Below are 144,179 nucleotides of genomic sequence, written 5' to 3' on the forward strand. Positions count from 1 at the left end.
TGAGGTTGGATGAGGTTGGCTGAGTGTTTTGTTGAGGTTGACAGTCGACTGATTGACAGTTAATCAGTTATTATCATTAATTAGCTATTATTATTAATATCGTGATGTGCTGTTGGTCACATTAACAGATGATATTTATAGGAAAATCCACTCTGCTTCTGGTCCATTAGGCCACACCGTAAACTCAATGAAGGTGGGCTGAGACATGCTGTGCCTGGTCTGAGAGAAGAGGAAAGGTCTGCTTTCTTTTTCACAGACTTAATTTCTGTAGAACAGAAAGTAACATCAATGCTTCTATACAGTCATGGACACATACTGACTGAACAGAAACTAAAAATATCAGGCCTTCAGCTTTTCAGAGGGAAGTGAAAGACATTTCTATTGCTTCATTCTTAAACTGCCGGTCCTGAAACCACCACACATCTGCATACACACTCTGAGTCAGTGTGGAACCAGAAAGTTTTATTGAACTCTGACATGCTGACCGATCAGAGCTGATCTCTACAGTTGAGATTCTGATCAGAGCAGAGTGCAGGATGGCGATGAAAGGCAACGCAAATGCTAAACATCATCCAGATGCCAGCTGGAATGTGTATGAAGAAATGAGAGGAGGATGTCTCGAGCCTCTAAACACAAGAACGGATGTGGAACTACAGAGTTCAGGTACTGAAGTGTTCTCTATCTCTATGTTCCTTTTTATTTCTCTCGTTATGATTGTTTTTCTCTCTGTCTGGTAAAAACTAGAGATTTTATCGTTAACTTCTTAATGCAGCTTTATTTAGCGATATACCAGAGTCGCTTACTGGAGTTCAGAAGGTAGATTACTTTTTATTTATGAAATTGAAACAGATTTCTTTTGTTTTTGCTTTTTTATAAATAATTTTTCAGATTATCAAACAAACTTTAATATCAGACAAAGATAACCTGAGTAAATAAATATATATATATATATATATATATATATATATATATATATATATATATATATATATATATATATATATATATATATTTGATTTGAAATCATGATTTCATTTATAAGGGAGAAATCTGTCCAAATAAACCTGCCCCCCATGAATTCACTACTAATCACAACCAGACCTGATTACTGCCAGACCTGTAGAATCAAGAAATGATTTAAATAGAATCTGTCTGACAACATAAAGCAGATAAAAGATCTCAAAAAGCAGCACAATATTAAACCACCATCTAAAGAAACTCAACAACAGATGAGAAAACAAAGTCACTGATCATCTTTCACTCTTGAAAAGATTATAAAATCATTTCTAAAGCTTTGAGACTCCAGAGAACCACAGTGATTCACTATTATTCACTAATGGAGAAAACATGGAACACTGGTGAACCTTCCCAGGAGTGGCCAGCCGACCGAAATTACTCCAAAAGAGCATGAAGAACTCATCCAGGAGATTCCAAAAGAACCCAGAACAACATTTAAAGAACTGCAGGATCTCACTCGTTAAGATCAGTGTTAATGATTCAATAATAAGAAAGAGACTTACATTTACCAACTAACATAAAAAACAACACAACCAACTGCTGGGACACACCTGATCCTCGGCTGTAGGCGGCGGTAAACACCAAGTATAGGTCTCTGCAGACCGGAGTACTGGGCGTGTCGAAAGGAATGGGCCTGTCGAAAGGTGTAGGCGTGTCAAACGGCGGGTGTGTCGAAAGGTGGTGTACGCAATAGAGTGGGCGTGTCAAAACTTTACTGCAGAAAAGGATTAAATACACTTTTAATAATCACAACTCAATTTTTACCCGATTTTCACATGGTTTGGTTTGTTACAAACAGCAGAGATATAGCAATGATTCAGGACGCTGTCACACATTACAAATACGTGCTGAAATACTTTATATTAATTTATGTTCTTTAACAAAGACAGACATATGGTATGGCATATTAATAAGTGTATAAATTAATTAATTTTATATTTATATGTACATAGACACACGAAAACATTAAATTAATTAGTCTGTCTTTGTTAAAGAGCATAATATAAAGTATTTAAGCATGAAAGTACGTATTTGTAATGTGTCACAGCCTCCTGAATCATTACTACATCTCTGCTGTTTGTAACAAATCAAACCGTGTGTAAATCGGGTAAAGATTGGTAGAGTTGTGAATACTATAGCTTTATTAAACTCCTTCCTCAGTGTAAATAAATCCACTGGGGGTGCATGGTTGCCAATTCCAAAATGGCGGCCACGCTGAAACGTCAGCTCCAATAGACCAATAGACGACCACCTTTGAACACGCCCACACCTTTCGACACGCCCACTACTCCGAGCTGCAGAGACCCACGTCTTGTGAACACCGCTGGGACGCACCTGATCCTCGGCTGTAGGCAGCGGTGAACACCGCTGGGACACACCTGATCCAAGGTTATGGGTGACTGAAACACCGCTGGGAAGTTTCGTTGGTCCAAATTGGTGTGCCATCTCTACTTGGACTGTAGTTTTTACCAGCCCTTAAGGTACCTTTTTTTGTCATGATACTACAACTGTAATTGCAATGTTTTGTATAATAATGTATAGTGTAATAATGGTCTGGAGAGGCTGGATAACTTGCTGTAATAGATGGAAGCAGGAATTCTGCTGTTTATCAGAAAATCCTGAAGGGGAAAATCCTCCATCTGTTCCTTAGTGACCTCAAGCTCAGGAGTACTTGGGTTCTGCAGCAGGACAATGAACCAAAACACAAAAACATGTTCACTGTCTTTGAATGGATTATTAAATTATTAAATGAAATGAAGGTTTTGGAGGGTCTAGTTAAAGTCTGATTGAGATGCTGTGGATGGTCTTAAACAGGACGTTTATGCTGGAAAATCCTCCAATTTGTCTGAATTAAAATAATTCCGTAAAGAAGAGTGGAACTAAATTCCTCCACAGAGATGAGAAAGACTTGTTGGCCAACCAAGTTTTAGATTTAGGGGGCAAACACTTTTTTTACACAGGGCCAGATCGCTTTGAATACATTTCTTTCCTTTAATATATAAAATTATTGTGGCGTCTGTGTGTGTGTGTGTGACTGCTGTGTGCCTGTCTCTGTGTGCCCGCCTCTGTGTGCCTGTGTGTGAGTGGATGTCAGGTGTGGGGCCTCCCTTTTAGGTGGGGTTATGCAGAGTGGTGGGCACCACTCTGAATCTACCATCCGGTAGATTCCTAGTTGGGTTAGTGACCTTAGGGCTGTTTATGCTGTGTGAGCAGTGGGGTTTCGCTCTCCTAGCCTTGTTAAAGGCTATAAGTGAGTGGCAAGCCTGTTAATAAAGAGCTGTTGAGTACTTGCAATGAGTCTCACGAGTCCTCCTTCCTCTTCCACGCCACATTTGGTGTCAGAAGCGGCCCTGCTGGATGATATGGAGCTGCTGGCAGGGGAAATCGAACGGCTGAAGAGGATAACGGCGGACCAGCGGACGAGGGGCAAGACTCACCAGCGGAGTGGACCCAGACCTGACGGCGCCAGCAGGCTGTCCGAAGGTCGAGCCCGCGGAGCGGATGGCGTGGAGTCGGTGGCGCCGGCTCCCAGAGTGGACGGCGCGCTGACGGCGAGCTTGACGGCTCATCCCCGCCTGTCATTCTATGACGGCAGCGCTGACTGGACAGCCTTCGAAGCCCAGCTGGAGATCGTGGCGGGCCGTGCGGGCTGGACGGATGCTGAGACGGCGACCAACCTCTGTCTGGCGCTGCAGGGAGACGCACTGAGGGTGCTGATTGAGCTCCCCGCGGAGTGCCGCTGCGAGCTGTCTGACTTGACGCGGGCGCTGAGAACCCGTTTCAGCCGTCAACCTTCCGAGGCGGCCGCCAAAATGCTAGTGGCGGACCAGCGCCGGCAGCGGGGAGAGACTTTGGGCGTGCTGGCATCTGAGATGGCTCTGCTAACCCGCCAAGCTTATCCGGCATTTCCGCGAGCGGCTCAGAGAAGTCTCGCGCTGGATAATTTCCTGCGCGCCCTAGAGCCAGGCGAGCTGCGCAAACATGTGAGACTGGCCGACCCACAGACCCTGGAGGCCGCGGTGGAGGTGGCTGAGCGGTCCGAACTCATCCTGTCCAGCCATCCGGAACCGTGGGGGGCGTCGCCCGGAGCCCATGATCCACCGAGATGGAGGCGGAGCCGGCCTGAGGTGCAACTGGAGTGCTGGCATTGCGGGGGGCGTGGCCACAAGCGAGCGCAGTGCGGCCGGCCGGGAAACGGAGCCGGGACCACCAAGTGAGGGTTACGGTGGCCCCAGGGATTCTAGGCTTACCCTCGGAACCTGATCACGGAGCTGTCGGACCCGGCGGCTATTTGCACGCTGAATGGAGTGACGGTGGACGCGCTGGTGGACACGGGCTCGCCAGTCTCGCTGATAAAGTCTGAGCTTGCGAGGGGTGTGGCAGGCGAGTTTGTGGTGGACTACAGCCGGCGCATCGCTCTCTCTTCAGTCACCGGAGATCCTATCGCTCTCCTGGGATTAACGGAGCTGACAATTGATGTTGGCAAGGGCCCCTTTCAGCAGGAGTTCTGGGTTGGGCACATCAATGATCCGTGCATTCTGGGCAAGGACCTGCTCGCACGCGTTGGAGCCATCATTGATTGTGCACGGGGCTCGGTTCTGGTGACTGGACTCCCCGTAGAGGAACATGACGAGTGCGGGGTAAGTGAGCCGTTGGGGGGGGATGCGTGTGATTCGGTGCACGTTATGTTCGAGGGTCCGTTAGATGCGGGGTTAATTATCGATCCGATAGAAGAGATGCTGGAGCGCAGTTGTGTGGGCTTATCAGAGCCCCAACAACTGCGCTTACGCGACCTGATTGAGCGTTTACGCGCTAGCTTCACTGTGTCTGAGCGTGAGTGTACTAGGACTAGCCTTGCGTTTCATTCTATAAACACAGGTGACGCCCAGCCCATCAGGCTGAGACCGCACCGTCTGGCATTAGCGAAACGCGTAGCGGCTGAGCAGTTAGTCCGTGATATGGCGAGTGCGGGCATTATTGAGCCTTCGAGCAGCCCGTGGTTGGCCCCGGTGGTCCTTGCAAAAAAGAAGGACGGGAACTGGCGTTTTTGCGTTGATTATCGCCGACTTAACGCCGTCACGAAGCTCGACTCTTATCCGCTTCCCAGGATCGACGATACGCTAGATCAGCTATTGGGCTCAGCCTGGTTCAGCTCGCTAGATTTGAGGAGCGGGTATTGGCAGGTGCCCCTAGCTGAAGGGGATAGGGAGAAAACCGCTTTCTCGCTCGGCTCGGCTCTATGGCATTTCACGGTGCTCCCGTTTGGGTTGTGTAACTCGCCGGCTACTTTCGAACGTCTTATGGAGCGTGTGTTAAGCGGGATCCCGCGTTCGTGCTGCGTTGTTTACCTGGATGACGTCATGGCGCACGGGACCGACTTCGACTCCGCGCTCTCTCACCTCGAGGTGGTGCTCGGCGCGATTCAGGCGGCTAACCTGAAGCTCAACCCGGCGAAGTGTAACCTGCTGAGGCAGCGCGTGAATTTTCTGGGCCATGTAGTGAGCGGTGCTGGTGTGGAAACCGACCCTAAAAAGACGGAGGCTGTCCGTGACTGGCCTGTCCCACGTAACGCGAAAATGGTTCGTAGTTTCGTGGGGCTCGCATCATATTACAGGCGGTTTATCAGGGGGTTCGCGGACGTGGCGGCGCCGCTTCACAATTTAACTAGACCGGGTGTGACATTCCGCTGGTCTGACGAGGCGGAGCGAGCGTTCGAGGAGCTGAAAAGCCGTCTATGCAATGCTCCAGTTCTAGCGTATCCGAATATGTCGGAGAGTTTCATTGTGGATACTGATGCGAGCGACCGTGGCCTCGGAGCGGTCCTGTCACAGGTTCAGGATGGCTCAGAGCACGTAATAGCGTACTATAGCCACTGCCTGGACAAGGCGGAGCGTAACTACTGCGTATGTGTATGGGGTCCCATTTCTGCTGCGCACCGACCACACCTCGCTACAGTGGCTCATGCGTTTCTGCGAGCCCGAGGGCCAGCTTGCGTGCTGGATATCTAGACTCCAGGAGTTTAGCTTCGAGGTTGTGCACCGACCGGGCCGTAGCCATGGTAACGGGGACGCTTTGTCTCGCCGGCCGTGTGCGGCCATTGACTGTAAGCATTGCGCTCGTGCGGAGGAGAAATCCGCTGAGACTGCTCGTTGCGCTGCAGTCTCAGCGGATGTGGCCGGCAGTGTAGCGGTGGCCCAGGTGTCCGTAGAATAGATCCGAGATGCGCAACGGGCAGATCGTGACTTAATGTGGGCAGTACACGCGCTCGAGGCGAATGTTGCGCCGTCGTGGGAGGAGGTGGTGCCGTTGGGTCCGGTCGCTAAAGCGCTGCGCTCCAACTGGGCTAGCTTTAGCTTATCTGATGGCGTGCTGTGTCATACCTGGGAGGATCCGGCAAATGGGCGGCGCGTGTTTCAGGTGGTGATACCGCGGGCGCTTAGGGATTTGGTCCTACGGGGAGTCCATGGGTCGCCTGGGGCTGGGCACTTTGGCGTTACCAAAACCCTGAAGCGCCTGAGACAACGCTTCTATTGGCCTGGGTGCAGGGCTGATGTGGAGTTCTTCGTGCACTGCTGTGACGTGTGCGCCGCCAAGAAAGGCCCCGCGAGGGCGCCCCGCGCCCCACTTCACCCCTATCAGTGCGGCGGCCCGATGGAGCGGGTGGCCGTGGATGTGTTGGGCCCCTTCCCGGTGACGGACTCTGGGAACCGCTATGTCTTAGTGGCGATGGACTATTTTACGAAGTGGCCGGAGGCCTATGCGGTGCCGGACCAAGGGGCGGTCACTACTGCGGATGTCCTGGTGCGGGAGTTCTTCTGCAGATTCGGGGTTCCGGAGGAGCTGCATAGCGACCAGGGGAGGAACTTCGAGTCGGAGGTCATGGCGGAGGTCTGCCGCATCTTGGGCATACATAAGACCAGGACGACGCCCCTTCATCCGCAGAGTGACGGGCTGGTGGAGCGTTTTAACCGCACGCTGGCAGCGCAGTTGGCCATGGTGTCGAGCAAAGGCCAGCGTGACTGGGACAAACATCTACCGGTCGTGCTGCTGGCCTGCCGCTCGGCCGTGCAGGAGACGACAGGATTCACGCCGGCTCTGCTTATGTTTGGTCGAGAGCTGAGGACGCCGGTGGCTCTGGCTTTCGGGGCGCCTCCTGATGGGGGCGAGCACGCTACGGACGCGCCCACTTTCGTTTCGCATCTTCTGTCCTCACTGGATTTAGCGCACGGGCTCGCGCGCTCAAACCAGTCTGCTGCCGGACGGAAGCAGAAACGCGCGTATCTGGGGAGCCTTTATCTGTGGGGGCGAGGGTTTGGCTGTACAACCCTCAGCGTAAGAAGGGACTGTGCCCGAAGCTTCAGTCGGCATGGGTGGGTCCGTGCTTGGTGCTGTCCAGGCTTGGGGAGGTGGTGTACAGGATCCGGTGGGGCAGACGCAGAATGATAGTGCACCGCGATCGGTTGGCCCCTTACCGTCCTAAACTGTTGGACACGGTGGGCGGCGGGGCGGGGCCTATCGGACCTGATCCCGAACCTGGCCCGGACTCTGGCTCTGCGGAGCCGCTGGCGGGTGGCGTTTTGCCCGGACACTCAAGGCAGCCACGGGTGAGAAGGCCGCCCGCCCGCCTGGAGGACTTTGTGTGTGACTGATTGTAAAAAAAAAAATAATAAAAAAAATAATAAAAATGTTTTGTTGTTCATGGGGTTATTGTTGGGTTTGTGGGGTCGCCGGGACGGCTGACCCTTGAGGGGGGGGGGCTATGTGGCGTCTGTGTGTGTGTGTGTGGCTGCTGTGTGCCTGTCTCTGTGTGCCCGCCTGTGTGTGAGTGGATGTCAGGTGTGGGGCCTCCCTTTTAGGTGGGGTTATGCAGAGTGGTGGGCACCACTCTGAATCTACCATCCGGTAGATTCCTAGTTGGGTTAGTGACCTTAGGGCTGTTTATGCTGTGTGAGCAGTGGGGTTTTGCTCTCCTAGCCTTGTTAAAGGCTATAAGTGAGTGGCAAGCCTGTTAATAAAGAGCTGTTGAGTACTTGCAATGAGTCTCACGAGTCCTCCTTCCTCTTCCACGCCACATTATGATTAAAAAATGTTTTTTTTTACCTTAAGTCATGTTATATTTCTCTGATATTAAAATGTAAGTATGATAAAAAGGCAGAAACAAACAAAATTTGTGAGGTGTCAAAATTAAGTTTGGAGCTACTTTGAGTTTGTTAATAGTGTAAAAATAGTGATTTCTTAGCATAGGTAACTCTATGCCCCCATCACTAACATTGTAAGCCTGTTGAGAGCATCGGCTTTTGGGTAAAGTCCATTTCACACAGAATTTTTCCTTTTAAATAAAAAAAATATATATAAATGCTGCTCTTTTGTTATAGGACATAGTAAAACAGCTAATAGACGCTACAGATTGGCTGCTGTGAGTCTGGGGCTGCTGTCTGTTGTCCTGCTGATCTCCATCATACTGCTGTTGATCAATTTCAACCACCTGACTGCAGCGAGAGACCAGTTACAGACCAGTTACACCAACCTGACTGCAGAGAAAGACCAGTTACAAACCAGTTATACTAACCGGACTGCAGGGCTTCAGAGGAAACTGTCCTCTCTGGGTAAGCTATTTTTTTTAACAATGCCTAGATAAGTAAATGAACATTTTTTATTTTTGTGCTTGCTGATAACGATACCAATACCTATGTAAAATTAAGCAACCAGGAGCTGTATGTAAAATTGTAGGTGTTAGTGTAAAGTAGTGCAAGTTAATTAGTTAAGTTAGAGTTTTCTTAAAGCTCACCTTCCGTCGTTTTTTCTTTCATTTTAAAATGTCTAGTTGTGGTCTCTAGTATGAATGAATGACATGTGAGCCGTTTTTGTAAAAAAAAAAGTGCTCAGGTGTCTCTGTATAGCTCTTTTTTAATGGACTGTTTTAGGGGTGTGTCCAAAATGACCGGATTCCAGCTTTGCTCATGAATATTCATACATGCAAACAGCATGCAAATATCTCTCCTCTGATTGGCTAGGAGCACTGCGACGCCCCTCCACCGCTCTGCCGCTCACTGCCTCCCACCTCCTAACTGATGAGCGGTGATGTTGCGTCGCTTCAGCTCCGCCTCTGGGAGTTTCTCGAGCCAAGGCGGGCTGGTCTGTGAGTTTCTGCCTATGTAGGCAGAAAGATAATTCAAAATTCACCCGTTTTTCGGAGGGGGGGAGGGGGGATTTCTTTGCTTAGCTCCTGCAGACAATGGGGGCTGCAAAACAGTTTAATGTGCAGGTGTACACATTCAACTCGGAGAGACCTACTGTATTCCACAAAAAACAAGAAAAATCGGATTTTCCCGGAAGGTGACCTTTAAACAGAGATTAGTTTTACTCTATAGACGTATGTTTATAGAGTAAACATCAAATAAATCTGAAATACTCATATTCTTGCTGCAGGAGGGATATAAGCTCCTCCAAAAGCAGTGTATCAGTGTGTAAGACTGGTGGAGGAGAACATGACGACAAGATGCTTAAAAACTGTAATTAAAAACCAGGGTTATTCAACCAAATATCGATTTGAGGTCAGAGACCACTGCATATTTTTCCTTATTTGACCATTTCTCATTTTCTTTAAATAAATGCTCAAATTACAATATTTTTATTTGGAATTCAAGAGAGATGTTGTCAGAAGTTTAGTAGTATAGAAATAACTTTCATTTTACTCAAACCTAAACCTACAGTGGTGTGAAAAAGTTTTTTTCACCCTAAATGGTTTCCTTTCCTTTTTTTTTTAGCATGTTTGTCTCTTAAATGACAACACAGGTGTGCTCAAAATGCAGTTTTAAAATGATGATATTAATTATTGTATGTGTTTGAAGTAACTTACAGTAAGTCTTTCTAATCTCTGTGGAGGAATTTAGTTCCACTCTTCTTTACAGAATTATTTTAATTCAGACACATTGGAGGATTTTTCAGCATAAACGTCCTGTTGAAGATCATCCACAGCATCTCAATAGGATTCAGGTCAGGACTTCAACTATGGCGCTCCAAAGTCTTCACTTCAGCCATTCAGAGGTGGACTTGCTGGTGTGTTTTAGGTCATTGTCCTGCTGCAGAACCCAAGTTCATTTCAGTTTGAGGTCACGAACAGATGGCCGGATATTATTTTTTTTTACTTTTTGGTAGACAGTAGAATTTCAATTCAATTTTTCACAGCAAGTCTTTCAGGCTCTGATGCAGCAAAACAGCCCTAGACCATCACACTACCACCACCTTTTATGTTTAGTATGATGATCTTTTAAAGTGGTCTCTTAATTTTTACTGCAGCTGTATATAACTAGTGCAAACCATCACTGACCATCAGTAAATTTTACATTTCATTTGTAAATCAAGGGAGCAGAGTCTGGAGGAAGAGTGGAGAGACACACAGTCCAAACTGCTCAAGGTCTAGTGTGAAGTTTCCACCAATCAGTGATGGTTTGGAGAGACATGTCATCTGCTGGTGTTGATCCACTGTGATTTATTATCAAGTCTAAAGTCAGTGCAGTTTTGTTTTCCCGCAAAATCTTACAGCACTTTATGCTTCCCTTTGCTCACAACTTTTATGGAGTTGAGGATTTCATTTTCCAGGAGGACTTGGCACACTGCCCACACTGCCAAAAGTACAAATTGGTCTTATATATATTTTTTTTATTTTCTGAGATAGTGACTTTTGGATTTTTAATAAATCAACAATAAAAATAAATAAATAAGTGCTTAAAATAGATTGTTCTGTGTGTAATACATCTATATGCTATATGAATTTCACATTTTCAACTGAATTACTGAACTAAAGTAATTTTTTAATGATGCTCTAATATTTTTAGATGCACTAGTAATTCTGACTTTAGAGATGAAGTTGTTTGGTAGGGCAGCAACGTGCACTTTGGTATCGGATCCTTGCTTGCGATTAAGAGTATGATACCAGTATCAGTATTCATGCATCTCTAATAAAAAAACAATCATGTAATGCTATCTTGTGTTGGCTGTGTGTGTTAATACAGGCTAATAGCTGGTGGCTAATAATGTGTTGCTGTAAATTTTGTGTCCAGAAAAGGCTTTTGTGGAGGGATGGAGGTACTTCAGTTCCAGTGTTTACTACATCTCTACTGAGAAGAAGAGCTGGAGTGGGAGCAGAGAGGACTGCAGGCGGAAGGGGGCGGACCTGGTGATCATAAACAGTAGAGAAGAACAGGCAAGTAAAGCTGTTCTGTTCAGAAGTCAGTCTGAGCACAGGCGTCTGTAAGCAGCTGTATTAGAGCTGGGGATTCAGTGCTTTCCTCTGAGCACACTGTGATGTTGGCTAGTGATACTACATCAGTAGCAGTTGGATAAGTAAGTAACTAGGTTTTTAATTGGATCTCCGGTTGATTCTGCACGGTTTGACAAAGTAGCACAACTCAACAAATCACCGCCTCAAGTCTAAGGTTAAGTGAAGTTTAAGGGTTAACTTTACCTAGCACTCAGAGCTGTATCTTAATAACTAAGGGTGTATCTCTGAAAACATTTAGTCCTTTGAGTTTTAGAGCTGTAAAATTGACTGTGGGGGAAGGCAGATAGGTGTTCTCTGCTGCATTGCTGTTATCCAATCAGACGTGATATACGAATATTCATGAGCAAAAGCTGAAATCCTGTCTTTCTTCAGAGACCCCTTGTCCAGTTAACTAAAGCAGGGCTAAATAGAAACACCTAAACACATTTTTTTCCACAACTAGACATTTTAAAATGAATATAAAAACGATGGAATGCGACCTTTTAAATTGTTCTGCATTGTAGATTAATACTAAACTTATCCAAACTATGAGAGGAAAACATATGGAAAAAAGTGTGTTCAACACACACAATATGTTTTATATTATAGATTATTCAAAGTAGCTACTCTTGCTTAGATGATCACCTTTACACATCTCTGCTAAAAATTCTCATTCAATTTTATGTGTCAGTCTGCCTGCTCCGGACTCAGTAAAGACTTTACTTCCCAGCATGCACTCACACTGGACTTCCCTGACTTCCGCTGATCATGTGACGCTACTGCGTTCCCACTCACCCAGTTACTGATTGGTTCCACTTGTCCTCTGTAGTATAAAAATTGGCCTTTCTTTGCTGAATTTATTGTATATTACCCTGTTTTTGCCTGACTACACTCTGGCATGTTGCTTATTTTTTCTGTCGAGAATCTGGCCAGCGTGAAATTATGAGGTAGAGTCACCTGGAATTCAGGTGACAGGTTCAGCTGTGCTGAACTAAAGAGTTTTCTTGTCTCTTGCATCAGTTGTAAAGTAGTGAAGAGGTAGAGTTACAGGTATACAGTGAATAGTGAATATTTGAGTAATGTTCTAATCCAGATTATGAGAAGCAACAACTACTCAACTAAATAAAGAAAAAATACTTTAAGAAGAAATGAAGATCTATGAAAGTATCCTCAAGTGCAGTCACCACAAAGACAATTGTAACGAGTTGTCCCCCTGTCACAGGGGGACGTAGGGCCCTCGCACACCAGCCCAAATCGTACCGGGCCAAACCGAGAAACCGGTAAAAGTATTTTTAAGGTCTTATTGAGTGTGCCAATTTTCAAGAGTTTTCTATCCTGTTAAACATGTGAAATATCCATTTAAAATACAGGTGGCGCTATAGCGCTGTTAAAATACATGTATTTGAAATTCTAATTCTACATCAAACAACAGCCTTAGATAAGCAGGCCAGTCAAATTTTGTGAGTTTTTCTTCGTTATAACCTCCTCAAAACACCTAGCATTACCTAGGTTTTCACCTCCTGTTTTGATGTGGCATCTCACAAATTCAACCATCTGCCATTTCGTCTTCGTTTGAGATATCGACTATTCCTTCACAATTTATCATCAGATATGTTCAATGTTTATTTTTACCAAATACCAAGAGAATTCATCAAATTTGCTAGGAGTAGTTTGACAATGTACACAAAAAATGTGTGTAAAATGCAGATATTTCAAAATGGCCGACTTCCTGTTGGGCGGAGTCAGTCCTACCAATGCTGAAAATGTGTGTAATGATGTCTTTTGTGTTTTTGCCAAGTTTCATGAATTTTCAATAATCTGTTTTCTGACCATGTCATGGTTTCACTTTGGTTTAGTGTTGCGTCTCTAGTGACTCAATTGCTCGCCATTGGGTCACCGTTTTACCGATCAACTAATCCTTTGGCAATTATCATCAAATATGTCTGTTGTTCATTTACAGCAAAATAAGAGGTAATCTGACAAAGACTTTAGGAGCAGTTTAAATTAGTTTGTGAAAAATTTGTAAAAATATTACAAATTCCAATATGGCCGACTTCCTGTTGGGCGGAGCTAATACAAGCCAATTGCAAATATGTGCAGGGTCATACTATCTACGATCCTACCAAAATTTGAGAATATTAGACAAATTTTGACACATCCACAGCTAATTTATTAAACAAACGAATTAGGGGGCGCTGTAGAGTCTGCTAGCTATACATGAAAAAATTGTCAAAATATTTGTAAAGTGTTTTTAGGTCTTATGCAATCTGTCAATTTTCAAGAAGTTTTGAGCATTCCCGTAATGTCAAATATGCATTGAAACCTAGGTGGCGCTATAGAGCCAATGAAATACGTATACAAGAAATTTTAATTTCAGATGAAAGTACTGCTTAATTCAAGCAGGCCTGTAAATTTTCGAGAGTTTTCAACCTTTTTAACCTCCTCAAACACCTACTAACACCAGAATGTATTCACTTCCTGTTTTAATGGGGCATCTCAAGCAGTTCAACTGTCCGCCATTTCGTCCTCGTTTAAGATATCGACTATTCCTTCACAATTTATCATCACGGATGGTAGTAGTTTTTTGCTGACAAATATCAAGAGTATTCAACAAATTCCCTAGGAGGAGTTCGACAAAGTATGCAAAAAATGTGTGTAAAATGCACATATTTCAAAATGGCCGACTTCCTGTTGGGCGGAGTCAATCATTCCAATACTAAAAACGTGTCTTATGATGTCTCTTGTGTTTTTACCAAGTTTCATGATTTTTCAATCATCTGTTTTATGACCGTGTCACGGTTTCACTTTGGTCTAGTGTTGCGTCTCCATTAAATTAATTGTCCGCCATTACGTCATCGTTTCAGCTATCGACTATTCCTTCGCAATTTATCACCATGTTTGTCTGGAGCCTATCCACACCAAATTTAGAGGTAATATGACAAAGACTCTAGGAGGAGTTTGAATGAGTTCGTGAAAAATGTGTAAAAATTCCACAAATTTCAAAATGGCCGACTTCCTGTTGGGCAGAGCTAGTACAAGCCAAAGGGTAATATGTGCGGGATGATAGTTTCTATGTTGTTGCCAAAAATCGAGAATATTGGAGAAATTTTGAGACAGCTACAGCTAATTTAATGGCCTAAACAAAATAGGGGGCGCTGTAGAGTCCTCTAGCTACACATGAGAAAAACGACAAAATATTCCTAAATCATTTCAAAGACTTATTGAATCTGCCAATTATCAAGAGGCTGAGAGCTTTTCATAAATATGATATAAAATAGGTGGCGCTAGAGAGCTGATGAAAGACGAATTTACGAAATTCCAACTTACGGTCAAAGTATGGCCTAAGCCAAATAGCTCTGTAAAGTTTTAGGAGTTTTTAAACATCCTAACCCCTCCGAAACCCAGCGGGAAACTTTTTATTTTGCAACTTCCTGTCAAAATGGCCGACTTCCTGTTGGGCGGAGTCAAATAAAACCTAGTGATTTTTGTTGTTTATGAGGAGGTCAATGAGCGTACCAAAGTTGGTGCACGTTGGACAAACTTCATCCCGGCCACTGCCGACGTTTGGGGGCGCTATAGAGCTCCTGAACAACGCCAAAGTCCAGCCTCTATGGAACTTTAAAATTTTCGCCGAGCTTGAGGTCTGTGCCAAAATGCGTGAGTTTTCGAGTATTGGAAATGCCTCAAAAATGGACGCAAAGAGGCAGAATAATAATAATAACGAGTTGTCCCCCTGTCACAGGGGGACGTAGGGCCCTCGCACAACAGCGCAAATCGTACCGGGCCAAACCGAGAATCCGGTAAAAGTAATTTTGAGGTCTTATTGAGTGTGCCAATTTTCAAGAGTTTTCTATCCTGTTAAACATGTGAAATATCCATTTAAAATACAGGTGGCGCTATGGCGCTGTTAAAATACATGTATATGAAATTCTAATTCTACATCAAACAACAGCCTTAGATAAGCAGGCTGGTCAAATTTTGTGAGTTTTTCTCCGTTATAACCTCCTCAAAACACCTGGCATTACCTAGGTTTTCACCTCCTGTTTTGATGTGGGATCTCAAAAATTCAACCATCTGCCATTTCGTCCTCGTTTGAGATATCGACTATTCCTTCACAATTTATCATCAGATATGTTCAATGTTTATTTTTACCAAATACCAAGAGAATTCATCAAATTTGCTAGGAGTAGTTTGACAATGTACACAAAAAATGTGTGTAAAATGCAGATATTTCAAAATGGCTGACTTCCTGTTGGGCGGAGTCAGTCCTACCAATGCTGAAAATGTGTGTAATGATGTCTTTTGTGTTTTTGCCAAGTTTCATGAATTTTCAATAATCTGTTTTCTGACCATGTCATGGTTTCACTTTGGTTTAGTGTTGCGTCTCTAGTGACTCAATTGCTCGCCATTGGGTCACCGTTTTACCGATCAACTAATCCTTTGGCAGTTATCATCAAATATGTCTGTTGTTCATTTACAGCGAAACAAGAGGTAATCTGACAAAGACTTTAGGAGCAGTTTAAATGAGTTTGTGAAAAATGTGTAAAAATATTACAAATTCCAATATGGCCGACTTCCTGTTGGGCGGAGCTAATACAAGCCAATTGCAAATATGTGCAGGGTCATACTATCTACGATCCTACCAAAATTTGAGAAGATTAGACAAATTTTGACACATCCACAGCTAATTTATTAAATGAACAAATTAGGGGGCGCTGTAGAGTCCGCTAGCTATACATGAAAAAATTGTCAAAATATTTGTAAAGTGTTTTTAGGTCTTATGCAATCTGTCAATTTTCAAGAGGTTTTGAGCATTCCCGTAATGTCAAATATGCATTGAAACCTAGGTGGCGCTATAGAGCCAATGAAATACGTATACAAGAAATTTTAATTTCAGATTAAACTACTGCTTAAATCAAGCAGGCCTGTAAATTTTCGAGAGTTTTCAACCTTTTTAACCTCCTCAAACACCTACTAACACCAGAATGTATTCACTTCCTGTTTTAACGGGGCATCTCAAGCAATTCAACTGTCCGCCATTTCGTCCTCGTTTAAGATATCGACTATTCCTTCGCAATTTACAATTAAGTATGTTAGCAGTTTATTACAGACAAATATCAAGAGTATTCAACAAATTCCCTAGGAGGAGTTCGACAAAGTATGCAAAAAATGTGTGTAAAACACACTTTTTTCAAAATGGCCGACTTCCTGTTGGGCGGAGTCAGTCTTACCAATACTAAAAACGTGTCTTATGATGTCTCTTGTGTTTTTGCCAAGTTTCATGAATTTTCAATCATCTGTGTTATGACCGTGTCATGGTTTCACTTTTGTTTAGTGTTGCTTCTCCATTAAATTAATTGCCTGCCATTACGTCATCGTTTCAGCTATCGACTATTCCTTCGCAATTTATCACCACGTATGTCTGGAGCCTACCCACGCCCAATTTAGAGATAATCTGACAAAGACTCTAGGAGGAGTTTGAATGAGTTCGTGAAAAATGTGTAAAAATTCCACAAATTTCAAAATGGCCGACTTCCTGTTGGGCAGAGCTAGTACAAGCCAATGGGTAATATGTGCGGGATGATAGTTTCTATGTTGTTGCCAAAAATCGAGAATATTGGAGAAATTTTGAGACAGCTACAGCTAATTTAATGGCCTAAACAAAATAGGGGGCGCTGTAGAGTCCTCTAGCTACACATGAGAAAAACGACAAAATATTCCTAAATCATTTCAAAGACTTATTGAATCTGCCAATTATCAAGAGGCTGAGAGCTTTTCATAAATATGATATAAAATAGGTGGCGCTAGAGAGCTGATGAAAGACGAATTTACGAAATTCCAACTTACGGTCAAAGTATGGCCTAAGCCAAATAGCTCTGTAAAGTTTTAGGAGTTTTTAAACATCCTAATCCCTCCGAAACCCAGCGGGAAACTTTTTATTTTGCAACTTCCTGTCAAAATGGCCGACTTCCTGTTGGGCGGAGTCAAATAAAACCTAGTGATTCTTGTTGTTTATGAGGAGGTCAATGAGCGTACCAAAGTTGGTGCACGTTGGACAAACTTCATCCCGGCCACTGCCGACGTTTGGGGGCGCTATAGAGCTCCTGAACAACGCCAAAGTCCAGCCTCTATGGAACTTTAAAATTTTCGCCGAGCTTGAGGTCTGTGCCAAAATGCGTGAGTTTTCGAGTATCGGAAATGCCTCAAAAATGGACGCAAAGAGGCAGAATAATAATAATAATAACGAGTTGTCCCCCTGTCACAGGGGGACGTAGGGCCCTCGCACAACAGCGCAAATCGTACCGGGCCAAACCGAGAAACCGGTAGAAGTAATTTTAAGGTCTTATTGAGTGTGCCAATTTTCAAGAGTTTTCTATCCTGTTAAACATGTGAAATATCCATTTAAAATACAGGTGGCGCTTTAGCGCTGTTAAAATACATGTATTTGAAATTCTAATTCTACATCAAAGAACAGCCTTAGATAAGCAGGCCGGTCAAATTTTGTGAGTTTTTCTCCGTTATAACCTCCTCAAAACACCTGGCATTACCTAGGTTTTGACCTCCTGTTTTGATGTGGCATCTCACAAATTCAACCATCTGCCATTTCGTCCTCGTTTGAGATATCGACTATTCCTTCACAATTTATCATCAGATATGTTCAATGTTTATTTTTACCAAATACCAAGAGAATTCAACAAATTTGCTAGGAGTAGTTTGACAATGTACACAAAAAATGTGTGTAAAATGCAGATATTTCAAAATGGCCGACTTCCTGTTGGGCGGAGTCAGTCCTACCAATGCTGAAAATGTGTGTAATGATGTCTTTTGTGTTTTTGCCAAGTTTCATGAATTTTCAAAAATCTGTTTTCTGACCGTGTCATGGTTTCACTTTGGTTTAGTGTTGCGTCTCTAGTGAATCAATTGCTCGCCATTGGGTCACCGTTTTACCGATCAACTAATCCTTTGGCAGTTATCATCAAATATGTCTGTTGTTCATTTACAGCGAAATAAGAGGTAATCTGACAAAGACTTTAGGAGCAGTTTAAATGAGTTTGTGAAAAATGTGTAAAAATATTACAAATTCCAATATGGCCGACTTCCTGTTGGGCGGAGCTAATACAAGCCAATTGCAAATATGTGCAGGGTCATACTATCTACACTCCTACCAAAATTTGAGAAGATTAGACAAATTTTGACACATCCACAGCTAATTTATTAAATGAACAAATTAGGGGGCGCTGTAGAGTCCGCTAGCTATACATGAAAAAATTGTCAAAATATTTGTAAAGTGTTTTTAGGTCTTATGCAATCTGTCAATTTTGAAGAGGTTTTCAGCATTCCCGTAATGTCAAATATGCATTGAAACCTAGGTGGTGCTATAGAGCCAATGAAATACGTATATATGAAATTTTAATTTCAGATCAAACTACTGCTTAAATCAAGCAGGCCTGTAAATTTTCAAGAGTTTTCAACCTTTTTAACCTCCTCAAACACCTACTAACACCAGAATGTATTCACTTCCTGTTTTAACGGGGCATCTCAAGCAATTCAACTGTCCGCCATTTCATCCTCGTTTAAGATATCGACTATTCCTTCGCAATTTACAATCAAGTATGTTAGTAGTTTATTACAGACAAATATCAAGAGTATTCAACAAATTCCCTAGGAGGAGTTCGACAAAGTATGCAAAAAATGTGTGTAAAACACACTTTTTTCAAAATGGCCGACTTCCTGTTGGGCGGAGTCAGTCTTACCAATGCTAAAAACGTGTCTTATGATGTCTCTTGTGTTTTTGCCAGGTTTCATGAATTTTCAATCATCTGTGTTATGACCGTGTCATGGTTTCACTTTTGTTTAGTGTTGCTTCTCCATTAAATTAATTGCCTGCCATTACGTCATCGTTTCAGCTATCGACTATTCCTTCGCAATTTATCACCACGTATGTCTGGAGCCTACCCACGCCCAATTTAGAGATAATCTGACAAAGACTCTAGGAGGAGTTTGAATGAGTTCGTGAAAAATGTTTAAAAATTCCACAAATTTCAAAATGGCCGACTTCCTGTTGGGCGGAGCTAATACCAGCCAATAGGTAATATGTGCGGGATGATACTCTCTATGTTGTTGCCAAAAATCTAGAATATTGGAGAAATTTTGAGACAGCTACAGCTAATTTAATGGCCTAAATAAATTAGGGGGCGCTGTAGAGTCATCTAGCTACACATGAGAAAAACGACAAAATATTTCTAAATCATTTCAAAGACTTATTGAATCTGCCAATTATCAAGAGGCTGAGAGCTTTTTATGAATGTGATATAAAATAGGTGGCGCTAGAGAGCTGATGAAACACGAATTTACGAAATTCCAACTGAAGGTCAAAGTTTGGCCTAAGCTAAATAGCTCTGTAAAATTTTAGGAGTTTTCAAACATCTTAACCCCTCCGAAACCCAGCGGGAAACTTTTTATTTTGCAACTTCCTGTCAAAATGGCCGACTTCCTGTTGGGCGGAGTCAAATAAATCAAATTGATCCTTGTTCTTTATGAGGAGGTCAATGAGCGTACCAAAGTTGGTGTACATTGGACAAACTTCATCCCGGCCACTGCCTACGTTTGGGGGCGCTATAGAGCTCCTGAACCACGCCTAAGTCCAGCCTCTATGGAACTTTAAAATTTTCGCCGAGCTTGAGGCCTGTGCCAAAATGCGTGAGTTTTCGAGTATCGGAAATGCCTCAAAAATGGACGCAAAGAGGCAGAATAATAATAATAATAATAATAATAATAATAATAATAAACGGACCAAAAACAATAGGGCTTTGCACCTCCGGTGCAGGCTTCGCCTGCGCCTTCGGTGCTCGGGCCCTAATAATAATAAACGGACCAAAAACAATAGGGCTTTGCACCTCCGGTGCAGGCTTCGCCTGCGCCTTCGGTGCTCGGGCCCTAATAACGAGTTGTCCCCCTGTCACAGGGGGACGTAGGGCCCTCGCACAACAGCGCAAATCGTACCGGGCCAAACCGAGAAACCGGTAAAAGTAATTTTGAGGTCTTATTGAGTGTGCCAATTTTCAAGAGTTTTCTATCCTGTTAAACATGTGAAATATCCATTTAAAATACAGGTGGCGCTATGGCGCTGTTAAAATACATGTATTTGAAATTCTAATTCTACATCAAACAACAGCCTTAGATAAGCAGGCTGGTCAAATTTTGTGAGTTTTTCTCCGTTATAACCTCCTCAAAACACCTGGCATTACCAAGGTTTTCACCTCCTGTTTTGATGTGGGATCTCAAAAATTCAACCATCTGCCATTTCGTCCTCGTTTGAGATATCGACTATTCCTTCACAATTTATCATCAGATATGTTCAATGTTTATTTTTACCAAATACCAAGAGAATTCATGAAATTTGCTAGGAGTAGTTTGACAATGTACACAAAAAATGTGTGTAAAATGCAGATATTTCAAAATGGCCGACTTCCTGTTGGGCGGAGTCAGTCCTACCAATGCTGAAAATGTGTGTAATGATGTCTTTTGTGTTTTTGGCAAGTTTCATGAATTTTCAATAATCTGTTTTCTGACCATGTCATGGTTTCACTTTGGTTTAGTGTTGCGTCTCTAGTGACTCAATTGCTCGCCATTGGGTCACCGTTTTACCGATCAACTAATCCTTTGGCAATTATCATCAAATATGTCTGTTGTTCATTTACAGCGAAATAAGAGGTAATCTGACAAAGACTTTAGGAGCAGTTTAAATGAGTTTGTGAAAAATGTGTAAAAATATTACAAATTCCAATATGGCCGACTTCCTGTTGGGCGGAGCTAATACAAGCCAATTGCAAATATGTGCAGGGTCATACTATCTACGATCCTACCAAAATTTGAGAAGATTAGACAAATTTTGACACATCCACAGCTAATTTATTAAACAAACGAATTAGGGGGCGCTGTAGAGTCTGCTAGCTATACATAAAAAAATTGTCAAAATATTTGTAAAGTGTTTTTAGGTCTTATGCAATCTGTCAATTTTCAAGAGGTTTTGAGCATTCCCGTAATGTCAAATATGCATTGAAACCTAGGTGGCGCTATAGAGCCAATGAAATACGTATACAAGAAATTTTAATTTCAGATGAAAGTACTGCTTAAATCAAGCAGGCCTGTAAATTTTCGAGAGTTTTCAACCTTTTTAACCTCCTCAAACACCTACTAACACCAGAATGTATTCACTTCCTGTTTTAACGGGGCATCTCAAGCAATTCAACTGTCCGCCATTTCGTCCTCGTTTAAGATATCGACTATTCCTTCGCAATTTACAATCAAGTATGTTAGCAGTTTATTACAGACAAATATCAAGAGTATTCAACAAATTCCCTAGGAGGAGTTCGACAAAGTATGCAAAAAATGTGTGTAAAACACACTTTTTTCAAAATGGCCGACTTCCTGTTGGGCGGAGTCAGTCTTACCAATACTAAAAACGTGTCTCATGATGTCTCTTGTGTTTTTGCCAAGTTTCATGAATTTTCAATCATCTGTGTTATGACCGTGTCATGGTTTCACTTTTGTTTAGTGTTGCGTCTCCATTAAATTAATTGTCCACCATTACGTCATCGTTTCAGCTATCGACTATTCCTTCGCAATTTATCACCATGTATGTCTGGAGCCTATCCACACCAAATTTAGAGGTAATATGACAAAGACTCTAGGAGGAGTTTGAATGAGTTCGTGAAAAATGTGTAAAAATTCCACAAATTTCAAAATGGCCGACTTCCTGTTGGGCGGAGCTAGTACAAGCCGAAGGGTAATATGTGCGGGATGATAGTTTCTATGTTGTTGCCAAAAATCGAGAATATTGGAGAAATTTTGAGACAGCTACAGCTAATTTAATGGCCTAAACTAAATAGGGGGCGCTGTAGAGTCCTCTAGCTACACATGAGAAAAACGACAAAATATTCCTAAATCATTTCAATGACTTATTGAATCTGCCAATTATCAAGAGGCTGAGAGCTTTTCATAAATATGATATAAAATAGGTGGCGCTAGAGAGCTGTTGAAAGACGAATTTACGAAATTCCAACTTACGGTCAAAGTATGGCCTAAGCCAAATAGCTCTGTAAAATTTTAGGAGTTTTCAAACATCCTAACCCCTCCGAAACCCAGCGGGAAACTTTTTATTTTGCAACTTCCTGTCAAAATGGCCGACTTCCTGTTGGGCGGAGTCAAATAAAACCTAGTGATTCTTGTTGTTTATGAGGAGGTCAATGAGCGTATCAAAGTTGGTGCACGTTGGACAAACTTCATCCCGGCCACTGCCGACGTTTGGGGGCGCTATAGAGCTCCTGAACAACGCCAAAGTCCAGCCTCTATGGAAATTTAAAATTTTCGCCGAGCTTGAGGTCTGTGCCAAAATGCGTGAGTTTTCGAGTATCGGAAATGCCTCAAAAATGGACGCAAAGAGGCAGAATAATAATAATAACGAGTTGTCCCCCTGTCACAGGGGGACGTAGGGCCCTCGCACAACAGCGCAAATCGTACCGGGCCAAACCGAGAAACCGGTAAAAGTAATTTTAAGGTCTTATTGAGTGTGCCAATTTTCAAGAGTTTTCTATCCTGTTAAACATGTGAAATATCCATTTAAAATACAGGTGGCGCTATAGCGCTGTTAAAATACATGTATTTGAAATTCTAATTCTACATCAAACAACAGCCTTAGATAAGCAGGCCAGTCAAATTTTGTGAGTTTTTCTTCGTTATAACCTCCTCAAAACACCTAGCATTACCTAGGTTTTCACCTCCTGTTTTGATGTGGCATCTCACAAATTCAACCATCTGCCATTTCGTCCTCGTTTGAGATATCGATTATTCCTTCACAATTTATCATCAGATATGTTCAATGTTTATTTTTACCAAATATCAAGAGAATTCAACAAAATTTGCTAGGAGTAGTTTGACAACATACGCAAAAAAATGTGTGTAAAATGCAGATATTTCAAAATGGCCGACTTCCTGTTGGGCGGAGTCAGTCCTACCAATGCTGAAAATGTGTGTAATGATGTCTTTTGTGTTTTTGCCAAGTTTCATGAATTTTCAATAATCTGTTTTCTGACCGTGTCATGGTTTCACATTGGTTTAGTGTTGCGTCTCTAGTGAATCAATTGCTCGCCATTGGGTCACCGTTTTACCGATCAACTAATCCTTTGGCAGTTATAATCAAATATGTCTGTTGTTCATTTACAGCGAAATAAGAGGTAATCTGACAAAGACTTTAGGAGCAGTTTAAATGAGTTTGTGAAAAATGTGTAAAAATATTACAAATTCCAATATGGCCGACTTCCTGTGGGGCAGAGCTAATACAAGCCAATTGCAAATATGTGCAGGGTCATACTATCTACGATCCTACCAAAATTTGAGAAGATTAGACAAATTTTGACACATCCACAGCTAATTTATTAAACGAACCAATTAGGGGGCGCTGTAGAGTCCGCTAGCTATACATGAAAAAATTGTCAAAATATTTGTAAAGTGTTTTTAGGTCTTATGCAATCTGTCAATTTTCAAGAGGTTTTGAGCATTCCCGTAATGTCAAATATGCATTGAAACCTAGGTGGCGCTATAGAGCCAATGAAATACGTATATATGAAATTTTAATTTCAGATCAAAGTACTGCTTAAATCAAGGAGGCCTGTAAATTTTTGAGAGTTTTTAACCTTTTTAACCTCCTCAAACACCTACTAACACCAGAATGTATTCACTTCCTGTTTTAACGGGGCATCTCAAGCAATTCAACTGTCCGCCATTTCGTCCTCGTTTAAGATATCAACTATTCCTTCGCAATTTATCATCAGGTGTGTTAGTAGTTTATTACTGACAAATATCAAGAGTATTCAACAAATTCCCTAGGAGGAGTTCGACAAAGTATGCAAAAAATGTGTGTAAAATGCACATATTTCAAAATGGCCGACTTCCTGTTGGGCGGAGTCAATCATTCCAATACTAAAAACGTGTCTTATGATGTCTCTTGTGTTTTTACCAAGTTTCATGATTTTTCAATAATCTGTTTTATGACTGTGTCATGGTTTCACTTTGGTCTAGTGTTGCGTCTCCATTAAATTAATTGTCCGCCATTACGTCATCGTTTCAGCTATCGACTATTCCTTCGCAATTTATCACCATGTATGTCTGGAGCCTATCCACACCAAATTTAGAGGTAATATGACAAAGACTCTAGGAGGAGTTTGAATGAGTTCGTGAAAAATGTGTAAAAATTCCACAAATTTCAAAATGGCCGACTTCCTGTTGGGCGGAGCTAGTACAAGCCAAAGGGTAATATGTGCGGGATGATAGTTTCTATGTTGTTGCCAAAAATCGAGAATATTGGAGAAATTTTGAGACAGCTACAGCTAATTTAATGGCCTAAACAAAATAGGGGGCGCTGTAGAGTCCTCTAGCTACACATGAGAAAAACGACAAAATATTCCTAAATCATTTCAAAGACTTATTGAATCTGCCAATTATCAAGAGGCTGAGAGCTTTTCATAAATATGATATAAAATAGGTGGCGCTAGAGAGCTGATGAAAGACGAATTTACGAAATTCCAACTTACGGTCAAAGTATGGCCTAAGCCAAATAGCTCTGTAAAATTTTAGGAGTTTTCAAACATCCTAACCCCTCCGAAACCCAGCGGGAAACTTTTTATTTTGCAACTTCCTGTCAAAATGGCCGACTTCCTGTTGGGCGGAGTCAAATAAAACCTAGTGATTCTTGTTGTTTATGAGGAGGTCAATGAGCGTACCAAAGTTGGTGCACGTTGGACAAACTTCATCCCGGCCACTGCCGACGTTTGGGGGCGCTATAGAGCTCCTGAACAACGCCAAAGTCCAGCCTCTATGGAAATTTAAAATTTTCGCCGAGCTTGAGGTCTGTGCCAAAATGCGTGAGTTTTCGAGTATCGGAAATGCCTCAAAAATGGACGCAAAGAGGCAGAATAATAATAATAATAATAATAATAATAATAATAATAATAATAAACGGACCAAAAACAATAGGGCTTTGCACCTCCGGTGCAGGCTTCGCCTGCGCCTTCGGTGCTCGGGCCCTAATAATAACGAGTTGTCCCCCTGTCACAGGGGGACGTAGGGCCCTCGCACAACAGCGCAAATCGTACCGGGCCAAACCGAGAAACCGTTAAAAGTAATTTTAAGGTCTTATTGAGTGTGCCAATTTTCAAGAGTTTTCTATCCTGTTAAACACGTGAAATATCCATTTAAAATACAGGTGGCGCTTTAGCGCTGTTAAAATACATGTATTTGAAATTCTAATTCTACATCAAAGAACAGCCTTAGATAAGCAGGCCGGTCAAATTTTGTGAGTTTTTCTCCGTTATAACCTCCTCAAAACACCTGGCATTACCTAGGTTTTGACCTCCTGTTTTGATGTGGCATCTCACAAATTCAACCATCTGCCATTTCGTCCTCGTTTGAGATATCGACTATTCCTTCACAATTTATCATCAGATATGTTCAATGTTTATTTTTACCAAATACCAAGAGAATTCAACAAATTTGCTAGGAGTAGTTTGACAATGTACACAAAAAATGTGTGTAAAATGCAGATATTTCAAAATGGCCGACTTCCTGTTGGGCGGAGTCAGTCCTACCAATGCTGAAAATGTGTGTAATGATGTCTTTTGTGTTTTTGCCAAGTTTCATGAATTTTCAATAATCTGTTTTCTGACCGTGTCATGGTTTCACTTTGGTTTAGTGTTGCGTCTCTAGTGAATCAATTGCTCGCCATTGGGTCACCGTTTTACCGATCAACTAATCCTTTGGCAGTTATCATCAAATATGTCTGTTGTTCATTTACAGCGAAATAAGAGGTAATCTGACAAAGACTTTAGGAGCAGTTTAAATGAGTTTGTGAAAAATGTGTAAAAATATTACAAATTCCAATATGGCCGACTTCCTGTTGGGCGGAGCTAATACAAGCCAATTGCAAATATGTGCAGGGTCATACTATCTACACTCCTACCAAAATTTGAGAAGATTAGACAAATTTTGACACATCCACAGCTAATTTATTAAATGAACAAATTAGGGGGCGCTGTAGAGTCCGCTAGCTTTACATGAAAAAATTATCACAATATTTGTAAAGTGTTTTTAGGTCCTATGCAATCTGACAATTTTCAAGAGTTTTTGATTATTCCCGTAATGTCAAATATTCATTGAAACCTAGGTGGCGCTATAGAGCCAATGAAATGCGTATATATGAAATTTCAATTTCAGACCAAAGGACCACGTAAAACAAGCAGGCCTGTAAAGTTTTGTGAGTTTTCATCCGTTTTAACCTCCTCAAACACCTACCAACACAAGAATGTATTCACTTCCTGTTTTAATGGGGTATCTCAAGCAATTCAACTGTCTGCCATTTCGTCCCCGTTTAAGATATCGACTATTCCTTCGCAATTTATCATCAGGTGTGTTAGTAGTTTATTGTTGACAAATATCAAGAGTATTCAACAAATTCCCTAGGAGGAGTTCGACAAAGTATGTAAAAAATGTGTGTAAAATGCACATATTTCAAAATGGCCGACTTCCTGTTGGGCGGAGTCAGTCCTACCAATGCTGAAAATGTGTGTAATGATGTCTTTTGTGTTTCTGCCAAGTTTCATGAATTTTCAAAAATCTGTTTTCTGACCGTGTCATGGTTTCACTTTGGTTTAGTGTTGCGTCTCTAGTGAATCAATTGCTCGCCATTGGGTCACCGTTTTACCGATCAACTAATCCTTTGGCAGTTATCATCAAATATGTCTGTTGTTCATTTACAGCGAAATAAGAGGTAATCTGACAAAGACTTTAGGAGCAGTTTAAATGAGTTTGTGAAAAATGTGTAAAAATATTACAAATTCCAATATGGCCGACTTCCTGTTGGGCGGAGCTAATACAAGCCAATTGCAAATATGTGCAGGGTCATACTATCTACACTCCTACCAAAATTTGAGAAGATTAGACAAATTTTGACACATCCACAGCTAATTTATTAAACAAACGAATTAGGGGGCGCTGTAGAGTCTGCTAGCTATACATGAAAAAATTGTCAAAATATTTGTAAAGTGTTTTTAGGTCTTATGCAATCTGTCAATTTTCAAGAGGTTTTGAGCATTCCCGTAATGTCAAATATGCATTGAAACCTAGGTGGCGCTATAGAGCCAATGAAATACGTATACAAGAAATTTTAATTTCAGATGAAAGTACTGCTTAATTCAAGCAGGCCTGTAAATTTTCGAGAGTATTCAACCTTTTTAACCTCCTCAAACACCTACTAACACCAGAATGTATTCACTTCCTGTTTTAATGGGGCATCTCAAGCAGTTCAACTGTCCGCCATTTCGTCCTCGTTTAAGATATCGACTATTCCTTCGCAATTTATCATCACGGATGGTAGTAGTTTTTTGCTGACAAATATCAAGAGTATTCAACAAATTCCCTAGGAGGAGTTCGACAAAGTATGCAAAAAATGTGTGTAAAATATACATATTTCAAAATGGCCAACTTCCTGTTGGGCGGAGTCAATCATTCCAATACTAAAAACGTGTCTTATGATGTCTCTTGCGTTTTTACCAAGTTTCATGATTTTTCAATCATCTGTTTTATGACCGTGTCATGGTTTCACTTTGGTCTAGTGTTGCGTCTCCATTAAATTAATTGTCCGCCATTACGTCATCGTTTAAGCTATCGACTATTCCTTCGCAATTTATCACCACGTATGTCTGGAGCCTATCCACACCAAATTTAGAGGTAATTTGACAAAGACTCTAGGAGGAGTTTGAATGAGTTCGTGAAAAATGTGTAAAAATTCCACAAATTTCAAAATGGCCGACTTCCTGTTGGGCGGAGCTAATACCAGCCAATGGGTAATATGTGCGGGATGATACTCTCTATGTTGTTGCCAAAAATCGAGAATATTGGAGAAATTTTGAGACAGCTACAGCTAATTTAATGGCCTAAATAAAATAGGGGGCGCTGTAGAGTCATCTAGCTACACATGAGAAAAACGACAAAATATTTCTAAATCATTTCAAAGACTTATTGAATCTGCCAATTATCAAGAGGCTGAGAGCTTTTTATAAATGTGATATAAAATAGGTGGCGCTAGAGAGCTGATGAAACACGAATTTACGAAATTCAAACTGAAGGTCAAAGTTTGTCCTAAGCTAAATAGCTCTGTAAAATTTTAGGAGTTTTCAAACATCTTAACCCCTCCGAAACCCAGCGGGAAACTTTTTATTTCGCAACTTCCTGTCAAAATGGCCGACTTCCTGTTGGGCGGAGTCAAATAAAACCAAGTGATTCTTGTTGTTTATGAGGAGGTCAATGAGCGTACCAAAGTTGGTGCACGTTGGACAAACTTCATCTCGGCCAATGCCGATGTTTGGTGGCGCTATAGAGCTCCTGAACCACGCCAAAGTCCAGCCTCTATGGAACTTTACAATTTTCACCGAGTTTGAGGCCTGTGCCAAAATGCGTGAGTTTTCGAGTATCGGAAATGCCTCAAAAATGGACGCAAAGAGGCAGAATAATAATAATAATAATAATAATAATAATAATAATAATAATAATAAACGGACCAAAAACAATAGGGCTTTGCACCTCCGGTGCAGGCTTCGCCTGCGCCTTCGGTGCTCGGGCCCTAATAACGAGTTGTCCCCCTGTCACAGGGGGACGTAGGGCCCTCGCACAACAGCGCAAATCGTACCGGGCCAAACCGAGAAACCGGTAAAAGTAATTTTAAGGTCTTATTGAGTGTGCCAATTTTCAAGAGTTTTCTATCCTGTTAAACACGTGAAATATCCATTTAAAATACAGGTGGCGCTTTAGCGCTGTTAAAATACATGTATTTGAAATTCTAATTCTACATCAAAGAACAGCCTTAGATAAGCAGGCCGGTCAAATTTTGTGAGTTTTTCTCCGTTATAACCTCCTCAAAACACCTGGCATTACCTAGGTTTTGACCTCCTATTTTGATGTGGCATCTCACAAATTCAACCATCTGCCATTTCGTCCTCGTTTGAGATATCGACTATTCCTTCACAATTTATCATCAGATATGTTCAATGTTTATTTTTACCAAATACCAAGAGAATTCAACAAATTTGCTAGGAGTAGTTTGACAATGTACACAAAAAATGTGTGTAAAATGCAGATATTTCAAAATGGCCGACTTCCTGTTGGGCGGAGTCAGTCCTACCAATGCTGAAAATGTGTGTAATGATGTCTTTTGTGTTTTTGCCAAGTTTCATGAATTTTCAAAAATCTATTTTCTGACCGTGTCATGGTTTCACTTTGGTTTAGTGTTGCGTCTCTAGTGAATCAATTGCTCGCCATTGGGTCACCGTTTTACCGATCAACTAATCCTTTGGCAGTTATCATCAAATATGTCTGTTGTTCATTTACAGCGAAATAAGAGGTAATCTGACAAAGACTTTAGGAGCAGTTTAAATGAGTTTGTGAAAAATGTGTAAAAATATTACAAATTCCAATATGGCCGACTTCCTGTTGGGCGGAGCTAATACAAGCCAAATGCAAATATGTGCAGGATCATACTATCTACACTCCTACCAAAATTTGAGAAGATTAGACAAATTTTGACACATCCACAGCTAATTTATTAAACGAACCAATTAGGGGGCGCTGTAGAGTCCGCTAGCTATACATGACAAAATTGTCAAAATATTTGTAAAGTGTTTTTAGGTCTTATGCAATCTGTCAATTTTCAAGAGGTTTTGAGCATTCCCGTAATGTCAAATATGCATTGAAACCTAGGTGGCGCTATAGAGCCAATGAAATACGTATTTATGAAATTTTAATTTCAGATCAAACTACTGCTTAAATCAAGCAGGCCTGTAAATTTGCGAGAGTTTTCAACCTTTTTAACCTCCTCAAACACCTACTAACACCAGAATGTATTCACTTCCTGTTTTAACGGGGCATCTCAAGCAATTCAACTGTCCGCCATTTCGTCCTCGTTTAAGATATCGACTATTCCTTCGCAATTTATCATCAGGTGTGTTAGTAGTTTATTACTGACAAATATCAAGAGTATTCAACAAATTCCCTAGGAGGAGTTCGACAAAGTATGCAAAAAATGTGTGTAAAACACACTTTTTTCAAAATGGCCGACTTCCTGTTGGGCGGAGTCAGTCTTACCAATGCTAAAAACGTGTCTTATGATGTCTCTTGTGTTTTTGCCAAGTTTCATGAATTTTCAATCATCTGTGTTATGACCGTGTCATGGTTTCACTTTTGTTTAGTGTTGCTTCTCCATTGAATTAATTGCCTGCCATTACGTCATCGTTTCAGCTATCGACTATTCCTTCGCAATTTATCACCACGTATGTCTGGAGCCTACCCACGCCCAATTTAGAGATAATCTGACAAAGACTCTAGGAGGAGTTTGAATGAGTTCGTGAAAAATGTGTAAAAATTCCACAAATTTCAAAATGGCCGACTTCCTGTTGGGCGGAGCTAATACCAGCCAATGGGTAATATGTGCGGGATGATACTCTCTATGTTGTTGCCAAAAATCTAGAATATTGGAGAAATTTTGAGACAGCTACAGCTAATTTAATGGCCTAAATAAAATAGGGGGCGCTGTAGAGTCATCTAGCTACACATGAGAAAAACGACAAAATATTTCTAAATCATTTCAAAGACTTATTGAATCTGCCAATTATCAAGAGGCTGAGAGCTTTTTATAAATGTGCTATAAAATAGGTGGCGCTAGAGAGCTGATGAAACACGAATTTACGAAATTCCAACTGAAGGTCAAAGTTTGGCCTAAGCTAAATAGCTCTGTAAAATTTTAGGAGTTTTCAAACATCTTAACCCCTCCGAAACCCAGCGGGAAACTTTTTATTTTGCAACTTCCTGTCAAAATGGCCGACTTCCTGTTGGGCGGAGTCAAATAAATCAAATTGATCCTTGTTCTTTATGAGGAGGTCAATGAGCGTACCAAAGTTGGTGTACATTGGACAAACTTCATCCCGGCCACTGCCTACATTTGGGGGCGCTATAGAGCTCCTGAACCACGCCTAAGTCCAGCCTCTATGGAACTTTAAAATTTTCGCCGAGCTTGAGGCCTGTGCCAAAATGCGTGAGTTTTCGAGTATCGGAAATGCCTCAAAAATGGACGCAAAGAGGCAGAATAATAATAATAATAATAATAATAATAATAATAATAATAATAAACGGACCAAAAACAATAGGGCTTAGCACCTCCGGTGCAGGCTTCGCCTGCGCCTTCGGTGCTCGGGCCCTAATAATAATAACGAGTTGTCCCCCTGTCACAGGGGGACGTAGGGCCCTCGCACAACAGCGCAAATCGTACCGGGCCAAACCGAGAAACCGGTAAAAGTAATTTTGAGGTCTTATTGAGTGTGCCAATTTTCAAGAGTTTTCTATCCTGTTAAACATGTGAAATATCCATTTAAAATACAGGTGGCGCTATGGCGCTGTTAAAATACATGTATTTGAAATTCTAATTCTACATCAAACAACAGCCTTAGATAAGCAGGCTGGTCAAATTTTGTGAGTTTTTCTCCGTTATAACCTCCTCAAAACACCTGGCATTACCTAGGTTTTCACCTCCTGTTTTGATGTGGGATCTCAAAAATTCAACCATCTGCCATTTCGTCCTCGTTTGAGATATCGACTATTCCTTCACAATTTATCATCAGATATGTTCAATGTTTATTTTTACCAAATACCAAGAGAATTCATCAAATTTGCTAGGAGTAGTTTGACAATGTACACAAAAAATGTGTGTAAAATGCAGATATTTCAAAATGGCCGACTTCCTGTTGGTCGGAGTCAGTCCTACCAATGCTGAAAATGTGTGTAATGATGTCTTTTGTGTTTTTGCCAAGTTTCATGAATTTTCAATAATCTGTTTTCTGACCATGTCATGGTTTCACTTTGGTTTAGTGTTGGGTCTCTAGTGACTCAATTGCTCGCCATTGGGTCACCGTTTTACCGATCAACTAATCCTTTGGCAATTATCATCACATATGTCTGTTGTTCATTTACAGCGAAATAAGAGGTAATCTGACAAAGACTTTAGGAGCAGTTTAAATTAGTTTGTGAAAAATTTGTAAAAATATTACAAATTCCAATATGGCCGACTTCCTGTTGGGCGGAGCTAATACAAGCCAATTGCAAATATGTGCAGGGTCATACTATCTACGATCCTACCAAAATTTGAGAAGATTAGACAAATTTTGACACATCCACAGCTAATTTATTAAACAAACGAATTAGGGGGCGCTGTAGAGTCTGCTAGCTATACATGAAAAAATTGTCAAAATATTTGTAAAGTGTTTTTAGGTCTTATGCAATCTGTCAATTTTCAAGAGGTTTTGAGCATTCCCGTAATGTCAAATATGCATTGAAACCTAGGTGGCGCTATAGAGCCAATGAAATACGTATACAAGAAATTTTAATTTCAGATGAAAGTACTGCTTAATTCAAGCAGGCCTGTAAATTTTCGAGAGTTTTCAACCTTTTTAACCTCCTCAAACACCTACTAACACCAGAATGTATTCACTTCCTGTTTTAATGGGGCATCTCAAGCAGTTCAACTGTCCGCCATTTCGTCCTCGTTTAAGATATCGACTATTCCTTCGCAATTTATCATCACGGATGGTAGTAGTTTATTGCTGACAAATATCAAGAGTATTTAACAAATTCCCTAGGAGGAGTTCGACAAAGTATTCAAAAAATGTGTGTAAAATGCACATATTTCAAAATGGCCGACTTCCTGTTGGGCGGAGTCAATCATTCCAATACTAAAAACGTGTCTTATGATGTCTCTTGTGTTTTTACCAAGTTTCATGATTTTTCAATCATCTGTTTTATGACCGTGTCATGGTTTCACTTTGGTCTAGTGTTGCGTCTCCATTAAATTAATTGTCCGGCATTACCTCATTGTTTCAGCTATCGACTATTCCTTCGCAATTTATCACCATGTATGTCTGGAGCCTATCCACACCAAATTTAGAGGTAATATGACAAAGACTCTAGGAGGAGTTTGAATGAGTTCGTGAAAAATGTGTAAAAATTCCACAAATTTCAAAATGGCCGACTTCCTGTTGGGCAGAGCTAGTACAAGCCAATGGGTAATATGTGCGGGATGATAGTTTCTATGTTGTTGCCAAAAATCGAGAATATTGGAGAAATTTTGAGACAGCTACAGCTAATTTAATGGCCTAAACAAAATAGGGGGCGCTGTAGAGTCCTCTAGCTACACATGAGAAAAACGACAAAATATTCCTAAATCATTTCAAAGACTTATTGAATCTGCCAATTATCAAGAGGCTGAGAGCTTTTCATAAATATGATATAAAATAGGTGGCGCTAGAGAGCTGATGAAAGACGAATTTACGAAATTCCAACTTACGGTCAAAGTATGGCCTAAGCCAAATAGCTCTGTAAAATTTTAGGAGTTTTCAAACATCCTAACCCCTCCGAAACCCAGCGGGAAACTTTTTATTTTGCAACTTCCTGTCAAAATGGCCGACTTCCTGTTGGGCGGAGTCAAATAAAACCTAGTGATTCTTGTTGTTTATGAGGAGGTCAATGAGCGTACCAAAGTTGGTGCACGTTGGACAAACTTCATCCCGGCCACTGCCGACGTTTGGGGGCGCTATAGAGCTCCTGAACAACGCCAAAGTCCAGCCTCTATGGAACTTTAAAATTTTCGCCGAGCTTGAGGGCTGTGCCAAAATGCGTGAGTTTTCGAGTATCGGAAATGCCTCAAAAATGGACGCAAAGAGGCAGAATAATAATAATAACGAGTTGTCCCCCTGTCACAGGGGGACGTAGGGCCCTCGCACAACAGCGCAAATCATACCGGGCCAAACCGAGAAAATGGTGAAAGTTGGACCCATGTGTGATTTTTCATGAAATGTGCAGTTATATTGTAGTGGCCAATTTTTTAAGAGTTTTTGAGCATTCCCGTAATATCAAATATGCATTGAAACCTAGGTGGTGCTATAAATGCAATAAAATATATATATGAAATTTCAATTTCAGATCAAAGGAGAGCATAACGTCGCTGTCCAATGAAAAACACTTATCTCCATTTTTGTCGATTTTTAGTTTTCTACATAATCTGAACAGACAAACTGTCCTTTACACTTTGCCAAAATTTCTTGATGAACGGACCAATAGAAACTCTTCAAAATGACCTGAAATAAACTCTTTTTACATTGACTTCTATTGAAAGTTTACAAGTTTTTTCTCTCTCCTGTAAAGTTGCTGTTTTGGAGATAAGTGTTTTTCATTGGACAGCGACGATAAGTCAAGCGGGCCTGTAAAGTTTCGTGAGTTTTAAACTATTGTAACCTCCTCAAACACCTACCAACACCAAGATGTATTCACTTCCTGTTTTGATGGGGCATCTCAAAAATTCTGTCTGCCATTTAGTCCTTGTTTGAGATATCAACAATTCTTTCACAATTTGTCATCAGATATGTTTAATGTTTATTTTTGCCAAATACCAAGAGAATTCAACAAATTTCCTAGGAGTAGTTTGACAACATACGCATAAAATGAGTGTAAAATGCAGATATTTCAGAATATTTTCTGTATTTTATGTATGTATTTAGGTGTTTTTGATGGGTGTGTGTTTTTCAGGTGAAAACAGTGATTTGGTTTTGTCTACATTTGGAAAGAAAAAGTTTGCTTTTTGTAAAGGTTTGTATATTCTGTGTTTTCTAAAAAATTAGATGTATGATTTGTTAAAAAAAACGTTTTATCTTTATTTAATCAACCTTTTATATGATATTAAGATAAACATTTATTTAAAGTGCCATTGATTTGTAGAATAGAGCATGTTTGAATCTTTTAAACATGAGTGAGTTCATTACAAAGAATTTAAAGTTAAAGAATATTACATTTAATTTGTTTAATAGAGTTATATTAACATATAATATTTTATTCCAATTGCTGTTGTATATGCTAATGGAATGTATGTTACAAAGTAAATGTTATTTTTAGTGATGAGAAGGTATTTCACTATGGTTTATTTTAACAATATAAATAAATTATTACATTGTGAGTTACTGTATGACAAGAGTATAAAGATTGTTTGGGAAGGAGTGGGTTTGAGGGGGTGGATGTTAGCCAGATGTGGGTGTGGTGCAAGGAGTGGATGGGGGTGTGCCAACCAGGTGTGGGTGTGGTGAAAGGAGTGGACGGGGGTGTGTCAACCAGGTGTGGGAGTGGCAGATTTCTAGTCAAAAGCTGGTGTTGGTCAACTGGTCAGGTTAGTCAGTTGCTTTTGGAGGGAATGTGCACTGGGAATTTCTCCTGCTGTTGCTGAAGGGATTTTATCAGAGAACTTCCAACTTCCAGACTACTCTTCCAACACTCTTTATCCAAGGTATGTGATCTTTGTTTTGGCTGTATGGTTTAATTACAATTATTCTAAATTTGTTCTAAATTAGTAGTGGGTTCTTTGCTGTTGCTCTGCTGGTATTATTGTAGTTCAGAAGACATTATGTAATAAATGTTAATTTTTTGCTGATAAATTGTTTAAAATTAATTATTTTTTATTATCATATAACAGGGATTTCTGCTGCTGCTGAAGTAATATCCCCAGTGACAACTTTAATCTACAAAGAGTCTAAGTGCAAGGTATGGTATATTTATTTTTAATTCCCCTATGTGTGTGTGTAAAATTTAATATAAGTTATTCTAAAATACTAGCTGAGTTATTTGCTGTTGCTTTAATTGTAGTCATGCAAGTTTAAGCACCAACCTCTATAGAGATGTGTGTGACAGTAAGCTGAGAAAGTTTCATGCAGAATCCAGGATGTACTATACTTTTTAATATGAGGGATTATTGGTATGTTGTTAATTATTAGTGGGTCAAAGTCTGCATAGTGGTAAAGTATTTAAATTACATACAATCTTTTTTACAGTAAATATCCATTGTAAGTGGCCATGTTGGCTGAGCAAAGAGTTTTTAATTTGAATTTATGTTTGTTACAAAAAATTGAAGTTAAAAAAAGGTCAAGTTTTCAATACAACTATGTTACAATACATGATTTTATTTACAAAAAAATCTATAACATAATTGGTAAAGTACTTGTTTTGTTAGCTATTGCTCATGCACGTTGGAAAGGGAACCTTTCACATAAACTAAATATGAATAATTTTTTTATTGTTCTCAATTTCAACTATTTGTTTTAAATACAGAAAATAATCTGTTTAATAGTGAGTTACTATAATATTTTGCACATATGTGCAATATGTGCACATTCTCTAACCAGGTAACCTGCTACCTGCACCCATCACTGTGCTGTTGTCACCTAGAGGGGATTAAAAAGGGCTCATTGTTGTAGCTGAGAAAGGAATGTGGCCGCCATCAAGACACTCTTTGAGTCTGATTGGGCGATTAGCATAACTATTAACTGGGCAACACACACAGACAGGGGTGGGGGTGAAGTGGGGGGTGGTGACCAAATGCAGATAAATTCTATTCTATGATGTGGCAATGTAGTGATGAGTGTAGCAGATAATAATAAATAAATGTAAAGCTAATAAGTAAATACTTTTAGTCAAGTTTTAACTGCAAAAATAATACATTGTAATGAATTATTACTGGTTTAATACAAGCCAAAATGATGGTTATACATTTTTGTATGTGTTTGATTTTTTTTAATTATTGAGATTATTTGTTTGCTAAATGAATTCAGTAGGTAAAAAAGTATGTTTTAATAATTTGATGTGCAGCATGGGTCAATTGTGAGCTGTGTAAGTTTTAAGTTTCTATATATTTTTGAATAAAAGCTTTTTTTGTATCACCACCCCTCTAATGTACACATGGGTCAAAAATTACCTGCATTCATTTTCTGTGTTATTTCAGGTATGGCTGAGGGTTTCTTTAGCAGAAATATTCATTTTAACTTGTCTTAATTTATGAGAAAACAGCTTTTGTATTTGCTATTTCACAGCTCAGCACAGCTCCCGTCACACACCTCAGTAATGTTTTACCATAACATTACCTTTAATATTTGACTCCAGTAGTGAAATATAACTGTGCATAATATATGATTAGGTTTAGGTTACCATTCGAGTGAGTACATTTCCTACAAGCTATTATTATTATTCTCAAGCTATATTATTATTATTATTGTACATATTCTTTTTTAGTTTGTTAAATCTACTGTAGCTAGTTAACTATTATAGTAAGCTTAGCTAACTTCTTAGCTAAATACATCAGTATGCCATTTAGCTGCATGTGGTAAAGTTATAACAGTTAAAAAATATTCAGTAGGAAAAAAAATCTGCAAAATTTAGATTTTGTAAATAACAGTAAATTTAAAGAAAAAAAAGATTATGACTTTTATACACAGATAATAATAATAGACATTAATGTACTTAGTCATTCTAACTAAAAGTTAACTATCATTTTTAGTTATAGTTAGCTAACTATAACTAGCTAATAATAATAATTACTTGTAAAGTTATATTAAATATGCTTTATTCAAAGTTCCACTGCATATGGTGTCTGCATTTGGGTCTACCCGCTTCACTACCCCAAAAACCTGACAGCATGTGTGTGTGTTATATAATGTTAAAAGCAATACTAAGTTAGCTGTGTGATGGGAGCTGAGCTGAGTTGTGAAATGGTAAATGTGGGTTGTGTCTGATGTGTGTAACCCAATGTAAAACCATAAAAGCCGCTTCTTCATAAAGTAATAAAAAATTGTGCTAAAGAAACCCTTATGAATTAACATGAATTAACAAAGAAAATGAATGCAGGTATTTTTTGACTCATGTGTGCATTATACAAACAGGGCTTTTATTTAAAAAGACGGAAACATTTTAAATAAGGATGTATAGTGATCAAAAACAAGTTAATTCAGAGATTCTGAAGTTCTGAATCACTTAATTTATTGCAAATATATATCATATATTAAAAATGTATGGGTCATTTTTGACCCATGTTGTGAATTAGAAGTGCTGTGCAAAGGCAAAGTATCAAAGGGTTAAACAATCATTATGCATGATGCATTCTGATAACCTTTAGCTAATAGTTTATTCAGACACAATATGTTTTGGACAAGCATTTAATTATAGTTTATGTAACTACATAATATTTAATGTTCACACCATGTTATATATGCATCTGTAGTATAATCTGTATTCTAATTGTAAGAGGTATGTTTTGTAAATTGTGTAATAGTGTAACTGGAAGTGCATTTTATTAATGAAAATTGTCTTACTTTATTTTACAGATGCCACGGAAAAAGTCATTCAGAATGAGGCGTGCGCCCAAGACTGTGAGTACTGTGGTTGATGTGCAGTGCTGCTGCGATTCTAAATTAGTTGGTGGATTGGTGTGTGGTACCAAGCATTTCAGGTTGCTCGACAGAAACAATGAAAGAACAGAGATTTGTAGTGTTTTAGGTCTTATTAGGCATAAAGTGTCAAATGTGTGTACTTGGAAGGCTGGTGTGATGGATTCAATTTGTGATGAAGGAAGGATACTTTTGGAGGAGAGGAAACCTACAAAGGGTTTGGCTGGTAGATATAATGCTTTCAACAGAGTGGCTGATGTTTCTCTAGGTAAAGTAATACGTGGTTCTTGTGATTACTTGGAGTTTTCTAGTGCTTTACAAGAGACATTGCTTGATCAACAGTCCTGTTTGTTAAACTTAGATGGATATCACTGTGCAGTTGTGTATCACAATGAATATTTCATTGTTTTGGATTTTAACGCTTGCAATTCTTCTGGTTTGCCGTGTGACTTTGGCGTCTGTGTAGCACAATTTCACACTAGTCTGAATGAAACCATGCTGTTTTTCACAACATTGCTTGAGAAGCTAAAAGCAAAGGTGTTCTCTGTTGCTAGTGTAATGGTGAGGTTGGCTGATGAACAGGTTTCATCAATGCATTGTCCAAGTACTGCTAACGGTATGCATGAAAGTCCTGTGAAAATCTCTGAACAAAAAGTCTGTGTTCCAGAAGGTGTTGAACTGAAGGAGTGTTATGTTAATTTGAAAAGGATGGCAAATGATAAAGCTGGAAAGTCTACTGTGCAAACCCCCAAAAAAAGGAAATTAGTCAAAATGGAAGCTATCCATGATTCAGATGTTCAGTGTGATATAAACAGTGTTCGATGTGTCCAGGGTTCTTTTCATCAAGGGCATTCTAGATTTGGGAGAAACGGTGGGCGTCAATGTGTGGCTAATTCATTAGCAGCTATGGTAATGCATGAAAAGAAAAACGTCATTGGGTGGAACACAAAAAATCTAGACAGTGTTCTAATTTCAGGAAACAAGTTTTATTCATTTTGTAGAACACAAGGCCTGATTACTGATGGTAGTGAAGACCAGTATCTACTTGTAACAGACTTGCCACAAACAGCCAGCATTGGTGATTCTGATTATACTTTTACATTTAGTGACCCCGTGGTAGGGGATGTGAATGTAGAGGATGGCGAACTTCTCAGATCAGGCATTGCATATAGTTTAATAAGTGGTCTAGAAAAAATCTTTTCAATGCATGACAGATGTTTTTTCACTTATGATCAGAGGACCTGTGCTATAATTCGCGTAAATGATCAGTTTGCTTTGATTGATTCTCACGCACGGGATGTGTATGGTAGGACAAACAGTCAGGGGAAAAGCATTGTTCTGTACTTTCCTTCACTTCATGACATTGTTGCTTTGGTGCATGAGTGGGTTTTAGATAGAGAAACACTGCTTGAATCAAATGATTTTGAGATTACAGGGGTTGATATTTGTCCTGCTGTGAGTAATTTGGAAAACAATGAAAGTTGCTTGGAAGGAGTAGTGGGTAACACTAGTGAGTGCATGTTGGTTGATGATTCTAGTTCTTGTGACTCCTCTGAAGATACACATGATGTTACTTTCATGAAAGAAATGCCCAGTGTTAAATATCAGTTTAGTGTACTGTCTAAAGATGTAGCTGAGGCTATATGTAATAAGTTAAATGTAAGTTTTGAAGAAAAGTCTGGTATGGTGCCAGGCAGGTATGGGGATTTAGGCAAACCTTGTAGAACAGAAAACATAGTGGGTGATGGAAACTGCTTCTTCAGATGTATATCACAAATAGTCAGTGGTAATCAGGCATACCACCGTAGATTTAGACTTGCTATAGTAAAACACATGCAGGCTAATGAGGCTCAGTACAGTACAGACATAAGACAGGATTACACATCCTTAAAGGAGTACTTGGACAGGTCTAGAATGAATTTTGTTGGAAGTTGGGCAACAGAAATTGAAATCCAAGCTGCTGCAGATTTTCTAGGTGTAGATGTTTACACTTATACTAGTGATAAATGGCTGAAGTTTCACTGCAGAGGTTCAAAAATCACAGAGGATGGAATTTTTTTGGCTCATAGAAATGGTAACCACTATGAAACTGTTGTGTGCGTGAAACATGGCAGTTGCCATGATTGCCATAAGTTGTGTAAAATACATGAGTTGATGAATGCATGCCCTTTGCAAACACGGGCTGTGGGAAGCAAACAAGCTAATAGTCAGAGTTTGATGATGGAAGATCAAAGTAACGAAAAAAACAAATGCACATTAAAAAGAAAAGAGACGGATTTAAAACATTTAGACAGAAAAAAAAAATGTTTAAATGTAATTGAAACTGACTGCGGGAAAGTTACACAGAACACAGCAACCAATGTAACATTTTTGTGGTCAAGTCCTAAACAAATAAAATCTAAATACATGAGGGAAAAGAAAAAAAATGAAATGAAAAGACAGTATAAAATGAATGTTATACACAGAAACCAGAAGAAGATGTACACTATAAACAAGTACAAAAGAGATACTGGTCATCGTTTAAAAATAATTATGTCTAGTAAAATAAAGTATGCCAAAGATGAAAAGCATAGGCTTGATGTTCAGAATCGCAGCAAAAGCAAGTATGCTACTAATACAGAATTCAGCAAAGCAGTTCGAAAATCTAGTAAAGATAAATATGCTACTAATACAGAATTCAGCAAAGCAGTTCGAAAATCTAGTAAAGATAAATATGCTACTAATACAGAATTCAGCAAAGCAGTTCGAAAATCTAGTAAAGATAAATATGCTACTAATACAGAATTCAGCAAAGCAGTTCGAAAATCTAGTAAAGATAAATATGCTACTAATACAGAATTCAGCAAAGCAGTTCGAAAATCTAGTAAAGATAAATATGCTACTAATACAGAATTCAGCAAAGCAGTTCGAAAATCTAGTAAAGATAAATATGCTACTAATACAGAATTCAGCAAAGCAGTTCGAAAATCTAGTAAAGATAAATATGCTACTAATACAGAATTCAGCAAAGCAGTTCGAAAATCTAGTAAACATAAATATGCTACTAATACAGAATTCAGCAAAGCAGTTCGTAAAAGAAGTAAAGATAAATATGCTACAAATACAGAATTCAGCAAAGCAGTTCGCAAATTTAGTAAAGATAAATATGCTGGTGATCCAGAGTTTAGGTGTGCGGTGCATGAACAAGTAAAGACAAAACGCTCTGTTGTAAAACAAAATCAACAATGTTTCAGTCAAGTTTTAAAAGACTTTAATTCTATAATAAGAGAAGGGCCAGATTTTGTGTGTTGTGTTTGTCATAGGTTGCTGTTTAAGCATCAAGTGTCCCATTGTAAAATGGACAAGTATAAGACTACAAAGGAAATGCAGGCAGTAGCTGAGCAGTGTATTACTGAAGACTATTTGCATAAGTGTGATCATGTGTGTGATGTTCCATGTCTCTGGTTGACAACAAGCAAGTGTCAGTTGTGGATTTGTCACAATTGTGATTTTAAACTGTCTCACAGTATAATGCCTCCAGAAAGTGTTTTAAATAACTTGCAGCTTGAACCAGTACCACCAGAGCTCAGTTGTCTTAACAGTTTAGAACAACATTTAATAGCTTTACATATTCCATTTATGAAGCTCTTAGCTTTACCTAAAGGAGCGCAAAATGGTGTCCATGGACCAGTCACATGTGTTCCTTCAAATGTTGTTGACACAACAAATTTGCTACCACGAGCTAATGTAGAGGGGTCTCTGTTGCGTGTTAAGCTAAAACGTAAGTTAACATATAAAGGACATTATGAATATAAGTATGTCAACACTGAGCATGTAAAGAGAGCATTGCAGTATTTAAAACAAAATAACCCATACTATGCTGACATAAATTACAACGAAAATTGGTTAAACGAATTTGAAGAAGAAAGTCTAGAAAACATGAATGAAAATAATGATTCATCCCTTTCAAACAACGTCCAAATAGACACAGAGCAATCTAGTGAAACTCAATGTTATATAGTAGACAATGAATTAAATCAGCAGTTACCTACTCTTGAAACAAATAATGGTTTCAGTGTTGAAGAGACAGAACAACCACACATTGAATGTGATGAGACTTTGCATGACAGACAAACGCATGGTATGTTTATGGATACGTGTCTTCAGCCAGTTGATTTAGGCCAAGAAATCTTAGATCAATATGATAACATTTTAAATATAGCTCCTGCAGAAGGTAACAATCCCATTCGGTTACTTTCTGACAAAAGTAATGAGGCCAAAAGCTTTCCAGCATTGTTTCCAATGGGGGGTCCAACTTTTCATGATTTTAGAAATCAGCGGCTTACACTGTCACGCTATTTTAACAATCGTATTCTGAGTGCAGATAAAAGGTTTGCTAATAATAATGAATACATCTTTTATGCCCAGTACATGAGTGAAGTAGAACAGGTTTCATCTAGCATATCAATAGCAATGCGCAAAGGCCACAATTCAAACACATCTAGGGAATTTTCTGCAGAGTTAGTGAAAGATAGGCAAACCCTAAAGCAGTTTCTGAACTGTGATGATGGTTATAGGTTTCTTCGACCCATCAGAGGAACTCCTGTGTATTGGTCAGGTGTTCAAAAGGATTTGTTTGCCATGGTAAGACAGCTTGGCATACCAACATTTTTTTGTTCCTTCAGTTCAGCAGATATGAGATGGGACAATTTATTACAAAGCATGCTGCAACAGGAAGACAGGACTGATAGTGTAGACAGTTTAGATTGGGCAGATAAATGTGGCCTATTGCGGCGTAACCCAGTCATAGCAGCACGCATGTTTGATTTTAGATGGCATACATTTTTGAATAAAGTAATTTTGTCACCCAGTAATCCGATAGGTAGAGTAGTGGATTACTTTTATCGTGTCGAGTTTCAGCAAAGAGGGAGTCCCCATGTACATGCAATGTTTTGGGTGGACAATGCTCCCCAAATTGATAAAGATAATGACAATGATGTGGTAAAATTCATAGACCAATACATATCATCTGAATTACCGAGCAATGACAGTGAACTTGTTGAAATTGTCTCAACTGTTCAAATGCACAGCAGGAGGCATTCAAAAACGTGTCGAAAGCGTAACAGTGTATGTCGTTTTAATTTTCCGAGACCACCTTCAAATAAAACCTTTATTTCTAGAAAAAAAAGAGAAGAGGAATCAACTAAAAAGTGCAGTTGCAGTGCAGTTTCATGTGCATGTTCTTGTGAAGTTTCAAATAAGATCATGAATAAAGAACAGGCAACAAAAATATTAGCTATGGTAAAGTCAGCTATATCTACAGACACAAATACTAGTAGTACAGTTTCTGAGTTGTTTGACAGTATTGGTATTGACCAAGAAAAATTTGAACTGGCGTATAACATTGCTGGCAAAAAAACTCAAGTTGTTCTGAAAAGAGAAATTACAGATTTGTGGGTAAATCCCTATAATAAAAATTTACTAAAGGCTTGGAATGCTAATATGGATATTCAGTATATAGTAGATGCATATGCATGCATTGTATACATCATTTCATACATTTCCAAGGCTGAAAAGGAGATGGGATTGTTATTAAGTGCTGCCCATCGTGAAGCTTCAAAGCACAACAATGTTGATGTAAAAGGCACATTGCAACAATTGGGCAGTGTTTATTTACATAATCGGGATGTAGGTGCTCAAGAAGCAGTGTATAGGCTCACAAATATGCACCTAAAAGAAGCTTCACGTAAAGTCGAGTACATACCCACAGGAGATCATTGTGTTCGCCTGAGTTTACCGCTAAAAGTACTTCAGCAAAAAGCACAGTCAAATGAGCTTACTGAAAAAGCCATGTGGATGACAAACCATGTTGATCGTTATAAAGCAAGGCCAGTAAGAGACCCCTTTCAGAACATGTGTATAGCAGTATTTGTGTCTCAATATCGTGTTGTGGGCAGAACAGAGAAGTGTGCAGACAAAATTCAGCTGCAAAACAATGCAGGGTTTGTTAAAAAAAGAACTAGATCAAAGCCAGCGATAGTCAGATACGCAAGATTCTCGGTTGATTCCAACCCAGAAAAATATTATCAGAGTATTTTGCAATTATTCTTGCCATACCGCTGTGAAAATGACTTAAAACCAGCTGACTTCCCAACATTTGAACTATTTTATCACAATGGCCAATATGAATTAAATGGCACTGTACAATATGTCAAAAATGTAGTGGATGCTAATAAGCAATTATTTGAGAAAGACGATGAAATTCTTGCTCAAGTTCAGCATGTTGTAGTTGATAATGGTAATTTAGAAGATGCATGGTGTGAGATGTGTCCGGAGCAAGAGGCAGAGCGCTTAGAATGCCAGGAGGAAAAAACACAAAGACCTGTAGAGGCTGAGGAGCATGTAGATAAAATTCCTGATTTATCTGTTCAAAGTAGAAAGAACAATTGTTTTGAACGTAATCTAAATGTACTATGTAGATCAGATGCTCTGAATCTGCTGAGGTCTCTTAACTCTGAGCAAAAAGACACATTTTATCAAGTAAGACAGTGGTGTTTAGAGAAAGTTAGAGGGAAACAGCCAGAGCCTTTCCATATGTTCATTACTGGAGGTGCAGGAACAGGGAAGACACACTTAATCAGGAGTATTCATTATGAAGCAACCAGGCTTTTATCACAGGTTTCAAGTGCTCCAGACAAGGTTTCAGTGCTATTAACAGCTCCTACTGGAATTGCTGCATTTAATTTGGAAGCTGGGACAATTCATTCAACATTTTCAATAGGGACAGATGTAAAACTTCCCTACACACCTTTAGGAGAAGAAAAATTGAATACGTTGCGTGTTTTATTAAGTGATTTACATATATTGATCATAGATGAGATTTCTATGGTAGATCACAGTCTTCTAGCTTACATTCATGGTAGGTTAAGACAAATAAAGCAGACAGGCGACTACGCTCCATTTGGGAAAGTTAGTGTAATTGCAGTAGGGGACTTTTTTCAGCTGCCTCCAGTAAAGGGTAAACCACTATACTTGGAAAATGCCCCATTAGATTTGTGGAATGGCATATTTTCTAAGTCAGAGTTAACCACCATTGTAAGACAAAAAGACTCTGCTTTTGCCGAAATTCTGAATAGGCTACGTACACATCACAGGTCTACACCATTATCACTGCAGGATGTGAAGACACTTAAACAGAGGGAAACTGGGGAAACAACTTCTGCGCTGCATATTTTTGCAACAAATGCTCAGGTAGAAGAGCATAATGTTAAGCAAATTATTGCATTTTGCCCTGAACATATTTGTGTAGAGGCACAAGATTATGAAAAAAATCGGCAAACTGGAAAAATGCAGCTTAAAAACGGACACTTTTCTAAAGTATTTAATTCATGCTTACCAGAAAAGTTGTTAATAGGAGAAGGTGCACGAGTAATGCTAATTAAAAATATTGATGTTACCGATGGGCTTGTGAATGGTGTCTGTGGTACTGTTACAGACATAGCACATGATAAAAATAGCACATTGGTGAAAACTGTGTTTGTTCAGTTTGATGATCAAAAAGTTGGACAAAATACAAGAAAACGTATACCACCACCTAGACACATACTGCATTCAACACCAGTTAATTTGGAAGAGGAGCGAGTTAACAGCAAGGGAGGATTGCGCAAACAATTTCCATTAAAGTTAGCTTGGGCTTGTACTGTGCATAAAGTGCAGGGACTAACGGTAAAACAAGCTGTTGTATCACTCAAAAAGATTTTTGCACCTGGACAGGCTTATGTTGCTTTAAGTCGAGTAGAGACTTTAAGTGGGTTAATCATTCAGGATTTTGCTGATAAAGCAATTTATTGTAGAAGTAATATCCAGGAATGTATTAATAACATGGCACAATTTTCATTATATAATGTCAGTCCAATTAAAACGCAGAACTCTTTTTCAGTTTTTTTAATGAATGTTCAGGGTCTAAGCTGTCATTTGTTAGATTTAACTGCTTCCGTCCAACCCTTTAATTATAATTGTATAGCTGTTACAGAGACTTGGCTACCTGCAAATGTATCAGGTGACTCCACTCACATTGAAGGTTACCAATTTCATAGTGCTCCACGTTGTCTTGCTTACAATTCAGACAACCCTCTGTTAAAATCAATTCAACAACAAAAAAATGGGGGTGTTGGAATATACTGCAAGCATAACATTGATTACACTATTTTAGACATTTCAGGTGTAAATGTAGAATGCATGATATGTCAATTCAACAAACTTGACATAATCGTAGTTGTGATATACAGACCACCACAGTATCAATTATCCTTATTTCAAAAATACATCACTAAATTATGTAATACATTAAGCAATTTGTCAGATAACATCTTCATAATTGGTGACTGGAACCATGATGAACTTAAAACTCAAGCTATGTCTACATTTATGGCAAATCTAGGCTATTCACAGTGTGTAACAGAATGTACCACTGAAAATGGAACGCTAATTGATCATGTGTACAAGAAAATAACATCTAAATATATTATCAATACACAAGTTATGCCAGTGTATTTTAGTTCACATGAAGCAATTTACTGTACATTTTCACAAACATAAGCATTCCTTTAAATTATAAACACCATCCAACACTAATATAATGTGTACGTTTTAAGCATAGTCCAATTATCTTGTGTCAACAAATAGGTATCTAGGTAATGTAAATGTATACAGCTGCAGAATTATTAATTTTTATTTATTTATTTATTTATTTATTTATTTATTTATTTATTTATTTATTATTTATTAATAGGTCTGCGTACTTGGTGGTTGAGACAATGGACCATGAACATAGTGTTAGACTGTGCTTCTGGATCCTTGTGAAACCAGTACCAGACTATAACTGTTGCTGTGTTCTGTCCACAACAACACTAAAACCTAAAAATATGATCCTAAATATTTATATTATGATTTTTTATAGTTCTTTCACAAATTGCCATGTTCTGCTCACAACACTAAAACCCTAAGAAACTGCTCTTAAATATTTATTATATTATGATTTGACTTTTATTAATCATCTTTATCTAATGCTAAATAGGTCTGCGTACTTGGTGGTTGAGACAATGGACCATGAACATAGTGTTAGGCTGTGCTTCTGGATCCTTGTGAAACCAGTACCAGACTATAACTGTTGCTGTGTTCTGTCCACAACAACACTAAAACCTAAAAATATGAATTTAAATATTTATATTATGATCTTTAACAGTACTTTTACTAATTGGTGTGTTCTGCCCACAACAACACTAAAACCCTAACAACAAGAACTTAAATATTTACTATATTATTATCTTTTTTCTTACTTTTATTAATTATCTTTATCTAATGCTAAATAGGTCTGAGTACTTGGTGGTTGAGACAATGGACCATGAACACAGTGTTAGGCTGTGCTTCTGGATCCTTGTGAAACCAGTACCAGATTATAACTGTTGCTGTGTTCTGTCCACAACAACAATAACACCTAAAAATATGATCCTAAATATTTATATTATGATCTTTAACAGTACTTTTACTAATTGCCATGTTCTGCCCACAACAACACTAAAACCCTAAGAAACTGCTCTTAAATATTTATTATTTTATGATCTTTTTTCTGACTTTTATTAATTATCTTTATCTAATGCTAAATATATCTGCGTACTTGGTGGTTGAGACAATGGACCATGAACATAGTGTTAGGCTGTGCTTCTGGATCCTTGTGAAACCAGTACCAGACTATAACTGTTGCTGTGTTCTGTCCACAACAACACTAAAACCTAAAAATATGAATTTAAATATTTATATTATGATTTTTAATAGTTCTTTCACAAATTGCCATGTTCTGCTCACAACAACACTAAAACCCTAAGAAACTGCTCTTAAATATTTATTATTTTATGATCTGGCTTTTTAAAATTATCTTTATCTAATGCTAAATAGGTCTGCGTACTTGGTGGTTGAGACAATGGACCATGAACATAGTGTTAGGCTGTGCTTCTGGATCCTTGCCATGTTCTGCTCACAACAACACTAAAACCCTAAGAAACTGCTCTTAAATATTTATTATTTTATGATCTGGCTTTTTAAAATTATCTTTATCTAATGCTAAATAGGTCTGCGTACTTGGTGGTTGAGACAATGGACCATGAACATAGTGTTAGGCTGTGCTTCTGGATCCTTGTGAAACCAGTACCAGACTATAACTGTTGCTGTGTTCTGTCCACAACAACACTAAAACCTAAAAATATGAACTTAAATATTTATATTATGATTTTTAACAGTACTTTTACTAATTGCTGTGTTCTGCCCACAACAACACTAAAACCCTAAGAAACTGCTCTTAAATATTTATTAATTTATGATCTTTTTTCTGACTTTTATTAATTATCTTTATCTAATGCTAAATATATCTGCGTACTTGGTGGTTGAGACAATGGACCATGAACATAGTGTTAGGCTGTGCTTCTGGATCCTTGTGAAACCAGTACCAGATTATAACTGTTGCTGTGTTCTGCTCACAACAACACTAAAAACCTCAAAATATGAACTTAAATATTTATATTATGATTTTTTTATAGTTCTTTCACAAATTGCCATGTTCTGCTCACAACACTAAAACCCTAAGAAACTGCTCTTAAATATTTATTATATTATGATTTGACTTTTATTAATTATCTTTATCTAATGCTAAATAGGTCTGCGTACTTGGTGGTTGAGACAATGGACCATGAACACAGTGTTAGGCTGTGCTTCTGGATCCTTGTGAAACCAGTACCAGACTATAACTGTTGCTGTGTTCTGTCCACAACAACACTAAAACCTAAAAATATGAACTTAAATATTTATATTATGATTTTTAACAGTACTTTTACTAATTGCTGTGTTCTGCCCACAACAACACTAAAACCCTAAGAAACTGCTCTTAAATATTTATTATTTTATGATCTTTTTTCTGACTTTTATTAATTATCTTTATCTAATGCTAAATATGTCTGCGTACTTGGTGGTTGAGACAATGGACCATGAACACAGTGTTAGGCTGTGCTTCTGGATCCTTGTGAAACCAGTACCAGACTATAACTGTTGCTGTGTTCTGCTCACAACAACACGAAAAACCTCAAAATATGATCCTAAATATTTATATTATGATTTTTAACAGTACTTTTACTAATTAGTGTGTTCTGTCCACAACAACACTAAAAACCTCAAAATATGATCCTAAATATTTATATTATGATTTTTAATAGTTCTTTCACAAATTACCATGTTCTGCTCACAACACTAAAACCCTAAGAAACTGCTCTTAAATATTTATTATTTTATGATCTGGCTTTTTTAAAATTATCTTTATCTAATGCTAAATAGGTCTGAGTACTTGGTGGTTGAGACAATGGACCATGAACATAGTGTTAGGCTGTGCTTCTGGATCCTTGTGAAACCAGTACCAGACTATAACTGTTGCTGTGTTCTGTCCACAACAACACTAAAACCTAAAAATATGAATTTAAATATTTATATTATGATCTTTAACAGTACTTTTACTAATTGCCATGTTCTGCCCACAACAACACTAAAACCCTAAGAAACTGCTCTTAAATATTTATTATTTTATGATTTGACTTTTATTAATCATCTTTATCTAATGCTAAATAGGTCTGCGTACTTGGTGGTTGAGACAATGGACCATGAACACAGTGTTAGGCTGTGCTTCTGGATCCTTGTGAAACCAGTACCAGACTATAACTGTTGCTGTGTTCTGTCCACAACAACAATAAAACCTAAAAATATGATCCTAAATATTTATATTATGATTTTTAATAGTTCTTTCACAAATTGCCATGTTCTGCTCACAACAACACTAAAACCCTAAGAAACTGCTCTTAAATATTCATTATTTTATGATCTGGCTTTTTAAAATTATCTTTATCTAATGCTAAATAGGTCTGCGTACTTGGTGGTTGAGACAATGGACCATGAACATAGTGTTAGGCTGTGCTTCTGGATCCTTGCCATGTTCTGCTCACAACAACACTAAAACCCTAAGAAACTGCTCTTAAATATTTATTATTTTATGATCTGGCTTTTTAAAATTATCTTTATCTAATGCTAAATAGGTCTGCGTACTTGGTGGTTGAGACAATGGACCATGAACATAGTGTTAGGCTGTGCTTCTGGATCCTTGTGAAACCAGTACCAGACTATAACTGTTGCTGTGTTCTGTCCACAACAACAATAAAACCTAAAAATATGAACTTAAATATTTATATTATGATTTTTAACAGTACTTTTACTAATTGCTGTATTCTGCCCACAACAACACTAAAACCCTAAGAAACTGCTCTTAAATATTTATTAATTTATGATCTTTTTTCTGACTTTTATTAATTATCTTTATCTAATGCTAAATATATCTGCGTACTTGGTGGTTGAGACAATGGACCATGAACATAGTGTTAGGCTGTGCTTCTGGATCCTTGTGAAACCAGTACCAGATTATAACTGTTGCTGTGTTCTGCTCACAACAACACTAAAAACCTCAAAATATGTACTTAAATATTTATATTATGATTTTTTTATAGTTCTTTCACAAATTGCCATGTTCTGCTCACAACACTAAAACCCTAAGAAACTGCTCTTAAATATTTATTATATTATGATTTGACTTTTATTAATTATCTTTATCTAATGCTAAATAGGTCTGCGTACTTGGTGGTTGAGACAATGGACCATGAACATAGTGTTAGGCTGTGCTTCTGGATCCTTGTGAAACCAGTACCAGACTATAACTGTTGCTGTGTTCTGTCCACAACAACAATAAAACCTAAAAATATGATCCTAAATATTTATATTATGATTTTTAATAGTTCTTTCACAAATTGCCATGTTCTGCTCACAACAACACTAAAACCCTAAGAAACTGCTCTTAAATATTTATTATTTTATGATCTGGCTTTTTAAAATTATCTTTATCTAATGCTAAATAGGTCTGCGTACTTGGTGGTTGAGACAATGGACCATGAACATAGTGTTAGGCTGTGCTTCTGGATCCTTGTGAAACCAGTACCAGACTATAACTGTTGCTGTGTTCTGTCCACAACAACACTAAAAACCTCAAAATATGAACTTAAATATTTATATTATGATTCTTTTATAGTTCTTTCACAAATTGCCATGTTCTGCTCACAACACTAAAACCCTAAGAAACTGCTCTTAAATATTTATTATATTATGATTTGACTTTTATTAATCATCTTTATCTAATGCTAAATAGGTCTGTGTACTTGGTAGTTGAGACAATGGACCATGAACACAGTGTTAGGCTGTGCTTCTGGATCCTTGTGAAACCAGTACCAGACTATAACTGTTGCTGTGTTCTGTCCACAACAACACTAAAACCTAAAAATATGAACTTAAATATTTATATTATGATTTTTAACAGTACTTTTACTAATTGCTGTGTTCTGCCCACAACAACACTAAAACCCTAAGAAACTGCTCTTAAATATTTATTATTTTATGATCTTTTTTCTGACTTTTATTAATTATCTTTATCTAATGCTAAATATGTCTGCGTACTTGGTGGTTGAGACAATGGACCATGAACATAGTGTTAGGCTGTGCTTCTGGATCCTTGTGAAACCAGTACCAGATTATAACTGTTGCTGTGTTCTGTCCACAACAACAATAAAACCTAAAAATATGAACTTAAATATTTATGTTATGATCTTTAACAGTACTTTTACTAATTGCTGTGTTCTGTCCACAACAACACTAAAAACCTCAAAATATGATCCTAAATATTTATATTATGATTTTTAACAGTACTTTTACTAATTGCTGTGTTCTGTCCACAACAACACTAAAAACCTCAAAATATGATCCTAAATATTTATATTATGATTTTTAATCGTTCTTTCACAAATTACCATGTTCTGCTCACAACACTAAAACCCTAAGAAACTGCTCTTAAATATTTATTATTTTATGATCTGGCTTTTTTAAAATGATCTTTATCTAATGCTAAATAGGTCTGCGTACTTGGTGGTTGAGACAATGGACCATGAACATAGTGTTAGGCTGTGCTTCTGGATCCTTGTGAAACCAGTACCAGACTATAACTGTTGCTGTGTTCTGCTCACAACAACACTAAAACCTAAAAATATGATCCTAAATATTTATATTATGATTTTTAACAGTACTTTTACTAATTAGTGTGTTCTGTCCACAACCACACTAAAACCTAAAAATATGAATTTAAATATTTATATTATGATCTTTAACAGTACTTTTACTAATTAGTGTGTTCTGTCCACAACAACACTAAAACCTAAAAATATGATCCTAAATATTTATATTATGATTTTTAACAGTACTTTTACTAATTGCCATGTTCTGCCCACAACAACACTAAAACCCTAAGAAACTGCTCTTAAATATTTATAATTTTATGATTTGACTTTTATTAATTATCTTTATCTAATGCTAAATAGGTCTGAGTACTTGGTGGTTGAGACAATGGACCATGAACATAGTGTTAGGCTGTGCTTCTGGATCCTTGTGAAACCAGTACCAGATTATAACTGTTGCTGTGTTCTGTCCACAACAACACTAAAACCTAAAAATATGATCCTAAATATTTATATTATGATTTTTAACAGTACTTTTACTAATTGCTGTGTTCTGTCCACAACAACACTAAAACCTAAAAATATGAACTTAAATATTTATATTATGATCTTTAACAGTACTTTTACTAATTGCTGTGTTCTGCCCACAACAACACTAAAACCCTAAGAAACTGCTCTTAAATATTTATTATTTTATTATCTTTTTTCTGACTTTTATTAATTATCTTTATCTAATGATAAATAGGTCTGAGTACTTGGTGGTTGAGACAATGAACCATGAACATAGTGTTAGACTGTGCTTCTGGATCCTTGTGAAACCAGTACCAGATTATAACTGTTGCTGTGTTCTGTCCACAACAACACTAAAAACCTAAAAATATGATCCTAAATATTTATATTATGATTTTTAACAGTACTTTTACTAATTAGTGTGTTCTGTCCACAACAACAATAAAACCTAAAAATATGATCCTAAATATTTATATTATGATTTTTAATAGTTCTTTCACAAATTGCCATGTTCTGCTCACAACAACACTAAAACCCTAAGAAACTGCTCTTAAATATTTATTATTTTATGATCTGGCTTTTTAAAATTATCTTTATCTAATGCTAAATAGGTCTGCGTACTTGGTGGTTGAGACAATGGACCATGAACATAGTGTTAGGCTGTGCTTCTGGATCCTTGTGAAACCAGTACCAGATTATAACTGTTGCTGTGTTCTGTCCACAACAACACTAAAACCTAAAAATATGAATTTAAATACTTATATTATGATCTTTAACAGTACTTTTACTAATTGCTGTGTTCTGCCCACAACAACACTAAAACCTAAAAATATGAGCAAATATTTAATACAAATAAAGCTTAATTAGTCCTCCGAAGAGGGGGGGTGGTGGCGGGCCCAAAAAAACCCAGACATATTCATATAAAAATCTGCTCTTAAATATTTATTATATTATTATCTTTTTTTCTGACTTTTATTAATTATCTTTATCTAATGCTAAATAGGTCTGAGTACTTGGTGGTTGAGACAATGGACCATGAACATAGTGTTAGACTGTGCTTCTGGATCCTTGTGAAACCAGTACCAGATTATAACTGTTGCTGTGTTCTGTTCACAACAACACTAAAACCTAAAAATATGAACAAATATTTAATACAAATAAAGCTTAATTAGTCCTCCGAAGAGGGGGGGTGGTGGCGGGCCCAAAAAAAAAAAAACATATTCATATAAAAATCTGCTCTTAAATATTTATTATATTATTATCTTTAATACTACTTTAATTAATTATCTTCGTATAATGCCAAATAGGTCTGCATAATTGTTGGTTGAGAAAATGGACCATGAACATACTCTTACATTGTGCATCTGAAACCTTTTTAAATACCTATAAGACTAACTTTTAAAGTGGTCTGCCCACAATAACAAACATTTAATTCTGAAACATGGTCCTTCTGCCTAATATATAAACCAACACTGTACAAAAAATAAACTAAAAACTAACAATAAAAACATAATAATAATAATAATAATAATAATAATAATAATAATAATAATAATAATAATAATAATAATAAAGTAGTAATAAGAGTAGTCATACAAAAAAAAACAAAAGTCACTAGTGATGGTACTCTCATTTATTGAGATAGGGTTCAACTCCCTGTGGTGACCATGTTTTTTTTATGGCTCAATTTTCTAAATGACCAAACATTTTTAATAGCTCAACATTCAATTCTAAACACAAATAAAGCTAATATATTTAACTTTGCTAATCTGACACAATATTGTTACATTTTCTTACACAACAACCTTACACAACAAATATGATCTTTACTTCAATATAAAAAAAAGGTTGATGTTGTTTACATCAATGACCATACCAAATATGCTGCATACTGGATGAATATTATTCTGTCTATTTTTGGGGGCATTATGGAGCTCCTAAACCACACAAGCCTGTGCTTGTAAAAAATATATATTTTTCACTAAGTTTTGAGGCCTGTACCGAAATCCATGACTTTTTAAGAATCAAAATGTTTAAAAGTCAACAAATGTGTAGATGACAGACACACCCAAAAATGTCTACCTCATTCTGCACTAAAAAAGCCTTTATATTGGTGTACAAATATCACCATGGCTGATTCCCTGTAGTAGGTAATTCCCAATGGGAAACGTTATTTTCAAGGTGAAAAAAATATTTTTGCCACAGTAAGGGAGCATTGGATGAGGACAATGGCTCAAAGTAATAAAGTCATATAAAATAAATAGGTGGAATACCGCCTCTTATATTTCTGCCTAGTTTCTGACCATGTTATTGTTCCGCTTTGGTCCAGCGTTGCATCTAAATAATTCAAAAATGTGAAAAATGTGTGGAAATGTCATAATTTCCAATATGGCTGACTTCCTGTTGGGCGGAGATAATACAGGCCAATTGCAAATATGTGCAGGGTCATAGTATCTACATTCCTACCAACAATTTGAGAAGATTAGACAAATTTTATTGAATGTACCAATTTTCAAGAGTTTTCTATCCTGTTAAACATGTGAATTATCAATTTAAAGTACAGGTGGCACTATAGCGCTGTTAAAACATATGTATTTGAAATCCTAATTGGAGATCAAACAACAGCCGCAGATAAGCAACCCGGTCAAATTTTCTCTCTTATAACTTCCTCAAAACACCTAGCATTACCTAGGTGTCAACTTCCTGTTTTGATCTGTCATCTCACAAATTCAACCGTCTGCCATTTCCTCCTCGTTTGAGATATCGACTATTCCTTCACAATTTATCATCAGATATGTTCAATGTTTATTTTTACCAAATACCAAGAGAATTCAAGAAATTTGCTAGGAGTAGTTTGATAAAATACGCAAAAAATGTGTGTAAAATGCAGATATTTCAAAATGGCTGACTTCCTGTTGGGCGGAGTCAGTCCTACAAATACTGAAAATGTGTCTAATGATGTCTCTTGTGTTTTTGCCAAGTTTCATGAATTTTTAATCATCTGTTTTCTGACCGTGTCATTGTTTCACTTTGGTTTAGTGTTGCGTCTCTAGTAAATCAATTGCTCACCATTACATCACCGTTTTAGCGATCAACTATTCCTTTGGCAGTTTTCATCAAATATGTCTGATGTTCATTTACAGTAAAATAAGAGGTAATCTGACAAAGACTTTATGAGCAGTTTAAATGAGTTTGTGAAAAATGTGTGAAAATATTACAAATTCCAATATGGCCGACTTCCTGTTGGGCGGAGCGAATACAAACCTATTGCAAATATGTGCAGGGTCACACTATCTACACTCCTACCAAAATTTGAGAAGATTAGACAAATTTTGACACATCCACAGCTAATTTATTAACTGAACAAATTAGGGGGCGCTGTAGAGTCCACTAGCTACACATGAAAAAATTATCACAATATTTGCAAAGTGTTTTTAGGTCTTATGCAATCTGACAATTTTCAAGAGGTTTTGAGCATTCCCGTAATGTCAAATATGCATTGAAACCTAGGTGGCGCTATGGAGCCAATGAAATACGTATATATGAAATTTCAATTTTAGATCAAAGGGCCGCATAAATCAAGCAGGCGTGTAAAGTTTCGAGAGTTTTCAACCTTTTTAACCTCCTCAAACACCTACCAACACCAGAATGTATTCACTTCCTGTTTTAATGGGGTATCTTCATCAACTCAACTGTCCGCCATTTCGTCCTCGTTTAAGATATTGACTATTCCTTCGCAATTTATCATCAGGTGTGTTAGTAGTTTATTACTGACAAATATCAAGAGTATTCAACAAATTCCCTAGGAGGAGTTCGACAAAGTATGCAAAAAATGTGTGTAAAATGCACTTATTTCAAAATGGCCGACTTCCTGTTGGGCGGAGTCAGTCTTACCAATACTAAAATCGTGTCTTATGATGTCTCTTGTGTTTTTGCCAAGTTTCATGAATTTTCAATCATCTGTGTTATGACCGTGTCATGGTTTCACTTTTGTTTAGTTTGAGTCTCCATTAAATTAATTGCCTGCCATTACTTCATCGTTTCAGCTATTGACTATTCCTTCGCAATTTATCACCACGTATGTCTGGAGCCTACCCATGCCCAATTTAGAGATAATCTGACAAAGACTCTAGGAGGAGTTTGAATGAGTTCGTGAAAAATGTGTAAAAATTCCACAAATTTCAAAATGGCCGACTTCCTGTTGGGCGGAGCTAATACCAGCCAATTGGTAATATGTGCGGGATGATACTCTCTATGTTGTTGCCAAAAATCGAGAATATTGGAGAAATTTTGAGACAGCTACAGCTAATTTAATGGCCTAAATAAAATAGGGGGCGCTGTAGAGTCATCTAGCTACACATGAGAAAAACGACAAAATATTTCTAAATCATTTCAAAGACTTATTGAATCAGCCAATTATCAAGAGGCTGAGAACTTTTTATAAATGTGATATAAAATAGGTGGCGCTAGAGAGCTGATGAAACACGAATTTACGAAATTCCAACTGAAGGTCAAAGTTTGGCCTAAGCTAAATAGCTCAGTAAAATTTTAGGAGTTTTCAAACATCTTAACCCCTCCGAAACCCAGCGGGAAACTTTTTATTTTGCAACTTCCTGTCAAAATGGCCGACTTCCTGTTGGGCGGAGTCAAATAAATCAAATTGATCCTTGTTCTTTATGAGGAGGTCAATGAGAGTACCAAAGTTGGTGTACATTGGACAAACTTCATCCCAGCCACTGCCTACGTTTGGGGGCGCTATAGAGCTCCTGAACCACGCCTAAGTCCAGCCTCTATGGAACTTTAAAATTTTCGCCGAGCTTGAGGCCTGTGCCAAAATGCGTGAGTTTTCGAGTATTGGAAATGCCTCAAAAATGGACGCAAAGAGGCAGAATAATAATAATAATAACGAGTTGTCCCCCTGTCACAGGGGGACGTAGGGCCCTCGCACAACAGCGCAAATCGTACCGGGCCAAACCGAGAAACCGGTAAAAGTAATTTTGAGGTCTTATTGAGTGTGCCAATTTTCAAGAGTTTTCTATCCTGTTAAACACGTGAAATATCCATTTAAAATACAGGTGGCGCTATGGCGCTGTTAAAATACATGTATTTGAAATTCTAATTCTACATCAAACAACAGCCTTAGATAAGCAGGCCGGTCAAATTTTGTGAGTTTTTCTCCGTTATAACCTCCTCAAAACACCTGGCATTACCTAGGTTTTCATCTCCTGTTTTGATGTGGGATCTCAAAAATTCAACCATCTACCATTTCGTCCTCGTTTGAGATATCGACTATTCCTTCACAATTTATCATCAGATATGTTCAATGTTTATTTTTACCAAATACCAAGAGAATTCATCAAATTTGCTAGGAGTAGTTTGACAATGTACACAAAAAATGTGTGTAAAATGCAGATATTTCAAAATGGCCGACTTCCTGTTGGGCGGAGTCAGTCCTACCAATGCTGAAAATGTGTGTAATGATGTCTTTTGTGTTTTTGCCAAGTTTCATGAATTTTCAATAATCTGTTTTCTGACCATGTCATGGTTTCACTTTGGTTTAGTGTTGCGTCTCTAGTGACTCAATTGCTCGCCATTGGGTCACCGTTTTACCGATCAACTAATCCTTTGGCAATTATCATCAAATATGTCTGTTGTTCATTTACAGCGAAATAAGAGGTAATCTGACAAAGACTCTAGGAGCAGTTTAAATTAGTTTGTGAAAAATTTGTAAAAATATTACAAATTCCAATATGGCCGACTTCCTGTTGGGCGGAGCTAATACAAGCCAATTGCAAATATGTGCGGGGTCATACTATCTACGATCCTACCAAAATTTGAGAAGATTAGACAAATTTTGACACATCCACAGCTAATTTATTAAACAAACGAATTAGGGGGCGCTGTAGAGTCTGTTAGCTATACATGAAAAAATTGTCAAAATATTTGTAAAGTGTTTTTAGGTCTTATGCAATCTGTCAATTTTCAAGAGGTTTTGAGCATTCCCGTAATGTCAAATATGCATTGAAACCTAGGTGGCGCTATAGAGCCAATGAAATACGTATACAAGAAATTTTAATTTCAGATGAAAGTACTGCTTAATTCAAGCAGGCCTGTAATTTTTTGAGAGTTTTCAACCTTTTTAACCTCCTCAAACACCTACTAACACCAGAATGTATTCACTTCCTATTTTAATGGGGCATCTCAAGCAGTTCAACTGTCCGCCATTTTGTCCTCGTTTAAGATATCGACTATTCCTTCGCAATTTATCATCACGGATGGTAGTAGTTTTTTGCTGACAAATATCAAGAGTATTCAACAAATTTCCTAGGAGGAGTTCGACAAAGTATGCAAAAAATGTGTGTAAAATGCACATATTTCAAAATGGCCGACTTCCTGTTGGGCGGAGTCAATCATTCCAATACTAAAAACGTGTCTTATGATGTCTCTTGTGTTTTTACCAAGTTTCATGATTTTTCAATCATCTGTTTTATGACCGTGTCATGGTTTCACTTTGGTCTAGTGTTGCGTCTCCATTAAATTAATTGTCCGCCATTACGTCATCGTTTCAGCTATCGACTATTCCTTCGCAATTTATCACCATGTATGTCTGGAGCCTATCCACACCAAATTTAGAGGTAATATGACAAAGACTCTAGGAGGAGTTTGAATGAGTTCGTGAAAAATGTGTAAAAATTCCACAAATTTCAAAATGGCCGACTTCCTGTTGCGCAGAGCTAGTACAAGCCAATAGGTAATATGTGCGGGATGATAGTTTCTATGTTGTTGCCAAAAATCGAGAATATTGGAGAAATTTTGAGACAGCTACAGCTAATTTAATGGCCTAAACAAAATAGGGGGCGCTGTAGAGTCCTCTAGCTACACATGAGAAAAACGACAAAATATTCCTAAATCATTTCAAAGACTTATTGAATCTGCCAATTATCAAGAGGCTGAGAGCTTTTCATAAATATGATATAAAATAGATGGCGCTAGAGAGCTGATGAAAGACGAATTTACGAAATTCCAACTTACGGTCAAAGTATGGCCTAAGCCAAATAGCTCTGTAAAATTTTAGGAGTTTTCAAACATCCTAACCCCTCCGAAACCCAGCGGGAAACTTTTTATTTTGCAACTTCCTGTCAAAATGGCCGACTTCCTGTTGGGCGGAGTCAAATAAAACCTAGTGATTCTTGTTGTTTATGAGGAGGTCAATGAGCGTACCAAAGTTGGTGCACGTTGGACAAACTTCATCCCGGCCACTGCCGACGTTTGGGGGCGCTATAGAGCTCCTGAACAACGCCAAAGTCCAGCTTCTATGGAACTTTAAAATTTTCGCCGAACTTGAGGTCTGTGCCAAAATGTGTGAGTTTTCGAGTATCGGAAATGCCTCAAAAATGGACGCAAAGAGGCAGAATAATAATAATAATAATAATAATAAACGGACCAAAAACAATAGGGCTTTGCACCTCCGGTGCAGGCTTCGCCTGCGCCTTCGGTGCTCGGGCCCTAATAACGAGTTGTCCCCCTGTCACAGGGGGACGTAGGGCCCTCGCACAACAGCGCAAATCATACCGGGCCAAACCGAGAAACCGGTGAAAGTAATTTTGAGGTCTTATTAAGTGTGGTAATTTTCAAGAGTTTTCTATCCTGCCAAAAATGTGAAATACCCATTTAAAATACAGGTGGCGCTATAGAGCTGTTAAAACACATATATTTGAAATTCTAATTCTAGATCAAACAACAGCCTCAGATAAGCAGGCCGGTCAAAGTTTGTGAGCTTTTCTCTCTTATAACGTCCTCAAAACTCCTAGCATTACCTATGTGTCAACCTCCAGTTTTGATGTGGCATCTCAAACATTCAACCGTCCGCCATTCCCTCCTCGTTTAAGATATCGACTATTTCTTCACAATTTATCATCAGATATGTTCAATGTTTATATTTACCAAATACCAAGAGAATTCAACAAAATTTCTAGGAGTAGTTTGACAACATACGCAAAAAATGTATGCAAAATACAGATGTTTCAAAATGGCCGACTTCCTGTTGGGCGGAGTCAGTCCTACCAATACTGAAAACGTGTCTAATGATGTCTCTTGTGTTTTTGCCAAGTTTCATGAATTTTTAATCATCTGTGTTCTGACTGTGTCATGGTTTCACTTTGGTTTAGTGTTGCGTCTCTATTCAATCAATTGCTCGCCATTACGTCACCGTTTTAGCGATCAACTATTCCTTTGGCAATTTTCATCAACTGTGTCTGATGTTCATTCTCAGCTAATTTAGAGGTAATCTGACAAAGACTTTAGGAGCAGTTTAAATGAGTTTGTGAAAAAAAGTGTAAAAAAATTACAAAATCCAATATGGCCGACTTCCTGTTGGGCGGAGCTAATACAAACCAATTGCAAATATGTGCAGAGTCATAGTATCTACGCTCCTACCAAATTTTGAGAAGGTTAGACAAATTGTGACACATCCACAGCTAATTTATTAAACGAATGAATTAGGGGGCGCTATAGAGTCCGCTAGCTACACATGAAAAAATTATCACAATATTTGTAAAGTGTTTTTAGATCTTATGGAATCTGACAATTTTCAAGAGTTTTTGAGCATTTCCGTAATGTCAAATATACATTGAATCCTAGGTGGCGCTATAGAGCCAATGAAATATGTATATATGAAATTTAAATTTTTAATCAAAGGACCGCTTAAATCAAGCAGGCCTGTAAAGTTTCGAGAGTTTTCAACCTGTTTAACCTCCTCAAACACCTACCAACACCAGAATGTATTTACTTCCTATTTTAATGGGGTATCTCCAGCAATTCAACTGTCCGCCATTTCGTCCTCGTTTAAGATATCGACTATTCCTTCGCAATTTATCATCACGGATGGTAGTAGTTTATTGCTGACAAATATCAAGAGTATTCAACAAATTCCCTAGGAGGAGTTCGACAAAGTATGCAAAAAATGTGTGTAAAATGCACGTTTTTCAAAATGGCCGACTTCCTGTTGGGCGGAGTCAATCATATCAACACTGAAAATGTGTGTAATGATGTCTTTTATGTTTTTGCCAAGTTTCATGAATTTCCAAGCAGCTGTATTCTGACCATGCTAATGTTTCTATTTGGTTTAGTGTTGTGTCTCCATTAAATCAATTGCCCGCCATTACATCATCGTTTCAGCTATCGACTATTCCTTCGCAATTTAGCACCATGTATGTCTGGAGACTATCCACAGACCATTTAGTTGTAATCTGACAAAGACTCTAGGAGGAGTTCGAATGAGTATGTGAAAAATGTTTAAAAATTTAACATTTTTCAAAATGGCCGACTTCCTGTTGGGCGGAGCTAATACATGCCAATGGGTATTATGTGTGGCATCGTAATATCTATGTTTCTACCAAAAATTTTGAACATTGGGGAAAATTTGAGACAGCTACCGCTAATTTATTAGCCTAAACCAAATAGGGGGCGCTGTAGAGTCATTTAGCACCACATTAGAAAAATGATTACATTTCTCGAAATCAATTAAAGGCATTATTGGGTCTGCTAATTTAGAAGAGGCTAAGAGCTTTCTATAAATGTCATATAAAATAGGTGGCGCTAGAGAGCTGATAAATTATGAATATGAAAAATTCCAATTTTACATCAAAGTACATCCTATGCCCAATAGGCCTGTGAAATTTTATGAGTTTTCGAACATCGTAACCCACCCAAAACACCACGGGAAACTTTTTATTTTGCGACTTCCTGCCAAAATGGCCGACTTCCTGTTAGGCGGAGTCAAATAAATCCGAGTGATTCTTGATCAGTATAATGAGGTCAATGAGCGTACCAAAGTTGGTGCACATTGGACAAACTTTATCCCGGCCACTGGCAACGTTTGGGGGCGCTATAGAGCTCCTGATCCACGCCCAAACCTGTGAACAATGTAATTTAAAATTTTTCACCGGCTTTGACGTCTGTGCCAAAATGCAAGAGTTTTCGAGTATCGGAAAGGCCTCAAAAATGGGCGCGAAGTTTGTAAATAAAAATAATAATAAACGGACCAAAAACAGATTTGACTTTTATTAATTATCTTTATCTAATGCTAAATAGGTCTGAGTACTTGGTGGTTGAGACAATGGACCATGAACATAGTGTTAGGCTGTGCTTCTGGATCCTTGTGAAACCAGTACCAGATTATAACTGTTGCTGTGTTCTGTCCACAACAACACTAAAACCTAAAAATATGATCCTAAATATTTATATTATGATTTTTAACAGTACTTTTACTAATTGCTGTGTTCTGTCCACAACAACACTAAAACCTAAAAATATGAACTTAAATATTTATATTATGATCTTTAACAGTACTTTTACTAATTGCTGTGTTCTGCCCACAACAACACTAAAACCCTAAGAAACTGCTCTTAAATATTTATTATTTTATTATCTTTTTTCTGACTTTTATTAATTATCTTTATCTAATGATAAATAGGTCTGAGTACTTGGTGGTTGAGACAATGAACCATGAACATAGTGTTAGACTGTGCTTCTGGATCCTTGTGAAACCAGTACCAGATTATAACTGTTGCTGTGTTCTGTCCACAACAACACTAAAAACCTAAAAATATGATCCTAAATATTTATATTATGATTTTTAACAGTACTTTTACTAATTAGTGTGTTCTGTCCACAACAACAATAAAACCTAAAAATATGATCCTAAATATTTATATTATGATTTTTAATAGTTCTTTCACAAATTGCCATGTTCTGCTCACAACAACACTAAAACCCTAAGAAACTGCTCTTAAATATTTATTATTTTATGATCTGGCTTTTTAAAATTATCTTTATCTAATGCTAAATAGGTCTGCGTACTTGGTGGTTGAGACAATGGACCATGAACATAGTGTTAGGCTGTGCTTCTGGATCCTTGTGAAACCAGTACCAGATTATAACTGTTGCTGTGTTCTGTCCACAACAACACTAAAACCTAAAAATATGAATTTAAATACTTATATTATGATCTTTAACAGTACTTTTACTAATTGCTGTGTTCTGCCCACAACAACACTAAAACCTAAAAATATGAGCAAATATTTAATACAAATAAAGCTTAATTAGTCCTCCGAAGAGGGGGGGTGGTGGCGGGCCCAAAAAAACCCAGACATATTCATATAAAAATCTGCTCTTAAATATTTATTATATTATTATCTTTTTTTCTGACTTTTATTAATTATCTTTATCTAATGCTAAATAGGTCTGAGTACTTGGTGGTTGAGACAATGGACCATGAACATAGTGTTAGACTGTGCTTCTGGATCCTTGTGAAACCAGTACCAGATTATAACTGTTGCTGTGTTCTGTTCACAACAACACTAAAACCTAAAAATATGAACAAATATTTAATACAAATAAAGCTTAATTAGTCCTCCGAAGAGGGGGGGTGGTGGCGGGCCCAAAAAAAAAAAAACATATTCATATAAAAATCTGCTCTTAAATATTTATTATATTATTATCTTTAATACTACTTTAATTAATTATCTTCGTATAATGCCAAATAGGTCTGCATAATTGTTGGTTGAGAAAATGGACCATGAACATACTCTTACATTGTGCATCTGAAACCTTTTTAAATACCTATAAGACTAACTTTTAAAGTGGTCTGCCCACAATAACAAACATTTAATTCTGAAACATGGTCCTTCTGCCTAATATATAAACCAACACTGTACAAAAAATAAACTAAAAACTAACAATAAAAACATAATAATAATAATAATAATAATAATAATAATAATAATAATAATAATAATAATAATAATAAAGTAGTAATAAGAGTAGTCATACAAAAAAAAACAAAAGTCACTAGTGATGGTACTCTCATTTATTGAGATAGGGTTCAACTCCCTGTGGTGACCATGTTTTTTTTATGGCTCAATTTTCTAAATGACCAAACATTTTTAATAGCTCAACATTCAATTCTAAACACAAATAAAGCTAATATATTTAACTTTGCTAATCTGACACAATATTGTTACATTTTCTTACACAACAACCTTACACAACAAATATGATCTTTACTTCAATATAAAAAAAAGGTTGATGTTGTTTACATCAATGACCATACCAAATATGCTGCATACTGGATGAATATTATTCTGTCTATTTTTGGGGGCATTATGGAGCTCCTAAACCACACAAGCCTGTGCTTGTAAAAAATATATATTTTTCACTAAGTTTTGAGGCCTGTACCGAAATCCATGACTTTTTAAGAATCAAAATGTTTAAAAGTCAACAAATGTGTAGATGACAGACACACCCAAAAATGTCTACCTCATTCTGCACTAAAAAAGCCTTTATATTGGTGTACAAATATCACCATGGCTGATTCCCTGTAGTAGGTAATTCCCAATGGGAAACGTTATTTTCAAGGTGAAAAAAATATTTTTGCCACAGTAAGGGAGCATTGGATGAGGACAATGGCTCAAAGTAATAAAGTCATATAAAATAAATAGGTGGAATACCGCCTCTTATATTTCTGCCTAGTTTCTGACCATGTTATTGTTCCGCTTTGGTCCAGCGTTGCATCTAAATAATTCAAAAATGTGAAAAATGTGTGGAAATGTCATAATTTCCAATATGGCTGACTTCCTGTTGGGCGGAGATAATACAGGCCAATTGCAAATATGTGCAGGGTCATAGTATCTACATTCCTACCAACAATTTGAGAAGATTAGACAAATTTTATTGAATGTACCAATTTTCAAGAGTTTTCTATCCTGTTAAACATGTGAATTATCAATTTAAAGTACAGGTGGCACTATAGCGCTGTTAAAACATATGTATTTGAAATCCTAATTGGAGATCAAACAACAGCCGCAGATAAGCAACCCGGTCAAATTTTCTCTCTTATAACTTCCTCAAAACACCTAGCATTACCTAGGTGTCAACTTCCTGTTTTGATCTGTCATCTCACAAATTCAACCGTCTGCCATTTCCTCCTCGTTTGAGATATCGACTATTCCTTCACAATTTATCATCAGATATGTTCAATGTTTATTTTTACCAAATACCAAGAGAATTCAAGAAATTTGCTAGGAGTAGTTTGATAAAATACGCAAAAAATGTGTGTAAAATGCAGATATTTCAAAATGGCTGACTTCCTGTTGGGCGGAGTCAGTCCTACAAATACTGAAAATGTGTCTAATGATGTCTCTTGTGTTTTTGCCAAGTTTCATGAATTTTTAATCATCTGTTTTCTGACCGTGTCATTGTTTCACTTTGGTTTAGTGTTGCGTCTCTAGTAAATCAATTGCTCACCATTACATCACCGTTTTAGCGATCAACTATTCCTTTGGCAGTTTTCATCAAATATGTCTGATGTTCATTTACAGTAAAATAAGAGGTAATCTGACAAAGACTTTATGAGCAGTTTAAATGAGTTTGTGAAAAATGTGTGAAAATATTACAAATTCCAATATGGCCGACTTCCTGTTGGGCGGAGCGAATACAAACCTATTGCAAATATGTGCAGGGTCACACTATCTACACTCCTACCAAAATTTGAGAAGATTAGACAAATTTTGACACATCCACAGCTAATTTATTAACTGAACAAATTAGGGGGCGCTGTAGAGTCCACTAGCTACACATGAAAAAATTATCACAATATTTGCAAAGTGTTTTTAGGTCTTATGCAATCTGACAATTTTCAAGAGGTTTTGAGCATTCCCGTAATGTCAAATATGCATTGAAACCTAGGTGGCGCTATGGAGCCAATGAAATACGTATATATGAAATTTCAATTTTAGATCAAAGGGCCGCATAAATCAAGCAGGCGTGTAAAGTTTCGAGAGTTTTCAACCTTTTTAACCTCCTCAAACACCTACCAACACCAGAATGTATTCACTTCCTGTTTTAATGGGGTATCTTCATCAACTCAACTGTCCGCCATTTCGTCCTCGTTTAAGATATTGACTATTCCTTCGCAATTTATCATCAGGTGTGTTAGTAGTTTATTACTGACAAATATCAAGAGTATTCAACAAATTCCCTAGGAGGAGTTCGACAAAGTATGCAAAAAATGTGTGTAAAATGCACTTATTTCAAAATGGCCGACTTCCTGTTGGGCGGAGTCAGTCTTACCAATACTAAAATCGTGTCTTATGATGTCTCTTGTGTTTTTGCCAAGTTTCATGAATTTTCAATCATCTGTGTTATGACCGTGTCATGGTTTCACTTTTGTTTAGTTTGAGTCTCCATTAAATTAATTGCCTGCCATTACTTCATCGTTTCAGCTATTGACTATTCCTTCGCAATTTATCACCACGTATGTCTGGAGCCTACCCATGCCCAATTTAGAGATAATCTGACAAAGACTCTAGGAGGAGTTTGAATGAGTTCGTGAAAAATGTGTAAAAATTCCACAAATTTCAAAATGGCCGACTTCCTGTTGGGCGGAGCTAATACCAGCCAATTGGTAATATGTGCGGGATGATACTCTCTATGTTGTTGCCAAAAATCGAGAATATTGGAGAAATTTTGAGACAGCTACAGCTAATTTAATGGCCTAAATAAAATAGGGGGCGCTGTAGAGTCATCTAGCTACACATGAGAAAAACGACAAAATATTTCTAAATCATTTCAAAGACTTATTGAATCAGCCAATTATCAAGAGGCTGAGAACTTTTTATAAATGTGATATAAAATAGGTGGCGCTAGAGAGCTGATGAAACACGAATTTACGAAATTCCAACTGAAGGTCAAAGTTTGGCCTAAGCTAAATAGCTCAGTAAAATTTTAGGAGTTTTCAAACATCTTAACCCCTCCGAAACCCAGCGGGAAACTTTTTATTTTGCAACTTCCTGTCAAAATGGCCGACTTCCTGTTGGGCGGAGTCAAATAAATCAAATTGATCCTTGTTCTTTATGAGGAGGTCAATGAGAGTACCAAAGTTGGTGTACATTGGACAAACTTCATCCCAGCCACTGCCTACGTTTGGGGGCGCTATAGAGCTCCTGAACCACGCCTAAGTCCAGCCTCTATGGAACTTTAAAATTTTCGCCGAGCTTGAGGCCTGTGCCAAAATGCGTGAGTTTTCGAGTATTGGAAATGCCTCAAAAATGGACGCAAAGAGGCAGAATAATAATAATAATAATAACGAGTTGTCCCCCTGTCACAGGGGGACGTAGGGCCCTCGCACAACAGCGCAAATCATACCGGGCCAAACCGAGAAACCGGTGAAAGTAATTTTGAGGTCTTATTAAGTGTGGTAATTTTCAAGAGTTTTCTATCCTGCCAAAAATGTGAAATACCCATTTAAAATACAGGTGGCGCTATAGAGCTGTTAAAACACATATATTTGAAATTCTAATTCTAGATCAAACAACAGCCTCAGATAAGCAGGCCGGTCAAAGTTTGTGAGCTTTTCTCTCTTATAACGTCCTCAAAACTCCTAGCATTACCTATGTGTCAACCTCCAGTTTTGATGTGGCATCTCAAACATTCAACCGTCCGCCATTCCCTCCTCGTTTAAGATATCGACTATTTCTTCACAATTTATCATCAGATATGTTCAATGTTTATATTTACCAAATACCAAGAGAATTCAACAAAATTTCTAGGAGTAGTTTGACAACATACGCAAAAAATGTATGCAAAATACAGATGTTTCAAAATGGCCGACTTCCTGTTGGGCGGAGTCAGTCCTACCAATACTGAAAACGTGTCTAATGATGTCTCTTGTGTTTTTGCCAAGTTTCATGAATTTTTAATCATCTGTGTTCTGACTGTGTCATGGTTTCACTTTGGTTTAGTGTTGCGTCTCTATTCAATCAATTGCTCGCCATTACGTCACCGTTTTAGCGATCAACTATTCCTTTGGCAATTTTCATCAACTGTGTCTGATGTTCATTCTCAGCTAATTTAGAGGTAATCTGACAAAGACTTTAGGAGCAGTTTAAATGAGTTTGTGAAAAAAAGTGTAAAAAAATTACAAAATCCAATATGGCCGACTTCCTGTTGGGCGGAGCTAATACAAACCAATTGCAAATATGTGCAGAGTCATAGTATCTACGCTCCTACCAAATTTTGAGAAGGTTAGACAAATTGTGACACATCCACAGCTAATTTATTAAACGAATGAATTAGGGGGCGCTATAGAGTCCGCTAGCTACACATGAAAAAATTATCACAATATTTGTAAAGTGTTTTTAGATCTTATGGAATCTGACAATTTTCAAGAGTTTTTGAGCATTTCCGTAATGTCAAATATACATTGAATCCTAGGTGGCGCTATAGAGCCAATGAAATATGTATATATGAAATTTAAATTTTTAATCAAAGGACCGCTTAAATCAAGCAGGCCTGTAAAGTTTCGAGAGTTTTCAACCTGTTTAACCTCCTCAAACACCTACCAACACCAGAATGTATTTACTTCCTATTTTAATGGGGTATCTCCAGCAATTCAACTGTCCGCCATTTCGTCCTCGTTTAAGATATCGACTATTCCTTCGCAATTTATCATCACGGATGGTAGTAGTTTATTGCTGACAAATATCAAGAGTATTCAACAAATTCCCTAGGAGGAGTTCGACAAAGTATGCAAAAAATGTGTGTAAAATGCACGTTTTTCAAAATGGCCGACTTCCTGTTGGGCGGAGTCAATCATATCAACACTGAAAATGTGTGTAATGATGTCTTTTATGTTTTTGCCAAGTTTCATGAATTTCCAAGCAGCTGTATTCTGACCATGCTAATGTTTCTATTTGGTTTAGTGTTGTGTCTCCATTAAATCAATTGCCCGCCATTACATCATCGTTTCAGCTATCGACTATTCCTTCGCAATTTAGCACCATGTATGTCTGGAGACTATCCACAGACCATTTAGTTGTAATCTGACAAAGACTCTAGGAGGAGTTCGAATGAGTATGTGAAAAATGTTTAAAAATTTAACATTTTTCAAAATGGCCGACTTCCTGTTGGGCGGAGCTAATACATGCCAATGGGTATTATGTGTGGCATCGTAATATCTATGTTTCTACCAAAAATTTTGAACATTGGGGAAAATTTGAGACAGCTACCGCTAATTTATTAGCCTAAACCAAATAGGGGGCGCTGTAGAGTCATTTAGCACCACATTAGAAAAATGATTACATTTCTCGAAATCAATTAAAGGCATTATTGGGTCTGCTAATTTAGAAGAGGCTAAGAGCTTTCTATAAATGTCATATAAAATAGGTGGCGCTAGAGAGCTGATAAATTATGAATATGAAAAATTCCAATTTTACATCAAAGTACATCCTATGCCCAATAGGCCTGTGAAATTTTATGAGTTTTCGAACATCGTAACCCACCCAAAACACCACGGGAAACTTTTTATTTTGCGACTTCCTGCCAAAATGGCCGACTTCCTGTTAGGCGGAGTCAAATAAATCCGAGTGATTCTTGATCAGTATAATGAGGTCAATGAGCGTACCAAAGTTGGTGCACATTGGACAAACTTTATCCCGGCCACTGGCAACGTTTGGGGGCGCTATAGAGCTCCTGATCCACGCCCAAACCTGTGAACAATGTAATTTAAAATTTTTCACCGGCTTTGACGTCTGTGCCAAAATGCAAGAGTTTTCGAGTATCGGAAAGGCCTCAAAAATGGGCGCGAAGTTTGTAAATAAAAATAATAATAAACGGACCAAAAACAATAGGGCTTTGCACCTCCGGTGCAGGCTTCGCCTGCGCCTTCGGTGCTCGGGCCCTAACGAGTTGTCCCCCTGTCACAGGGGGACGTAGGGCCCTCGCACAACAGCGCAAATCGTACTGGGCCAAACCGAGAAACCGGTGAAAGTAATTTTGAGGTCTTATTAAGTGTGGTAATTTTCAAGAGTTTTCTATCCTGCCAAAAATGTGAAATACCCATTTAAAATACAGGTGGCGCTATAGAGCTGTTAAAACACATATATTTGAAATTCTAATTCTAGATCAAACAACAGCCTCAGATAAGCAGGCCGGTCAAAGTTTGTGAGCTTTTCTCTCTTATAACGTCCTCAAAACTCCTAGCATTACCTATGTGTCAACCTCCAGTTTTGATGTGGCATCTCAAACATTCAACTGTCCGCCATTCCCTCCTCGTTTAAGATATCGACTATTTCTTCACAATTTATCATCAGATATGTTCAATGTTCATATTTACCAAATACCAAGAGAATTCAACAAAATTTCTAGGAGTAGTTTGACAACATACGCAAAAAATGTATGTAAAATTCAGATATTTCAAAATGGCCGACTTCCTGTTGGGCGGAGTCAGTCCTACCAATACTGAAAACGTGTCTAATGATGTCTCTTGTGTTTTTGCCAAGTTTCATGAATTTTTAATCATCTGTGTTCTGACTGTGTCATGGTTTCACTTTGGTTTAGTGTTGCGTCTCTAGTCAATCAATTGGTCGCCATTACGTCACCGTTTTAGCGATCAACTATTCCTTTGGCAATTTTCATCAACTGTGTCTGATGTTCATTCTCAGCAAATTTAGAGGTAATCTGACAAAGACTTTAGGAGCAGTTTAAATGAGTTTGTGAAAAAAAGTGTAAAAAAATTATAAAATCCAATATGGCCGACTTCCTGTTGGGCGGAGCTCATACAAACCAATTGCAAATATGTGCAGAGTCATAGTATCTACGCTCCTACCAAAATTTGAGAAGATTAGACAAATTGTGACACATCCACAGCTAATTTATTAAACGAATGAATTAGGGGGCGCTATAGAGTCCGCTAGCTACACATGAAAAAATTATCACAATACTTGTAAAGTGTTTTTAGATCTTATGGAATCTGACAGTTTTCAAGAGTTTTTGAGCATTTCCGTAATGTCAAATATGCATTGAAACCTAGGTGGCGCTATAGAGCCAATGAAATATGTATATATGAAATTTCAATTTTTAATCAAAGGACCGCTTAAATCAAGCAGGCCTGTAAAGTTTCGTGAGTGTTCAACCTGTTTAACCTCCTCAAACACCTACCAACACCAGAATGTATTTACTTCCTATTTTAATGGTGTATCTCAAGCAATTCAACTGTCCGCCATTTCGTCCTCGTTTAAGATATCGACTATTCCTTCGCAATTTATCATCACGGATGGTAGTAGTTTATTGCTGACAAATATCAAGAGTATTCAACAAATTCCCTAGGAGGAGTTCGACAAAGTATGCAAAAAATTTGTGTAAAATGCACGTTTTTCAAAATGGCCGACTTCCTGTTGGGCGGAGTCAATCATATCAACACTGAAAATGTGTGTAATGATGTCTTTTATGTTTTTGCCAAGTTTCATGAATTTCCAAGCAGCTGTATTCTGACCATGCTAATGTTTCTATTTGGTTTAGAGTTGTGTCTCCATTAAATCAATTGCCCGCCATTACGTCATCGTTTCAGCTATCGACTATTCCTTCGCAATTTAGCACCATGTATGTCTGGAGACTATCCACAGACCATTTAGTTGTAATCTGACAAAGACTCTAGGAGGAGTTCGAATGCGTATGTGAAAAATGTTTAAAAATTTAACATTTTTCAAAATGGCCGACTTCCTGTTGGGCGGAGCTAATACATGCCAATGGGTATTATGTGTGGCATCGTAATATCTATGTTTCTACCAAAAATTTTGAACATTGGGGAAAATTTGAGACAGCTACTGCTAATTTATTAGCCTAAACCAAATAGGGGGCGCTGTAGAGTCATTTAGCACCACATTAGAAAAATGATTACATTTCTCGAAATCATTTAAAGGCATTATTGGGTCTGCTAATTAAGAAGAGGCTAAGAGCTTTCTATAAATGTCATATAAAATAGGTGGCGCTAGAGAGCTGATAAATTATGAATATGAAAAATTCCAATTTTACATCAAAGTACAGCCTATGCCCAATAGGCCTGTGAAATTTTATGAGTTTTCGAACATCGTAACCCACCCAAAACACCACGGGAAACTTTTTATTTTGCGACTTCCTGCCAAAATGGCCGACTTCCTGTTAGGCGGAGTCAAATAAATCCAAGTGATTCTTGATCGGTATAATGAGGTCAATGAGCGTACCAAAGTTGGTGCACATTGGACAAACTTTATCCCGGCCACTGGCAACGTTTGGGGGCGCTATAGAGCTCCTGATCCACGCCCAAACCTGTGAACAATGTAATTTAAAATTTTTCACCGGCTTTGACGTCTGTGCCAAAATGCATGAGTTTTCGAGTATCGGAAAGGCCTCAAAAATGGGCGCGAAGTTTGTAAATAAAAATAATAATAAACATTCCAAAAACAATAGGGCTTTGCACCTCCGGTGCAGGCTTCGCCTGCGCCTTCGGTGCTCGGGCCCTAATAATAATAATAATAATAATAATAAACGGACCAAAAACAATAGGGCTTTGCACCTCCGGTGCAGGCTTCGCCTGCGCCTTCGGTGCTCGGGCCCTAATAATAACGAGTTGTCCCCCTGTCACAGGGGGACGTAGGGCCCTCGCACAACAGCGCAAATCGTACCGGGCCAAACCGAGAAACGGGTGAAAGTAATTTTGAGGTCTTATTAAGTGTGGTAATTTTCAAGAGTTTTCTATCCTGCCAAAAATGTGAAATACCCATTTAAAATACAGGTGGCGCTATAGAGCTGTTAAAACACATATATTTGAAATTCTAATTCTAGATCAAACAACAGCCTCAGATAAGCAGGCCGGTCAAATTTTGTGAGCTTTTCTCTGTTTCTCTGTTAACTTCCTCAAAACACCTAGCATTACCTAGGTGTCAACCACCTGTTTTGATGTGTAATCTCAAAAAATTCAACCGTCCGCCATTCCCTCCTCATTTAAGATATCGACTATTTCTTCACAATTTATCATCAGATATGTTCAATGTTTATTTTTACCAAATACCAAGAGAATTCAACAAAATTTCTAGGAGTAGTTTGACAACATACGCAAAAAATGTATGTAAAATTCTGATATTTCAAAATGGCCGACTTCCTGTTGGGCGGAGTCAGTCCTACAAATACTGAAAACGTGTCTAATGATGTCTCTTGTGTTTTTGCCAAGTTTCATGAATTTTCAATCATCTGTGTTCTGACTGTGTCGTGGTTTCACTTTGGTTTAGTGTTGCGTCTCTAGTCAATCAATTGCTCGCCATTACGTCACCATTTTAGCGATCAACTATTCCTTTGGCAATTTTCATCAGCTGTGTCTGATGTTCATTCTCAGCTAATTTAGAGGTAATCTGACAAAGACTTTAGGAGCAGTTTAAATGAGTTTGTGAAAAAAAGTGTAAAAATATTACAAAATCCAATATGGCCAACTTCCTGTTGGGCGGAGCTAATACAAACCAATTGCAAACATGTGCAGAGTCATAGTATCTACGTTCCTACCAAAATTTGAGAGGATTCGACAAATTTTGACACATCCACAGCTAATTTATTAAACGAATGAATTAGGGGGCGCTATAGAGTCCGCTAGCTACACATGAAAAAATTATCACAATATTTGTAAAGTGTTTTTAGATCTTATGGAATCTGACAATTTTCAAGAGTTTTTGAGCATTCCCGTAATGTCAAATATGCATTGAAACCTAGGTGGCGCTATAGAGCCAATGAAATACGTATATATGAAATTTGAATTTTTGATCCAAGTACCACTTAAATCAAGCAGGCCTGTAAAGTTTCGAGAGTTTTCAACCTTTTTAACCTCCTCAAACACCTACCAACACCAGAATGTATTCACTTCCTGTTTTAATGAGGTATCTCCAGCAACTCAACTGTCCGCCATTTCGTCGCCGTTTAAGATATCGACTATTCCTTCGCAATTTATCATCAGGTGTGTTAGTAGTTTATTACTGAAAAATATCAAGAGTATTCAATAAATTCCCTAGGAGGAGTTCGACAAAGTATGCAAAAAATGTGTGTAAAATGCACTTATTTCAAAATGGCCGACTTCCTGTTGGGCGGATTCAGTCTTACCAATACTAAAAACGTGTCTTATGATGTCTCTTGTGTTTTTGCCAAGTTTCATGAATTTTCAATCATCTGTGTTATGACCGTGTCATGGTTTCACTTTTGTTTAGTGTTGCGTCTCCATTAAATTAATTGCCTGCCATTACATCATCGTTTCAGCTATCGACTATTCCTTCGCAATTTATCACCATGTATGTCTGGAGCCTACCCACGCCCAATTTAGAGATAAACTGACAAAGACTCTAGGAGGAGTTTGAATGAGTTCGTGAAAAATGTGTAAAAATTCCACAAATTTCAAAATGGCCGACTTCCTGTTGGGCGGAGCTAATACCAGCCAATGGGTAATATGTGCGGGATGATACTTTCTATGTTGTTGCCAAAAATCGAGAATATTGGAGAAATTTTGAGACAGCTACAGCTAATTTAATGGCCTAAATAAAATAGGGGGCGCTGTAGAGTCATCTAGCTACACATGAGAAAAACGACAAAATATTTCTAAATCATTTCAAAGACTTATTGAATCTGCCAATTATCAAGAGGCTGAGAGCTTTTTATAAATGTGATATAAAATAGGTGGCGCTAGAGAGCTAATGAAACACGAATTTACGAAATTCCAACTTAAGGTCAAAGTTTGGCCTAAGCCAAATAGCTCTGTAAAATTTTAGGAGATTTCAAACATCTTAACCCCTCCGAAACCCAGCGGGAAACTTTTTATTTCGTAACTTCCTGTCAAAATGGCCGACTTCCTGTTGGGCGGAGTCAAATAAAACCAAGTGATTCTTGTTGTTTATGAGGAGGTCAATGAGCGTACCAAAGTTGGTGCACGTTGGACAAACTTCATCTCGGCCAATGCCGATGTTTGGTGGCGCTATAGAGCTCCTGAAACACGCCAAAGTCCAGCCTCTATGGAACTTTACAATTTTCGCCGAGTTTGAGGCCTGTGCCAAAATGCGTGAGTTTTCGTGTATCGGAAATGCCTCAAAAATGGACGCAAAGAGGCAGAATAATAATAATAATAAACGGACCAAAAACAATAGGGCTTTGCACCTCCGGTGCAGGCTTCGCCTGCGCCTTCGGTGCTCGGGCCCTAATAATAATAAACGGACCAAAAACAATAGGGCTTTGCACCTCCGGTGCAGGCTTCGCCTGCGCCTTCGGTGCTCGGGCCCTAATAATAATAAACGGACCAAAAACAATAGGGCTTTGCACCTCCGGTGCAGGCTTCGCCTGCACCTTCGGTGCTCGGGCCCTAATAATAAACGGACCAAAAACAATAGGGCTTTGCACCTCCGGTGCAGGCTTCGCCTGCGCCTTCGGTGCTCGGGCCCTAATGATGAAACTGGCACTCATCAGGACTGTCTCAGGAAAGTTACCCTGCGTTCACACTGGAAAGCGACAAAGCGACAGGCGACCATTCATTTCCTATGGCAGGGCGCGATTTGTCGTCGCGACACGCAAGAGGCGACAAAGCGACAGAGCGACAAGCGACACGGAGATGAATTTTTCTCAACTCTATGCAAATGAGTTATGACGCGGTGAAGCGACATTCTAACCCGATTCGCTCCTAGCGTTTCTTTGGACCAATCACAAACAAGGCGGTTCTCTCGACGTCCTCTGAATTTCTAGTTTCTTTCCCGGTTCTTTCTGTTGAACGGGGTGGACCCACATCAGTCTGTGGGAACGGCTGCGTTTCCAGCGCAGTTAAATCACAGAAACGCACAAGAGTCCAGCAAGTTTGGGAGTTGTAGCTGGAGAATAAAGTGGCCAAGCGATTCCTTTTTTGTGCCTTTTTTCTTGTCGGAGGCTGGACCATGATAAAAGCGGGCGTTGAGCTTGACACGCCCACAAGCGACAAACACTGGGCTAGAGTTGCACGGTGTACCGAAGGTTCGATTCTTTTTCGATACTACGTCATCACAAACGATTCGGTTCTTTAGCGTTCGATGCTTTCGATACTATATAGCCCAGTCACTAGCTTCAAATGAGTCAAATTAGTAGGCGCGATTTGATTCAGTTCATAAGAAAACTGATTCACACCGCAGCAGTCGGTGTGGCAGGATTCAGATAAACTTAGTGTTCTGAACAAATGAATCGATTCACGTGTGAATCGATTCATTTGACTCGCTTGAGCGACACACGCACGCGCAAGCCAGCAGAGCAGCAGCGAGTGTAGAATGGCGACGTCTAAAATAACAGATGTCTCTCGTCCGCGACTTGTGGACAAAACGGGCGCGAGGAGTGAAGTGTGGGCAAATTTTGCTTACATCGCTGATGAAGAAGGGAATCCGACCAACACCACAAACCCAGTTTATAAACGGTGTTATAAGTCTATCCAGTGCAGAGGAGGGAACACCAGCAACCTGGCTACGCATTTAGCAGACAAGCACCCTGATCTCTACAAAGAGCTGAGAAGTCGACAGGTTAGTGGAGTTAGTCAAGATACACTCTGTCTGTAGCTTTACTAAGATTTACTAGCCCTGGCCCGCCGGCGGGCCAGAAATTTATAATATTAAATATCTGGCTGTGTTTATGAATAGTTATAGGTTCAATATAGACACCCAATATGCCATTTTAAAGCTTAGAATCTCGGCTTTTCAGTTATCTAGCCTATTTAGCTGGATCTCCTTTCAGAAAATAAACATTTAGGGCGAAATATGCCTTGCTTCTGAAAATATGAAATCATAATTTTCATATTTCCGTTTCTCGTACGTCCATATTTGATCGAATGCGGACATGTTATACACCATTCGAACCGTCTGTCTCTCCGGATTCGCTCCGTTTTACTGTAGGATGTACGGTTCCTGAATTAGAGCTGAAAGAGCGCGTCACAGCGCGTGTTCAGAGTTAAAAGCTGCTTGTTTTTCGCTGCAGGGTTACCTCAGGTCACTCCCTCCACCCCCTCAACCCCCACCAGCGGCTCCCCCACGCTCTTACCTTCAAAACCAGACTTAAGAGAATCCATCAATCCAGTCTCCTGCAATCCCCAATTATATACAAACAGCGCATGAAATAAACTGAGGCAGAAAAAAAAATAATATCCACTTTATCTCCTTATTAAAAGCGTAATTTTCGAGGCTGCATGTGATAACGCACGTGTGGTTAATCTGCAGTCCAAGGAGAACAAGGTTGACAGAAGACCATGTGGACACACTTGTTTTCCTGGCTAAGAACCTTAAACAGGCAAAGAAACTTCCCACAGTGTAGTTTCAGAAAAGAAGAGGTTTTAGTTTTTAGGAAGTGTTTAGATAATTATGTTATAGTTAAGGTTATAATAACGAAACTTGTTTTTTGTTCAAATGTTTCATTTTAGAATAAAAACGTTTGCACCGATTGTTCAGTGTTCAATACAGTCCAATCAAAAATAAACATTTTATGTTCAGATATTTTTATTGTTTTTTTTTTCTTCCAAGTATCGTTTTGGTATCGAGAATCGTGATACTACAGTTGGTATCGGTATCGAAGTCAAAATTTTGGTATCGTGACAACCCTACACTGGGCGACACAAGCGACTCGTCGCGTTCCAGTGTGAACGCAGGGTAAGGGAACGAGTTCCCTCTGTTTTACAGGATAAGTTTATCAGAGTGAACTGAACACTGAAATGCATCTTTGCTGTATTTTTTAACAGGAATTTGTGGATTCTCTGAGTGTCTGTAAAGATGCTGCAGTTTTTATTGGTCTGACTGATCAAGACACCGAGGGGATCTGGAAGTGGGTGGACGGATCAGAACCGACAACTCTGTAAGAGAACACTCAATCTCAGTCATAATATGATTTATATAGTTTTGTTTTAGTTGTGTTTTACATTAAATGTATATTAACATTTCAACAAAATATGTAAATTTGTTTTAGTATATGTTTAGTATAAATAAATCGGTTTTATACATTGAGTAGTAACAACATGTCTCTAAATGTTTGCCTTTTTTTATAAATAGTAAATCATCAAGACCCTGATTTTTGTTTAAAACAACAAAAATCCACCACAAAACTAAAGTGCTGCATACCTACCTCACGCATTTAAACTGTAATTAAACAGTGTGTGTTATATGTGCGGTTTTAGGTATTGGGTGAGTGGTCAGCCCAATAATGGTGGATGGACAAAACAAGACTGTGTGGTAACTGGACCTCAACTTGGAAAGAGATGGAACGATAAACCCTGCCAGAATCTCCAGTACTGGATCTGTGAGAAAAAACTTAAAGATATTTAAAACCTGATGCAAAAATTTTAGGCATGATGGCCCAAATATTGGCATATTATGAATGACAGTAGTTCCCTTAAAGATAACACATATCTGGGGCTATAATATGTATAATTATATAATGTAAAAAAAAAAAATTGGATAATTTTATTTGATACATTTTTTAAATTTTTGAACAATGTAATTTCCCACCTCAGGTATAATCACAATTTGAATATAAATCAGTTTTTAAGATTTAATAAGGCTTTTATATTTTTTTCTGTCTGTCCTGTAAATTATATGTACAGTCCAATAAACATTTACAAGAATTACCCCTAGATAACAACCTCTGGATCACCCAGTGTGATGGATTAAAGTGTGATGAATGCTTCAGTCTGGTTTTATGATTCACAGAATTATCATAGGTTATTCCTACGCTTTATTTTTAGATAGATTATCATGATAGATAAAAAATAGCTAGCATGGCAGAGAAGCTACGCCACCTTCATCAAAAACCTGTAATTAAATCAGATCTGCGTTTTTCTTTTACTGTTAATACAATATATTATAGTGAGTAGCCATATTATCAGCCCATTCAAATTCAGATACAATAAATGTTCTAATCTGTTTCTACCATTAACTCTCAGGCATGTAGCTAGCAAAAACATTACTCATATACTAGTGCATCATACTAGTGAATATTAGAATATCATTAAAAAGTAACTTTATTTTAGTAATTCAGTTGAAAATGTGAAACTCATATATTATACAGATTTATTAAACACAGATTGATCTATTTTAAGTGTTTATTTCTTTTATTGTTGATGATTGTGGTTTACAGCCAATAAAAACCCAAAAATCAGTTTCTCAGAAAATTAGAATATTATATAGTAAGACCAATTGGTACTTGTAGCAGTGTGGGCAGTGTGCCAAGTCCTGCTGAAAAATGAAATCCACATCTCCATAAAAGTTGTGAGCAGAGGGAAGCATGAAGTGCTGTAAAATGTTGTGGAAAAACACTGCACTGACTTTGGACTTGATAATAGATCACAGTGGATTAATTATTATAAAATGTCTCATTTTATTAATTTAAATGTACAATCTGATTTTGTACTTGGTTTTATTGATGTTTTTATTCACTAAAAAAACAAAAAAATCCCGACAGTAAGGTTTTATGCTTGTTTTTATTGTTATTTTTGCATAGCAGAAAATGATTCACATTTTTTTTTCCAAACTACAAAAAATAATGAACAATCTGATTTTATACTTGATTTTAATGGTGTTGTACAGCAATTTGCGACCCATCAGATTTGTGCGCCAAACTTTGTTTTCTCTTTAAAGAATCAAACTGACTCATTCTCAGGCTTCATTCAGGGAATCTCATGCATAAAATAGGTTACATTTCTAATTAAAGTTTTCTATTTACTGATTCAAACTGACTTATTCTCTGTTCTACTGGACTTTTCTATCTGAATCTTGATTCAGGTTTACACATGCACGCCGTGGCTCTGCAAGTCCAGAATGGATTAATTATTATTTTCTCAATAATAAATTACACCACAGTACTTAGGAAACAAACTCTAACCAACCCTAAAACTAACCCTGAAGTTCATTTTGCAACATTTTCTTTCCCTTTATCCTTTTCACAAACTTGTTTAAACATGGTCACACTATTGAATAAGTTGCTTTATAGTTAAACCGCACATTTTCACCAACAAAAGTAGGCTCAGAACCAGGAACGTTTGTTGTTGCAGTGGAAATCGAAGAATACTAAGTTATTCAGGGCAAATCGTTTTCTCTTCTGCTTCCCACCGCTGTGCAGTGCCCTCTGTTGGTGACGTATGATATGAATTTATGACGGTTCCACTAAAAATGGTGGTAACGTGGACTGGTTCACTAAAAAGCACCATGGTTCCACAGTCATGCAGCTTGCCATCAGCTGCCAGAGCCCTGAGAGAGCATAATTGGCCTTGTTCTCTCTGGGTGGGTACAGCAGATGGTGCTCTCTCTTTTCCCTCATCACTCCTAGGGTGATGTGGATCACCATAAGGCTGCGTCTGTGAGCTGATGTATCAGAACCCAGTCGCTGCGCTTTCCTGCGAGCATTAGCGCTGTGATGCTACTCGGCAAGAGATTCAAAAAAAGGGGCGGAGTCTGACTTCCCATGTGTTGGAGGAGGCGTGTGCTAGTCTTTGCCCTCCTGGTGTTGGAGCATCACTAGTGATAGGGGGAGTCCTAAAGAAGGGGTTGGGCAATTGACATAAAAATAAAAAGAAATAAATAAATAACTTTTTAGATCTTCTGGTGAAAAAGCACTATATGGGAGTTCTCACAGTCTCACTGTTAAAAAAGGTTAGGAACCCCTGCATTAGAATAGTGCAAATCATGGAACCAACTTCCACCACCCTTAATGAACAGCCTATTGGATTAAACTTCCTTTAGAGCAAAATCATTTTTCGCCAGTGTGAACGCGCTGGTGTACGTGGAGATTACGCTTGTGACTAAAACTCTTTCCACACTCTAAGCAGTGATACGGTTTCTCTCCTGTGTGAACACGCTGGTGTTTTTGAAAAGTAGATAAATGGCGAAAACTTTTCCCGCACTCCAAACAGTGATACGGTTTCTCTCCAGTGTGAATGCGTTGGTGAGTTTGGTGATTTCTCTGGTCAGAAAAACTCTTTCCACACTCAGAACAACAAAAAGGTTTTTCCCCAGTGTGAGTGCGCCAGTGTATTTGGAGATCACACTTCTCAGTAAATCCTTTTCCACACTCTGAGCACTGATACGGTTTCTCTCCAGTGTGAACGCGCTGGTGTCGTTGGAGACAATGCTTCTGAATAAAACTCTTTCCACACTCAGAACACTGGTACGGTTTCTCTCCTGTGTGAGTGTGGTGGTGTCTGTGGAGACTATGCTTTTGAATAAAACTCTTTCCACACTCAGAGCACTGATGCGGTTTCTCTCCAGTGTGAATGCGCTGGTGCATTTGCAGAGTTCGTAGCTGACGAAAGCGCTTCCCACACTCTGAGCAGTAATACGGTTTCTCTCCTGTGTGAATGCGCTGGTGTTCTTTAAAATTAGTTAATCTAGTAAAAGTCTTTCCACAGTTCAGGCACTGATACGGTTTCTCTCCTGTTTGAACGCACTGGTCTTGCTGGAGATCACTATTCTGATTAAAGCTCTCCATTCTCTCCAGTTCTGTGTTTTCCTGCTTTAGTCTGTGAGATGTTTCAGTGTGAAGAGAATCAGATGACATTTCCAGAATAATATCAGTTTTTATATGCAAAACTCCAGTGACAAGTTCTTCCTGTGTATCAGCAGTGTTAATCTTCACGGTGCCTCATTGATTTAAAGGAAACACTATGAACAAAGCCAGACCTTCCAACACATCTGTAAGAGAAAAACAAACAGGAAAATAATTTAAAGATCCGTCATCAAAATAAAGAAATGTGGGAAAACCCTCAGTTTAGTGAGGGATCATAACAGTCAATGTTAAGCAAAACTTTAGTTAAATCTGTATCTTGGTTTGGGATGTTTCGTGACGCAAACAAAAAGTTCTCAATACAAGCCGTTTAAGTATCAGACGGATTTATTATATTACAGTAATTTCCAGGTTACTGAGTGCACCTAAATGTATGCAGCTTCCACTATTTATAAATATTTGTACATGTACAGGCCGCACCTAAATATATAAGATTTTTTAAATTAAATAAAGAAATGTGTACTGTACAGTATTTTTTACTGTAAATTATTTTAAAGCTTTAAATATTTGATATAGTTCTGTATAAAAAATGATCAAATATTTATAAACCCATTTTAACTGATTTTGCTCAATTGCTCCATATGAACCCATTCATTTTGCACTCGCTCGATATCGCCCTCTGTTGGCCCCAGCAAACCCCAGAACACATTCTTTAGTGGGTGTTTTCAACGTTGGGAGGAAGTACTGTTATTAAAAAATAAAAATAATAATAATAACAGCATATAACCAAAACCATAATAAAAAAACATTTTTGTTCAGCTTAAAAGCAGGATATTTTTTCTTGTGTATTCAAATGTATACACTTATTAAATAAACAGTATAATGAAATTAATGTTCTGTATGTATAAAGCTCTAAACCGAGTTTAGACTATAATAAGTCTTTATCTCTCTGTACAGACAGTGCAGCATTTCTCTAATACAATATAATTCAATTATTGATCTGTTTTACAGAGATTTAGTGTTTAATAAATGTAATATTTGCTGGTTTGATGAAAGGGATGATTTATGGAGGAAAACAGAGTTAATCAGTTTATCAGCAGCAGCTTTATATCCTCTTTATCTCACCATCACTCTGCTCTCACTCAGTGTAGCTCCTCCATCCTCCTGCAGAACATCTCCATCACTATACTCTTATAATCACATCACAACACCAGCAGCAGCAGCAGCTCTTCACCAGTGATCACAACACTCACACTCACTGCGATTAGATCAGCTGAATCACATTTCAAAATAAAAGTCCCCGTTTTACTCGGTAAAAATGCGTTACCATAACTGTTTTATTAAATAGGGTTTTACTATAATTATAAGAACTGCAATAAGAGACAATAAACACTTGAAACTCTTTAATAAACACTGAACAGTGTACAGATTGTTTTTCAAATATATTTGTAAACTGGATCTCTACATAACTATCTCCTTCTTCTCCTCTCTTTTAAATTTAATATTGCTTTTTTATATAATTTCTTTCTTCTGTTATTTCACTAATTAGGAGCTCATTTTTGTCATCTATCACTTTAGGGGCCTCCTAATTGTATAGTGTTTTTTTTATTTATTATTATTATCATTATTATTATTATTATTATTATTATTATTATTATTATTGTTATTATTATTATTAATATTATTATTTTGTAAGCAATTTTGTAAGTAGTTGCCTCCAACTTAATAATCTTAGTTTAAAAGAGATCAGTTTCTAAAAATAATTTCATTAATTTCCTTCTTTTTTTTTCTTGACCAGTACTTTTTTGTTTCTTGATTAATTTTTTTTTTTTTTTTAATGTCAATGTTTCTGTTTACAACCTGTTTTAGCCCTCTATGGTACACATGATATGAAACAGGAAGAATAATTGTGATGGTTCCTGCTTAAAATTAGACACTATAACAATATCAATAAATGTTTTCATTACTATTTATTTATTAAAAGGTTGTTGCCTCGAGGAAGCATGCTACTATAGCAGATAACACATTGAAATATTGAAACAAGAAAATATTTTTATTAAAAACAGATTCATTTATTTTTCCATACATTGCAAATTTCTTATTTAATAAAAAAAACATTTTCCATATCCATCAGTTTATCTCATGCAACAATCGTTCAATATCACAAAAATAAACAAATTACCGTGTATAAATTTTAATGAGTTTGGCCTCCATTTAAACCTGGAGCTTCACACCAGTCTCTGTAGACTGAATTTGAGTTTTGGGAGTGTTAATTCGCTCCTCTGTGTCATCAACTCTCTTGTAGATTTAGTAAAGTCTTTCTTTTATGTCCTTTATTTACTTTATTATATTATATTTACTGTTCTAGTTATTGAAGCTCTTTTAAGAATAAGCTCAAGTTGACCTTGCGTGTGTATGTAGGGCCTTGTGCTGAGTTAGAGTCAGTGTCTTCTCTCTGCATGGTCAATTATGTTGCTGCAAGCTTGCTTGTAAGGACTAAAGTGCCTCAACTTTGTGCAAGATTTTCGTTCACTTTTGTTCACTTGCTATATCTACAATTCTTTTTTGATGTTGTTGTAATTTTGCCCCATTTTTTCTGTAATTTGGAAGGTCAATTACCCAATCACTGTTCACTTCCTTTTTACTAGCAATGCCAAAAATAGGAGGGTGAAGACTAGTAAAAAACTATCAGGTGAGCGGGTTGAAACGGTTCAAGCCGAATTTGGCTTTTTTGCACAGAATATTAAAAGTTTTTGGGAGAAAATGGCCTTTTTGGATTAGAATCTTGACGAGGGGGTGAAGGGAACACATTTTTGCATGTAAACACAAATTCATCTACAAACAGTTTTTCATCATTAATAGCAAGACGCTGTATTCTTTTGCTTTGGAGGTCTTCAAAACCTGCCTCATTTTCAATGTGGCTTCGCGATATGATTCATTTCCTTTAATTGGAGAAAGTTAGACTCACTCAGAGAGGTAACTCTTTTTGTCCTGTTGTGTTTGCGTGTTTGTTTGTGTGAGTGAGTAAACTGACATTATGAGAGGGAGGGAAAGGATTACAGGTAGGAGAATAAAAAAAATTGAGGTTGTTTCTGTTCAGCGATAATAATTTCTCATTTGCATTGTGTCTTATGACAAAGCATGTATGCATTTTTTTTCTCAATTAAAAAAATATTTAAAAAAATAATAATCTGCAAGCTCTTTAACTTGAGGAACGGAATGCACCATTTGCTCATTAAGATAAACAACAAGATACTCTGACCATTTTTGAACTCCAACATAATCAGGGTCATTATAGTCCTCCGACATATTTTTGAACTCCCGCTGATGCAGCATCATTTGGTAGCCAGCTAGCTAGGAGAAAAGATCAGAACCCCAGCTCCCATACATTATGCCATCACGGCTAACTGTGCAGCAATCCTTTAAATCCTGGATTTGAATCATCGACCCTTGGATCATAATAACAGCACCTTTGTTGCTGTGTAGTGCCATCGCTTGCCAGTTACACCGGGAATTCCACAACAGCTTTCACGTGACTTTATGTCAAAGGCAATGCTGAGTAGAAGGGAAAATGGATGACAGTAGTGAGTGAAGTTTTCAGTTCTAACATAGCAGGATAACAGACCACAAATTTGTGGGGTGATGTATTTGTTTAAACAAAACAAAACAAAAAAACAGTTTTTACAACTTCTTCATGTTTATCTTCAGAGTAAATGCATGCTTTTGAAGGTTACACTTGTCAATGAAACTCTTTACACACTCTAAGCACCATTATGTTCTTTTCTCCTGTGTGAACTTGGTGGTGTCTTTGCAGAGTACTTAGTTGACCAAAACTTTTACCACACACTGTACAGTGATACGGTTTCTCTCCAGTGTGAACGCGCTGGTGTACATGGAGATTGCGTTGGCCAGTAAAACTCTTTCCACACTCTGAGCACTTATAAGGTTTTTCTCCAGTGTGAACATGCTGGTGTACTTTGAGATTCCGCTTGTCAATAAAACTCTTCCCACACTCTGAGCACTGATACGGTTTCTCACCTGTGTGCATGCGCTGGTGTTTTTTAAGGTCTTGTAGACGACAACAGTTCTTTCCACACACTGAGCAGTTATAAGGTTTTTCTCCAGTGTGAATGCGCTCGTGCACTTGGAGATTACGTTTGTTGGTAAAACCTTTCCCACACTCTGGACAACGATACGGTTTCTCTCCAGTGTGAACACTAAGGTGCGCTTCCAGACTTCGCTTGTCAGTAAAGCTTTTCTCACAATTTAAGCAGTGATACGGTTTCTCTCCGGTGTGAATGCACTGGTGAGCTTGGAGAGCACATGGCTGACGGAAACTCTTCCCACAGTCTGTACATTTATAGGGTTTTTCTCCTGTGTGAATGCGCTGGTGTCTCTTGAGATCATATAGTTGGCAAAAACTTTTCCCACACGCTAAACAATGATATGGTTTTTCTCCTGTGTGATAGCGCTGGTGTCTTTTGAGATCGTGTAGATGGCAAAAACTCTTCCCACAATCTGAACAACAGTAAGGCTTCTCTCCAGTATGAATATGCAGATGCGCTTGGAGACTACGGTTATCTGTAAAAGTCTGTTCACACTCTGAACACGGAAAAGGTTTCTCTCCAGTATGACTTCGCCGGTGAACTTGGAGATTACACTTGTGAGTAAAACTCTTTCCACAGTCTGAACACTGATACGGTTTCTCTCCTGTGTGAATGCGCTGGTGCCCTTGAAGACTTTGTTTGTCAAAAAAACTCATTCCGCACTCTGAGCACTGATTCGGTTTCTTTCCAGTGTGAACGCGCCGGTGCACTTTGAGGGTTTGTAGCTGATGAAATTTCTTCCCACACTCTGAACAGTGATACGGCTTCTCTCCTGTGTGAACGTTTTGGTGTTCTTTTAAATTATTCAGTCTACTAAAACTCTTTCCACAGTCTGAGCACTGAAACGGTTTCTCCCAAGTGGGAACGCACTCGTGTTGTTGGAGATCAGTCTCTTGAATAAAGCTCTTTCCACACTCAGAGCATTGGTGAATTATCTCCATTTCTGTGTCTTCCTGCATTATTCTGTTAGAAGTGTCACTGTGGAGAGAATCAGATGACATTTTCTGAATGTCCGTTTCTTTATGCAATACTCTTAAGAATTTTCACTGGGTTCCAATAGTGTTACTCTTCCTGGTGTTTACTAGATGTGTGTGATTGAAGCCAGATCTTCCAACATTTCTGCATGAGGAAAAAGAAAAAGGGAGAGTCAAAGATCACAGTGTTAGACATTATATCAGTTAATAACTGGCACTTTCAGCTATGAACTTTTTTTTAATGCAATTTAAAGTGGGACTTTCATGATCAGCTCATATTTGTAACAAAGTCCCTATTGGAAAGTCAGTTCATTCTGTAGCAATCCATTAGTATCAATTAGTATTTCAACAATATATTTTAAACAATATGTTCTATAGACAGCTTATATCTGTTGGCTCAACATAGTGCTGGGCGATTATGGCCTAAAAAAATAATCTATTTTCGATTACAACTGATTTTTTTGAAAGAAAGGGTTTAAAACTAGGTTTACCTGTAAAAAAATCTATATTCTATCTATTTGATCTCTATTTGGTGTTTAGACTTCAGACGCTTGGGTTGAGTCGACTCATTGAGTGAATCAATGATTCAATACATTATTTACAAGCCATCTGGCTGGGGTCATCAGTTAAGCAGTGAAGGCACCCAGGATACGGCACTGCGGAGAGTTTCTGTACAAATGGAAGTAATTTTCTTCTGTATTTCCGCTCACTGCTGCCTGTGTTTATCAAATATATAAAGCATGTTATGTTTTTGTTTTATGGTTTTATGTAACTAAAATGTCAGTATATACCTTCATACAGCGCTGCTAAAAACGATGATTTCAAAGCCTCATTAATGTTCTGGATCATGTTACATTTGAGTAAAGTGGTCATTCAAAAACCTGTATAGAGATGTGAAGCACCGTGTCGCAATTAACTAAGCTACATTAAATGATATTAAAAAAAAGAATACAACTGTTATGTTAAGTCTATTTAATATTATTACAATTATATTTTAATAATGGAAGTTTAAGTGTTTCTTGTATAATTAAATACATTTCATTTTCAAACTACAATTTTTATTGTAACTAAAATTTCCCTAAATTAATCCATTTTGAATCAAATCGGGACCTTGTGAATAGAATTGAACTTATTAATTACATGTCTTAACCCTATTAGATGTGTTGGATTTCTCAACACATTTAAGGGTCAGAAGAAGTAGTTACCAGAAAAAGCATAAAAGACTTTATAAAGCAAATACCTATTCATCATCTCTTTACCTATTCAAAAATATGTATAATCAGACATTATTAATATTGTTTGTTCACACTAAAGCAATGTGCTGTAAATTGATGTATAACCTATATGATTCATGTTGCACTAATTCCTCTAATACAACATAATTACAGTACTGATCTGTTTTACTGAGATTTAGTATTTAATGAATGTAATATTTGCTGGTTTGATAAAAGAGATGATTTATGGAGGAAAGCAGTAATCAGTAAATCAGTATCAGCAGCTTTATATCCTCTTTATCTCACCTCATCTGTAGCTCCTCCATCCTCCTGCAGAACACCTCCATCACTATACTACTATAATCTCATCACAACACCAGTAGCAGCAGCACCAGTAATAATCACAACACTCACACTCACTGCGTTTAGACCAACTGAATCACGTTTCAAAATAAAAGTCCCCGTTTTACTCGGTAAAAATGCGTTACTATAATTTGTTTCTTAAATAGGGGTTTACTATAATTATAAGAATTGCAATAAGAGACAATGAGCACAGGTAACACTTGAAACTCTTTAATAAAGACTGAACAGTATACAGATTGTTTTTCATGTTGGGCCTAATTCAGTGAAACACTGACGAAGGAAGGTGCCTGCCTGATGACCCCTGAGAAGAGCTTGCACTGAAGTTTGTGTTAGAGTTTGTATGAAGGGGATTGGTGTGGTCTTGCTGTTCTTGTAGTAATTTGTCTCATGAGTCTTTGCAGACGTCTGAGTACTTGGCAGTTGAGGCACGGACCATGAACACAGTTCGCTATGCTTCTGGATTCTTGTCGAGCCAGTATCAGATGGTAGTGGTTGCTGTGTTCTGCTCACGCAACTTATAATGTCATTTATTGTGTGTGATTGTGCTTACGTAGGGTGCTGTGCTAAGTGTGTTGTTGCCATAGGTTAAGGAAGTGAGTTTAGATTAAGGAGGGATTCTGTTTGTTCATAGGTTATTTTTCGGTAGGTCTGTTACTTGGCAGTTGAGGCAATGGACCATGAACATAGTGTTAGGCTGTGCTTCTGGATCCTTGTCGAGCCAGTATCAGATTGTGGTGGTTTTGGCTATTGTTGTTAGTTGAGTGAGTAGTAGATCCTGGCTGAGTCCTATGCATAACCCCAGCTGTTAGGTGCAGGATTTGTCAATTTCCTGTATTATATTACTATATTTTTTATATCACATCTCTACACTAACATCTCCCTCTTCTCTTTTAAAACAGACTTTTCTGCCTTTTCTCATATTGTCTGACTTAACTTGAGGAAATCAGGGTTGTACAAATAGCCTCTTATTTCTCTGTTATAAACATGTGTTTGCTGTTGTTCTTTTCCTTTTGTTTTAAACCTGTATCTAATTTAATACATACAGCTCTGAAAATAATGGAGAGGGCACTTCAGTTTCTGAATCAGTTTGTGTAATTTTGCAATTTATAGTTTTATGTTTGAGTAAAATGAACATTGTTGCTGCTTTTGGGTAACTTTGTCACTCCTGGTGCAAAACAAATAAGCAGTTCAGCTTCATGTTTGATGGCTCGTGATCATCCATCGTCCTCTTGATTAAATTCCAGAGTGAAAATTCGAGAATGTCACTCAGGTTTCTGGAGGACTTTTATTTTGACAGGATGTCGCTTGGTGTATTGATGATTGTTGCCAGATTCACACGCCCGTGCAGCTGATGTGTGAGCAGCCTCTGTTAATGTTCTTTATTTTAACATAAACAAAAACCCTGCATCTCCAAATATCAGCTTTTACAGGTAAATGTTAACCTGTTTTATTTGATTTCATCCTAGACTGAGTTTTGTATTTTGACAAAACATGCAATAACTTCTGTTTTTTTATTAAATAGCATTAAATATAAGTTTATCCTGGTTTTGTTGGAGTACCTGTCTTTGTTTTTTTTTTTTTTTTTTTTTTTTTTTTTTTTTTTAGAGAGGGCTTCCTACTAGATTTTAGTTGCACAGGGCTCTTGAGTTGAGCATCTGCATGGGCCTCTACTTCATGTTCATTGAGAGTTTTATTTAAACAATGTATTGGCTTCCTGTTATGCAGCACACTGGGAAAAGCAAGAAATACACAGTGTTTCAAATTATTATGCAAATTGGATTTAAGTCATAAATATTATTTTTTTATGGTAGTGTGTCTCTTGGATCTCTGAACTTAATCTCAGACACCTTTGATAATTAGTTTGACAGGTGAGCCCAACTAAAGGAAAACTACTTAAGAAGGACATTCCACGTTATTAAGCAAGGCCACAGGTTTCAAGCAACATGGGAAAGAAAAATGATCTCTCTGCTGCCGAAAGGCGTGAAATATTGCAGTGCCTTGGACAAGGTATGAAAACATTAGATATTTTACGAAAACTTAAGCGTGATCATCAAACTGTGAAGAGATTTGTGGCTGATTCGGATCCTTCAAAGGCTTGCTGTGGTGCATAAACCTACTATTCAGCCTCCCCTAACCAGAGTTCACAGTCAGAAACAGCTGCAGTGGACCCGGAATAATAGAAAAAGAGCTGGTAGGCCCATATCTTCACTTTCTTCCATGGTACAAAAAGAAGAACCATGACCTTAACCCTATAAAGAGAACCTTTGGAGTATCATCGACAAAAGATCTATAAGGGTGGAAGGCAGTTCACATCAAAACAGCAGCAGGAAATTCAAGAGGCTGTAGAGACTCAAAACTCCAAAACTCTGGTCGCAGAGGTGACGTGTTTAAAAAAAAACAACAAAAAAAAAACAGCACATGAATATGGCCAAAAGGGCAAAAGGGATAATTATATGTATTATAATACAATGACTGAAACAGAATTTGAGAAAGGGCCCAAGATGGTAAAACCTCCTGATGGTTTAAGGAACTTTTAGATGACGAACCTTAAAAACTCAACCCCAGCCAGACTGAACTTCTGCTCATACCTGGATCTACAGATCTTTACCAAGATCTCACCACATCTTCGAGAACTCGCTGGTTACTCCTAGGGCTGGGCATCGTTTTTAAATTTTCGATACCGCTACCAATACAATACTTTGAATTCAGTACCAATACCTAAACAATACTTTTTGTAACCAAAAAATACAAAAAACAATTATTATTATCACACAAAATATTTATTTAACAGCTGACTTGAGTAATCGCATTCTCATACTTTCACCATGAGAGACTCTATCTTTCTGGATCTTGTTGGAACAAACAGTGAGCACAGTGTTTGTGAAGCTTTTTTAAGAACAAAAATCATTACTTGTGCTTAAACTACGATGCACATTGCTTTATGCATTTCAGTTTTAAGAGTTCTTTTTAAAATATATCAGCATTACATTGACTTAATTAAATTATATTAGTGGTTCACATTTTTTATGATTATGTGCGAGTTTTGTGCAAAGTACTCGGTAGTACAGACACATTCCGGTCTGTGCCTTTTTGGTACTGAATTTCAAGCAGTTTCTGTAGTCACTTCAAGACTGAAAGCATTTATACATACCTATACTCAAAATTATGGATTTGATTTTTATCACACTGCAAGAGATGTGTTTGGTAATTGCAGAAGGAGAAGAAATTAAATCAAAAGTTTTATGATTCAAAATGTATCACCACGACTGTAGAGTTGGCTTGCTATCCAATCTGCTGCAGATAAAAAAAAACCTGGGTTGGATTTTTACCTGGGTATTTTCCTGATAATTTAGGTTTTTTACCCGGGTGCATTGTACAATCTGGACTCACATTGTCATTGTTTGCTTGAGGGTTACAACCGTATAAAAAGTAACTATATATATATATATATATATATATATATATATATATATATATATATATATATATATATATATATACACACACACACACATACATATACATATATGTGGCCTCAACTACTTAAGTACCAATAAATATAGACTACGCCACTCTCTAATTATAAAGGGTGAGAGAGCCCTATGTAACTATTTATAGTAATTGCAATTTTCCCCGCAAAGGTTTAATGTAAAATGATCACACAGCTGTTTGAATACAATAACAGTTTATTTAATAAATTATCAAAAGAGTATCAAGTGTACATTTGAACACTATCCTTTTGTTACAGACTATAGTAGGAGTCAAACAATAAAAACAGGTTTTATAGGTGGTAGCAATAGCCCCTAGCCCAATATACACAATATCACTGCAATCAATGTGCCATGTGACTTGGACCCACACCAGATATCTATTTTCCACTTCAAAACATCACAAGTAAAAAAAAAGGTTTTAAGTCACCCAAAACCACACACAAATGGGCCTAGAATTAAGCTAAGCCACCCACCCAAACAACCATAGTTTGAACTCAGCTGAATAGAGGGGTCAATATAGAATAAAATATCAAGGGGTATTGAACATAGTTTACAAAATATTATGTAGAATTTATTATAAAATGCAAAAGTAGAAAAATAATTTAAGGGAATAGCCCACCTAACAAACAGGCAGTGCCCAAAAGTTATAAGTAATTACCTTATATCAATAAAATATACTCCAAATATTTGAAAAAAGGTCTAAATAGATAGTTGTAAATATTAAACTGTACTCAACTAATTAAACATGATCATTAATAGCACATTAGCATTACAAGGAGCAGAACCTTCTTATATAAGACCAAGATACCCTTTAGAGTCTGAAATGTCAAAGAAAATAAAATAAAAGGATAAACAGATATGGAAAAAACAGTGGCTACACCATATGGTTGTCTCCAGACATTCCTATAAAGAGACACACATTTATATTAATACTAATACACATAACCTCAAATCCCCATTAGCCTAAACAGCTCAACAGCCATGTTAGGCTAATGCTAATAGCCCCAACAGTTTACAAAAAGCACCAATGTACACATTACCTCCTTGTAGTTTGCTCAGTAATTATGTCTGCAAATGCCTCTACACGCTCTTCCACTGGCCTCAGTCTCCTTAAATAACTAAACATAATAATAATATTAATTAAAATACAGCTAGCCTAATAACAGTTGAGATAAACAGTACTAAACCACTAAAATATAAAAACTGCAGCCCCACACTCTTCAGGCATTATCCAATGTTAACCCAGAAGTCATAATTACCTGTAACTCCACTCCTCTCTCCAATATTACTGGCAGTATAAGCAGAACAAACTCCCAGCACTGCATCCAGCTACAAGATAAACAAACAGCTCATTGAGCCTATGTACTACAGTCTGAGCTACTCAGGTACACTCACAATAAATAAAGCACTAAAAGAGTTCACATACCGTTTCTCCTGCGTGCGTGCGTGCACTCACTCACTCACTCACTCTCACACACTGTCACACACACACACACACACACACACACACACACACACACACACACACACACACACACACACACACACACACACACACACACACACACACACACACACACACACCACGTAAAATGTATTGTGATATACAGGACAGAGGCAATTGATCTTTTGGAAACAGCAGACAGTTGTATGAAATTATTTGATTATTGCATTAAAATAGATTGCACAGAATGAGTTACCAGCCTCAGAAACCACAAGTTAGCAGCATATGCCATATAAGAAATAAGAAAAACAATAAAATCATACACTTTTAAGTTTACATGATTCCTTATGTATTCCTTTATTTACAATGTAGGACCAAAAATGAATGAGAAAGTGCTTCCAAACTTTTGGTTGATACTGTATATATAGCCTATTTTTTGTGTAATCTATGCATTACTGACACCACAGTTTTTACAAAGAATATTCCCCCACACTATCTAAAACATTAAACAATTTTCATAAAACATCAATAAACAACTGCACCGTCTGGAAAAGACACGTTTAAATAATAGAAAGCTTATTAATGTTGGGGCGGGGGAGTGGGCGGGGCTCTCAATGACCCGGATGAGACTGAGCTTAGGGGTGTGTAGCTTTGTTCTCCCGCACCGCCGGAGGAAGAGCAGGATCAACTGAACTACAGAAGGTATGAAGTTTTTTTCTCTCTCTCTCTCTCTTTTACACGCTGTTCTACATTCACCCCTACAACAACAACACCTTCAGCATGTGCAGCATTTACACCACCAGCACTGGATCTTCTCCTAGCTGTGCTAAGCAGACAGGAGAGGCGGATCTGAGCCGGTGTTCTGTCGAATTGTCCTACCCATCGATATATGCTTCCCAAAGGTACTGCGCATGCGCTAACCTACACAACTTAATTATTTCTCGTGTTTTTATTTCTAATTAATCTGTTTTAGGGCGGTTTATGTGCATTAAACAACCTGGACGCACTGTCATTGCACAAAAGTGTAAATGGAAACTAAAAATTGCATTTACTATCATAAATAAATACAAAAGCAGTTTGTAATGAGCTCTTTGCCATGATACAATGATTTATGCAATCCAGATCTAATAACGTACATTACTGTAATTTCACTGGGTACATGCCCTAAAATAGTGCTTCTTTTGTATTTTTACAGTAAAATATACATTGGGGCAGCATGGTTCGACATGGTAGGACAATTCGACAGAACACCGGATGTGTGTTAAGTCTAAGCCGAATCAGTGGTAAAAAATCAGGCATTCGTCCCAATACTTCCGTTTGCCGTTTTTTTTTTTGTTGGTTCTGCTCGCGCTAGTACTTCAGCACTTCTCACCAAAACACTGCTAGTGAGACGAATTAAACTGGCTTTGATACGGATTACGTGCTTATTCGAATATGAGTTCAGGCTCGATGTGTGCCGATGTCAGGTGCCACAACAACTCTAAAAAGATGAATTTGTTGTTGGAAAGTACATGCTTTGAACACCAGCAGCTTCGTAAACACTGTCCGTTTCCGGCGGCGTTCGCTTTACATTCCATACATGCAAGCTGCTTGGCTTGCAGCTTTAAAACTGAAATCCGGATGCAATACAAATAATGTATTACTATTCAATATATAGTCCACAGCTTCATGTTATCTACCCACTAGGATTGCCACACTTTTAGAACATAAAATAAGGATATATATTTAATTTGTGCTGTGTTTTTATTGAAGAGGTAATCAAAAAAGCAATTCATGAAACTTAAAGCCTGAAATGTTTTATCAGTGATAGTGAAGGGATTTTCGGCTCTATTTTGAGATGCAGCTCTAATGGCTCTTCTTACTGTGGAGAGCCGGCTCTTTCGGCTCCCAAGCGGCTCCCCATATATTTTTTTTACATTAAATAATTAATAGCTTAAACCTAATTTTATAACATTTTGTTTCATTGTTGACATTTTTAATCACTTGTGATGAGTAAAAATGCTGCATAACAAAGTGGACAAACTTTTCAGTGTTTCTGAAAATGTTTATATTTGTGAGGAATACTGTGTCCAGTGACCTCCCGGAGACATTGTAGATATTCAGTTCATACATATACATATATATATATATATATATATGTATATGTATGAACTGAATGTCTACAAGGGGTGAAGGACTGTGAGACTGATGCTAACACCCAGCACTATTTCTGAGTCAGAATTTTATCATACCAGTGCAAAACTGTATTTTCCAGCAACACTACAGGTGCACGAAAAAGTATGTGAACCCTTTGTGATTTAATTGGATTTCTGCATAAATTAAACAATAAATGTGTTCTGATCTTCATCTAAGTCAGAACAATAGACAAACACAGTTTGCTTAAACTAATACCACACAAAAATATGTTTGCATCGTTTTATTCAACACAACATGTTAACATTCACAGTTCAGGGTGGAAAAAGTATGAGAACCTTTGGATATAATTACTGGTTGATCCTCCTTTGGCAGCAAAAACATCAACCAAACATTTTATGTAATTTCAGATCAGACCTGCACAACGATCAGGAGGAATTTTGGATCATTCCTCTTCACAAATCTGTGTCAGTTTAACAATATTCTTGGGATATCTGGTGTGAATCGCTCTCTTGAGGTCCTGCCACAGCATCTCAATTGGGTTGAGGTCAGGATTCTGACTGGGCCAGGTGTATTTTCTTCTGTTGAAGCCACTTGGTTATGTGTTTTACTTGTGCAATAGAGCTTTTGAGAAATATCTCTTTGAATACTTAAACATTGAGTATTGTATGTCTATTTATAGTTTTATTGGAACTAGTAAAATATTTTGTAAAGGAAGTTGTGTTAACGTTGTTGGCATACCTCTTTTTTAAGTTTTCCTTTCCAAAGCTGCCCCTCCACCATATTTCACAGTTGGGATGAAGTTTTGATGATGGTGTGCTGTGCCTTTTTTTCTCCACACATAGCGTTGTGTGTTCCTTCCACCTCAATTTCTGTTTCATCTGTCAACCGTGTATTTAGCCAGTACTGCTGGTACAAGTGAGCTCCTCCACTTGTTTTCATTTGACCTGCAACGCTGTGTTTAGCTGTTTTTAAACATTTTTCTTAAATCATAGGCCTATGCTCATTCAGCTAGCTAGCTAAACTTACCAGCACTTTGTTTAACTGGGTAGTTAATGTTAGGTAGCCAGCTAAAGTTATCAGCACTTTGTATAATCTAGTAAGTAACGCTAATTAACTAGTTAATGTTACCAGTGCTTTATATAACCAAGTAGCTAACGTTAGCTAATATAAAGGTTTTCCAGTAGTTTTGTCCATATTATGTAACTGATTAAGATCATTCTCTTCGTGTAATTGACCTGCTTTTATTTTAATACACTATTTGTTTTTTTTGTGTTTTTTTCCTTTAATTATTCCAGGGTTTCTTCTGAAATTTATCACCAACAACAACAAAGATATTTAACCGAGAGCAATGTTAAGCTGCTGGAAGAGGTGAAGCACAAGACATCCAAATAATCTCCAGTACGTCCAAATATTGTTTGTTACATTTTACAGACAAAAAAGTCCCAGCATGAAGAAACATCACCACTCTGACAAGAGTTTTGCTGCACAGAGTGGTCTCAAAAAACATCAGCGCATTCACACAAGAGAGAAACCGTATCACTGCTCATACTGTGGGAAGAGTTTTACTACACAGAGTAATCTCGAAATTCACCAGCACATTCACACAGGAATAAAACCATATCAGTGCTTAGACTGTGGAAGCAGTTTTAATCGACAGGATAATCTCCAACGCCACCAGCAGGTTCACACAGGAGAGAAGCCGTACCAATGCCCAGACTGTGGGAAGAGTTTTACTACACAGAGTAATCTCAAACTTCACCAGCAGATTCACACAGGAGAAAAACTGTTTTATTGCTCAGACTGTGGAAAGAGTTTTACTCGACATGGTAGTTTCCAACGACACCAGCGCATTCACAAAGGAGAGAAACCGTATCACTGCTCAGACTGTGGGAAGAGTTTTACTTCTCAGAGTGAGCTCAAAATTCACCAGCGCATTCACAGAGGAGAAAAACCATATTACTGCTCAAACTGTGGGAAGAATTTCACTCAACTGAATCATCTCAAACTGCACCATCGCATTCACACAGGAGATAAACCGTATCACTGCTCAGACTGTGGGAAGAGTTTTACTTCACAGGGTGCTCTTAAACTGCACCAGCACATTCACACAGGACAGAAACCATATCACTGCTTAGACTGTGGGAAGAGTTTTAGTACACAGAGTGATCTCAAAATTCACCAGCGCATTCACACTGGAGAGAAACCGTATTACTGCTCAGACTGTGGGAAGAGTTTTACTTTAAAGAGTACTCTCAATAAACACCAGCGCATTCACACAGGAGAGAAACCGTATCAGTGCTTAGACTGTGGGAGGAGTTTTACACAAAAAAGTTCTCTCAAACAACACCAGCACATTCACACAGGACAGTAACCGTATCACTGCTCAGAGTCTGAGTTGTATGATCTTTGTTCTCTTTTTTAACTGTCACAATGACACAAGGGTTTGGAGGTTGTTTGTACTTTTTCAGGAATCAGGAAAGTCGGAGTATTTTCATTAACGAGTGATTAGGAGAACGTGACCCTGAGTGTCAGAGAAGCATCTCAGCTGTTCTGGAACCAGTGTTTATGAACTAGGAGACAACAAACTCTCTGAGTGAAGTGCTGGGAACCTCTCCTCAGATAGCCAGCGCAAGCCTGTTCTACATGGCGTTAAGTCGTACACAGGACAGAAGATCTTTCAATCCACTCTTCTCTTTCATTTTGTCAGAGACTTTAGGGTTTTTATGGACTGTTTGACCCGTATGTGATACACAAGGACTGTTTGCTGTGTTCATGAAGGACACGGTGCTGAACAACACCATGATAAGAACTTGTTACTCAGACAGGCTGGAGCTGATCACGTCATCAGAGCTGGACAACAAACTGTTAACTAGACACTGCTGACATAGATATATTGATAGATTATATCCAATTGCATTGGATCCTATTGATTTACGTTTCATTTGCATAAATGTAAAACTGCTTGGATAAAGATGATGTTGAGTTAGTTGAGGAGACGCCCAAGGCTCCTCACCCACTTCACCTGTCTCTCTCGCTCGCTCTCTTTCTCTCTCTCACTTTCTCTCTCTCTCTCTCTCACTCTCTCTCAGTTGTGAATGTGTTAACCTATCAAGATTTAATTATACTATTTGTTGTCTCGTTGATGTACTTTTACTCTTCTAATGAATCAGTTCATTTATTTTCTTTTTATATATCTGTAATGCTGAAAAAAGTTCTCCAGTAAACTCTAGATTTTTAATTATAAACATTGACTCAATGGTCATCTTTTCAAGTTCTAGGTTCTCACATCCGAGTTTTATCCAAGTTATGCTTTAATGAAATACCTTACACTATATAGACTACTCTCATATTACTCATATTATTATTGTGAGAAGTGATTTACTCAACAGAGTCATCTCAAGAAACATCAGTGCATTTACACAAGAGGGAAAATCTATCCCAAATCTGTTCCACTGCCATAAAAAGTGCAAATCCTAAATCTTTCAGACAGCCAGAACACCTTATCACAAATCTTCACCCGGCATACATTCCACCAGCGACAAACCAGAACTGAATTTAACAATGGCTTTTTAGAGGTTCAGTTAAATTAATATTTTCTGGGGATGATGATTACTGAATTCATGTTATGTTTCATGTGTGTTTAATATACCTACATTAATTCATGCCTATAGAGGTCTCCACCATTTAGAGTTATGTTTTAAATTTTGTTTTGCACACAGAATCACACATGGTACCACTAACACCAACATGATATGTTGAGCCTTTTCTGTGATATGCTGAATGAATGGAAAAGTGATAATGCTAACTTACAATAAAATTCACTGATTTACAATTTACAATCTACATTATTCTTTCAAACTAATAATATTAAACATGTAAAGTGTGTGTATTTTACAATTTATTTGGTGAATTCATAAATCATTTACAGCCGTAACAGATTCTCATTTGTTCAAATAAAACTACTTTCTTTATTTGCTCCAATTGTATTTAGTTATTTAACATGCAAAAAGGTGTACAGTGTAACCCTGTTTAATGCTGTTCAAACACAGGAATTAATTTAGTTTTTATTTTTTTGCTGGTTAACATGTGAATGTATTGTTTGACCATGCTGAGATTATATGGCTTTGTTTTAAATAATTTAAGTTAATTAATAAATGTTTTTCATTAGAACATATGGTAGATTTTCATTAATTTATAGGATCTAAGCCGACTGTCCTAGGTTCACTAAGCATAGCATAGCTTAATGCTATCAACTGCTTGACCCACCCATATGAATCACGTTTAATGTTTAGTAGAAGTTGCACTATAAAGTAAAGTATATTATTTTGTGACTTTTTTTTATTCTGAACGTCACACCAAATAACATTTTGTCACACCATATGATGAATCACGCCACACAACCATTTGTATGCAAAAATCTGTATAAGATGCATTTAGCAAACAAACAAACTTGGTTTGGCAAGTGACTGAAATCGTTTTCAGTTATAGCAGAATCACAAAATTGTTGAAGAACAATTGCATTCTATTCAAATGATTGAAGAATGTTTATAAGACATTAAATAATCCACTTACTGTATCCATTAGATGTTGCACTTTTTTATTTTAATCTGTTGAATGTTAGATACAGGAATTCTAATAATCTTTAGTAAATCATGGCACTTTCTTATATTTAATGCATATTTTCTTTTCTTTTAAGCAAAACAATGATCAATCAGAAAGCTGTTTACGTATTGTTAAAAACAGTGTGCCAATAAAAACATTGAGACACACTGTGGCTTCTACCTAAAGAAACAAACAGAAGAGCTATGTGTTTATAATATTTTCTTTTCCTGGTTTTGTGTTCAGGAGTAACTGAGTCTGCACGTATGTCTGAGTAAGTGAGTGAATCTGCATGAATGAGTGAGTTTTGCTGTACAAAGATTACATTTGTGAATAATATACTATCAAAATGTGTTGAACAGATTAAATAATTAACTATTAAAAACTTAACTATTAGCTTTACAACATATGCATCTAAATGCTGTTCCTATCATATAGTGTGACAAAATAATCATGTATCTTATTATAATCATATCTTATTATGTTGTGTTGTGTCATTTGTGGGACAAAATGTTTTAGTTAAGGGTGGCTTTAAAATATTATACTTAAACCTTTAGCTAAGTAGACTAACGAGTGGACACTTGGATGATCAATACATGATTGATTAAACTAAAAAAATATATATTAATTTGCTTGTTTTTATTCAAAATTGAACTTTGTGAAATGTGATTGGGACAGTCACGCCATATGAGCTTTTTCTGAAAATTATGGAAAAAATTAAATGTCCCATAAATGCTCTGTAAGTTCATATAAAACAGCACTTTTTGAACAATATCACAGTTTTTTGCATATTCTTCTATAATTTACATATATTATACACACTGGACCAGAAAAGGCCACATCATGACAACCACCCATGTACAATTTTTTGTATAAAAACCATCAAAAATGTATTAATTATTAATTTTCTCAATTGTTTCATATCCAACCCGTGTTTGTATGGAACAACTGTGCAAAATAATGCTTTTTATACTGAAAATTGTACTAATTTCCTCAACACAGAATAACATCAACTGTTTCAGCACCGCAGAGATAATTATTAAAGCTTTTCAACTGCAGTAAATTCTTTTAAACAAGCTCTGGGTGTAACTCCAGCAATAGTAGCAGTAATGCTAGTGAATCTATTGACTAATAAACATTTGTTGTAGAAAATGTAAATAAAGGGGTCCGTTTTCTTTTCGTATTTTAGTGAATTACTTTGTTCTACTTTCCATAACCCGGATGAGGATGAGTTTGGGGAGTGTGTAGCTTTGTTTTCCCGCACCGCCGCAAGAGTGTCTGTGTGCAACAGGGGCTTCACAGTGCACATGCACTGTCAAGCCCCGGAAATGCACTCTCAAGCGCTACACTCACAATGCTTTTAGACAAACTCCCTTAAAATAATATATAATTTATGACTTTTTTTTTTTTAATTCCCCTTTATACACCAGAATGTCAGTACAAGGTATAATAAAATACGAAGATGTACATGTTTAATACAAATAAAGTTTAGTACAAACAATATACAACATATAAAACCATGATGTTGAAAATTGATGTGCACAAATATTTTTATATCAGCGCTATAAACTAGGATTAAGAGGAGTTATCTGCGATAACTAAAAGTCAATCAAAAATACAAGACAATTTAGAGATAACTGGTTAATTAATATTAATATCTCTACTGCTCTCTGGATGTATTGGTCTCTTATTTGCTTATTAACAGATACAGTGCGCACAAACTACACTCATCATTAACACTTGCTAGCTGTTGTCATGTCTGTTACCGTTTGTAAAATCGCAAAACACACTATGGATTTAAAAACTCTTATAAATCTTCAGAAGCGTAAAAGTGTAAAAAAGCTTGAGAGTGCATTTCAGGGGCTGGACGGTGCCCACACCCACACCTAATTTCATTGGCCACGCCGGAAGGTTTGGAGCTTGAGAGTGCATTTCCGGGGCACACAGACCCCTCTCCACCGCCGGAGGAAGAGCAAGATCAGCGGAACTACACAGGGTATGGAGAAGTTTTTCTCTCTTTCTCCATAACATATCACCCACCCCTAGTAATAGTGAAGCGGTTTGTTTATAATATATTTTCCTGTTAATAGGTTTCAGTTGTATTATAAATCAATTACTTTATATAAACACTAAAAGCTGCAGGGAAGCGCCACTCCAGAACCAGCACTGAGAACCACTGAGCAGCTAATGCTCACTTTCTCTTATTATCTGCCTTTTACAAGCTCTAACAGTAACACAGGCTACACTGCTCAACACTACCAGACTAAACTATGAATACTTTAATGATCCTCTATGAAGAAGGATAATAATCCAAAACGTGGTGCGACCGAAGCTCTACAGTCCGGTGTTACACCATTTTCTGTGACCGTCGGATTCTGTGACCACAGAGAGCGCTATTGCAGTTTCTGTTCACGGGCACGAGCGCGCTACGTAGACTGCGTAAGCTACGAGGACTCGCTTTATTTTCTCCTTCTGCTGCTGTCGGTCCGCCGGACGATGAGAAACGGTGTTTACAGTTTATTTTGTCTATAAGTAAAATAAACTATCTTAAACATGAACGTTTCATTATTAATTCTCTACATTTTCACCTTGTATGAAGAAGGCAGGGGGGGAGTAAAAGATTAGATAAAACCTGAGTAACACTGAGTAACTGAGTAACAGAAAACTGAGTAACACTAAGAAAATGTTTACTTTTATCCCATTACTTTCATGTTGGTAGTATTGCAAAACAGAAGAAAATGGATTGATTATCTCATACTTTACACCTGTGCTATCATGCTAAACATACATTAGATAATGTGTATCATATTTAAACTGATATATAATTAACTCAAATGGTAGTTATAATGGCCTTTGGGATGTTAAAAGATAACTACATTTATAAAGTTTAGGTTATTTTGTCATTGTTTTCTGATATTTTGGAGACGAAACATGATGCAACTGTAAATATGTGCCTTTGCCAGGTCCTATCTTAAGCATGAGTTATAAAGTTGTTGTTTTTTGTGTGAAAGTGATGCAATCACTGGGCTTTACTCATACTGACAGCTGGCATCAGAATATGTGACCCTATTCCACCTACATTTAAAACAGTGTAAAACTAACCAAATCTTCTCAGATTACTCACCATCCCTTCACCTTTTCAGCTACACACAACACTTATTACTGGACTTTACCATAATGCTTTATATTAAGGGTCACACTTTCTGACAGCTGGTATCAGAATATGTGACCCTATTCCATCTCTATTTAAAATAGTATAAAACTAACCAAATCTTCTCAGATTACTCACTATTCCTTCACCTATTCAGCTACAAAATAAAATCAAGAATGGTATTCACAGGTAAGCCTTGGCATAGGGGTCACAGATTCTGACAGCTGGTATCAGAATATGTGACTGTATTCCATCTCCATTTAAAATACATTACATTACATTACATTTGGCAGACGCTTTTGTCCAAAGCGACTTACAATAGTCAAGTACAATGTAAAATAAGTTTAAAGGTAAAACATCTTTGGATAGGGATAAAAGGAGGTCAAAGGGGAATAATAGGATAGAGGAGTGAAGGAGGGGAAGAAGGAAATGAGGTTAGAAGTAGTTAGTGTGTTAGAGGTGTTAAGAGAGTAAGTGCTCTTTGAAGAGCTCTGTCTTCAGGAGTTTCTTAAAGATAGCGAGAGATTCTCCTGATCTGGTAGTGGAAGGTAGTTTGTTCCACCATTGGGGAACTCTGTATGAGAACAGTCTGGATTGCTTTGTGTGAATGTTTGGCAAAGCGAGGCGACGGTCATTGGAGGAGCGCAGCGGCCGGGAGGTAGCGTAAGCCTTCAGGAGCGAGTGCAGGTAGGAAGGAGCCTGTTCTGTCATCACCTTGTAGGCGATTGTAAGAGCTTTGAATTTGATGCGAGCATCAACTGGTAGCCAATGGAGCTCAATGAGCAGCGGGGTGACATGTGCCCGTTTTGGCTGGTTGAAGACCAGACGTGCTGCTGCGTTCTGGATCATCTGGAGTGGTTTTACTACACAGGCCGGGAGGCCAGTTAGCAGGGCATTGCAGTAGTCGAGGCGTGAGATGACGACTGCTTGTACCAGGAGTTGGGTGGCCTGTTGCGTCAAGAACGGTCTAATTTTTCGGATGTTATAGAGCGCAAAGCGGCAGGACCGAGCAACTGAGGCCACATGGTGCGTGAAGGAGAGTTGGTCGTCAACCAGAACACCCAGGTTCCTAGCAACCTTTGTCGGTGAGAGAGAGAGAGAGAGAGAGAGAGAGAGAGAGAGTCGATACTTATAGAGAAGTTGTGTTGAAAAGATGGTTTTGCTAGTAAATAGTGTAAAACCAACCAAATCTTCTCACCATCCCTTCACCTTTTCAGATACAAAATAAAATCAAGAATGGTATTCGCAGCTAAGCCTTGGCATAGGGGGTCACGGATTATGACAGCTGGTATCAGAGTATGTTACCCTCTGCCATCTCCACATACAAGAGTGTAAAATCAACCAGATCTCACAAAATATTTATTACTGGACTTTACCATAATGCTTTAGAATAGGGCTCACAGATTCTGACAGCTGGTATCAGAATATGTGACCCTATGCCATTTCTATTTAAAATAATGTAAAACCAGACAAATCCTCTCAGATTACTCACCTTGCCTTTACCTTTTCAGCTACACAACATATGTATTACTGGACTTTACCATAATGCTTTAGAATAGGGGTCACAGATTCTGTAAATCTTTTAACATCCCAAAGGCCATTATAACTACCATTTGAATTAATTATATATCAGTTTAAATATGATACACATTATCTAATGTATGTTTAGCATGATAGCACAGGTGTAAAGTATGAGATAATCAATCCATTTTCTTCTGTTTTGCAATACTACCAACATAAAAGTAATGGGATAAAAGTAAACATTTTCTTAGTGTTACTCAGTTTTCTGTTACTCCGTTACTCAGTGTTACTCAGGTTTTATCTAATCTTTTACTCCCCCCCCCCCCTGCCTTCTTCATACAAGGTGAAAATGTAGAGAATTAATAATGTTTAATGTTTAAGATTGTTTATTTTACTTATTGACAAAATAAACTGTAAACACCGTTTCTCATCGTCCGGCGGACCGACAGCAGCAGAAGGAGAAAATAAAGCGAGTCCTCGTAGCTTACGCAGTCTACGTAGCGCGCTCGTGCCCGTGAACAGAAACTGTGCAATAGCGCTCTCTGTGGTCACAGAATCCGACGGTCACAGAAAATGGTGCAACACCGGTGTCATATCACTGATGCCTGCGGTCTGAGACGCTGTGAATTCTGTGGGGATATACAAATTTGACAATATAAGCAGAGGTTACACTAGCTGCTGCATTTAAATAAAGGAGGTAGAATGACAGTATATTGGAAAAAACGTGATTGAAAGTTGTCTGTTTTGCCATTGAAATCTATGGGAATGGGTGGAGTTACACAGCTTTCTGAAACCGAACAGCAGGGGGCGCCCGACCTGTGGTGGCTTCACTTTTGAGAGACGATGCTCTTTCCAGCTATATTCAGTCTATGGTACAGACATTACAAAAAAATAAAACAAGAACCTAATTTCAGCTTTAAAATATCCTAGTTAGAATAAAGTTTATTTTAGCTAGCTAGATAAAGTTCCAGCATATTGTCTAACCAGTTAGATAACATTAGCTAGGTAAAGTTACCTCTGTTTTGTTTAACCAAGTAACTAACATTAGCTAACATATAAGGTTTTCTAGTAGTTTTGTTTATATAGTGTAACTGATTGTGATAATGTCAGTAGTTCAGACTTATCACCTGAATGTGACAGACATTTTAAGGAACTAACTGTGTATATTTCAAAAACTATACACAGTGTTTGTACTTACCTGCTCCTAAGGGGTTTCTGGGGGACTGCCGGGCCATCTCACTCTTTGTGGAAATCCGGTTTTGTTTTAATACGCATTTAATTTGATTTTATTTTTTTCCCCAGGGTTGTCTTCTGAACCAGGACATTTAACAGAGATGTAGCACAAGACATCCAGAAAACTCTCCATTACGTGCAAATATTGTTTCCTACATTTCACAGACAAATGAAGGCAAGTCTCGTCATGAAGAAACATCACCACTCTGTCAAGAGTTGTACTGCACAGAAGGATCTCAAAAAACACAAGCAAATTTACACAGGAGAGAAATGGTATCACTGCTCAGACTGTGGGAAGAGTTTTACTCGACAGGGTAATCTCCAACAACACCAGCGCATTCACACAGGAGAGAAACCGTATCACTGCTCAGAGTGTGGGAGGAATTTTACTACACAGGGTGATCTCAAAAAACACCAGCGCATTCACACAGGAGAGAAACCGTATCTCTGCTCAGACTGTGGGAAGTGTTTTACTCGACAGGGTAATCTCCAACAACACCAGCGCATTCACACAGGAGAGAAACCGTATCACTGCTCAGAGTGTGGGAGGAATTTTACTACACAGGGTGATCTCAAAAAACACCAGCGCATTCACTCAGGAGAGAAACCGTATTATTGCTCAAAGTGTAAGAAGTGTTTTACTACACAGGGTGATCTCAAAATACACCAGCGCATTCACACAGGAGAGAAACCGTATTATTGCTCAAAGTGTAAGAAGTGTTTTACTACACAGAGTCATCTCAAAATACACCAGCGCATTCACACAGGAGAGAAACCGTATTATTGCTCAGAGTGTGGGAGGAATTTTACTCGATTGGATAATCTCCAACTGCACCAGCGCATTCACACAGGCGAGAAACCGTATTATTGCTCAAAGTGTAAGAAGTGTTTTACTACACAGAGTTATCTCAAAATACACCAGCGCATTCACACAGGAGAGAAACCGTATTATTGCTCAGAGTGTGGGAGGAATTTTACTACACAGGGTGATCTCAAAATACACCAGCGCATTCACACAGGAGAGAAACCGTATTATTGCTCAAAGTGTACGAAGTGTTTTACTACACAGGGTGATCTCAAAAGACACCAGCGCATTCATACAGGAGAGAAACCGTATTATTGCTCAAAGTGTAAGAAGTGTTTTACTACACAGAGTCATCTCAAAAGACACCAGCGCATTCACACAGGAGAGAAACCGTATTGTTGCTCAAAGTGTACGAAGTGTTTTACTACACAGAGTCATCTCAAAAGACACCAGCGCATTCATACAGGAGAGAAACCATATCACTGCTCAGACAATAAGAACTTAATTATTGGAGTAGGAACTGGGGGGGATGAATCAGAATCAGGTGGATTGGTCCCCCAAAAAAATGATATTGTTCCTGCTCAGCTCAGCTGTACAATTAAAGAGGAGACGGGCCACTGACCGCTGGGTGAATAGTAAATCTTTTAACGCCAATCATGGAGCCGGTTCAGGGAGAAAGTTAATCCTTTCAGGAGAACCAGCCAATCAGCTTGCTGGTTTTCAGAGCACGGAGGAGAGTGGGATTTTTCTTTTTTTCTTTGTTTGTTTTTAGTTTTGGCAGCGAGCTGATGTTAAGATAAATCTGGACATATACTGTGATTTTTTTTTAAAAGGAAGGTAACTGTGCTAACAGTGTGAACTGTGATGATATTGATTCTGATAGCTGGTTAAAAAGACTCGTCCCTAAATCAATGTTTAACCTGCCCTGATGTACCAGATGAGCTAATAACTATATCATGTTTAAATTTTGTCGATAAATTTAGGATTGCTGGATTTACTGTAAGCTATAATGAACGTATAATGAAATATAAATAATGAAAATAAATTTAGCTAAATAGTTAGCTAGAAATTAATGTAGTGTATAGCCAGAATTTAGTACAATACTTTATGTTGGTAGTTTAAAGCAGTTTCTTAAGCCTCGTCTCCAACTGATCAGCTAATAAACAATCCTTTACTGAGTTTACCTGTTAAAATCCATTTTCTTTTTTTCTGAATATTTTTACTCTGTAATTGTTTGTATGAGCAACTATACAGTAACTATACAACTTATTCAGTAGTGTGACAATGTTTAAACAAGATTGTGTATAAAGAGACAGAGAATGTTGCAAAATTAACTTCATTTAATAGTTCAGGGTTGGTTTTAGGGTTTGTTAGAGTTTGTTCTGAAGTATTGTGGTGTAATTTATTATTGAGAAGGGGTAGAAGAGATGGTGGAGCTGGAGAGAGAGGAAATGTGTAGAGGTCTGCAATAAATGAACTGATCAGGACTGAACTGATAAAAAAAGGAACAGGTTAGAAGAAGCAAGACTTCGCAGAAATATACAGGATATATGAGTATTTCTTAAAGCCATTGTTGATGTACTATTTTGCATACTTTTTTTTGAGGAATGGATTTATTGATGGATTATATCTGGTCCTTTAGTAAAAGCTCATGATACTATTTTTAGGTCACCAACAATCATTTTGCAGAATGTCTGCACCCTTTGTTTAATTTTAAATTCATTGAATAAGAATAATCAAACTACACATTATAGTGTTAAACATTATATATCAGGATACAAAATACAAACATTCTCAGTAGACAAAATTGAAAACACAGGACACGACAGTTTTTTTAAAGAGTGGAGTAAATGTAAATAAACAAATATACAACAGAATTGACATGCCAATACACAGTAGTAAGAATAATAATCAAATATGTTATATTATGTTATAATATTAGGTGATATCTGATGGGTTTTTGTCATATATGCTACAATTCAGACATTGCACGCATAATTTTAGTAACAGAAATGTGGAGTAACGTGTAGGTTGTAAAGTGACCTTTACTTGGATGTAACTAATAATAAACAGAAGAACAATATCAAACCCGCTCCTACACCCTCAGATAGGCAGCGCTTGCCTGTTCTACACGGATCAATTTATCATTGGAGCCTCAGTGAAAGGCCCAAAGACCATGGAACCCATCAATATTGTTTGTAAATACATTTCAGTTGGGGGCGAGTCCCAAGTAATTCTGTCTTTGCGAGGCAGACAGAGCTCAGTTTTAATGGTAGTTGCAGTAGGAGTTCAGTTCTAAAGAGGGAGAGTTTGTTGGAGTTAGGTTAAAATAACTTAGATGTCATAGTTATTAGGAGTACAGCAGGATTCTTAGTTTGCAACTTTGTTTATGACCAAGTCTTCAGCGCTTGTGCTTAAAGTTTTGAATTTATTTAATCAATTTAATCTCTTTTCTAGTGTATGTAGATAAAAAAAAAATCATCAATATATAGGATCTGCTGGTTTTTGCTCTGCAGAAGCCGACTGTTCTAGGTTCACCAAACATAGAATAGCTTTATGCTATCAACTGCTAATAGCACTAAAAACGTAAAATATATTATTTCAGTCACTGACAGCATGTTTCTCTACTAGGTGAATAGACAGAATATATTCATACAGTGCCAGCACTACTACAGACATTACAGTCAAACCTCTAAAAAAAACATTAATATTGTCTGTTTGTCTAGTATAAAACATGCTGCCAGTGACTGAAATAATGTATTAAGTTGTTTTTATTCAATATGTGTCCTGAGGCAGATTTATATTATAACAGCACAAAACTGTGTATTTCCACTGTTTTTAGTACAGACCTTACAAAAATGACAAGAGCATGAGCTAGAATAGCTAGAATGATGTTAAATTTTAGCTAGCTAAAGTCATCAGCACATTGTTCAACTGCATAGCTAATGTTAGCTACCTAGCTATAGTTTCAACACTTTGTTTAACTGGATAGATAACGTTAGCTAGCTAGCTAAATAGACCAGGGCTTTGTTTAACTGGGTAGTGTTGTAAAAAGAAAATGAAAGCTGGGTTACCCCCATCCACCATCCGGGGTACAACTCCCCTGCGTGTTCGTTTTGATGGAGAGAGTCGCAGACAGGTGGAGTGGAGTTGAAAGCAAACCAAGCATTTTATTACAAAATACTGAATTCTGGAGAACCAACACACAAGACAGTTAGCAGCCATCAAATAGTAAAAGTTCTGAACCCCCTCTGATCTGACTCCATGTTTATACCCCAAATGACATGAAACCTGCTGATGAGGCGTTGCTAAATTCATCTCATGTTAGCATGCATCATTTCACGTGTTAGTACTCCGTTTCACGTGTCTGGCCGGACCACTAGTGTTTGGGCCTTGACTGTGTTCTTCCAGAATTGAACATTGTGGCATTATCTGTGCGTGTGCGTCACTCCCCCCTTTGAAGCAGCTGCAGGTTTAGGGAGGCACCCCCCACACAGAGAAGGCCGCTTTGTCTAAGAGCCTCCTCTGTAGCAATTTAGTTCATACAGAGTGCACCAGTCGATGATTGATGGCTGTTAGTTAGGATCATGCAGTGACCGAAATGCCTTGAGCGTGAGCTAAACAAGTCACACAATAGATTTCATATGTTATATGCTAATATGTCAATAACACGTGGTTAGTACAATAGATCCTATGTGTTAGTTAAATGCCTTATGTATCATGTGGGTTAGTTTGTCATATAATAGAGTCTGTGTTAGTTACATGCCTGATCAAGCAATGTTTAACTATATGTGTAAAGAATATATATTGTGATTATTGGTTAATCTTCTATATAAATGCATATAAAATACAATGTGAGTAAAATATATGCGTATAAAATACAATGTGAGTATTGGTTAATCTTCTATATAAATGCATATAAAATAGAAGGTTTCACACAATGATTATGTAATTATAGATGCTACAGTTAAGTAATCATAATTGAAAGATATTTGTCAATACACCCAAGGTATAATAAACAGTTACTCTTCAATTCCCCCACACATTGTAATTCCTCCAAACATGTGTTTTACATATGTTCAACACGTGATAAACATGTGAGTGAACATTTAACTAGCAAGTGAGAGCGAAAACCTGTTCCGGCAGCCTTCTATCCAATTTTGACAGGAAAAATTCTCTCACGGCCCCTCTGCCCCAGGCGGCCAATTTTAACTCTGTTAACGGAGGAAGTGACATTATTGCCCTAAAGTCATCCCCAAGACTGGTTGGTTTACAGCAGTTCCTATTGCTCTTCCTCACACTCCAGTATAGGTAAAATACATGGTGGTTTTCAGTCTTTATTATCATTATACCCATTAGAGTAAAGGTTATTATTACATGGAGCCATATTGGAATAACTGGAGGAAGTGCTGGTTCGTTATGGTGTCCGTACTTTGCCCTGTTCCACCCCCTTTTCCCGTACCAAGCCATTATTACACAATAAATGTGTTTTCCCTCTAAGTTTCCCTCTATTTGGTAAACTATTTATTTTTAAACTTTTTTTTTTTTACAATTTCGTTTGAAGAGTCCAAGGCAACCTGTAAGGAAAAATAGTGTGTTCTCCCTCTAGTCAACACACTTTCTGCAATGATTGAATTATAAAATACACACTTTAAACAATAAGCTAAACCCTCTAAACAATAAGCTAAACCCTCTCTACGTTTGATTTATTTGTCACTAGGTCAAGTGGAACCCCCTTTCGACCCCTGCTGATTTTATCACTTTATTTAAGGCATAGATTTTCCACTATAATAGAATGAATCAACCCTCCTAGGAAAAGAAACACAAATGAAACAATACAACTGTCCATCTGACATTTTCGTCTGCTTCTTTTCTTCTTTCTTCTTGCTTCAGGGATCTGAGGGTAGACTACCTCAGCCCTATACGCACAAAGAGCTTTATTCTGGCTCTTATTTCTGTAGTATCAGTGTAGTTGAATTGTATGCTGTGTAATGAGACTATGTGTAATTAGTGAGATGTTTATAAGTCTCTGTATGTGGTGTACTGTGACGCAATTGAAATGCTGCTGAGTGAGTTACTCCCTCACTTCCTCTCCTTGGTCACAGCCAGGCACTGACGGCCCCTGCTGTCTGCTGCTGCGGGGGATTCTGCTACCCCTCCTTCCTGCTGCGGGCCTCCATCTGAGTCTGACGATTCAGCTGCTGTTCTCACCTCTCCTTCTGGCTCTGTGAGCGATCTCTGGGCTGGGTGGCTGCACACTGGCTCCAGTTGCACCATGTCGAACCCTCGCCTTTCAGTTGATCTGCGTACGTTGTTCTCTCAGTCACCTGAAAACGCTCAATCCAGCCATGCTCGTTCCCCTTTTCGTGCGTAATGGCGGAGGAGCCCTCACTCTGTGTCTGGACTGGTCCACCTTTGCACCACGTCTTCCTTCTCCCCCCCTGGTAAACAGATCTGAAACGAGACTTTTATATTCGTTAAAATCATGTTTAAGGTTCTCTATTCATTTTGGAAGTCTTTTAAAGGGTCCTCCGTGTCTCCTTCCTGCAAGTTAAAATACATTTATCACACTTAACTGGAGCTCTAATTTCCCCTAGGAAGTTAACTATTTCATATTTAAATTTTGTCTGTGCACAGATTTTAGCCCAATTTTTGTTGTCTTACCTCCTTCAGTTGTCCTGATTTTCAGTTATATTCAATCATGATCTTTACTGTCAAAAGTGCTTTAAATCCCTAACATTTAGGAATTTTCAATTTTAAATTACAACATTTAATTATCATCACCATTAATTACTTGCTTTTAGCTTCCTTTAGCTCACACCCCTTTCCCTTTTCTTGTAACTGCTTCCCTGTGGCTCTGTTATATCCAAATTAGCTCTTACAAACCCTACCAATGTTCACCACCCAGTTTACCACTAGACACACACTGTGTCTCATGCACATACACACACAAGCTCAAACACTTCCACTTCCACTCTCACAGACCCTACCAAAGTTAAAGATCAGCAGTAGACACTGAAGAGAAACTGTTTTATTATACCTTGGGTGTATTGACAAATATCTTTCAGTTATGATTACTTAACTTAGTATCTATAATTACATAATCATTGTGTGAAACATTGTATTTTATATACATTTATACAGAAGACTAATCAATACTCACATTGTACTTTATATACATTTATACGGAAGATTAACCAATACTCACATTGTATGTTATATGCATTTATAGGGAAGATTAACCAGTTAAAACATTGCTTTATCAGGCATGTGACTAACACAGACTCTATTATATGACAAATTAACCCACATGTTACATAAGGCATTTAACTAACACATAGGATCTATTGTATGGCGTACTAACCACACGTTATTAACACATTAGCATATAACATATGAAATCTATTGTGTGATTAGGGTAGCTCATGCTTGAGGCATTTCGTTCACTGCATGACCCTAACTAATGGCCATCAATCATCGGCTGGTACACTCTGTATGAACTTGACTGGTACACTCGGTACGAGACTAAATTGCTACAGAGGAGGCTCTTAGATCAAAGCGGCTGCAGACCTGCAGCTGCTTCAAAGGGGGGAGTGACGCACACGCACATAGATAGTGCCACAATGTTCAGTTCTGGAAGAACACAGTCAAGGCCAAACACTAGTGGTCCGGCCAGACACGTGAAACGGATTACTAATACGTGAAATTATGCATACTAACATGAGATGATTTTAGCAACGCCTCATCAGGAGGTTTCACGTCATTTGGGGTATAAAACCTGGAGTCAGATCAGAGGGGGTCAGAACTTATGCTGGGACGGCTGTTAACTGTCTGTGTGTATGGTTCTCCTGAGCTCAGTAATAAATACTTGGTTTGCTTTCAACTTCAATCCACCTGTCTGCGACTCTATCAAAACGAACACGTAGGGGAGTTGTACCCCGGATGAGGGGTGGGTGTAAACCCACCTTTCATTTTCATTTTTACAACAACACTAACACAACCCAACTCTGGAGCTCCATCATTGTACAGACCATATTTCACTGCTTCACAGCACAGTGCTGCTGCTTTAAACACACCTGCTGTTAAACCTACCACTGAAAGCTTCTCAGATTGTATTGGTAATACTATATAGATAATAGATAAGAAACAAACACTTGGAAATACATCTAAATCATGTTTTTTATATAGCTCCATGCAAAGTTTTAATGATCAGCTGCTCTATTCTCCCCTCCATCTCCACACTGATTGATAGAATATCAGGGCCCAAAGTTTTAAACTCAAACAAACTACACATAATGTGGCTTCTGTCTCAGGAATGGTTCCATATTGATGTACTGGGCTTTCTTGTGTTACTTTTGCTTGGACTTTAGAATCACCGCTTGTGGCTATATTATTTTACCTGCCACTTTATTTTCTGCGGTGTGCTATTTATTAAGTAATTATATTTCCAAGATTTTTATAAAGACTTGATTTCTAGATTTAGTTGATTTTATTAAGTGCTTTAAAAATTTGGGATAAGTGGAAAGTGATTAAATTTCTCTGTATCAATCGTTCCATTACAGACAATAATATTAGCAATATCAATAAATAATTGTATGCTTTCCTTTGTCCTTGTCATTATAGCAAATAAAATCTGAACAATGCTTTACATTTACTGATAAATATGACCAAACAGAATCTGTATATATGTATTTATGCATATACAATGCACAGCAGACTGCTCTTCACAATTGTACTGCAACTTCCTTAAACAATTTATCAAATCTCACTTACTGTTTCCCTTGCTCAAAAAGTGGCTCACATGTTGAATAGTGAAAGTTTAATTTTGTGATTTCTAAGTTTCTTATTTCTTATTTTTAAATTAGGATTCAGTGTGTCTTGAAAGCTAAGACTTTTCCTTTTTTAAATCATTGCTCATCTGCATAGTGGTTGTTTTAAAACCAAAAGTTAAAAATAAATAAATAAATAAACTAAAAGTTGAACAATGCTCTATATGTATAAAATAATGATTGGTCAAAAAATTTTAGTAATAGTGGTGAGAGAAAAAAAAGGTAATAGGTTTAAAAAGAAATAAAAAAGTATAAAATAATTATTGGGCAAATAATGGTGGTAATAATTATTATCTATTTACATCTCCCCCTTTTTCCTGAAACAGCACTTCTGTTGCAGAAAATTTAACACAAAATTGCTCCTCTCTCTGTTGTTTGTCCCCCACCCACTGGGCTGGTCCACCCTGCACAGGCCTCCACTGACACACACCCCATCACTTCATTCATCCACTCACTCTCCCCTGGGCTGCGCTTCCCTTCCACGATGTTTTCTCCGTGTTCTGTTAAAATGCATGTGGTGGTCAGATCGAGACTGTGCCTGTCTTAGGTTGTCCCTGTGTAATACGTTGGGATCTTACCCGTCTTTGGCTAACCAGCCTAGCCCACTGAACCACACACAGCGTAGCAGCACTGTTTTATCAACATTCAGTGCCGTAGTGTTCCTGCAGGGTACAGCTAGGGAGCGCAACCCCAGGTATGTCGTACTGTCGTAAACTCGCACTCTGGTGTTGACCGTGAAAGCCTGTGCAAGGCACCAAGTACCTATGGTTTATTATTTGTTATTATTGTATACATATTTTATTTATTACCATCATTATCACCTTTTCTCTCCCACTGAATTTAACATAAATTATTGACTTTGATGACACTGCCCTGGAATGGACCCAAAACAGTGCATGTCAATGAATAATTATTCAGATTTGGCATCTGTACCTTAAATGTGTACCACAAGGTTAAAATTTTGGTCCAGTTTTATTTAATATATACATAAATTATATTGCTGGCTCTGCTTCTCAGATTGCAAACTTCACCATTATGCGGATGAAACAATTTTATATTGCTAAGCTGCTTTTGTTCATGCTGCAGCCAGAAAATACAGAATGCATTTGCTTTATAGGTGGCATTGTATAAGCATGAAAACTAAATTTATGCTGTTTTCCAGATCTCTTTCTAGTCTAATTTAATACTATAAAGTAAGAAAGTAAAGCAAGTTCTTCATTGCAGAAAGTAAAGCATATTGAAAGCAAAACAGAGAGCTGCATTTTTAAATACATTTGATGTCCCCTTATTTAAAATGAGAAAGACCCTATTCACTACAGCTTGTATTACATCCAATACTGAGTTTCCTTTTCAAATAAATAAGGTCTTTCCTCACTGGTTTCTGAAATCAACTATCCCTCTTAAGAGGATCAAAATGTCAGCATAGACTGAGATACATGAGATCATACAGAAATTAGATATTACATCTATCTTATATACATCTCATTCAGCTGAGACTGAGCTGAGATCAGTCTGAATAAGAAATGAATAGTAAGAGAATTGACTAAATCACCTGATAGAAAAAGCTGTGTTTGGAATGGCTCACTCATTAACTCATTCACTATTCACTATGTAGCATTTTCTATTTATTGAACTGATTATTTAACAATCAAACAATAAACCATGTTTATTTGTCCTGCTCTGAGGACATCTGACACAACAGTACTGCATGGCATAGTATATTTTGGAATTTCAAGCGTACCTCTTCTGTACACTACATTTGTTGATGCATTATGGGTGTTTCACAGTATAGGAAATAAAATGTACTGCTGAGTTTTTACAAAGCACTGCAAAAATGGCCTACCCAAATTGCTTAGTATTTCTGCAATAGGGAACGATTCTGAAGCAGTCACACACATTCATTATTTTCATTATTAGATTTGCTTATAGAATATAGAGTTAGACATATGTCTATGTCTATATGTTTGATTGGGGCCCACAAGATATAGTCCAAAATTCCCCCAAAATTCCCCAAAAGCTAATTCTTGTCCCTAATTCTGCCTCTCCCCTTTTTTTTCTGCTAACCACCCCATAATCCCTTTATTAAATTCTCTAAATTCTCTAATTATCTGTCCAGTCACACCACTTGGACATTATTCAACAACTTAATTATTTATATTAACACTTCCCCAACCTCGCTTACATTAAAGTACACTTTACTCATGATTGGGTGTTCACATTTTCACATTCTCTTTTTAGAACTGTCTTGTAACGTGTGCATATTTATATTATATTATATTTCTATGTCACATCAGTCACTTTCGTAATCGACTGCACTGCTCCGTTTACAGATAGATCCTTACCTTGTATAGTTAGGTTTTTTATAGCCTTATATATTTTCTATTCTTCTGTGTTTTGATTTGTCTGAGTATGTTTCTTATTGTATTGTGTTGTTGCTGCTGGATGCCTAAATGTCCTTCGGGATAAATAAAGTATTTATCTATCTATCTGTCTGTCTGTCTGTCTGTCTGTCTGTATAAAAGCCTTTTCCCCCTGTTCACCTCTGTTCCCCATTTTCACTGTGTATAACTCCCTACTCCCTGTGTATAATTTCCCTACTGAACTGATCCCCTATTGTCTATGATATCACACGAGCGTTAATTTACAAATAAAACAAACCTCTCAGTCTAAACCCAAACCAATGGGCTGGACCAACTCCACCCACCTACTCCACCTTGGACTCCTCTCCTGCAGTGGGACTCGTCTGGTCCTATCACACAAGATTTCGCACACTCAACCAGTCACACCGCTCACCGGAGCCCCGCTCACACACAGTTTAACACACACTCCAACACACACACACATACTTCTGTTTCACTCACTCTGTCTCACACAGTACAAATGAAAATATACAGGACTGGCAAAACCGCGCGTGTCTTCCCCACGTGACTCCTGTCAGTACTTTTCCACCTGTCTCTATTGTAGCTCCGCCCCTAGCCCCAGGTGTTTCCACTTCCCTTGTCTGCTATAAAGCCTACCTTTGTCTCTTGTCGGTCTTTGCACCTTCCCCTGTTGTTTTGTCTCTCTGTGTTTCTCTGTGTTTCATAGCCCTAGTTCTTGCGCCGTGTCTATTTCTGTTTAGTTTTCTAGTTTCTTCCTCGTTTCCCCAGTTGCCTGCTTGGTGTTTAGTTCCTTTCTGCTTAGTTTATTTATTATTGTCTAGCCTAGTTTTTCCCTGTCTAGTATTAGCTTCTTGTTTGTTTTCCTTGTAAATATATATCCCTGCCCTGTTTAGTTTTGTTTATCTTCTTGGTTATTTTTGGTAGCTTCTAGTTTCTTGTTTATTCCTTGTTTATGTTCTTAGCTTTGTTTGTTTCTTTGTTTATTTACTCCCTGTTTGTATATATATTTTTAGTACTTCTTGTTTTGCTTAGTTTATGTTCTCTAGTCTTACTGGTTTGTTTTGGTTATTTGTTTATCTAGTTTCATTTATTTGGTTCACTCCCTAGTTCCTTGTATATATCTCCCTGTTCCGTGTTTAAGTGTTTACTTGTTTCCTTGTTTCCTTGTTTCTTGTTTCTTTGTTACTTGTTATTTATTTATTAAATTATTATTTATTGATTTCACCCTACCTGCACTTGTGTCCGTCTCCTCGTCTCCCTGCCTGGGTCATCCTGACAAATATTCATTTTTTTTTTACATTAAACCAAATATATCTCATCAAAGACATCTAATTAAAAATTTAAGAGTGTCCAAGGATTTGTTTTTTATTTTAGAATAATTTTTATTTTTATTTTATTTTTCTCATGTTTTACAAAATCATACAATACAACCCTATTAGCAGACACTGCCTTTGCTCTATACAATTAAAAATACACAAGAATGAGAATCATAACCGTATCCGTCTTACGAAATCAAACAATAACCATTGGAGTAGACACAGCATCTACTCTTATTTAACAGAATTATAAAACACTGGAGTAGGAACAGCATCTACTCTTTTTTACAAAATTATAACACTGGAGTAAGAACAGCATATACTCTTTTTTAACAAAATTATAAAAGACTTCACGTGTCTGGCCGGACCACTAGTGTTTGGCCTTGACTGTGTTCTTCCAGAATTGAACATTGTGGCATTATCTGTGCGTGTGCGTCACTCCCCGCTTTGAAGCAGCTGCAGGTTTAGGGAGGCACCCCCCACACAGAGAAGGCCGCTTTGTCTAAGAGCCTCCTCTGTAGCAATTTAGTTCATACAGAGTGCACCAGTCGATGATTGATGGCCGTTAGTTAGGATCATGCAGTGACCGAAATGCCTTGAGCGTGAGCTAAACAAGTCACACAATAGATTTCATATGTTATATGCTAATGTGTTAATAACACGTGGTTAGTACGCCATACAATAGATCCTATGTGTTAGTTAAATGCCTTATGTATCAGGGTTAGTTTGTCATATGATAGAGTCTGTGTTAGTCACATGCCTGATCAAGCAATGTTTAACTATATGTGTAAAGAATATATATTGTGATTATTGGTTAATCTTCTATATAAATGCATATAAAATACAAGGTTTCACACAATGATTATGTAATTATAGATGCTACAGTTAAGTAATCATAATTGAAAGATATTTGTCAATACACCCAAGGTATAATAAACGGTTACTCTTCAGTAGCTAATGTTAGCTAGCTAGCTAAAGTTACCAGTGCTTTGTTTAACTGGGTAGCTAATGTTAGCTAGCTAGCTAAAGTAGGGTGACCAAACGTCCGTATTTCCCGGGACATGTCCGCATTTCACATCCTATTCCGGGCGTCCCGGGTTTTTTTTTTTTCAAAAAGTGAGGAAATGTCCTGGTTTTTAAATTACCTTCATTGAACCATTAAATTTACAGGCACTAGGGCATGGCATCTCCCTGAGTAGCGTCACACGCTGCAGCGACTGCTGCCGTGAATCCCGCCCACAACACTCACAGTGCAGTCTCTCAGTCAGAGCTTACGCACCGCTCCACCAACACCGTGCCCACAGCCACCGCTGACTGACCCCGCCCCGTATTTATAGATCAGGATGTAAATATAACTTTTTTCTTCAGTACGACACGAAAAAAATATTGAATTTAACTCACACAGTCTCAGTCAGTCTTTCACCACATTCACCACGTAGCCTGTCACTCACCTCCTCTGCCTCTTTGTAAAAAGCCAAATATCTATTGAAACATTGAACAATTTGTCTATGATCGCTTTAAAAATAAAGAAAACTTAAAAGAATAATAAAATAAAACAAACAAAAACCCTAAAAAAACGTAAATTAACACGTCTGGCTAACTGCTGCTCTTATAATAACATTTAAGAACACGGCAAAAAAAACTAATTTATGTAAATCACGTAAAAATGAAGTTACTGTAAAAAAGTGATGGCCTATTTAAAAAGCAACAGATGTTGTTCATTTGTAACATTTCTAACATATGGGTGTTTTTTTACACACTTTTTTCACTCCCACAACCTTAATCCTTTACAGCTTCAAAAACATGTATTATGCAAATTAGGTGCTGACGTCATTTAGCGACACCCCCCCCCCACCCCCTAGCTTATGTTAGCTAGCTAGCTAAAGTTATCAGCACTTTGTTTAACTGGGTAGCTAATGGTGTGACATGAATCTTATTGTGTATTAAATTCAAAAGGGGTGCTGTAACTGTCAGAGTAAGTTAATTAGCATGTTTGTTTTTATTTGCCATAGTAAATTAATTGTCATTTTATTCCATATGGTTATTAAAAGTGCTTATACGAACAGGTTTAAAAATGAGAGTAAAATGTGTTTTAAAATATACGTCTGGGTAACTGGAGAATTGTGGGCCAGAACTAAATTGGCAGCAGAGAGACAACTAACTTAACAGAGTGGGAACTAATGCAAGTTATTCTTGTGTGATGTGTTTAACATGACTTTTTGTGATAAATCTTGAGTATTTTGACTTATGTACAGTATTGTTGTGCTGTCTTATTCCATTACACCGTTGTATCTACAGGTGTAATGTGATAATGTATGTCTACTTATCATAATTCTTTATCATTACTATATAAAAGTACAGCAATCATCACATGCAAATATGTCACCTTTTGCATTATTTTCCATTATTTACACACATAGGAAGACTTTAAATTCTTTAAATATACTTCAAATTATTTCGGGAATACCAAAATTCTTGTAACCTTTGCTGGCACAATTCCTTATTTGTTACATTGAAGAGTTTATGATAAATTCGGAATGTCACAGCAAACGACATGGTGTCATGCCATATGATAGATCGCACAGCACAACCAAGATCTGTATGCAAAAATCTGTTTTACCTGCATTTAGTAAACAAAAAAAATTCTACTCAACTTAGTGAAGAATGTTTATTAGGCATTAGCTAATCCACTAACTGTATTCATTAGATGTTGCATTTTTAATAAAATCTGTCGAATATTAGCTACAGGAATTCTAATAATCTTTAGTAAATCATTGACATTTTCGTTCAGAATATTGATCAGAAAGCTGTTGACGTATTGTTAAAAACTGTGCCAATTAACATCATGATATCTCGTGGCTTCGACTTCGACCATTTGTTTATAATATTCTCTTTACCTGGTTTTGTGCTGAAGCTGACTATTCAGGTGTGCTACAGTGGACTGCAAATGAGTCAGATTGAACTTTTTCTTTTTGCGTTCAGGAGTAACTGTGCCTGAATAAGTGACTGAATCTCATTATTCACGTATTTCTTATCTGTTCATATCATATAGTGTGGTAAAATAATCACATGGTGTGACAAGAAAACCCTGTAACACCTTATGATGTTATGTCACACCATGTGGTTTCATATACTTAGCATGACATTAAGCAATGTGGCTTTATGCTAGCATCAAAACCATGCTAACTACAACATGACAATACAGTTTTAAAGATAATATTGACTAAAAAGTAATTCCATTTGGGCTTTTTGTGTAAAATGTTTTAAGACAAAAGGAAACTGAAGCAGGGGTGCTAGATATACTTGATTTGTCTGAAAACATAGAGTGATAATTCACCTTGTAACTTTCAGGGTCATTCTGGAAAGAAGGAGAACCCCCATTCCATAAAGATCTCCACACAATTACCTATTAAAGGAAAGGAGTATGGCGTCACACCATGTGATATTCATTTTTGGGACAAAATGTTTTAGTTAAAGGTGGCTTTAAAATATTATACTCAAACTTTTATCTATCAAAATACAGTTTTTGTCATATTCTTCTGTAATTTACATATATTTCACACTGGAACAAAAAAAGCCATGTCATGTCAACCACCCATTTACAATTTTTTGTATAAAAACGTTCTGGTTTATATCTAACCCGTGTTTGTATGGAACAACTGAGCAAAATAATGCTTTTTATACTTAAGATTGTACTCATTTTCCCAACACAGAATAACATCAACTGTTTCAGCACCACAGAGATAATTATTTAAGCTTTTAAACTGCAGTTTTAATTTTTTTAAACGAGCTTTGGGTGTAACTCCAGCAATAGTAGCAGTAATGCTAATAAATCTACTGACTGAAACACATTTGTTGTAGAAAGCATAAATATAGTTTTTTTTGTTCTATTTTAGTGAAATACTTTTTTCTACTTTATAAAATTAAAGTAAAAACGTAGACACATATTTTTTACAGTGTTTTAAATGAGAGTTTTAGCTGTTTAGCTCTATTCAGCTTCATGCACTGAGGACTCCCTGTAGCGGTGATGGGGTATACTGTGATATAGCGGGGAAGGGGGCGGGGCTCTCCATAACCCGGATAAGGATGAGTTTGGGGGGTCTGTAGCTTTGTTTTCCTGCTCCGCCGGAGGTATCTGTAGCTCTAGGTCTATCTGGTTGTACCAGAGACTGTAAAAAAAGATGGACGCCGAGTGTCCGTTCCCCTTCATTTAATGAAAATGAAGCCAAAATCTTCCGCCATGTTGGCGATCCTGACACCCGATTCTGCGCAGTAGAGACCAGAGGAGGGAGAAAGACTGTAGAGGGACCACCTACTCATTTAAATAACCCCGCCCCTGAGTGCTGCCTCGCGGTCACAGGCTGCAGAGCGGCCCGCCCAAAACCAGCCCTTTTTTTCATTAACCACACCTTTTTTGAATATAGCTGAATAACGTTTAAAAAAAACGAGTTCTCTGTGGATATAAAGATTGACAATGTAAGCAGAGGTTACACTAGCTGTTGCATTTAAATAATGGAGGTAGAATTACAGTATATTATTAAAAAACATGATTGAAAGCCGCTGTACTATTTACTCTGCTTGGTGATCAGAGCTGTGTTTCTTTACTATGTGTTGGAATGTCTGGTGCAGCAGCAGCTCTGTGTAATAGACCACTGCAGTCCTGCGTCATTCTGTACTCCCATTATGCCCATATTTGGAGTAGCGTGCCTTATGCCCGGATCAGACTACACTATTTTAGCCCGATTTTTACCCGTTTTTTGTCAGCGGCGAAAAATTGCATGCGCTGGATCAGAATTTCAGTGTCGTGAGTGACAAAGGTCCGTGTAGTGTGACACAGTCAAACTTGGCCTGTACACGGCAATCACTGAATTGATTAGAGCACGCTAATCGTCACAATTGTGCCTCACTTCACCACGCCAAACTACAGGCACAGCGGCCAGAAGGTCAAGTTCACCGAAAAAGATGAGGGGTTAACCAGGGCAAACGACTTCCTAAACCCTCCAACTATCTCTTTTTATAGGGTTAGAGCGACCATCCAACCATCAATCCATCCTTCCGTCCCTTGTGAATCACACGCACACTTACGCCTTTGTCTGTATGCGCGGGGTTAAAAAAAAAGTTAATTGAGTGGCTAAAGTAACGTGCAGTAACGGGGTGTTGTAAATGGTATCGGCGTTATAGTTACAGTCAGAGAAATTAGTTAGATTACTCGTTACTGAAAAAAACTCCCATCACTGCCAATAGGAAGACAATAGGAAGAAGTTCTCTCTGGGGTACAAAACTCATGTAATGTCCATTTGGGTCACCCAGGAATAAGCCCACAGTCGCTTTTACCTCTTTTTTTGTTTTTCTGATCACAAAAGCACTACCATCACTCAAAGACGAGGCTGAAGTTGGTTTTATATTCGCAGCTCCAGATTTGTTTGGCTCTATATTCGCAGCCTCGTGTTCCCCGGCTGAAGTTGGTTTGATTTTCGCAGCTACCGCTTTACCAAACCACCCTAAACTGAAGAGAGCGTTCACAAACACCTGCTGTTCCACATATTATATTAATATATATTATAATATGTTATATTACTGAAGGAGATAAAATAAAAAAAAGGATTACAGCTGTTTACTAAAAATGTAAATATACATTGCATCCGGAAAGTATTCACAGCGCTTCACTTTTTCCACATTTTGTTACATTACAGCCTTATTCCAAATTGTGTTAAATTAATCTCTTTCCTCAAAATTCTACACAATGATCAATGTGAAAAAATGACTTCAAGCTATTTTGTCTCTGAGGTCTACAGACAATTCCTTTGACTTCATGCCCAATCAACTGGATTTACCACAGGTGGACTCCATTTAAGCTGCAGAAACATCTCAAGGATTATCAATGGAAACAGGATGCACCTGAGCTCAATTTTGAGCTTCATGGCAAAGGCTGTGAATACTTACATAAATGTGATTTCTTAGTTTTTTATGTTTAATACATTTTCAGAACTCTCAAGAAAACTTTTTTTCACATGGTCATAATGGGGTATTTTGTGTAGATTTTAAGATTTTTTTTGTAGAGATTAATATAATACAATTTGGAATAAGGCTGTAATGTAACAAAATGTGGAAAAAGTGAAGCGCTGTGAATACTTTCCGGATGCACTTTACAATATGTCATTAAATGTAACGTTATATACACGATGTTACATCACTTATTTTCTCCAGTTTTACTTACAACATAAATTTGCTGTTCTAGTGGAATTCATTCATTTACTAAGCAGATGTCATGGTAGGGTACAGAATACAGGCACGTGCAGATGTAGATAAATAAATGTAATAAAATAAGAGGCAATACCATAAATAGGAGACAGTCCAGAGTTCAAACACGAGTAAGCCAGAGACAGAGATAATCCAGAAATCGGCAACGTGAAACAGTCCAGAGTTAATGCACGAGATATCCAGCAGCAGAGATAATCCAAGAGGCAGTAGTGATACACAGTCCAAGTCAAACACAGAAAATCCAATATAAGAGGCAGAGGCAAAAATCGGCGTTGAGAAAACAAAAATATACACAGTAAGTAAACGCTTTGTAAAGTGGTAGAAACCAGGCAATACGCGGCACCCATGAGTTCGTGAAGCGTCCTTAAATACCCTAGGGTAGATAGATAGATACTTTATTGATCCCCGAGGGGAAATTCTAGACATCAAGCACAAACACAAAGTTACAAATTGAATACACAAAGTTGCAAAATAAAATATATAAAATATAAAGATAAAGATACATATAAATACAATCAAATAAAAAAATAGTATGTAAAATGTAAAAATGCAGTCTTTAGTGTGTGTGTAATGTAGAATGGAGGTAGTGCGGTTGAACAATAGACAGTGAACACCAGTTGATGTGCATAAAGTGAGGATAACTGATGTCAGCCATACAGAAAGTGCAAATAAACAGTTATATAATAATTTAAATTCAGCAGTGCAAAGATACGTAAACAGTAGATGGATGAACTAGTGAATGAACGACTAGTGCAAAATAGGGTAGAACTATAAAAATAGTGTTATAGGCATCAGCAAGTCTGAGAGTGTCTCCATAGCTGAGGGTGTGTCCATGGTGTGGCCAGAGTTGCCAGGGTGAAAAAGTGTCACAGAGTCTTTAGTTTGCTGTGCTGAGAGGAGTTGAAAAGTCTTATGGCCTGAGGGACAAAAGACTTTCGGAATCTGTCTGTGGAGCAGGACTAGGACAGTAGTCTGCCGCTGAATGAGCTCCTCTGCCTGGGGATGGTGCTGTGCAGAGGGTGGTGAACTTTGTCCATGATGTTCAGCAGCTTGCTGAGGGCTCTCTTCTCTGCTAGTAGTGTTAAGGACTCCAGCTCTAATCCCTGAACCAGCTTTCCTCACCAGCCTGTCCAGTCGTCTAGCGTCCCTCTTGCTGATGCTGCCTCCCCAACACACTACAGCATAAAAGAGGACGCTGGGTACCACAGACTGGTAGAACATCAGCAGGAGTTTCTGGCAGATGTTGAAAGACCTGAGCCTTCTGAGGAAGTACAGTCTGCTCTGTGCCTTCCTGTAGAGGGAGTCAGTGTTCACTGACCAGTCCAGCCTATCGTCCAGGTGCACACCAAGGTATCTGTAGGACTTGACCACCTCCACATCGACCCCCTCGATGGAGATTGGCTGCTGAGCAGAGGGCCTGGACCTCCTGAAGTCTGTGCACATCTCCTTGGTTTTGGAGATGTTCAGCTGCAGATGGTTCATCTTGCACCACACCACAAATTCCTCAACCAGGTTTCTGTACTCTCTCTCATTACCATAACACACTCACCCCACAATTGCAGTGTTGTCAGAGAACTTCTGCATGTGGCATGACTCCGAGTGATATTTGAAGTCTGATGTGTACAGTGTGAACAGGACTGGAGAGAGAACAGTCCCCTGTGGTGCTCCTGTGCTGCTGATCACTGTATCAGAGGAGCAGTCCCTGATCCTGACATGTTGTGGTCTCCCAGTAAGGTAGTCAGTGATCCAGGTAACCAGGTGCATATCCACCTCCATCTTCATCAGCTTGTCTCTCAGCAGTAGGGGCTGGATGGTGCTGAAGGCACTGGAGAAGTCAAAGAACATGACCCTCACAGCACCTGCCCCCTTGTCTAGATGAGAGTGAGCTCTGTGCAGGATCCCCCACCTTTTGACGGTACGCAAACTGCAGTGGGTCCTCAGCATGGTGGACCTGAGGTCTGAGGTGGTCCAGCAGCAGTCGCTCCATGGTCTTCATCACGTGAGATGTCAAAGCGACCGGCCTGTAGTCATTCAGCTCCTTTGGGTGTGCCTTCTTCGGAACTGGAACGAGGCAGGTTGTCTTCCACGTGGCAGGAACCCTCCCTAGACGCAGACTCAGGTTAAACACGTTGGAGGGGCTCACCCAGTTGAACAGCACATGCCTTGAGCATTCTGGGGGACACTCTGTCCGGGCCAGCTGCCTTCCTGGGGTGAAGTCTCCTCAGCTGTCTCCTGACTTGGTCTGCAGTAAAGGTTGGTGGACTGGTGGAGCTGATTTGTCTGCAAGCTGATAGTGTTGATGGTGGAGATGATGAAGATGGTGGAGGTGAGGGTGATGTTGGTGCTGATGAAGATGGTGGAGGTGGGGGTGATGGTAGTGGTGATGAAGATGGTGGAAGTGAGGATGATGATGGAGGAGAGGGTGATGGTGGTGATGAAGATGAAGACGGTGGAGTTGGAGTTGAAGGTGATTGTGGTGGAGATGGAGATGATGGTGATGCTGCAGGAGGGTAGGAGGAGGGGGCAGCAGGAGGACAGTCAAACCTGTTGTAAAAGTTGTTAAACTGGTTTGCTCTGTCCACACCCCCATCTACTGGGTTGCCGTTGTTGTTCTTGCACCCAGTGATGGTTTTCATCGGACCCCAGACCTCCTTCATGTTGTTATCTTGCAGCTTTCTTTCCACCTTTTTCCTGTAAGACTCCTTGGCCTCTTTAAGATGTACCTTGAGTTCCCTCTTCAGCTCTACCAGGTTTCCATCTTTGAACACCCTCTTCTTTTGGTTGAGGAGGTCCTTGACAGTGCTGGTAATCCAGGGTTTGTTGTTTGGAAAGCAGCGTACAGTCTTTGTGGGAACAGCAACATCCATACAGAAATTCAAGTAGTCTGTAACACAGTGAGTCACCCCCTCAATGTCCTCTCCATGTGGGTGCAGCAGCACGCTCCAGTCAGTGGTGTCATAGCAGTCCCTGAGGGCTTCCTCAGGAGACCAGACTTTGAATGAGCGTGTGGTAGTGGGCTGTCTCAGTACCAGTGGTTTGTACTGAGGCTGTAGGAAGACCAGGTTGTGATCTGATTTCCCCAGTGGTTGTAGTGGAATAGCCCTGTTTGCATCCTTCACATTAGCATACAGTCTATGGTTCTGTTATTCCTGGTGGGACAGTCCACAAACTGGAAAAAGGCAGGCAGTGTCCAGCGTTACGTGATTAAAATCACCAGTAATCACGTAGAAGGCGTCAGGGTGCTGTGTCTGCAGCGCTATGACGGTGGAGAGGATGACGTCACACGCCGCCTGCACGTCCGCTCTCGGCTGAATGTACACACAGATGATGATCACGTGAGAGAGCTCCCGCGGCATGTAGTAAGGTCAGAGACTCACCGCTAACAGTTCAATATCCCGACAGCAGATCACCTCCTTCACGTTTACATGTCCAGGGTTGCATCTGTTGTTAATAAAAAGCACGATCCCCCCACCTTTCCACTTGCCGCATAGCGCCGGGTCCCTGTCCGCCCTCACTGTAGAGAAGCTGGGTAGCTCCACGTTAGCATCCGGCGTGTCGAGGGTGAGCCAGGTCTCGGTGAAACACAGCACAGCGAGTTCTAGTCTCCTACTTTAAGGAAAATCTAGAATTAGCCTGGCCTGATCTGATTTTAGACTTTAAAATGAATAGGCAACATGGCATAGCAAGCCATAATGCACCAAAAACTGAATATAAAGGCAATGTTCCAGTGTGATTTTGAAGGACTTTTTCATATTGGGCCAGAACAAATACACATGAAAGGAAGAATTCTGGTCTCCTTCTCTTTACTGCACAATGTCTGTGTAAAGCCTGGGTTAAACCCGATGAATATATCGCTTTAAGTGAGTCTGAATACTGAATAATGAATACTGAATACTCATCACAATTTTTGTAAATTTTCTATTACTGTTGCCTGTAAAAAAGGTTGCCCTTGTGGTAGTGCAGGTGAGTATTAGGTAGTGGAAAGCAGGATTCGCCACGAGAAGAAGAGTCGAAATACCTCCAGGTCAAATTTAACACCAAAGTGGTTTTTATTTACACCTGAAAATGACAATAAAAAAGAAAAGAAAAACTGTACAAAAAAGAAATAAAACGGGTCAAATCTGACCATTACACAGGACTCAACACTAGAATTACTAGTTCTTTTTAACCAGCAGTCCCATTCACCAAACAAGCCTGTCTTTTCCTCAGATCAGGACAGTTTGAAGCCCCAGCAGCATGGCTGACTCAAAATGGCTTGCCTTTCTAGCTCCCCCCACAGGTGCCTCTACCTGCCATTTTATATGTGTAACTCTGCCCCATCCTCAATTGGGCCATACCACTGCTACAGGGTATTTACAAACAAACACAAATACATATATTAATGCCGACATAATTTACATACAAAACTATGGACATGTCCCTAGATGGTAAGTATTTACACATTTGAAACTAACTTTTTCTCTCCCCAGGTGTTCCAGTAAAGAGTCCCCCCCCCCCCATCTTGTAGCCTCTTCGGAGCCCAAGGACACTACAAAAAGGGGAGCTAAGATTGCCGCCATTTCCCAGGAAGACCCCTCAAGTACCAGGTAAGTAAAAGTATCTTTTGTATATTTACACAGCTACATGTTCAATTAATGTCCCCAGCAGCACTGGTGATGTGGCCAGGCCTCTGCCATCATCACATTGCCCTTCTAACTATTACTGTTACAGCTCATCCAGCAAATATAAACCCTGCCTTAATCATCTCCTTTCTCTTTCTCTCCTGCATGTCCTGATCTGCTGCCTCCGAAGTGCTCATCCCACTCCAGCAGACTTTTATAAAACCCTTCTAACCCCTTTTTCTTCCCTCCCCTCTCTGTTCTTTCTCTCTCTATCTATCTGTGCTGAGATGCCAGGCCGGTCTGCTTAGATGTGTCCATTTGTGGTTCCAGCTTTCCAGAATTAGCTCTGTCCTTCTACTCATTAGAATTATTACACAACCTGTAATTTTCTTGCTGCAGTGTGAACAGAATCAGCCTTATAAAATTGTCATAATGGTGAGTCCATTCCAGAGCAGTTTCATCAAAGCCATTTTTTATTTCTTTTTTTTTACTTTTATTAATAATTTTTCCCATTTTATCCCCAATTTACACAGTCAATTACCCAACCCACTCACTAGGACTCCCCCCATTCACTAGTAATGCCACAACACACCAGGAGGGTGAAGACTAACACACGCTTCCTCCGATACATGTGAAGTCAGCCACCGCTTCTTTTCAAACTGCTGCTGATGTAGCATTGCCGAGCAGCCAACTCGGAGGAAAGCACCGTGACTTGGTTCCAGTACATCAGCTCACAGATGCCCTGTGCTGCGGACATCACCCTAGGAGTAATGTGGGGAGAGAGAGCTATCTCTCCCCACATTGCTACCCAGGTAGCAAGGCCAATTTTGCTCCCTCTGAGCGTCGGCAGCTTGATGGCAAAGCTGCATGAGCGGAAATTTGAACCTGCGACCTCCCGTTCATAGTAGCAGCGCTTTAGACCGCTGGACCATATATTTGAGCTAATATACTGCTGGACTCTATACACACATATATATATATATTGTGGTGTGAGGAGGCGGGGGAGCCGTGGGTCCGTCCCATGCCGGAACGCACAGCTCTATCTGTCCCAGCTGGTCTGCATCAGGACTGATTAAGCGGCCAGCTGGGACAGGTATATAAACTCACGGCCGCACGGACCTTGAAAATACTTAATAAGTAATCTCTACAGACTCTAGAGCCCCATTGGGCCACGTTATGTTGTTTTGAGTTATTCTGGGTCTGGTGGAGGGTGTTTTTGAGCTAAATAAAAGTACGTTTTGTTAATTTGCTCCCGTGTCTGTGTATCTCTCTGTGCTTCCTGCTACCGGGTGGCCACAGTGGCCACGCCCTTAACCCCAGGGGCCAGTCACAGTGGTGGAGAATGCGGAAACTGCCTTTTTTGGGGCAGGGTCCAGTGACCTGGTAGGGAGGAAGCCGCGGAGTGGAGCACGACACGGGGTTGTATTGGGCTCAATTTGTGCCTTTGTTTGGCCGCCCGAAGCCACACATCAGTTTTTGTTTTTGTTTTTTTTTGTGCACACGCTAACGCTGTAAACAATGCCATGCAGGAGAAAAACAAAGAGGCCCGCCCCCAGCTACTCACCGCCGCTTCTCTGCTGTGGGCCATGGGACTCCCCCTTCACCTGCTTTCCCCTCGAGCCAGAGCCCCAGCCAAGGGAAACGGCATCGGAGAACCTAGAGTTGCTCCGGCAGCTCTAAGTAGACGCCAGCGAGAGGCGGCCGCAGCAGCTGTGGACGCCTTGCCCCGAACTCGGCTGGTGTGAGTAGTATCCTCGACCCAGACACCGGGAGGCCGACTGTGCTCACACCTGCCCGGACTGCTGCGTCTTGCCGGAGGAGGAGGACGAGCTCTGCGACTCTTTGCCTGGAGTCGTGGAGGGGGGAGTACAGCCATGACGAGAGCAAGGTCGACCCAGAGGGGGAGCAGCCACTCCACCTACCACAGCACGAAGAGCCGCCGCTCCGCCAGCCCCGGCGCCACGAACAGCAGCCGCTCCGCCTGGCCTGGCATCGCGAAGAGTGGCCACACCGCCTGCCCCGGCGTCAAGAAGAGCAGCTGCTCTTGGACTTGAAACATAACATCTGGCATTTTACATTTGGGACTGCTTGTTGAACTAATATTTACTTTTATTTCTTATGGAACTTCTCTTTAATAAATAGTACAAGCAATGATGTATCTTGAATGGTTGATGTAAAATACGATAAAGTTGGGTGTTACTCTGCAAATAGTATAATGGCTTTGTATATAAATAAAACTCAAGAATTCTAAAAAAAGATCTTGATTCATTTAAAAGGGAGGACATTAACATAAAACAAGCTCAATAACATGTTAAATTAAGAGAATGGACCTTGAGCTGGGTAACATAAATACTTTGACATTAAACAGTTTGGAGTATTTTAAGTTCAGAATAACTTACCAGTGTACTGTGTGGGTGGCTGAAACAATGGGACAAACCTCCGCCCAAGCACTTTCAGAGAGCTGTTGTTCACACTGTGAAGTAGGTCCCCAGAATAACATAGAAAAGAGGGAGGTTTGGATGCCACAGACTCCACACTCCTATTATGATTCCACCTGTTAAGACCCTCCAACAGGTACAGCTGGAAGTTGAGACTGTTGGCCTGTGTACCTTAAAAATACACATACATTTTAATCAAACAGTTTAACCATCGCAATGCTAATTTGTTCTTTGCTAACAGTAAATGTATTTTATTAATATTGCCACAACTCACCTGGGATGAATCTGTTGAGGTGCAGGTGGAAGGATTCCAGGGATGTAGAGCCTCTTGCACATCTGTACCTGGTTAGTATAATGCCTTCCACTGTGGTGTTCCCTATGTCAGTGTACAGCGGTACACCTGGCACATCCTGAATGCACTTTACATGCCTCTGCTGCACACACCATATGTGCTCCATTCTGACATTGTCCAACAAAGGGACAGCCATTTGGTCTCTGCCCTTCTCTCCCATCAGCTCCTGCAGGAGTGTTTGAATGAGGAGGATTGTGGTCTCCTCACCCCGTGTCCTTCGTCTGCAGTACTGGGCCAGCTCATTTTTTGTGATGTTCCTGTCCACCATTGCACTGGTCACCCCAGGAACACCCTCTTTTTAAACTGTTTCCTCTTTGCCAAGCGCAGCAAGGCAACATCATTTGGGTCCCATTCAAAAATGCAGGAGGACAATCGGGCCATGAACGTGGGGTACAGAGGATGAGCGTCAGTGGTACAACCGACAGCCAGGCGCCTCATAAAATGGTAGATGTCCAGTCTGACAATGAGGTCTGGCCAACCGCTAAACCTCTCCTCCAGTTTAGTCTGTCCACCTGTGTCCTTGCAGCAGCCAGAGTCCACATACAAGAGCTTTGGTGGCACCATGGCTGCCTGGGAGTATCTCTTGATGAGACCTTTGACCATTGCATCCAATCCTGGCCCCTCTTGCGCAGTGAGCACACTGATGAGAATTTGACCTCTCTCGTTGCTGACAGAGGTCACCCACTGTGCTGTCCCCTTGGCTGGACCAGCAAGCTTCCTTGTGATCTAACAAAAAATAGGACATAAGATTGCATTGCATCAATAATCAGCCATTGTTAAATGAGAATTGTTAATTAGTAGAGAAACCTACTGAATCTCACTGATTTAACATATGGTGATAGAAAGGAGGGGTTATGTCTGCAGTGCAAATAAAGCCATTTCATTTGCTATTCAAAACCACCAGTAAACCTACAAGTGTTTTGTGTGTTGATCATAAAATAGAGGTAATTTTAGAAGCAAATAAAATTTCAGACAGCAAAGCCAAGAACAATTCGGACTCCACACATTTCTTTTGAACAGAGCATTTCACACACAACAACCCTGAGTGGAATTTTATCTAAATGTTACACAGTAATGATCTAATACCTTTTTAGTGGAGTCCATTTTTAAAATGGATCCAAACATGGACGTAATGGAAGCCTTGATGTGGTCGACTCGACTCATTATGTCCTTTCCGCAGACCGTAAGAAGCCATCTGTCTGTGGGGACAGCAACCGGCTCTGGGGGCTCTTGGAAAACCACAGGAAAAAGGCTGGGATGCGCTACAAAAGATTCACACTCCCCAAAATATCTGGCAAGGCAAATCAACCACTCCTCACTGTGATTTTCTTTCAGCTGCTTTAGGAGACGATTGGAGCTGCTCCCCAATGTCCTCTCTCTCATCAGACAGATGACCCTAATATCACAAGCATACCTGTAAAACAAGACAGACAACTATTGTAGACTTTTGTCTGAGGTAAATTTAAAGTTGTGCTCAGAATGTAACTGACAGTCTGTGCTACTTACTCTCGTGTGAGGATGATTCGGAACTCTGACCGGTGAGGGACATCCAGTTGGTCCAGGATGGTCTTGCTTGTTGACAGATGGGTGACTTTACAAAAAGTGCAACGGAGAGTCTCTGTCACCATCAGGTAATATCTGTCAATGTCCAAGACATGTCGCACTCTTTTATGGATTCCGCAACCAGTCAGCTGCTTGCCGCAGTCTGGGCACTGCAACCTGACCTACAACGAATTTCAAAAAAACAAAACGAAATTCTCCACAGAACCAAAGAAAATTACTAAAACTTGTAATACTGAAAAAAACGGAAAAAACAGAAAAACGCGTCTGGGGATGAAATTAAACAAACCAAGCCACACTCAAAGGAAATATGTATATATAAACAAAACAAAATAATGGACAAAAACAACAATCTAATGACCGTTAAAATGGTATTAATATAACAGCTTCACCAAAAGAGAATAGAGCTTAGATCGGGCCCAAAAAATCCGACCCGACCCAGCCGGGGCCCGTGCACGTTCTGCCCAAACCCGAACCATGAACTGTCATTATGAGCCCGACCCGATCCGCCCCATAAACTGTCTGTTTTTGGGCTGATTGAATGAGCGAAATATAATCAGAATTATGTTAATTAACACTATAACATAAAAGCATAGAACTATTATTTAATTTAATTGATTTTTAAGAACAGCTACACACAATGCTGCAAGTCAAACGTGGAGGCGTTCACGTGCGCCCAGAGCTACGTGATTACATTTTTCATTTTTATTATAGTTTAATTTTATTATTATTTTTTTTCTGTTCAGCAAGTTTTTAGGGTGGGCTTGCTAGTTTGTATTAGTTTTCACACATCTCATCAGAGAGATCAATCTAAGAAACGTGAGAGAGAAAGAGAGAAAGAGAGAGAGAAAAAGAGAGAGAGAGAGAGAGATTTGCCTGTTCTGGTATGAGCTACTCACAGGTAAATGTTCTAACACACTGTATCTCCTGTTTCTCTTTCATCTGCCTCGCACGCATATTGTAATCCCATACATAATTCTGCAGTTTCTCAGTGTTTTCTGTCGTATTTTGCGGCTAGCAGGAGCGCTTTACACAAGAACTAACGGACCACGAGGTGCCGCGCGCTCGGCACAACACCGCCCGCTGTACAACTCCGCTGTACAACAGCGCTTATAAATAAATTAAACACGAAAATTAGGGTATTCTATCAGTAATTTCAGTTCGTTTTATAAACACAAAATACAGTTTGAGATAGTTATGTTTTTTTCCTTTTAATTACCGTTTTTATTAGATTCAGTTAACACAAATGTTTTTTTCACTTTCAGTTTTCGCTATTTCGTTCGCTTTAGTGAACAGTAATAATTGGTTACTTAGCAACATTGTGATTATCACACCAGAGCTTTGTATAAAATAAAAATAGGAGCCCGATTTTGGGTCGGTCCTCGGGTCAGGTCGGGTTCAGGCAGAGAATCTAAGCTCTAAAAGAGAAAGCAGCAGCACCACAAAAACCGGAGGAGCTAAAAAAAGATTAACGTCCTTAATTCGGAACTTTGGCTGTCCACGGCAATCACTGAATTAATTAAAGCACGCAAATCGTCACAATTGTGCCTCACTTCACCACGCCAAACCACAGGCACAGCGGCCAGAAGCTCAAGTTCACCGGACAGAGGAGGGGTTAACCAGGGCAAGGCGAAGTAAAAAAAAGTTCATAGAGCGGCTAAAGTAACGAGCAGTAACGGGGTGTCGGAAATGGTAACGGCGTTATAGTTACAGTCATAGTAATTAGTTAGATTACTCGTTACTGAAAAAAAGTAACGGCGTTAGTAACTCCCAACACTGGCTATGATATAACAAACATTTACATTCTCTAAACCAGTGTTCACCAATCTTGGCTGGTATGGCTGTAGGCTTTCTAAACTACCAGCAGCACACCGGATTCTACTTGCTTAATCGGCTAGTCTCAGCCAAACAATTGGTTATATAGGACATGTCATTGCTTGGTTGAAATGAAAACATACACCCTGACTGGCCCTTTACAGATCGGAGTGGTGGCCCATGCACTAAACCATACCTTAGTTGGAGGCCTGGCCTGACTAAGCACTGGTTTTGCTGCAGCGACATGCTTTCCACCAAAACGTGATGGTTTAAACTAAAGAAAGAAAAATAAATTAGAGCAATTTAGTCCAAGTGGTATCATATAAACGTCTTAATTTTAAAAAAGCAAAAAACATTTGATCATACAAATGATCATACAAATATAATGACCATTGTTTTTCTTAATTTTACACTGATAGAGATTTGACTACATTAATTAATTAATAAATTAATTAATGTGTAGAAATTAGTAGAAATGTAGAAATTTCACTAATTGGGAACAGAAAAAGAAAATCGTATTGTACCACATGGGAGTACTTAAAACTGGTTTGAGTAAGAACGCTCTTTCAATAATAATTCCAGCAAAATTTGTCTACCAAAAACTGAAGAAGACCCTTTTTAAGGGTAAAAAACAAACGTAAAAAGTAAGAAGGGAATACTTCACTCACTATGTGTCGCTGGGAAACTATGAGTGTGGGTAAAGAGGGGCTGGAACACACAGGTTGGCTTGATGTGCATGGCACAGTAGATGTATGTTCACTAGTGGTCTAAAGAAATACATAAAAAAACAAGTACAACCATTAAAAATCACTTAAATACATAATACATGCTTTTTTCTGCTCATTATATCCACCTATTTCCACACCTTTACACAGTGGTACCCGCACACACAGCTCTGACGACCCCCAAAAATTGACGTCTGTTGTTTGAGCTGTGCTGGACACTTCTCTATCTGCAAGAAATTCAAATAGGACAATTTACTGTATGCATTGTTAATATGTGCTGTAATGTAGCTAGCATTAAAGGACAGTAATGTACCAAAACTTGTATGTGCCGTAATTAAATAAATCATTACAAAATGTAGAATTCTGGCTTCATACTCTTACTGGACTTGATTTGTGATTTCATTAGCCATTGTAGAACAACATATATGTAGATTGTCACTATGTGAGCTTGTAGGCAGACACTGAGGGGCCAGGAAAGTCACAAACAGGAAAAAAGTGTGAGGCACATGCATTAATTGGCATCTTAATTTATGTGTCCCATAACCATCTCTATGGGGCTCTAGTCATTAATGCACAGTACAGTAAATGAAATGGTCAGTCAGTGTATAACTGTATTAACTGGCATCTTAATTTATGTGTCCCATAACCATCTTTATGGGGCTCTAGTCATAATGTACAGTATAGTAAATGAAATGGTCAGTCAGTGTATAAATGTATTAACACATTAATTGTATAACACATTAATTTAATTCTATATTGTGTGACCTAAAATCACGTGGTACTCACTGAATAATCTATAGGGGGATTCCACTGTTTATGCATAATCAAATGGTTCAGAGTCCTTCAGAGCAGTGTTCTAGAGAAACCAGTGCAAATCTAGTGCAAATCTAAATATATAATAGAAATTAATATGTATATATTAGATATGTTTACGAATATAATACTAATATTTTAATAAGCATGAAAAGTATTAGACGCGTTTGATGCGTCAAAATGACTTTGTTACAACAATTTATAACAATTTAATTAACACACTGAGAAAATGTGTTTAATAATAAAAACAAATAGGCAGAATAGTCTCTTTTGTCACGTTTCTATAAACCGTTCAGACTGTCTATACAAATAAAACTACAAAACTATCTTAAACACGTAAAAATCACTACATCGCAGAGCCTTGATTTATTATGTGTTTAATGCTTGCCTTTTGATAGAACTCATGGCAAGGCAAGGCAAGGCAAGTTTATTTATATAGCACCTTTCATACACAGCGGTCATTCAAAGTGCTTTACAAACTAGAAAATACACAGAGAAGTCATATAAAAATAAAAATTAAAAAAAACATGTAAAAGAATAACAGTAAAAATGGAAAATAAAAACTAAAATAAGAGTAAAGCATGATTGATTCAAACATGATTAACAACAAGGAATTTTAAATAAAAATAAAATAAGAATAAAGCATGAATAAAACATACATGATTAAAACAAAGAGAAGTAAAATTAAAAACATGTAAAAGAACAACAAGGAATTGGAAATAAAATTTAAATAAGAAAAAAACATAATATAAAAGTGCCGTTACAGAATAAAAGTGGGCGGAGCTGCAGTGTTTTAAGCTGAGCTGAAAGCCTGATCAAACATGTAGGTTTTCAGTCTGGATTTAAACATGTTTAGTGTTGGAGCTCTTCTAATGCTCTCTGTTAACTGGTTCCATTTAAGAGCAGCGTAGTAACTAAACGCTGCCTCTCCGTGTTTAGTTTTTACTTTAGGCAGCTCTAGCTGAGCAGTTCCTGATGATCTGAGAGTTCTGCTCGGCTCATACTGCTGGAGCTCATTAGATAAATATGCTGGTCCTGCACCATTAACACATTTATAGACCAGTAACAGAACCTTAAAGTCTATTCTGTAACATACTGGTATCCAGTGCAGGGATTTAAGGATGGGGGTGATGTGCTCTCTTCTTTTACTTCTAGTCAGAACTCTGGCTGCTGCATTCTGAATCAGCTGAAGCTGTTTGATGGTCTTTTTTGGGAGTCCAGTTAGGAGTCCATTACAGTAATCAATCCTACTAGAAATAAAGGCGTGGATGAGTTTCTCCAGATCTGCTTTAGACAGAAAATCTCTGATCTTATTTATGTTCTTTAGGTGATAAAATGCTGATTTGGTGACGGCTTTGACGTGACTGTTAAAAGTGAGATCAGAGTCCATTTGTACACCAAGATTACGCACTAGTTCTTTAGATTTCAGGCTTTTTGAATCCAGATAGGCAGCTAGTCTGTGCCTCTCATTACTATTCCCAAATAAAATAATCTCTGTTTTATCTTTGTTTAACTGCAGAAAGTTCTGTCCCATCCATTTATTTATCTGCTCAAGGCATTTACACAGTGAGTCAATGGGACCATAGTTGTTTGGGCAGAGGGCCATGTAGATCTGAGTGTCATCTGCATAGCTGTGGTAAGATATCCCATAGTCACGCATGATTTCACCCAGAGGAATCATATATAAATTAAATAAGAGTGGCCCAAGAATTGAACCCTGGGGTACACCACAGGTCACTGGCACAGTCTCAGAAACATTATTTTCCATTTCCACAAAGTATTTCCTTCCTTGAAGGTATGAACTGAACCATTTTAGGACAGTTCCAGAAATTCCAACCCGGTTCTCAAGTCTATCTATGAGAATGTTGTGGTCAATGGTGTCAAAAGCAGCACTGAGATCAAGCAGTAGTAGAATAGACATTTTTCCTGAGTCTGTGTTTAAGCGAATGTCATTGATAACCTTAATAAGCGCAGTCTCAGTACTATGATTGGGCCGGAAACCTGACTGAAATTGGTCTAGACAGTTATTTATGGACAGGAAGTGCATAACTTGCTTGAAGACAATTTTTTCAATTATTTTTCCAATGAATGGTAGATTAGAGATTGGTCTGTAATTGTTTAATAAGTTTGTATCTAAATTTTTCTTTTTTAAGAGAGGCTTCACAACGGCTGTTTTTAATGCATTTGGGAAAACACCTGACATGAGTGAGGTATTTACTATTTGAAGAATGTCTTCTGATATTGAGTAAAAAACATTCTTTAAAAACTTGGTTGGTAATGTATCAAGACTGCAGGTGGATGATTTGAGGTGACTCACTGTATCAATTAAAACTTCTTCATTAATAGTGCTAAATTGGGACATGTTGACTATGATGCATGGTTTTGGAGAGCACGAGGGCTCGTTGGTGAATATAGATGTACTGATGTCTTGCCTGATATTGTGGATTTTAGTATTAAAAAATTTAGCAAACTCATTACATCTCTCAGTTGAAACTAGCTCAGGGGTCATATATATAGGTGAGTTAGTTAGTCTGTCAACCACAGTGAAAAGAACTTTGCTATTGTTAATATTATTGTTAATAATGCTGGAGAAGTAGGATTGTCTACATGTGCACATTATTTTATTGTAATCACGCAGTCTATCTTTAAAAATTTCTTTGTGAATGTGAAGCTTGGTTTTACGCCATCTGCGCTCAGCCTTTCTGCATTCTCTCTTTTGGAGCTGAACTGCAGCATCATTTCTCCATGGTGCTTTCTGCTTGCATGGCATGGTTTTAACTCTAACTGGTGCAATCTCATCTAAAACTCTAGCAGTTTTTGAGTTAAAACTATCCAGCAGAGTATCTACAGAGTCTGATGGTTTGCATGGTGCAGAGCACACTTTGCTCACAAAAAGTTCAGCTGTCATGTCATTTATCTGCCTTTTCTTGTACCTAATCTGTCTGGTTTCACTGTGTATTGAAGTCCACATTTCAAAGAAGACACAGTAGTGATCTGACAGTGCGACATCCTTAATAGAGGCTGATATGTTGAGACCTTTTGAGATAACCAAATCCAGGGTGTGACCATGACAGTGTGTGCTTCCAGTCACATGCTGAGAGAGTTCAAAAGAGTCAAATACATCATAGAGTTCTCTGGCATAATTATCCTTGGAATTATCAATATGAATGTTAAAATCACCAGCAATAATAAAATGATCAAATTCAGTAGAAATAAAAGACAGCATATCTGTAAAATCATCAATAAAATCAGCATTGTACCTTGGAGGCCTGTAGACAATTACTAGTAATATTCTTGGTGTCCCTTTTAAAACTGCACCTAAATATTCAAAAGATGTGAAGTCACCAAGTGATAACTGCTTGCATTGGAAAGTATCATCAAACAGCATAGCTACACCTCCACCTTTCTTGCCGGTACGTGAGACATTTAAAAAGTTAAAGTTTGGTGGAGCCGACTCAATTAATACACTTTCAGCACTACAAGAATTTAACCATGTCTCTGTTAAAAACAGAAAATCAAGCCCATAATTTGTAATAAAATCATTAATTAGATAGGACTTGTTTGTAAGAGATCTGATATTTAGTAGAGCTAACTTAATAACCTGTGTGTTTTGTTCCAAAGCCTGTGGGTTACAATTTACATACTGCAAGTTGGATATATTCACATTATCTGACCTATACTCTCTGTTCTTTCTGCTTCTGATAAGAACTGGAATGGGGGAGATAATTGGCACACAGGGTCCGTACTTGTTTTGAAAACATGTACTGCTGACTTCACCACTGTAGCAGCACGGACCCAAAAGATATCAGTTTGCTGGATTACTTGTGGTGGCCTCTTCCCTTATGGTGGACGGAGGTGGGAGGGGCTCCTGCTGGTGAAGAAGTCGAGAGCGGAGCTGTCTGTCCGGTGGTTTAGGAGCTTGTCTCTTCTTTTTGGGTTGTGGGGGGAGTTTGTTTAATACTTCCTCATGTTCATGCTCACTGGGCTTCATTTTGGTCCCCTTTTCTAACTCCTTGATTGGGGAGTGTAGTGGTGGTGAGGAGGGGGGTTGCTGGGTCCGTGAGGCAGTAGGTGACTGTGGAGGAGAAGTTGTGCTGATTTTTCGCTGTACCTGAGGACTCGCTGACAGAGAAAGCGTCAGTCTTGTCCCTGCAGATACCAGCTTCTCCATGGTTGCTGGGAAGTTCAGGTGGGGTGATGATGGGGTGGAGATGGAGGATGATGATGATGAGGTGGAGATGGAGGATGGTGTGGAGTGTTCATGCAGTTGCGGTGTTTCCGGCAGCTGATACAGCAGATCATGGCTCCCGTCCGATAACTCCGCAGTCTCTGTGGGGGCAGGATGTTGTGTCTCTGTACTGCAGACAGTGTCCTTGGGTGTTAAAGCTGACGTGTCTTCACCAGTGGGAACAGAGAAGTTGCACAGAGAAAAAATGAAGTTCTCTGACAGGAATTTGACTCCTCTCTTGTTGGTGTGCAGTCCATCTCGCCTGAAAAACTCTCTCTTCCCAAAAAACAGATTGAAATTGTCAATGAAGTTCAGTCCGTTTGACCTGCAGGTTTTCTGAAGCCAAATGTTTAAAGCCAGCAGCCTAGAGAACATATTGCAGCCTCTTGCAGGCAGAGGACCACTGATGAATGTCTGAATGTTGAATTTGTGCAGTGTGGTAAAAAGATCATTAAAGTCCCTTTTTAACACCTCAGACTCCTCTTTCCTCATGCCATTTCTTTTGCCTCAGGGCTGGCCTGTTCCCCGCCTCCGAAGGCCAAACACCCGTACCAGCGAAAGTCTTCAGCCTGGCCACCCACTCCTCATCACCCATCGCACGGTGTTTTTTTTTTATGCCATCTTAGTCCAATATTACCAACGGAGCTAGCTAGCTAGCTAGCTAAATAAATATTTTCAAAAAAGATAGACAGCTAAATAGATAGTTAGATCTTTTTTTTTACCTATAACTGTTGAAGGGATGTGATTGGTAAGAAAAGGAGAGGCGGCATGCATTTTGATTGGTCAGAAATGGAGTGGTGGAGAAACATTTAATTGGTTAAAAATGGACAGAGCGTCAGGCAATCGCTGCGATTTGATTGGCAAGAAATGGAGACCCACCAGGGTTTTTGATTGGCAAGAAATGGACGGGTTATCTGAGGAGCAGATTTCATTGGTAAGAAATGGACGCTGTGCCGTGAGCTGATTGGAGAAAAATGGAAGTGGCTTTGGAAGAACAGTGACACGATTCGCATGCTGAAAGCCGGCGCTTGTGTTCCAGGTAGCGCCAACAAGGCTCAGGCATGCACCTAGTCACCTGCCAGCACCACAGGGGATGGCAAGAACCAAAGTAATCTTAGGGAATGTTGGGGAGCGACGAAAGCAGAGGAGCCGAGCCAGCCAGGAGTCGAACCTAGAATCTTCTGATCCGTAGTCAGACGCGTTATCCATTGCGCCACTGGCCCACCGGCAAGAACCTGTCAGGCAAAGTGGATAAGAGGACATTTCAGGCCTATGTCACACCAAAATGGGCCTCTTAGCTCTGAAGTAAAGCAAGATCCCAACACCCAAGCTGCACTATTAGAAGTTCCAACAGGATCGCCATTGAAACCCAGCAAAATGTTAAGGCATCACTCTGCTTTCCTCAGCCAGCAAGAAGCTTCCCATACCGGGAGTTGAACCCGGGCCGCCTGGGTGAAAACCAGGAATCCTAACCGCTAGACCATATGGGACTCCAAGGTTAAAAAGGCACAAGGAAAATTATGTCATTAGACTCTTGAGTTTAGAAATAGGCCCTCATGCAGGACAATTTCCTAAGTGTTTGCATCCGTAAGAATTTTCTCAAGCATCCAGAGAACGAAAGGTAGAATAATCTGACAAGCAGACACATGCCTCATCCTCACGCCATGTTGCACAACGCTTTGCTGAAGCAGTACTACCGAAAAACAAGACATGCACCTGTTTTACTTTAAATGATTCCAAAGACAGGCAAGAAAAGCCTGCTGCAAGCTTAAAGGACTTGCCGTGACCCGGATTCGAACCGGGGTTGCTGCGGCCACAACGCAGAGTACTAACCACTATACGATCACGGCACCCCACCATCCACTAGCAAAGATCTTGCTCTCTTCCCAGGCAATAGGCTTGTCAACTGATTGTACGGCACATGACTGGATATATGCATCGGAGGAAAGATGTGCAACAACACTTACCGGATCATAACAAGAGCCTACTGTTACATGATCCACTGTAGGCTTTTTTCTAAAGTACTTGCAAAGTTAAGTAAAAGCTGGAATCAGATTCGTTTTCCCTGTTCGTAGATGTTGTGATTAACTGCACATGTATGTGCAAGGAGAACATAAGTCTTTATTGTAGATACTGGGGCCAGTTGTTCAGAGGTAATCTGATCGGATTTCGGTTATCGGATTGGATCAAATCTGGAAAACGGGTTGTTCAAAAGGGAAAGAAGCATTCTGAAA

General features: G+C 38.5%; 5 protein-coding genes, 2 long non-coding RNA genes and 3 other non-coding genes across 13 annotated transcripts; 4 read left to right on the forward strand and 6 right to left on the reverse strand.

The window, feature by feature from the left end:
• Positions 1-35,517: 35,517 nt before the first annotated feature.
• On the forward strand, positions 35,518-47,679 carry LOC125787851 (uncharacterized). The gene is made up of 2 exons (XM_049472654.1): positions 35,518-35,959; positions 38,569-47,679. The coding sequence occupies exon 2, from the start codon at positions 38,569-38,571 to the stop codon at positions 47,206-47,208; it is 8,640 nt and encodes a 2,879-aa protein (XP_049328611.1). The 5' UTR covers positions 35,518-35,959; the 3' UTR covers positions 47,209-47,679.
• A 589-nt stretch (positions 47,680-48,268) lies between these two features.
• LOC125787855 (uncharacterized) lies at positions 48,269-64,177 on the forward strand. The gene is made up of 5 exons (XR_007429581.1): positions 48,269-48,564; positions 49,320-49,614; positions 51,321-51,895; positions 52,653-54,264; positions 64,112-64,177. It is a non-coding gene; the product is annotated as an uncharacterized LOC125787855 (long non-coding RNA).
• On the reverse strand, positions 49,369-64,700 carry LOC125787854 (uncharacterized). The gene is made up of 4 exons (XR_007429580.1): positions 64,629-64,700; positions 63,949-64,236; positions 52,865-52,951; positions 49,369-49,444 (listed from the first exon to the last, which is right to left on the reverse strand). It is a non-coding gene; the product is annotated as an uncharacterized LOC125787854 (long non-coding RNA).
• A 15,707-nt stretch (positions 64,701-80,407) lies between these two features.
• On the reverse strand, positions 80,408-83,838 carry LOC111191665 (gastrula zinc finger protein XlCGF49.1-like). Its single transcript, XM_022667208.2, has 2 exons — positions 83,715-83,838; positions 80,408-82,777 (listed from the first exon to the last, which is right to left on the reverse strand). The coding sequence occupies exon 2, from the start codon at positions 82,641-82,643 to the stop codon at positions 81,837-81,839; it is 807 nt and encodes a 268-aa protein (XP_022522929.2). The 5' UTR covers positions 82,644-82,777; positions 83,715-83,838; the 3' UTR covers positions 80,408-81,836.
• A 759-nt stretch (positions 83,839-84,597) lies between these two features.
• On the reverse strand, positions 84,598-94,692 carry LOC111191666 (zinc finger protein 501-like). 3 transcript variants are annotated; one of them, XR_002649589.2, is made up of 4 exons: positions 94,164-94,692; positions 93,997-94,066; positions 93,778-93,855; positions 92,915-93,640 (listed from the first exon to the last, which is right to left on the reverse strand). XR_002649589.2 is itself a non-coding variant. In XM_049472656.1 (2 exons), the coding sequence occupies exon 2, from the start codon at positions 87,694-87,696 to the stop codon at positions 86,329-86,331; it is 1,368 nt and encodes a 455-aa protein (XP_049328613.1). In that variant the 5' UTR covers positions 87,697-87,814; positions 94,164-94,692; the 3' UTR covers positions 84,598-86,328. The 3 variants fall into 3 exon arrangements, 2 of the variants coding, with proteins under 2 accessions (XP_049328613.1, XP_049328612.1); XM_049472656.1 differs by lacking the exons at positions 92,915-93,640; positions 93,778-93,855; positions 93,997-94,066 and adding an exon at positions 84,598-87,814; XM_049472655.1 differs by lacking the exons at positions 92,915-93,640; positions 93,778-93,855; positions 93,997-94,066; positions 94,164-94,692 and adding exons at positions 84,598-87,814; positions 89,190-90,495.
• Positions 94,693-94,779: 87 nt separating this feature from the next.
• On the forward strand, positions 94,780-99,690 carry LOC111191660 (zinc finger protein 239). 2 transcript variants are annotated; one of them, XM_049472659.1, is made up of 3 exons: positions 94,809-94,883; positions 95,020-95,083; positions 97,613-99,690. In XM_049472659.1, exon 3 carries the CDS (start codon positions 97,765-97,767, stop codon positions 98,686-98,688), a length of 924 nt encoding a protein of 307 aa, XP_049328616.1. In that variant the 5' UTR covers positions 94,809-94,883; positions 95,020-95,083; positions 97,613-97,764; the 3' UTR covers positions 98,689-99,690. The 2 variants fall into 2 exon arrangements, with proteins under 2 accessions (XP_049328615.1, XP_049328616.1); XM_049472658.1 differs by lacking the exon at positions 95,020-95,083 and having other exon boundaries at positions 94,780-94,883.
• A 3,162-nt stretch (positions 99,691-102,852) lies between these two features.
• LOC125787852 (zinc finger protein 501-like) lies at positions 102,853-108,805 on the forward strand. The gene is made up of 2 exons (XM_049472657.1): positions 102,853-102,912; positions 106,891-108,805. The coding sequence occupies exon 2, from the start codon at positions 106,991-106,993 to the stop codon at positions 108,245-108,247; it is 1,257 nt and encodes a 418-aa protein (XP_049328614.1). The 5' UTR covers positions 102,853-102,912; positions 106,891-106,990; the 3' UTR covers positions 108,248-108,805.
• A 34,290-nt stretch (positions 108,806-143,095) lies between these two features.
• Positions 143,096-143,168, reverse strand: trnar-acg (transfer RNA arginine (anticodon ACG)). The gene has a single exon. It is a non-coding gene; the product is annotated as a tRNA-Arg (tRNA).
• Positions 143,169-143,363: 195 nt separating this feature from the next.
• Positions 143,364-143,435, reverse strand: trnae-uuc (transfer RNA glutamic acid (anticodon UUC)). The gene has a single exon. It is a non-coding gene; the product is annotated as a tRNA-Glu (tRNA).
• Positions 143,436-143,723: 288 nt separating this feature from the next.
• trnah-gug (transfer RNA histidin (anticodon GUG)) lies at positions 143,724-143,795 on the reverse strand. The gene has a single exon. It is a non-coding gene; the product is annotated as a tRNA-His (tRNA).
• Positions 143,796-144,179: the final 384 nt, after the last annotated feature.

This window comes from Astyanax mexicanus, chromosome 25, assembly GCF_023375975.1.
Source record: "Astyanax mexicanus isolate ESR-SI-001 chromosome 25, AstMex3_surface, whole genome shotgun sequence".
In the NCBI taxonomy this organism is placed as follows: Eukaryota; Metazoa; Chordata; class Actinopteri; order Characiformes; family Acestrorhamphidae; genus Astyanax; species Astyanax mexicanus.

Coding starts and splice junctions, on each gene's coding strand:
- LOC125787852 (XM_049472657.1), top strand. CDS start 106,991: ATGAAGGCAAGTCTCGTCATGAAGAAACATCACCACTCTGTCAAGAGT.
- LOC111191660 (XM_049472658.1), top strand. CDS start 97,765: ATGAAGAAACATCACCACTCTGACAAGAGTTTTGCTGCACAGAGTGGT.
- LOC111191666 (XM_049472656.1), bottom strand. CDS start 87,696: ATGTCATCTGATTCTCTCCACAGTGACACTTCTAACAGAATAATGCAG.
- LOC125787851 (XM_049472654.1), top strand. CDS start 38,569: ATGCCACGGAAAAAGTCATTCAGAATGAGGCGTGCGCCCAAGACTGTG.
- LOC111191665 (XM_022667208.2), bottom strand. CDS start 82,643: ATGTCATCTGATTCTCTTCACACTGAAACATCTCACAGACTAAAGCAG.